At 40.8% G+C, this 144,179-nt stretch overlaps 4 protein-coding genes across 4 annotated transcripts; 3 read left to right on the top strand and 1 right to left on the bottom strand.

The window, feature by feature from the left end:
* Positions 1–17,617: 17,617 nt before the first annotated feature.
* Positions 17,618–29,025, bottom strand: LOC149277313 (protein eva-1 homolog C-like). Its single transcript, XM_089503088.1, has 7 exons — positions 28,825–29,025; positions 26,366–26,489; positions 22,311–22,463; positions 20,601–20,744; positions 19,333–19,413; positions 18,113–18,202; positions 17,618–18,000 (listed from the first exon to the last, which is right to left on the bottom strand). The coding sequence occupies exons 1-7, from the start codon at positions 28,909–28,911 to the stop codon at positions 17,618–17,620; spliced, it is 1,062 nt and encodes a 353-aa protein (XP_089359214.1). The 5' UTR covers positions 28,912–29,025.
* Positions 29,026–51,747: 22,722 nt separating this feature from the next.
* On the top strand, positions 51,748–80,195 carry LOC149277312 (nucleolar pre-ribosomal-associated protein 1-like). Its single transcript, XM_089503087.1, has 39 exons — positions 51,748–51,883; positions 53,762–53,901; positions 54,216–54,367; positions 54,985–55,117; positions 55,525–55,621; positions 55,956–56,041; positions 56,317–56,442; positions 59,127–59,257; positions 59,651–59,846; positions 60,289–60,426; positions 62,332–62,505; positions 62,739–62,901; positions 63,133–63,255; positions 63,498–63,610; positions 64,078–64,188; positions 64,352–64,468; positions 64,722–64,860; positions 64,974–65,144; positions 65,384–65,583; positions 66,143–66,355; positions 66,981–67,160; positions 67,740–68,556; positions 68,766–68,967; positions 69,598–69,787; positions 70,106–70,164; positions 70,554–70,747; positions 71,516–71,626; positions 71,979–72,042; positions 72,288–72,456; positions 72,666–72,768; positions 74,969–75,129; positions 75,708–75,819; positions 76,030–76,136; positions 76,274–76,417; positions 76,635–76,744; positions 77,520–77,696; positions 78,561–78,802; positions 79,167–79,787; positions 79,969–80,195. The coding sequence occupies exons 1-39, from the start codon at positions 51,748–51,750 to the stop codon at positions 80,193–80,195; spliced, it is 6,849 nt and encodes a 2,282-aa protein (XP_089359213.1).
* Positions 80,196–83,808: 3,613 nt separating this feature from the next.
* Positions 83,809–85,668, top strand: LOC149277311 (E3 SUMO-protein ligase KIAA1586-like). The gene has a single exon (XM_089503085.1). It carries the CDS (start codon positions 83,809–83,811, stop codon positions 85,666–85,668), a length of 1,860 nt encoding a protein of 619 aa, XP_089359211.1.
* A 20,585-nt stretch (positions 85,669–106,253) lies between these two features.
* LOC149277310 (protein Mis18-alpha-like) lies at positions 106,254–112,919 on the top strand. Its single transcript, XM_089503084.1, has 5 exons — positions 106,254–106,482; positions 107,337–107,403; positions 108,116–108,238; positions 108,518–108,614; positions 112,845–112,919. Exons 1-5 carry the CDS (start codon positions 106,254–106,256, stop codon positions 112,917–112,919), a joined length of 591 nt encoding a protein of 196 aa, XP_089359210.1.
* The last annotated feature ends 31,260 nt before the right edge of the window (positions 112,920–144,179 follow it).

Raw genomic sequence — 144,179 nt, 5'->3', positions numbered from 1 at the left:
AAAAACAATGATTTTTGTTTATTTTATGGAAATTTAAATCTCAGTAGATGCTGGGGCGCTAACTGGTTGGCATTTTCTAAGCCCAACTGCGTTAATGCAGTAGAAAGAACAGATACTGCTTGTATTCTTTATTTCCAGAAAACATAATTGCCCTCTTGATCAAGGGAATCTAATGGTGAATGTCTCAAGTTGTTTTAAATTGGTAACATAACCGGCATGCGGGAAGGTTTCAGAGTCTTCAAAATGCTTCCAGCTATTTTTTTGCAACACACTTAAGATAAGATGCAATTTGATCAGATCTTTAACCTGGCGGGAACTGAAAGGGCCTGGCTTCTGATATGTTAGGTATCATGCTTCACAGGGAACCTGGCCTTCTCGTCCAACATCAGCACCTGACCTCACAAATACTCTACTGGATGAAAAGGCAAAAATGCACAGAAACTCTCCAAAATCTCTTGGAAAGCCTTCCCAGAAGATTGGAAGCTGTTATAGCTACAAAGGAGGGACCATCTTCATATTAATGTTTTTAGAATGTTAAGTCACAAAAGTCCCTTTTGGTGTAATGGTCAGGTGTCCCAATATTTTTGGCAATGTAGTGTATCTGAGCGTCCCAAATGGTGCTTTTGAAACTGGTACATCACATTTGTATATACAATATACCATCCTTGCTTGAATATTCAGAATATCTTACGTTGACCAGTAATGGTTTCCATCAGTGCCATTATGAAAACCATTGGATTTGATTTGGCACCTTTAGCGAGTTGCTACAATAAAATCCTTGTGGCAGACTATTAAAGGGTTAAAATTTGAAATCTCACAGGCATGCAGTAGGGTCATTTTAGCTGAATATGTTACATTACCTTTAATTTTCTGGCTAAATAAAAATGCATAACTCGGTATAACGGAGGCAACTCTTATGATCTCATGCTTACCGAAGCGCAACCAATCGGTTCATATAATTAATTGTAATCATGCATAATTATTGTATCAGATTTGTATAATTATACAGCTATGTATGCTGGTGATCAGAGTAACTAAATCTTAGAGATGACAGCTTGCTTTATATGAGGGGTCCTGAATCTCTAGGGCAAAAAGAGTTTGTGAACATCTAATGTAAAATAATATTTTAAGAATGGTTATTCTAGATGATCAGAATACATACATTAAATACAAGGCCGGATTTGGGCCCTGGAGCAATTATATTGGAAGGGCCCCTTCTCTGGTTTTTTTTGCCTTTCCTCCTTTTTTCTTTGCTTTCCACCTCTGGATGTTTTTTCTCCCTCTGTTCTATTCTTTCTTCCCTCTCAATTTTATTCTGCCTCTTTATTTGCACCTCACCTGTCGACAACTTTTCTTCACTTTTTTGCTATAATCTTTTTTATTATTTATTTAAATAATCATATTTCATTTTTATCTTGTTTGGCTGCCTTTTACATTTGGCATCTTTCTAACTTATATTCTGAACCTACACACACACACACTCTGTATACACACATTTACATACACATACATATATCCACACACACACACATTTACATATACATACATATACACATAGGTATGCACACACTGTATACACACACTATATACACATATACATTTACATATACACATATATATATACATATAGGGTCCAATACATATATACACCAAGGTCCAAATACACCCTCCGCTATTATGCTTAAACAACAAAAAAACACTCTATTCCAGGCACAAAAAAGAAATGTCTTTCGGAAAGAAAAAAAATAAGATCTTTGCTTTACAGCCCTTAATTTATTTTATTACAGGAGGTCACCCCCCAAGAGCACCCTGTAAAGTAGCCATAAAGACTGAAAGCATTGTGTACATTGAATAAAAGCACAGGAGTGGATGCAGAAGAATCGGTCGTCCCCATGCACGGAAAGGCCTCTCTTTCTCAAAAAGTTGAGCTTCATTAATCATCCTCTGCAGTCACAGAACAATTGCTGTGTAATGTGATTCAGAGCTAATTAATCCTCCAGCAGTTTAGTTCGTTAACAATATACTCCACGTATTTCACTGGGCGCAACCTGCTCCGACACGCAGACGGGCTGTTCCCGCACACAGAGCCCCGCCAAGGCCATGTATCCAGACCTACATTGATCAAATTTAAGGAGAACTCAATTGAAAGTATTCCATAGTACTCGCAAGGCATGGTTCATCTAAAGAGGCTCTCTCCATGTTCAAACACTCAAGAGCTCGGCAAACTACTTACATTGCCAAAGAGATTGTGGGAAAATAATACTTTCTAATTGCCGTCTTCCCAGAATCATCTCTCCCACGTAGGGAAACTTTCAGAAGTATATAGGTTTATTTTCTCTGTCCTCTTTCCAGGGTGAGGTCATCCAGAGAGTCTCATTTATAAGATTATTAAACACATATCATTTAAAACCTATATATATATATATATATATATAAAATGCAAAATAAACAGTTGGTAGAGTAAGCTCTTCATTGTAGTGAGGCCGGTAAAACACATATATGCAGTAAAGATAATATGAGAGAGATAACAATGAGACATGCTATTTAAGAGTTTTAAGGGGATAATTAATGATAAGAGAACTGCCCCAGCCTCCTCCTTGCCCTACTTTCCCACACTGATGGAGGGGATGTAAGCTACAATTGGAGGAAAACAAGCTTGGGTTTGGGCCCCTTCCCTGCATCTCTTGGGTTTGTAATTACTAATAATGTTTCTTGACCCTCCAATAGTTCCATATGACATGTGGTGGTTGGGCCATGGAAGGAGACTTCTGCACAGCACTCATTGACTCTGCTTGTGCTCGGACACTCGGAGTTATACCGCCACTACTTGGTGGTTGAGAGCTTAGCAGTGGGTAGAGAGGAGGGAATCCCTACTACGTTCCCATGCAACACCAACTGGTGTGCATTGCAGTCCGACTCTCTGTGGCTAAGGGCTTGGTCCAATATTCTTCCAACACTAGTGGAAGGAAACAGAAATGTGGTAGGGTAATACAATGCAATGCTACGGAACCCCATAGTAAGAAAGCAGCCTAACACTGTGTGAGAACAGGGAAAAGAAAAAATGTCGGTGCGCTAAGCTAGTCACAGGCTCAAATAATACAAATGTATAATACGAGGCCTACCAAACAGGTGTAAGCATGCTGCAAAAACAGTGTGTTGGCTGTACAATGTATACAAAAAACAAAAACTGTCTGCGCTTCTCACCCTAATAAAGTTGGCAACAAATATATAAACATAATATAAATGAGAGGTTTTGGTTATATGAATTGGCCAAAGCATAATTAAGCTCACCCGCCACGTCAAGGCACACTCTCAATAGGGTGAGAACCTACGCTCACCTCCTACATAGTGGGCACACAAAGCAGTTTATACGGCTACCAAAACCTTATTAATGTGTTGGGGGAGGTGCAATTAAACCTCCTCCCTATTAACCCCTGGACAGCAAGCTGCAACCAGACTAATGAGGAGCCAACAACCTCAAAAATGTGCAAACAGGGAAAAGAAAAAATGTCAGTGCGCTAAGCTAGTCACAGGCTCAAATCTGCAGCTTGCTGTCCAGGGGTTAATAGGGAGGAGGTTTAATTGCACCTCCCCCAACACATTAATAAGGTTTTGGTAGCAGTATAAACTGCTTTGTGTGCCCACTATGTAGGAGGTGAGCGTAGGGTCTATTGAGAGTGTGCCTTGACGTGACGGGTGAGCTTAATTATGCTTTGGCCAATTCATATAACCAAAACCTCTCATTTATATTATGTTTATATATTTGTTGCCAACTTTATTAGGGTGAGAAGCGCAGACAGTTTTTGTTTTTTGATAACACCGTGTGAGAGCAGCTATGAAAAATCCTCCGGACAAGGTAAGGATGTGGCGATGTGATAGAATGATGGAGTGAAAGTGTGATGAAGAGAATGTGTGATGGAATGGGGGTGAAGGCGTGATAATGGAGTAAGAATGTTTTAGTGTGATTGTGTAAGTTTGTGTAGTAGAATGTGTTTGTGTGAGTAAGTGTAAATGTGTGCTAGTGCATTTGTTATCTACCCAAGGGGGGGACAAACAAGAGCCACTCGGCTGTACCTGGCCCCTGGGCCAAAAGGTACCATTCTTCCCCTGATGCACAGTTTGCCTTAAACTAGTTATTAATGAAACGCTTAACTTGTTCTGAAAAGAAACAAAAAATACATAGGTTTCTCTAGGTAAAGTGTAGGTTTTCTATGTCTCCCATGAGGAAAAATGTGCCTGTGGCACTCGAAGGGTTAAGTACGTATAGCGGGGGTCTCTAAGCTGATTTGCGTAGCACTGATGCTTGACAGCTGTCAGCGTTTGTATGATTGCAGAACTGACATTTTCACCCCATTTATTCAAATTCAGAGGAGAGGCTTCTAATTGAAATTATGGGGCAACAGCCTCCAGGCCTCCAAATCCTTTTCAGCTGCAATGCATCCTGGGACTATTTGACAGACAGACATAGTTGGCATTTAATGTCTATGACGGTTCCGATTAAGGTTTTATTGTCCAAACGTTCCCACCACGGAGATCGCATGCATATCATTTATCTGAAAGAGACTTAGTTATTTGAGTTACTGCGTAACAGAATCTGGTTAGAAAAGGCCATTATGTCGGGGCAATTTGTCTTTACGCTAAGTGCATCTTTAAGTGGCGGAACTGGGTTTCTGAATCATTGCCCCCCTGGGGTGAGGCAGAATAACTGCCAAGGCCGTCACTGGGAACTGCGTATTTCAATGGAAGGAATAGAGCAAAGCGTGTCTGCGACAGTGAATAAGCTACAGGTTCTGAGCGGAATGCAGATCCATTATCTGTGTTTAACCTGCGCCTACAGTGATGAACGTGGAAAGAACATTTATGGTTGGTAGGGAATAAAGAATAATCATCATTCAATGGTCTTGTCTCATTTTTATTGATTCCAGTTTAGAACCATGAATGCTCTCTAACCTAATAGTCTCATTGTGGATATCCGACTTGATTAGGCGTAACATTCAGAGCCCCTTGTAGACCATCAGTTCCCAAGAAGAAGAACTTTGGATGTGTTCTGGGGGAAAAAAGGCCAATATGGCAACCCTAAATACATTTGTTCATTTTTTATCACAGCTTCCATATATTATGTTAAGGTGAAAGGGTTTCACAGTCTGCGTGAGCGTCCAGCGCATGGGCAACGCAGACAGACACAATATACAATGTACCTGCAATCAATTATTTAAACCTGGTCTATTATATCAATCTTTCTCTGTGGCGATTCTTAGCCCAGAAAAAGGAGTATTTTGTAGTGGTCAAAGTTTTGATTTGCTTATGGGCATTTCGCAATAGTTTTTTTTTTGCAATTTTCTTACAATCTTTTTACTATTATTGAGTGAGCAAAGAGTTTTGTTTTTTCTCTTAATAATAAGGGACTAGATTATATCAAAAGATCCAGATTAAGCTCATGATCATTTATTAAATATAAACACATATTTAGAGAATATAGGTGTCTCTGTATGCTATGGGGTGGCTGGATTTAGGGACCGGGAACGACTAAATGTCCTTCGCACTTTAAGGCCAGCGACTACCAAATGACGTACGTGTGACTGCCGGCTAGATACACGCTGGTGCTTATAACATTTTTATACCCAAACAGCGTGCAGGCGCACGTATCCAGCAGGTGAGGCACACTGAAGGACCTGATCTACCTCCCCAACAGCAGTAAAGGTAAATACGCAGCCCTACTGTATCAGCCACTGGCGACCAGGTATTTGCCAGGTGTGCCAGATAGGCAGTCTGGGCCAGAATGTGCCATTTTTACATGCCTTTTCAAGACCTTCCAGAAGAGTCAGTACCGTGGTGGGCTGATGGGACCCTGATTTGGTCCAAGTTTACTAGAACCTGACATTGACTCCCAAAGCTCAAATACAATTTTTGGAGGCTATGCTAAAGTACAGGTATTTTAAAATGATCAGGGGTGTGGGCACTGCCAGGGTTCCAGAATACTTCCAAGGAAGTCCCCAGGTATAGCCAAGTTTCCATATGAGGACACCAATACCGTACTAGTTGGGACTAACTAATATAGATTTTTACTCAGTCCAACTAACCCTCAACATAGCATACTGTAACCTGTTCACCCTGCGGAGTCTTTTAAATCTGGGCTGATAAGGACCAGGATTGTGTTAATCTAAGGCTGTAGCTGCCTTGTGCCGTTTTGTCAATTACTCCATTTCAAGGTTTATTCAGCCAAGTGGGCGTTGGAAGTTTTCAACTTATTGAACTCTCTCAGTCTGTCTCAATTACCAATATAATTACTTTTAGCTTGCAAGCTCTCATGCAGGGTCCTCAACTCTTTTAATCTTTATTGTGTGTTTTATTGTTATGTACTTATGTACCTGTCAACCGCCCATAATTAAATTGTACAGCGCTGTAGAATATGCTCATAAATAAAGAATTATATTAATTATGAAAGGCAAATCACAGATGGGAAAGCGTGAACTAACAAATCAATAGAAAGAGATTGGGTAAGATGTCAGCTATATATATATATATATATATATATATACATACCAGTGGTATGTTAATCCATTGTTATTGATGAATTGGTTGGACTCTGATACCGTCTATTGGGTCAACAGATAAACTTTTGGAACTTCAGAGGTCTTCCCATCATCATCCTCTCTTTCTATTCATGTTATCGTATATAACACTAAAGGGTCCACCTTTTCTTTGGCTAACATGGTCATACCTGGGAACTTTTGGGCTCTGGTTACCCTGATATTACAAGACACATGCCATTGTTGGAGGGGCAGTGGGCAGGGAGTGGGGTGTACCGCAAACCCACTCCAGCGACCCAGAGTTTTTCATCAGGAGTCTCCCAGGTATGAATATTGCGTTAGTAGGAATCACTGCTCCTTTGTTTTTTAGCCTAGCTTTATTTCTCAATGACAAAGCATACATCACCATTTGATGAGAGGCATTAATGTGATAATAAACTCGGGCACAGTAGGTTCTTTGTGCTTATATGTACAAAAAAGTTGAAAAAAGAGAGAGAAACAGAATCCGTGTCCTACATGCCCCATTATAACTTCAGGTAGGATGAAACTGCACTTTTATTACCTTCCATCGATACATGTATAAATATATAGATAGAAGGATAGAAAGATACACATATTGACACCAGGCACCTCAGCAATGTACTTCCCATTGAGAAGCACACAGGGACATCTAGCATAATAGGGCTTACACCAAGATGTTTTGTTGCGTTGCACCACACCTTCTACTTTGTGTTCTCATTCATGTCTTTGAAACACACGACAATGTGCGGTACTTTGATGTTTAGACAAAACTATAGAGGAACAACTGGCGGCTTCTGGTTTCAGTGTCAGACGAATGTTTTACACCATACCGCTGAATGGCTTTTCACAAAAGCACTTGCCATCAAAAGGTTTTCCTGCGTCTTCTTCTCATTTTGGTCCTTGTAAGTGTGATTTTAAATGTTCATTTCTGGGTGGTCTTGTTATTTAACTGAGAATATTATATCCGCCAACACTGTGGGTTGTGTGCTTGCACACTTGAATTCTAGAACTAGATCTAGATCTGGACTCTAGTCCATGGACTCTTAGCACAGAGTCTTAAGAGTATCTAGAATAAGCCCTGTCCTATGTATGGTTAGACCCACCCCTATATGAGTTTTGTGGTCAGGGAGTTGGGACATCCAACTATGGCTACACTAGTGGGATGGAAGTCCTTGGGGGAAGGTTAAAGGTATTTTTAATCAGTTTCTATGGTTGGACCAATAGTGGGATATGCATGGCTGCAGGCTGTGTGAGCATAAAAACATAACTTGTGTCTACGCATGTCCGTCCATTTGCCACACTTATGTCATCAGGCAGCTGATAACCCCACAATCACCAGTCTAGCCCTGATTTGATTGCAACATGCACCTAAACGAGAAAAGAACAACTCGAAATCTGCATGTGAAATGTTTCTGTTTTATGATAGGAGAGCAAACCATGTTAATAATAAGGTATTGCTGAGTGAAGGGAGTTTATGAGCGGCAGGTGTGGGCAGGGGGTGTCATCACCTCTAATTGTTTGTGGCATCATGTCACATTTCGGGCCTTTGAGCCCACACAGTAAAAAAAACCTAGGAATGGATTGAAATTATAATATTCCCCAATATATATGTGTTTTTAATTTAGTGGAACAAATATGAATTATTAAAATGAATATAAAACTTTCAAAACACAGTTTGTAATGTATTTAGAATTCCATAAAAACTTCCAGGGCAGAAGTTAAACCATTGTTTTCTGACAAAAAAAAATCATAAATTTTTTTCTCTGTCAATGTGCACGTACTATGCAATTCATTTTAGACAGATGAGAAAACTTTGGCTCTGGTTATTCTGAGCTTTCATGGGTCCTGAATTTGCCATGCAAGTTCCATTGGGCTGAGGCCCTGGTTTTCGCTTGTCCTGTTTATCGCAAACAGCTAAGCTGCTACAGAACCCAAATTTGGGAAGGGAAAGCAGAAACACCATAGCGGTGCTGGTTTTACAGTAAGATCATCTTTGTCCATATGGTCTAATTTTGTTTTATTTTTTTTATTTCATTAATGCCTTCAAATATTTTTGCATCTTTCTTTCACTGTAAAGTAGTGAGTGTGCAGTTTGTATAACAATCTAAACTTACTGTCCTCTCAGTAGTGGTGTACTCACTTTTGTTGCCAAGGTTTAGACATTAATGGCTGTGTGTTGAGTTATATTTGAGGGGACAGTAAATTTACACCGTTATACAGGCTGTACACTCACTACTTTACATTGTAGCAGAGTTTCATTTCTTCAGTGTTGTCACATGAAAAGATATAATAAAATGTTTAGATAAATGTGAGGGGTGTACTCACTTTTGTGAGATACTGTGCTAAGCACCTACCAAACACAGTGCTATAACCCAAAACGTGTTATTCATTTTTGATGTGTACTTTTTATACTCATCTAATAACTTTTATTTAAAAAAAAAAATATGATTATAGAAGTGCAAATCTTAAATATGTGTTATTAAATTAAACTGTACACTGGATTTTGAATTGAAATTGTATGCATCTCTTCTGCCAACCTGTTGAGTGTCCTAGGTAAAAACGTGAGTTCGAAGGGGTATAGAACTCTTTGGGGCTCTCCCACCATTTTTTTATTATCAGGCTTGTGTTCCCAGCTAGCTCACTGATGTCACATATGGGCTATGGAGGAGTCAATGTAAATCAATAGTTGAGTGACAGGGAAAGGTAGCCATGTGCTATAGACTTTGCAAGTTAGGTTATACCTTTTATTTGGCAAATAGAAAAAGCTGTAGAATCCTGTGAGCTTTTGAGCATCCAAGGTCTCTTCTTCATTTGCATGTACCTAAACTCTTCCCGGCGTTCTGGTGGCCTCACGCTGGTGTTGAATCGGTTAACACATAACCTTTTAATTGAGTCAGCCATAGGAAGTGACATGCTTCCTTCTTTTGTTCATTTGCCTTTTCATGTCACTGAGCTGACATTGTAGTAAAGCTTTCTCTTAAAGCCAGGAAGTCTGCATGTTCACCTTAGATAAGTTTCTTGCTGGTTTAGCTCAGCGAAACAGAAAATTCCGGAGTCTCCGGAGCATGAAAATTCTTCAGTGTCCAGATTATGTAAAGCTTCTACATAGATTTGCTTAGGAATGACAGCTCACATGGATCCTTGACTCCTAATCAATGTTCAGAGGCTTCATTTTTTTAACCAGGAATGTGAAGCCTCTTGTGAATGTCACAGAAGTGAAGGCTTACTGCAGTAGGTGGTCCATACAACCACCATTAGTATTATGTGATTATGAAAGTGTGTCCAAAACATTTAGTCAGATGTTTGATAGAAGCCCAGTTAATCTCAGCAATCCATGCTCAGTACATGAGTCCACTTCTTATGCTTTAAAAAATATTATATTAACCCTGTATGCCTTTCTTAGTTGTTGGTCAATAATCAATGGTGTCTAAGTGTCCCCAATATTCCAGTATAACTAGGACATAATAAATGTCTGTGGCAGTGATTAGTTTTTTCTGTGAATCATGTGATGAGAAATCTTGGATTTGCCCTTTTTGTTGCTCTACCACGACTATTTGATACCTTTGGGCCCTCTAATAATTTCAATTTGCATTTTATAAGAGTCATTTTATTATTTGTCAAACATGTGACTTTTAACACTGCAGCCAGATTAGTATTTCTCTGTCACCATTCCTCATCAGGTGCTCCATTATGCCAATGACTCCATTGGCTCTCCATACACTTCACAATCAAACTCAAACTTCTGACCCTAACCTACAAAGCTATCTGCATCCCCTTATATCTATACCCTCCTATTTAAACACACCCCTAACCGTTATCTTTGTTCCTCTCATGACCCTACATGGGAACTTGTGTGCTCCAGGTACACTGAGCCTACCCTTGAATGAATGGGTGGTCCCTCTGATGTCAGGGCTGATGTTAATGGGCGTACCCGCCGATCCCCTCTTTAATTAATGCACGCATACAAATGAAAGTTTTTAAGGACAGAAGGGGCTTTTCTGACACCAAATTTGTCACAGGCAGTTTTCCCATCATTGCCTTAATGTGACCCCAAAATCATGACAGAGCAAATGTTAAAATTAATCAAACTGTTTATTGCATAGTCACAACCACATTTGTATAAACAGGCCTCTAAAGGCCATTATACGAAAAAAACCTCTGGACTCACACAGAGTCATCCTTCAGCACTGAGGAGAGGAAAAACCTCAGATGGAGGAAACCTCTGGGGAACCATGACATGAAGGACTGCCCTTCCTCTGGGCATTAAGAGGTTAATAATAATGTTCTGACACCTTTGCTGACACTGTTTCTGGTTGTGTCCGGTATGGGGTTGCCTTCTTTTCTATTACAGAATGCTGCTTGAATGGTCATGATAAAGACTGTGCCTACAGCCATTTTGTAGTTTTTAATCACTATACTGTCAGTATCCGGTGAGATGAGTTTCCTATTTTACATACATTTCCTAGTTGGGGAAAAACTTCCTGAACCAAGCGACGTTTTGTTATTTTTCATTGACAGGAGCAATTTAAGCATCAAAAGGGTTATTTGTAATATTTATAAAAAGAAATCTAATTTTTACGAACATTTTCATGAGCCAATATAAATGATTCAACAAAATAAGAGAGGTTAGAATTAACTTTTTATTAATACAGCTATGCCATTATAAGAATATTAGCATGAACTTTTATAAAGACCAGTAAAAGTCTTTATAAAAGTAAACATTTCTGCAGTGATTCAGTTTTATGCATCTTAGCATTTAACTGGAAGATCAGCAGCCTTATGCATGCAATTTTTTTATTTCTGCAGTTTTATGCATTTAATAGTTTGCTGCATTGATTGAATTAAACTTTTTACGATACAGGTTTGTTTTCATTATTTCTTTTTCCATAGTTATAAACAAAGCTTTGGATTAAAGGCTTATTTTTCCAACCTGTTGTCCATACTCTGCGGGGAAGAGGATGTCAGCAACTATGCCAGCTGAGGGTAATATAGCGGGTTTTGCGTAGACTTGGGCACCAGGGGGCTCTTCGTGTTCGTCTTCGTGCTCGTCTTCGGCAAAAAAAACAACTTCGTATTCCGCGAATATTCGCCTGGTCCTGTCTTCTCTTCGGGCGAATATTCGCGGACATTCTTCGTGCTCGGGTTTTCTTCGTTTTCCCCGGTTAAGGGGTTAAAACGGGGTTAAAGCCACTCTGGCGCCAGGAGTTTAAATGTCCGTATGAGCAACTCTATTGGTCGTCAGCAGGGGGAGCCCCCTGCTGGCGACCAATAGGGTCGCTCGTACAGACTGTTATACTCCTGGTGCCGTAATTGTTCGGCAGATCCCACTGGTCTCCCTGTTCTATGAGTTAAATGTCCGTACGAGCGACCAATAGAGTCGCTCGTACGGACATTTAACTGATAGAACAGGGAGACCAGTGGGATGTGCCGGGTAAGTTACAGCATTGGGGTTTTAAAAGTCTGCACGAGCAACTCTGTTGGTCGCTCGTGCAGACTTTTAAAACCCCAATGCTACAACTTACCCGGCACATCCCACTGGTCTCCCTCCCTGTTCAATTAATTAAATGTCCGTACGAGCGAACAATAAAGTCGCTCGTACGGACATTTAACTCTGTACAGGGAGGGAGACCAGTGGCATCGGCAGGGTAAGTTGCAGCATTGGGGTTTTAAAACCCCAATGCTGCAACTTGCCCTGCCGATCCCACTGGTCTTTAACTAATTGAACAGGGAGGGAGACCGATGCCACTGGTCTCCCTCCCTGTTCAATTAGTTAGTCCGTGCCGGGTTAAATGTCCGTACGAGCGACCAATAAAGTCGCTCGTACGGACATTTAACTCTGTACAGGGAGGGAGACCAGTGGCATCGGCAGGGTAAGTTGCAGCATTGGGGTTTTAAAACCCCAATGCTGCAACTTGCCCTGCCGATGCCACTGGTCTTTAACTAATTGAACAGGGAGGGAGACCGATGCCACTGGTCTCCCTCCCTGTTCAATTAGTTAGTCTGTGCCGGGTTAAATGTCCGTACGAGCGACCAATAAAGTCGCTCGTACGGACATTTAACTAATTGAACAGGGAGGGAGACCAGTGGCATCGGCACTGCCGATGCCACTGGTCTCCCTCCCTGTTCAATTAGTTAGGGGTTAACTTTTTTTTAAAGGGTTAAGGGGCCGTGCAAGTGAGCCTATTGGTCGCTTGCACGGCCCTTTAACCTATGGATTTCTGCTCCCGTTAACCCCTTCGATGCTGTGTTAACGCAGCATCGAAGGGGTTAACGGGAGCGGAAATCCATAGGTTCGCTGTCAGGGGCTACAAAGACCGTGCGAGTGAGCCTATTGGTCACCTGCAGGGTCTTTCTCTGGCATCAACCAATTGGTTGATGCCAGAGGAGGTCCCTGTAGGCGACCAATAGGCTCATTCGCACTGCCCTGTAACCCGTGACGGCGAACCTGCGGATTTCCACTTCCGGGAACTGCCGCGATGCCGCGAAGACAAGACAAGGTAAGATGAAGGGGGGGAATGGTAGACGAAGACGAAGACAATCACGAAGATCTTCGTGGTGTGTGTCTTCGTCTACGTTTTACCGCCGCCGTCTTCTCTTCGGCGTGTCTTCGGAACGAACACGAAAACGCACTCTTCGTGTTCGTTTCCATGTTCGCCCGAAGACGAATGCACAAGTCTAGTTTTGCGGTGATGTCGTCTCCTGATCCTCCAATCGAGGGACGTCAATGCATGCGCCGCCATATTGCCCTCAGTTCGCAAAAGGGCAAAATAATAGTGCTTGTGGTGATGTCCTCTGCTCCGATTGGAGGATCAGAAGAGAAGAGATAAAAGAAAGAAGAACACAGAAGATGCGGAAGAAGAAGGGCAGGAAACTTAATTTGTTGCCCGAAAACGAATGGGTCAAAAAATATTTGTCTCAATCGTTTTTGGCCATTCGCAAATATCTATTTAATAGTTTACTGCATTGATTGGATGGAGCCCTTTATGCACTTTAGGCCACATGGAGCTCACTCTTCAGCATCTTTCTTTGCACGCAAGTTTCTTCATTCTGCAGGTTTATGCATTTACTAGTTTTTCTTTTATATTTGTAGAATAAAGCTCTTTTTAATATCTTTTTCTTTTTGCATGTTTCAGGTCAAAGACTTAGATTAAAGAGCTGTCAATCTCTGGTATACAAGAGAATGTAAATTGCTCTCATATCTCAACCACTGCCGAGCAAACTTGATTACTGCAATCTACACTAAGTTTCTTAAAATGCTGACTTTTCATATGGACAATTGGCTGCATGAACTATGGCGTGAGGTCTGCATGTTTGCATAAAGCTCAATATCCTGCACTTTGTTTTTCAGGTCATTTCAAATTGTAGGTCATTAACATTAAGCTGCTAGATGGGGAGCACTATGCACTATTCACCACTGTGCCGTCATTCTTGCAGATGTTGCCGGGTTATGTGCACGGAGATGCGGACAAAGAAAGTTAACAGATTAAGGAATGAAGACTGGAGATAGACTAGAGAAGAAAAGGGAGAAAATGCGGAAGCAGAAGTTGTCGACAGAAACTGAAGGGGTCGGCAGGGAGTCATTTCGAGGTTCTGAGAGAGTAAATGAGAGTGTGAGTCAGAGTGAATGTGAGCACCAGGAAAAAAATTCCTGAATTAAAATGCCTCAAATTTTTGGCCAAACCAAATGGGCAGGAAACGTTATTTGTTGCCTGAAAACGAATGGGGAATGGGCCAAAAACAGATCGAAAACTCGTGAATCGTAGTTAGCCCATTTGCACATGTCTAGTTATTAGTTTACTGCATTGACTGTATGGAGCCCTTTAACACCTTAATGACAATTGACGGTCCGGACACATCACCCAAAAACGAAGGGTTAACGACAATTGACGTGCCAGGACCTTCATGACTTTAAACGGGTGCAGATCTACGTGTGTGTGTGTATATATATATGTGTGTATGTGTGTGTGTATATATATATATATGTGTGTGTGTATATATATAATATATATGTGTGTGTGTGTGTGTGCGTGTGTATGTATGTATATAGAATTTAAAGTTCACAGATTCTATGTGTTACTTTACATGGAGTCCAGTGCATTCTTTTATTCACTACAGAGAATTACATTACTATTCAAGAAGGCTATATATATGGATCTATAGATCTCTGTCACTCTCTGGTGATCTCCCCATTCAGGGTGTTTGTTGCGAGTGTTTAGTCTGCCAGCGCTGAATGGAGACTCGGGTTACCTCAGCACAGAGTCCCTGACAGGAAATTTCTATTTCTGTTATCCAGCATCATCGTACCTCAGGTTTCCGGCAGCTTGCAGGATGTGGTCACGTGACCTCACGCTACCGAGCCCCATAAGGTCACGTGATCTGCTGGCGGTAAAAGCCTAAAAACTGATGCAGGGGGCTTGTAGATCATTCAAAGGTAAAATAATAAGGTGCTAGACACCAATACTGTATCTATCTATCTATCTACAAATCTATATAGATATATATATAAATAACCATTCTGTGAGGTAGTGGGAGGGGTGAAGTTATGTGTAAGTCTATGTCTATTATTTTTCCTTTGACCGGGGAGGGCTGGCACTTTATGAGCCGAAGGGGCAGAATACAGCTAATTGCCCCCCCCCGGTCTCTTACCCCCTCCCAGTTACACACATTCTATCAAAAACTTATTTAAGCATTATATATGTTACTGTAATATATATTTTTATATATATATATATATATATATACACAAACATGCACTTACTGTAATGCATATACAATCACACATACACACTCACATCAACACACACACCTCGCTGTCACACCTCGTACTCCTAACTTTCCGGAGCATTAAATCTGTGCAAGCGGCTGCGGGGTTTACCGTCGTATACACCTCAATGATAAAAGTCGGAGAAATATTTATTATGATTTCAATAGTATTTTTTGTTTCAAAGTTGTATAAATTCATCAAGTCTTCCTTTTAACATGTTAAAACCATATATGCACGGAAATGGTTAATAAAACAAGTCAGTCCGCAATCTCATCGCTGAATCCTTATAACACGCCGTAAATAAATACCGCACCCCGTGCTCCAATGCAAAAGGTTGGTATCAAACGATGACGTCTAAAAATTTCTAGATGTTTTAGAACTGGCCTGAATTTTAATATATTTTCTGTAAATATTGCATTTAATATCAATCTTTCATTTCAGAAATTATTTGAAAACATGGAACGTGAAAACTTTAGTCTTATTTTCCATCCTGGGGATGGTAGAGAACGTTCTATTGCCACCGGTCTGATAAAGGTTTATAGGATAAGGTTTACATATGTTGGTCCCTCTAATCAATGGACAGGGGAATAATATCTAAACTGTGAATGGATCCTGTATTAATCGCCATTATATAACTTAGGTCTATTAGTACATGGACAGCGTGTGATGTAATAAAGCGTTGGGGCTACAGCTGGTGGGGAACAATGAAGACTAAAATGAAGCATTTCATACCGGATCTTTTAATGATGATATTATTTGTGATTGCCGAAGATGCTGCGTTCCCAGCTACCAACACTTCTAGTGAATACAGATAGAATGCTTTTCCGTTATTAAAAAGGGCGCTCCGTTCGTCATTTGTACTTTAATGCATTTGATAACTGAGTGCCATCTCTGCATTTTCCCAGATCCTCTCTTTGCCTTGTCCACTCCGTAGAGACTTTTCCCTGCTTGCCATTCTGTCAAGGACATCTCTTGTTCACCACTTCGCATGCACGGATACTGCCCTCCAGCCTGCTCCAGCACTTGCCCGTGTAGTTGATTTCAGTCGGAGAGCTTTCCTGACAGTGATTGGCTTCCGCGTGTGTGTATCTGTGTGTATATATGTATATATGTATATATATATATATACACACACCATATTACATTCCTATTGGCTAGCTTACACAGGGATTTTACATTCCACTTATAAATACATGTTATGTTGCAGACTTTGAAGACTTCTAGCAGCAATCCGTCCAAGTCTATATATTCTCTTTTTCAGAGGCAGGTATTGCCTTCAAACTTGCAGGTTCTTTGAAAATGCTTTCCTGTAACATTACAGCACCGGTGCGCCGGGTGGCACAGAACACGAGCGTTTCTGAGCAGTAGGATGTTTTGTCTCTCTCTCAAACTACCTGAGATACGATCTGGTTTTCACGTAAGTTGCTATGGGCTGCTGGGTTCAGGCAGCTTGAGAATACATAGTAACGTCCACAGCAGTATGTGTACCAATATAATATGTCCCCCTTCCCTTTTCGGCATGCATGGTGCCTAATTCAGGTATTGCTACCATCACTCCTAATAAACAGGACATTTAGTATAGTACAGTAGGTTGAAACCTTTCACACATACCTACTTCTAATGTTTGCTGTGTGGCAAGCAGCTGGGACATTGTATTTTTGGGACTGTCCTAGCAAATTCCATTACTGTTGGCAGCTATGCTTGGGCTAATGACTAAGGTTTGAGGGCCAAACGGACCTTTTCTTATCCTGTGAGATTGCATTTTTCTATTATACCAAAGGGTTGTCTTTGCAGCTTATATAATCTACATATCAAGTTATGATAGCTTATCAATGAAGGTATGGCTACCTTTTTCCATGGTACATTCCGTATTAATGTTAAATACTCTTAATAGAACAAATAATAAAACACATATAGGCTAAATCACATTAATGTGCTTCCTACTTTCTCCAGCGATGGGGTTAGTAGCCCCTGGTACTTGGCTACGTCATTCCGTAAAACTCTGAATACTTCGGCCCAATATAAATAGTCTTACTCTCATCTTTAAATGTAGATAAATATAAATCTGTATAAAAATAGAAACGCGCTCTGAAATGCCATAAACTTCATATTTAAAATATTAAAACTTCCACCTTTTTTGTCTCAATTAAAACTAAACTGTATCTTCCTTCACAGAAGGGTAAGGAGTAAGTATGAGCTCTTTAGGCATCTCTGGTTGACCTACAGGTTCCAATCATGTTCTGCCAGCTAAGGCATAGGGTAAAATAAGGCACAATAACCAGTTCCCCCCAAAAAACCCAGGTTAAAAGTAAGGGTTTGTCAGTCTGATAGGAGGTAAGTCCAAACCACTGTTCATCCAGATCTCTTGAATTATTTGTTCCCTGCGTTCAATCCGTTCCGCGAGCTCCGCCGCGTCTGTTGCATTATAAGAAGGATGCGATGCTCTGCACAGTTCTCTAAACTCCATTGAGAAATGAGACTTTGTGTCATCGTCGTCGTCTTCGTCATCGCTGGTGGAATCTGCAGGGTCTGCTCCGTCCTCGTTACATAGAACATGACCGTTCATTTTCTCAGCCTTGTGTCTTCCTGGCCTCCGTGATATCCGGATCACTAGTGCAAATAGGGTGAAGATTAACCCAATGCATACACTTGATACAAAAAACAGAGCGGCTGATTCCGGGTGATCTGAAAAATGAAATGTACACAGAGCGATATTATTCATTGGATACGCATTAAAGTGCGCGTGTCGTTAAAATGCTACGCGTGTCACGTTTTCTCTGTGTGACCCTTCTCCTACCTCTGATGTAAGAAAACGCAGCTAGAAGGTTGCTGAGAAGAATGTTTTCTCTGTTTGGAAGCCTGGATTCACGAGGATCAAGTTTGACATCTGTTAGAAAAGGCAAAGGAAAGACAAAAAAATAAGAATTATGGACAGGCGCTACGGGACAGAAGCAGCCAGGTGTGTTAGAGCCATTTAACATACAAAATAAGCCATGGAGAGGGACAGTCAAATGGCAATGCTTTAGCAGCAAGCGATATGCAGACCTATGCATTACATTGCGAATATATAACCTAGCTAATAAATAAGCATAGATCTCTATATCTGGGGTTGTCCTGAAGTCTCCGGGTGAAGCCCTGCTAATCTGGGTCTCTGGGTCAGTTTCTTCTTCCTCCAGGGTTGGGACTGGCATTTGGCCACGCCCACTCCCTGCCTGCTGACCAGTACCCTTCCACTAAAGGCTCTCTGGGAATAGCCACTCCCCCCAGAAGAGGGAGACTTCTGGGTAACCTACCCTTGGATGTTGCAAGCTATGCATATTTCCCACAGTCTCGTACAGAAGATTCCGATGGGCTACTGAAAAAACGAGTAGCCTTCCAAAGATAGAACTGGCCAGAAACAAACACTGGCTGGAGAAATCGCATACGACTACATATGTTTGGTGACCTGATGATAGCCATTTAAATAATTGCATAATTAGCAGAATTTTCATAAAAAGCTTAAAAGCAAGTTCATGGTAGTTTAAAAAAAATATTCATGAGGTGCTGTGATAGGAGGGTGCAAAAAGCCGATGGAGACATGAATCCTACCTCTTGACCACAGATTAGTTACCCTAAAATGTAGACTTAAAAAAAATGCTTCCACATCATAATATTATATTGATTTTTTTTTTTACTAACATTCTACATCTTCACCAAGAATTAACCATTGAAAAGAAATGCTTTCCAAATCCCTCTCCTCTGCATCATTTAATAAAAATTCCAAAGTCCGTTATATCCCTTCTGCACCCTACTGAAACCACTCACATCTTACAGGTCCTTCTCTATATTGTCTAAACCCCACTCTGTGTAGTATTGTTAGTAGCTTTTTTTGAGCAATACATTTTACGCTCACCAAATCCCACTCCTGTTCCCTACACATATAATTATTTGGTTGTTTTTTTAGATGCCAAGAATTTAATCCATGGTCAAGAATAGTATTCATGAAGAAAAAAAAATCATTGTACATATGGAGATTACCATATTCACCGTCATTCTGCTTCAAAGAAGGAATGAGATTAGAAATCAATGGATCGACTTCTGTCAGTATGATTTTGGGAACTATAAATAAAAAAAGAAAGGTTTTATATTTGCTTCCCTATAATTTCCCCGCTTGCATTCGCATGTGCCTTTAGTAACTCTTTGTGCATTCAGTGTTCTTTACTACTGCTACCACTAAACCCGCTTTTTTTTATTTTTTTGGGGGTTCAATTAGAAGAGTTAGAAGGTACTTCGGCATGAAGTCATCTCCAGGTGCCGTCCATTATTACTGCAGCTGGTAAGTGAGGGATTTTGTTTGCATATACACATATAGGACTGGGAAGGTATAGTAATACATGCACCTGTGACAAGAAAGAATATCCTATGCATACACTATGGTTCAAAAGTTTGGGGTCACTTTTAGCTATAACATATTTTCTAGCTTTTTAAACTTGGATTAGGGAACACAACGGGCCACTGGAACACAGGAGTGATGGGAGTGATAAAGGGCCACTGGAACACAGGAGTGATGGGAGTGATAAAGGGCCACTGGAACACATGAGTGATAAAGGGCCATTGGAACACAGGAGTGATGGGAGTGATAAAGGGCCATTGGAACACAGGAGTGATGGGAGTGATAAAGGGCCGTTGGAACACAGGAGTGATGGGAGTGATAAAGGGCCACTGGAACACAGGAGTGATGGGAGTGATAAAGGGCCACTGGAACACATGAGTGATGGGAGTGATAAAGGGCCACTGGAACACAGGAGTGATGGGAGTGATAAAGGGCCTCTGTACAGCTATAAAGATATTAAAAATAAAGCCATTTACAGCTACAATAGTCATTTACAACATTAACCCCGTCTAAGCTGTATTTCTGATCCATTTTATGGACAAAATTTGCTTTTCTTTACAAGGATATTTCTATGTGACTCAAAACCTTTGAACGGTAGTGTGTGTTAAATATATATATATCTCAAACACACACAGGGATGCGTTCACCTTTGGTGTTCCCCTAGGCCTTGCCCAGGGAAGCCCCCCGCCTGGGCCGTGCAGCGCCTTTTATTGCTTAAGCTTCACAGCCCTCCATAAAGTAAATGGGTCAGTTGGGGAGATCAGAATATTCCCTACTAACCGGCCCTTTAAATAACAACACGTTGGGGAGGCAATCTGCCCCCTGTTTTTTCCCCCGGTGGGACTGCCACTCTAGACCTAGTCAGCCCAGGTCACAATACATCAGGAAAAAAGTCATGAACCTGCGTACTCACCGCAGGAATAATTTACAGTAAGATGTTTAGTAACGCCTGGCAGACACGGGCTTCCAAACGTTTTATCGTTGACTATCATTTTGCATCTCTGTTTCCCGTAACACCTCGGTCCCAGCAGCTCCACAGCAGCATAGGATAAGCAGTCTATAACGAGAAAGAGACAGTCTGTAACGTTATATTTCACTTTATTTTAGTTATACAGCACCAGCTGGTCCCGTAGTGTCACCCAGTCATTGACCTATTCAGGCTGTTTGGGGGTCATCAGCTTTATAAACATGTAAAAAGGGATTCTTTTAACCCCCTTAAGGACCGGGCTCATTTTTCGTTTTGTACCCTGTGGGACCGAGGCTGTTTTGACACTTTTGTGGTGCTTGTGTTCAGCTGTAATTTTCTCCTCACCCATTTAGTGTACCCACACATGTTCTATATTGTTTTTTTCAGGACAAGATGGGCTTTCTTCAGAAACCATTATTATGATCGTATCATCTTATTTACTATAAAAAAATTAAAAAAACATGGTGAAAAATTGAAAAAAAACACATTTTATGACTTTTATTTGAAAAATCTTTTACTCGCCTAAAAAAGGAAGTAAAAAAACTAGCTAAATAGATTCTACTACTTGTCCTGAGTTTAGAAATACCCAATGTTTTTATGTTTTTTTGCTGTCAGTCTTTCTCCATCTCCTCTTTGGAATATCTTTGAAGCCGCTTAACTCAATTTAACCCATTCAAACCATATATTTTTGAAAACTAGACACCCCAGGGTATTCCAAATGCTGTTATTTTAACCCTTTCCATGCACTAATTATAGAACTACACTTTGTCAAACTTTGTAATAGTAATTTTTTTTATTTTTTTTTCCACACAAATTGTACTTTAGTTATAGATATACAGGTTCTGGTTTATGTCACTGTCAAACAACACCCCAATGTGTGTTCAGGAACATCTCCTGAGTGCAGTGATACCCGACATGCATGGGTTTGTCGTGTTGTTTGAGATTTAAAATGTCACATTTGGGAAGTGCGCTTTTTTTCTCCATTTTGGTCAGTCTGTACCTATGCCCTATCTTTGAGCTCTGCCACTCCAATTTACCCCATCAGCCATTTTTTTTTATATATTAGACACCCCTTGGGTATTTGAAGTGCTTTTATTTTAACTCTTTGTTGAGATTTTTGAGAAATTTTAGCACTTGCTCAAAATAATAAACTTTATTTTTTTATTCAATTTAATTTTTTTAATACTTTTTTTATATTTTTTTTACACATTTTGCGGTACTGGATGGTTCATCAAGTGACATCACTGCATAATTATTTTTAAATGTTAGCACATTTTCTTTTATTTTTCCATTTTTTTTTATTTTTTTTTTTATATTTTACTAATCACATAGTGATTAGAAAGCTGGGTTCCATTGACTTGCTTGGTTAAATGTAGTACCTGTATTCAACCTGCAAGTGGAGCCAGAGTTCTCTAGGGGGTCTGGAGACCATCTAGCGAACTCTTTCTTCTTTATTGTTTTTTTTCCCGGGCCGCGGCCATCTTGCGGTTATGGTAATAGGACCACTTTCCAAAACTTACTTTTTTTATATACATATAACCTACAGTTTCTTTCCATTTGATATTCCTGGATCAGGTGTCGCGCAGGGTGATGTAAATTGCAGCCTAATGCAAGCGGAAATTGCAGAGCGGCGCCTGTGTTGTAAGCAGTACATACCAAATGGCGTTCTCCGGTCGCTTTCCGTGGGGCAGATATTCTTCTCATGTGCAAATCTGCCGTAGACGGCCGAGTAGATATTGAGCCGTTTGGGTTCTTTGCAATGAAGCTTCAGTTCGGTATTTTCGCACGTAGTTACAGTTTTGTATTCAGCTGAAACGGGATTCCAAGCAAAATGAACAATCAGTGGAAATCTTAACATCCCGTCCGGTGATACAGTAACCTAGGCATAGACGGAAGGAAGAACATCTACTGTTCCACCACTGAAGACATTTACCAAAGTTTTCAGTGGACAGAAAGGAAAGCCTGAAAACTGTATAGTATATTAGAGGGATTTATCAGCTCGGGCCGATGTATGGAGATCATCTTCTTTCCCACTTAAGGCTCTCTGGAGCAGGTCCCATCCCTACAGAAAGCCATTCCCTTAGAAGAAGGAACACTCCAGCGATGGAACCATAGGGAGTTCCAAGGTATGGGTGCAGTGTCTATACAGGGTGACAAGAGTATATACTATTTGTGTAAGTGAAGGGTTTAACCCCTATATGTCCTGTTAAATTCTGTCCAAGGTCTTGTAGGATATCAGGACAACCATTAAGGAGGTTGAGCACTGGTACCCCCACCCCACATCCCCATCTTCAATGCTGGTGCACTAGGGTAAGAGGGAAGCTGTACTTCCCTGAGGGTCCTGGTAGTAGAGTTGCAGGTTTTTGTAAACATAAGGGACCCTAGGGAAATGTTTTTTTTGTTTTCTTTTTTATTATAAAATGTCATCCATGGATTTTTTAAAACATTCTATTTGAAAGAAAAACATGTATTAATCTTTTTCAGTAGTTTAAAAACAAAAACATGGAGGACACTTGGGGGGGGGGGGATAAGCACGATGGGCCATGGACATTTCTCATGGTAGAAATTCTGATCCACGGTCCAAAAAAGTTTCTGAATTGTACGCAGCCCTCGATAACAAAAAAAAAATGACAACCCTGAAATGTGAAAGATTTTTTTTTTTTTTGTGACGCAATAAAACAAATTATTTTAAGAATTCAGAACAGTACATTATTTATTTATTTATTTATTTATTTTATATCTGACTGGCAGAAACGGCTGCCCTAACAGGATTTGGACAATTACTGCTTACTAACAAAAGAAAAGTAATCGTTATCCGACGGAGTCAAGCGCTGGACTAATTAGCACAACAATATCACCCTTATTTTCTGAAACCGCAACAGGGCGCATTTTGTTGGTTATTTGGTTTCGGCGGTTATGAAATCTGTTTCGGGATCGGTTGCATAATGTCACATTACATAATATGTCTGACTTCTGTGGCGCTTATTTAGCATTTGGCAGACAAATGAGCCGTTACTGGGGGGTCATAATAACAGCAGCCGTTAATTTACGAGCAGAACTATAACCGGTGATGCTGATCTTTTACTTGCCTAGCGGCTGCCTGCTCATTTCTTTCGCAATATGCATTTTCTCTTTTTTTTTCCCCACTGATTTCTTGCTTTTGTCTGCCTTGTTCGTAAGTAGAGACATTTAGATCTAAAAGCAGGATTATGCCTCCCAATTTTGCCCCGATTTTGCCACTCAATCCTGCTGCCCCACCGATCTCTACCTCTGTCATGCTTTTCAGGGCAGAGGTAGAGCTTGGCGGGTCAGTGGGATTCGGGTCTGCAGTCCCACGATCTGGATTTTAGTGCTCTGTGCCTCCCTAATAAGCCACTCTGCCCCCAGACATGCCTTTTAACCCCCGCCTATTTCTACCCACAGATAAGCCTTATACACCCATATATGCCACTCTGCCTCCCTGATATGCCTTTTAACCCCTATATACCACTCTTACCCCCCCGTGACTTAACAGTGCACCCGTGCTTCAGACTTCCAGCACTTCCTCTGGGGCTTCTATGACTGAACGCCGGCATCACATGACCTTCTGGTGCTCCACCATAGAAGCTCCGGCAGCGGAGGCTGTCTGCGTGCATCGCACAGAACTCCACCGGCTGCCAGAGAGGGGGATCCGGGTCCCCTGCAGCGCTGCGGTGGGTCTGGATGTTAGTCTTGTAGTCAGACCTCTGATTAAGGTCTGATTAGAAGACAATCTCGAATATAAGACGAGGGATATTTTTCAGAGCATTTGCTCTGAAAAAAACCTTGTCTTATAATCGAGCAAATACGGTAATTTAAATCATTCATTTATTCCCATAGATAACGATCCACTGTAAGAGACCATGTTGGTACTGAATGGAAGTTACTTGCACCCTATCTCATAAAAGATACGTACATTTCATTAATCTATTAAAAGATAGAATCAGATCTATTTAAGCATGATAGCCACCACCTTCTCTTAAATGTTCACAAGCTTCCGCAGATCACAGCTGCGTTCCTTTTGAAAGTGGAGGAACTCTGCTTGTTTCGTGGCATTGTCACTTGTAAAGTGCTTTGTTGTTGTCCTAAATTTTTGGGCTGCTTGGCTGTAGTCCGAACCCAGCTTAGTCAGGAATTACTCATATTGCCAGGGTCACAGACTGACACACAGGAGCTCAATAAACTCCACCGCAAAACATGTGAGCGTTATAATGTTGGTGGACTACCGTCCCTATCAGGCTCAGACAGCTTCTTAAGGCACGACTCATTACATGAATGTGATTCTAATAATACACAGCTATAGCAAATAATCGAGGACTAAAGCACCTTGATTTCACAATGAAAATCATTTTCACCTGTGAAGTTTGAAGGAGCCCAAATAGTGTCTTCCATAATACTGTAATCCTATAGATGGGGCCAGTGTTTGTTTGTTTTTTGTCCACATTACTTTTGATCCATGAGAAATGTTTCTGCAAAGACTTTTGTGCTGCTGCTTAGCAATCGAGTGACGGCAGTAACTCAGGTTATTGAACACTTTTCAAACTGAATCCATGCATACTAACACACATACAAACGCTAACACCAAACAATGTTCTATGCCAAAACATGGCAGCCAGGTACAGACAAGCTATTGTAGACTATAACTCCTATAATGACGCCGTCTGCCATGGGGGTAATAAGCCAGAGGTTGCCAATACTTGGTTTATCTCTAGCACCGGAAATAAGTAGGGCTTGAAATGAAGCAGCTCAGGTGCCGACGGGCTTGATTTCATTCACAATAATAAACTTTTTGGACTGAAAAATGCATTACGAGACTATGGTCCCATATGGAGTACTGAAATCTGCAGGGGGGGGGGGATACTAAACCACCACATAATTTGCATGATATTAATATTTCTTCTTTGTATTTCATTGTATGTATGTAATGGCTCCATATGTCATTTAATCTAGTAAACAAGACTACCTTGCAGAGTGCATATTACAGATACATAAAGGTGAATAAAGTCTCTCCAGTGTTAAAAAAATAAAAAAAAAAACTTTGCAGATCATGTCATATACCATGATTTAACCCTTTGTGAGCGGCCAGTCTGTATACATTTTTACCCCTGAGAGATACCGCATTTGTCCGATAATCCTTAAAACAATGTATGGATTACCGATGGAAGCCTGTTCATACATCAGGCAAAACCTGCATCACAGCGCACGATATAATGGTACAAAACGCAAAAAGAAATTAACGCATAGAACCCCTGGAACGCTTACCTATAACTTGAGCTATGTTTATAAATGAATTTAATTGTTGTGAAGAGGTTTAGTTTAAAACTTTAACTTGTAAAAATAGCTTATCTGCATCTCAATGTGGCACAACTAGCCTATCTTATCATTTTTATCGCCCCGTCCTCTCAATGTACCCTTTACTAAGTCTGCCTAAATCAATCAGCAACTTAACAAGGAAGAGAACTTTATGGGAAGAAATCACCCTGCAGATCCTGACCACAGGAAGTTAGGACGGCTGCTCACACCGTATAAAATTCCCCTATAATATAAATATTTCTTATATTAATCCGCAAACACTATTACATATGCTAGTTAGTATATTGAAGTATATTGCAAGACGTGAGATATGTGACACATTATATATATATATATATATATATATATATAGCTTTATCATTTTGAGAAGCATTACTTACTAGGTTTGCACTTATATGACACCCGAAGGTACTTGGTGACACCCGGACATGGGTCAGACCCAAAAACACGGCTGTTAACAAGGAGTTGGCAGGATCTTAGGTTCTGGCATTCATCCAGTACTTTCTGAAACAATAAGAGGGACAAAACTTTGCAAACTCACTCTAATCACGCAACAATGTACACATTTAAAGGGTAGGGTCCTACACATACAGGCAAACAATAGTCTCCGTGGAACATCTAATCTTATCTGGGGCTTTCCCTTCTATATAATGTAACAGGAAGGAAAACACAAGCGCTGATACCGTATTACTCTCCTGGTATATAACTAATCTGAAAACATGGTCAAGATAATGTATATTATTACACTTAGGGGTCATTTAGAGAGCCCAGGCTGAAACATTTGTTGAATTTTATTCCTCCCCGGAGCAATTGTTTTGAATGCAATTACTGTATTCCCATGCAATAAAAGAGGGTTACGAGCGTCTGAGAACAAGAAAAAAACAACAAACCATTGAGCTAGAATGTGCTGTCGTCTCCCACGTCTTATATACACAGGACTTATAGTGATTATTCCTAAACCTTTTGCAGTAGAATACTTGCTAAACCTTAAGAAAAAATGTAATTATAAGACTATTTTTATCTTGCCTCATGTATAGCACAAATAGACATACTTATACCCTACCATTCAAAAGTTTGGGGTCACTTAGCTGTGTTCATGCAAAACAATGACACTTCTAGCTAACATAACATAATTGCAAACGGGTTTAACAATCCATTAGGGAACCCAATGTGCCATTGGAGCGCAGGAGGGATGGGAGTGATAAAGGGCCATTGGAACACAGGAGTGATCTGAGTGATAAAGGGCCATTGGGACACAGGAGTGATGGGAGTGATAAAGGGCCATTGGGACACAGGAGTGATGGGAGTGATAAAGGGCCATTGGGACACAGGAGTGATTTGAGTGATAAAGTGCCATTGGAACACAGGAGTGATGGGAGTGATAAAGGGCCATTGGGACACAGGAGTGATGGGAGTGATAAAGGGCTATTGGGACACAGGAGTGATAAAGGGCCATTGGGACATAGGAGTGATGGGAGTGATAAAGGGCCACTGGGACACAGGAGTGATGGGAGTGATAAAGGGCCATTGGAACACAGGAGTGATGGGGGTGATGGGGGTGATAAAGGGCCTCTGTATGCCTATGAAGAGATTCCATTAAAAATTAATACCGTCTGTGCTGGATTTCTGATCCATTTCATGCTATTCTAATGCAAAAACTTTGCTTTTCCTGCAAAAGCAAGGACATTTCTATGTTACCCCAAACGTTTGAATGATAGTGTGTATGTATGTATATATATGATAGGGAAGTCAAGGCACTCCTGATTGTTTTCTTGCAGTGGTGCACTGGACTGATAACATAAAAATGATACAAAGAATGGTATCTGAATTTGGACGCCTGTGTTGTGGAGGAGCAAGAGACGACGCTGGTGTTTTTTGTAATCTGACATTCTACGGTGAGGTGTTATTCTATTACAGCATGTGGAGACATGCATTACATCACACTCTGTACACCGCCTGCACCCTATATTTCCCGAGGTCGGCAGTGCCATTGATGTGGTCTTTCCCCTACAGATCAGAGGATCTCCCCAATCGGTCTATGATCCCCACTGACTGCAAACGCAGAACGGTGGGGCAGTTACACAAAAATCAGGACTGCCTTGTGAAAACTGACGATTGCCAGGTATGGTAATGATATTACAATGACGGGAAGATATAAAAGTAACAATTACACGATCAATCATAAGATATACTGATACAAAAAAAAATACTGACTGCGTATATGTAACAATAAAGGTTTGGTGGCACAAGGGCACAATGTGATAACACGAGTGCATGGCGTATTTATTAATTATTAGAATTGTATTACGTTGATTGAGCAGTGGTGTTTTGTATTCTTGGCGCAGCCCAGGAGACTACGTTATGAGTACCGCGTTATGGGTATATGATAAAGGGAAGAGGGCTCTGCTCTTGCGTTTACAATCTATTAATGTTACAGGAAGGAAAATGCTATTATTTTCTAACCTACATCCTATCTGAAAACATTGTCGAGAGAACGTATCTAAATACAATAGGGGGCCATGTACTGGGGCCAGATTGCTATATTTGTATTAGCTAGATTGGTCACTTTCCTAAATTGTAAATGTTACAGTTCCGTACGTTAAATAAACCTAAGTAATTGGTTTTCAAAATTCAAGTATAATAAGCGTTAAAAACCCTTGGTACACTATGGGAGCAGCCGTCTTAACTTACTGCTTGTGGGATCTCTGTTATTCCTCCTTTTCTAGGTGATTTTTTCCCATTTGATGAAAAGCCACAAGCTCAACCTATAGATCATTTCAATTAATTCTGTGAGTTCCCCTCTAAACAATTTGGCGGAGCAGAGAATATAGAGCATTACCTGGAAAGCTGTCAGCGCCATGCACTTCCCGTCAGAGTTGTCCATGGACTCGTGAGATGCAGAGATGCCCGCCGGGTAACCCTCCATAGGACGGCCATAAAACGCAGACTGAATGCTTATGGTGGAGTGACGCGGGCACTGAAGGACCAGGCGGTCTCCGTCACACGCGGACACTGTATGATTCTGCAAGAGTTTCGTCAGATACCCTAAACAAAGCAAACAGGGACACGATGATGTCTCTTAATGGATCAAATATTATCAAATGTATTTTATAAACAGTACATGTATTCAGTGGTAGTGCTTTATGGAAGGGCAACTGACTCCATAATGACTGAAGATGAAGAAAGGACTTTCTAACTTCTAACAATATAACTTTGTGGCCAACAGTTACCACCCAGGAGAGGATAATGTTCCGGAGACCATCATATGAAGATACATGGGTGGTGGAGAATTGTTTACAGTGATAGGAAGCAAGTTGGTCTATTTGAAAACAGTCAGGAGTATGTGCACTGAGATGAATTATTTTAACTGAGCAAACGATACAATAGACCAGGATAGACAGAACTTTCATGGTTTCACAAGAACCTGTAGAATCTGTAGTAGACAAGAAAGGAATGTGAATGAATTTGCCCCTTACAAGAATACTAAGAATGAATGACCTTGTATGAAAAATGCATCCATGTGCCTTCAACATTGTCCCTTCACGGAATTACAAGGAAAATACGTATTCTTCAGTTTTTACGCCCGTTGAATCTGAACGTTTGAACTCGGCAATCTACGTACCCATATCAAACAAGGTATGTCGTTTAAATCCCCCCCCTGGAATTCCGTGTAGTGAAATGGTCCGATAATTTTCTTCAAGGAACTAAAGGTATGATGATGCATGAACAAAATATCCAAAACAGAAATGGAAATGAATCCCATATACATCACTTACTGTAACTTAACAGCTTCACTCCTGACTGCAGCAGAGATTAATGAACGGCTGTATACAATACATAGGAGGTTAAGCGTGGGGGCGATTCCTTTTCATGCGCATGATGGTACGTAGCAATTCTAAATAATTTGTCACCAACGATGTTTTCTCTACCGGCTTCTACCCGGCCCAAGGCAAAATGCCGCCTGGGGCGAATTTTAAAATGCCGCCCCCCCCCCCTTATCTACCCTTCCTCCCCCCCCCCCCCTGTACTTACCTTTCAGCAGTCCTGCGGCGAGTCTCCCTGTTCGGTCTCGGTGCCGGCTATGAGGAAATCTTCCGGCACTCAGCATTACAAGCCGGCACCGAGACCGAACAGGGAGACTCGCCGCAGAGGAGAGAGAGAGGGGCGCCGAGCGGGTACTGACAGCTTGGTAAGCGAAAACCACTCGCCGCCCCTTTCTCTCTTTCGCTTTTTTTAAAAAAAAAAAGGGCTTGGGGCGGCAAAGTGCCGCCCGGAGCGGTTGCCCCACTTGGCTCCATTGTCGGGCCGGCCCTGCCTGGTCTTCAGGTTTCTCAGCTGCCAGATGTGTAATCCATAATTCAGTGCATAAACCACAATTCCAAATGCAAAACCATGTCAATGGCTCCTCAAAGAACGCTGGACAATAAAACCCAATGCATGTAAAGCAACTCCCAGCAGCCAGCAAAGTCATTGCAAGTCTTATACCCTGTCCATGGTACTGACAGCAGGGAGGAGATGCTTGTACCTCGCCATGCAAGCATCAACCCCTCTCCCTGAAGTGGGAAGAAAAATGCAATATGGTTACGCACGCAACTTTTGAAGACCATGTTTCTCCAACTTCTTTTGTAAGCCTACTGGGTCAACATTAAAAACATACCCCGTTGACTGTAAATGGTGTTAAGACCAAGCAGCACGAGGGTGTATAGACAAGGATTGCTAGACAAGGCAACTTTTCATGTGACGTTAGTGGGTCGTTGACCGCTTCTATCTGTCCGTCCGGGTGGGACCCAAGAATAATTGCATTCAACCTTTGTGGAAAAGATTAGAAGACCAACAGGGTTCCTGGGCTTGAAAGGTGTTTTCAACTACCTAGAAAAACGTCTGAGATCTATATACTTAATAGCTAGTGATCAGGTCATACACTTTACTTTTTTTTCATGGTTCTGCCATCTTTATCTTCCTCCATGTAACATAGGCACAACATCCATGTGTTAAACAGAAGACCTTGGCTGGCGTTAGAGATGATAATGTATACATCCCAGATTGTATATACTCCTGTGGGTAGGAGGTACCAGGACATAAATCCACTCCAGAATGTTGTTATCATTTCCAATATAGAGCTGTTCTGAAAGTTCCTTAAAGGGGCACACCAGCCAATATAGGTACATATAATAGCTTAGTGGTCCCTGTAATGTGCGCTTCTAGGAGATACGTTCAGCTGAACACTGAATGGTAGCTTCAAGTGAAATATTATTTGTTCAAGAGGCTGCCTGGGACACTGGAGAGTCCCTTGAATCCCAAACCAGCCTGGTAATGGGAATCTACCTTGAGCTCTCTTGGAAACCACCAACTTTAAAAAGGTGCTTAAGTCGCTTATCTAGAAACCTCGCCCATGTGTTTTTAACTGGCAAAAAGGTACAAAATAGTTCTCAAATTCATCCAGTGCAAATTGTAGTTATTTCCCTAAAGAAACACATTGTGTTAAATTCATACAGAATAAAATGATGTTTATTGTGGATAGAACTCTTCATCTACCAATAAAGCATTTGTATAAAGGTCCTCTTTGATCTTAAGACTTCTTCCTTGAACGTGACGGAGTGTTCTTTTCCAAAAAGCTACATTTGATATCGCTGGCTTGGCTTCTATCTAACTAAACAAACAGAGAAGTCTGGGGAAAAGCACAAGACTCTATGAGAAACATTTTCTGAACAAAGGCTAAAGAGCCTTTCAATTGGTGAAATACGACTTCAGTTGTTATTCTTTGCTTTCTGCAGGTCACAACATAATCCCCAGACACAATGTGTCTGACACATCCGGCCGGGTAATTTACCTGTGTGTGCAAACACCTGAGTACATTATAAGATCGAAGCTGACAAATAAATCCATTGTACAGCGCTGCAGAATATGATGGCGCTATATAAAACAATAAATAATATTAATAAAGCAATCACATGTTTCATGTATGCTCCTCTGCCAAGTGGCTTTCATTTGTCTCGAGCGACAGTATTAATGACAATGAAATGTGTAATTCTTGCACGCTTTAACAAAAGTGCTTTTCCAATTAGATAAAACATTAATTACAAAATTCAATATATCAAGCAGATAAACCGTATCACGCTTTATTCTCTCCTCTAAAGGTTTAATCACATAGAAAGAACATTCTGTTCTATGGCAATGATGAGTTCCCTTATTTTGCATCTCATGACAATTAAGTGTTCCCAGCTAAAATTATCAACGAAGATTTAATTTACTTGATTTGTTGGAAAAAAGTTTGTGCATTATTACTATTATTAAGCAATATATATATTTAAAGCGGCTGACAAAACTAGAAGTGACCAACTAAGACAAATCAATGCATTAGTTAAAGAGGACTCGGCTTGCAAGCTTACAATCCAAAGGGAATGTGGTCCAGAAGGACACGAGGTATTGGGAAAGAAGGAGGAATCATTACGAGGAATTACGTTTCTAAAAGCTTAATTAGGTTACAAAAGTGTGAAAAAGCTGAAGAGCATCTGTAGAGTGAATACTTCCAACAATTCCACATATTTCTATGAACGGCCACAACTTGCGCTTTATGTTGAATTTGCTGTTTTACAAGAAGCAAGAGTTCACCTGAGAACGGTGACGGAAAATATGATCTCCTTATAAACTAGACAGAGGAACTGCGCCTAATCAAGGAGCTCTGGTAGCAAAAGCTAGTGGCCCAGTAAAGCTCAATGCACACAATCTTGTCCGATATATATTTCAAAAAATGCTTAAAAGGAGCACAGAAGGGATACAGTCAGGCTGTAAATCCTGCCTAAAGCCCTTGCTATCCCTAGTGGCTATATGCGGAACTGCAAATAGAACACAAATGAAAAAGTTTCGGCCAGAGTCCCAAAATCTTAAAATCAGTGAAGCCCACTGCCAGCCCTACCCTGCACATAATGCTCTGCCAATACCCCAAAGGCATTATGGGACAAATCCAATAAACAGTATTTCAAGTACTACATCTGACGTATATTCTGTTTTCCAGGTGGGTAGTGAGATGTCCCATAACATTGCAAATGGGGCCCTTAAAAAATGTTTGCCTGGGGGGCCACAGCATTTGGTGTTATGCCACCAAGACCAAAAATTCTATAAACATACTCTTGGAACATTTTGATCATTCTGGGGTTTGATAATAAATATAGAGAACAAAGTCACATCTATCATCGCCGGCCTCCTAACTCTTTTCGTGAGGTTTTATTCTTCTTTCTAATCTTTTTGAGCAGCAAGATCGCTTTAATTAACCAATGAAAACCGTATCTTGAATCCGAGCATCTGCTCAAATAAACACGAAAAAATAAACATCTGGAAATGGACAGACGTAATTAACTTTTCTCACGATCTCGAAAACCACTTTAAATGAACAATCATGCCTCGGAAGTATAAACAAGAAAAAAGATTTCCCATGGATGTCTAAAAATATCTGTTTTAAAAAAATAAAAAATAAAGATATAAACAAAGTTGTCATCTGTAACCATCACGTGGCTCAACGATGGTTATATAAAAATATGTTCTCCGCACACCTTTACACGCCATCCATTCATACATTTTGCTTTATGTATTAGCTTTCTTTTTGGTATTCTCCTTCTACTTGTCCCATTACAGTTCACAGTTCTGCTTGCTTCACCAATTCCTGTCTTTTCACAAAACAAGCAGCGTGTTCACAGCTTCTTGGGTAGCAATCGGCGAGGTTAAAGCGGAGCCGGACCTTTTCACAACCCATTATACATTTTACGGTTCTTTACACAAAATAAACCCATGCATTTGGGTTTTCCATATTAAATGATGTAATATATACCGATTCTAATGGCATCTGTCACGTAAACCATGAGGATAGGTATTTTAACTCAGCGGCTCCGTGATTATCGCTCCCCTTTATGTTTCTCTCTTCATGTTACAATTTTGAAAGCTCAACTGCCACTCAACGTGCAATATAACCCAAACTATGATTCTTAGGTTTACAATTATAACTCATTGCAGTCGTCTCAGCATTGTCCTTATGTTGATTGAACATTTCCCTCTCGTTGAAATTTCGCCCTTCCTATCACACGATTGCTTCAGATCCCAGCTTCCCACACACACCCTCTAATTTCCAGTCCTGATTAATGTGACCCATTAAGACCACGGTTTCCTTCTTCACACCTTCTTCTCTCTTGTTCTTACCCTTGCCAAGCTACGGCGTACTAACCTCCCACTTTCTCCTCATGGCTTAAGAAGATTTTTTTTTCCCCCCCAGAGGTCATCACTTATATTTCCTAAAATTGTTTATCTCGAACAGTACGATCATGGGACATTTTTACTCATCTTTTCACCCCCGTCTGAATCTCGTCCAGGAAGAGGCTAAAAAGTTCTAAACAATGAAAGCTCAAATTGCATCAGTAGGGTATTTGAGATACTTTTTTCTTGCTCTGAGTTCTAATCTCTGTATCTCCCGATGCTGCAATACTCTCTATCAGATTCTCAGGTTAGATTCTAGCGATTAGTTCATGTACCGGTGAACCTTCTGAATTTGAGTCCACTGAAAATATTAGCTCTTCATTCAGGGGTCTGTTTAAACCCTAATGATTTCAATGAGACCACTTCCCTGCCACTGATTGGTTGCTTAAGCATCCAATCAGTGGCAAGAAATTTAATGGAAGAAGAATTAAGATTTTTCAACATGGCTGTTGGGGTTACTCAGAGTACTTTCATATGCATTCCACTGTAGTAGGGGTGTCACGGACCCTTTACGGGACAGAACTTTGTTTTTAAGGTTATCAAATAACAGGAATGGAGTAAATGTTTGAATAAGGAGTCTTGGCAACCATTGTCAGCAGTGACAAGCATTACACATTTTATATGCTTTAATTTACAGTGGGAATTTGGCAGGAGGGAGCCCATCAGGCGATCGTGGTACATAGTAACCTTTTAGTAAACGGCATAAATCTCATGGAAGACCAAAGTGAATGACAAGGCACTGCTGGAGCGGCGAAATTACACTACCTGTATGCTCTGTTATTGTGTTAAATAAACTATATAGCAGTTTGTTACGTATGTGTTTTTTAAGAATAAAAGATTTAATCCTATGCACTGTAGTCGGTTATAGGGGTTGTTAAATGAGAATGATGGCTGCATTGGGCATTATAATTAAAATGTGATGCTGTTGTTACTTTTTGGTCTTATCACTATAGCAACCTATGGATATACCTGGGAACTAGGGGAGTGGCATCACCAAAGGGCAGGGCTAGCTGCATATGTGGGCAGGGCCTTTTGTTCATAGGGGCAGGGCTTGCTGCATTTAGGGTGGGGTCAAATCCTTTAATGGATGGGAAGTGGGTGGGAGTAGTTCGGAAGGGAGCACAGAGTGGGCGTGGCCAGATGCTGTTCCTCGGCCCGGAGATAAGAGAAGCTGCCTGAGAGACCCGGGGAAGAGGGATTTTACCAGGAGACTCTGAGTCAAATCCAGAGAGTACCCAGCTATGCCTATGGGGTTCCACTCAGCAGGTATATTCCACTGGCTGCCATGGTGATAAGACCCATAATATAAATAAATATATTTATTATATAGAGAATTTTTATTTATTATACTTTTTATTTATAATTCCCATAGTCTTCACACATCATACACGTACCTCCCAACATTTCAAACAGCCAACGAGGTGCACTTGCTTTAGGAGGTGTGGTTATAGACACGGCTTGGTGTGTAGCTTAAGAGTCCTTAATTGACATTTATACCTATCGGTGGCCATTTACGTAACTGGGTAAGGCATTTCAAAGAAGAATAATTTATTTTATACAAACAATGTTTTGGTTATTTGATCAGCTAACGATCATCAGTAGTCATTGGAGCCCAGATGGTCCATCAACTAGGGCAGCCCTTGATCTGGCACATCTGAAAAATGCTTGGTGGGCTGTAGTCATTTGGTGGCTGCTGGCCTTAAAAGGCCAGGACCATTTAGCTATCCCCAGTCCAGCCCTAAACTATGGACACAATAAATGCATTATTCGGGATTGAAATGACTTTAATGCAGCCCTACAGTATACATGTATTATATGTACCCCTAGCTAAATGGAAAACCCAGTTATCCTATTATTTTTCCTTAGAAGTTGTAATCTTGAAAGCGTAATCTAACCATTAAAGTTCTAGGATTTACCAACTAAAATCTAAGCTCTCAGACACCGGTTTGTAAATCGTATCATTTTTCTTGCAGTGTTTTAAGAAGAGCCAATACTATTTTTAATATTTTCACGTAATGTGGCTATTAATAGCCCTGGAAATGAACTATCGCAGCTGGAAACAAGCGATAAAATAAGCGGTGACATCCGGGAACACGGGTCGACTCCCAGAATCCGAGGCCCAGACGTGGCTGCAGTCAAATGACTTCATTATTTTATTAATGTGTTCACAGGAAACCGTGACGTGCACTTTTCAAGCCGCTGGCCATGACTTCTCCTTTAAAAAGAACGACTCTCAATCTAATACCTATCACAAATCAGGATCGGTGTATAAAACTTAAGACACATATGGTGCTCTGTAACAACTCCATAAGCTATACGATCATATAAACGCCTAGCTGCAAATTCATTGTGAAGGCAACATTCTTTCTTATTTATAATTACGGTACGTTTAGACCCAATGATTGGAACAAATATCCCCTAAAGCTTAAACTGAACAGGAGACATGCGCTAAAATGTTTTGACTCTTAGCTGAAGCATATCCCAGGCAGCTGGGAACGATCCATTATGTTTAGTGTAAATACACCTGTGAAAACATGGTGGTATGTTTGACAGTTTGTGATCTGCTTCAACCTCAAATCCAAAACATAATATCTAAAAGACCAATTTCAGCTGCTTCTAGGTTTTTGTGTCGGTTGAGCAGCTTGACCTTCTCAGTACTCAAACACATTATTTGTTAGCGGGGATGCACAGAGAAGTACATTGGCCCTTAAATAGTCTTCTGTGGTTCATGTCGGCAGAATTCTGTTGAACTTCATTGGTGAAAAGCTCATAAAAAGAAATTGATTGCTCAACTCATTCCAATGTTGCAAAGTTAGGTAGGAGATGGTTAGATTCACTTTTTGGGCTCCATGCCAGCAAGTTTCTATCAACCTTCATTGGTAAAAACGTAACTTTGCAACATTGTAGCATGTTGAACAATAAAAATCTGCTTACTTGGTTTTCACCTATGAAGAATGCCAAGATTATGCTGGCATGGACATGAAGACCAGTAAAAACCCCTCTTACCTAACATAGTTAAAAATGGCTTTAAAAAGAACCCATTCAATGAGAATAAAAAAAATGAATAACCGTAATAAGTATTAACCCTTTGTGTATTTAGAACCCTCTGCACCGAGTGTTAGTTTTATGTTGGACTAGATTAGTTATCGCCTGTGGTTTTTGATGGTGTAGACGCTAGAACATGTAACTACAATGTATCAGTTTTACATGCGTTGCTTGTCTACGGACCCCATTCCATTGCTTACTTGCGATTCATTCCATTTTTAGCATTTTTCAGTTGTCATTATCTAGTTTCTGTGTTTAATTTTACACAGACAATTGAATCATAACCCATAGATTATTCACTTCCATTAAAACCAATTAAGGTTTAAGCAGGTCATTGAATCTGCTCAATTGCTTCCATCGCCTCTTCAATTTTTCTAGAATAACTTTTTATATAAAACACAAAAGGCGGTGAAACGGAGCCACGCTAAGAATGTTATTCTCTGGATTTGTATTCATCGCTCCGAATTAAGATCACCATTTACAGCTTACATCAGCGCAGTGTAAAATGTGCCAAGATCCCTTATCTGATACAGAAATGTCATCGGGACAATGAGAACGGTGGAGAAAGGAATTTCTCTGTTTCATTTCCAAAAGTCTCCTAATGATTACAAGCGGAATTCTGTCAGCATTCTATGCCCACTAAAATCTGCCTGTAAACTTAAACTAATGAACAAATATGCTACATCACTACAAATATAAATACAAAGTATAGTCATAATGGGCCATAAAAAGGACCAAGCCCATGATAGGGTGTAACAGAGCTCCCGTGGCAATACTTGGCCAGGCAGGACCACAGTGCCTTAACATGTTGCAGTCTTAATATTGTTGAGGAATCTAGTTATGCTTCTGCAGCTCTTAAATGTTCATCCTGGAGTCCCAAGCAGCCTCACCTATGATAAATGCATATACTTACTTGCTTTTGCATGCATTTTCCTTTAGGAGAAGCTGCAGCTTCAGTTCTGCAGAGCAAACCCCACCCCCGCACCAGCCTGTTTTCCGTGGCAGGCTAACGTTCCCATTGAAATCAATGGGAGCTCATACTGTGCATGTCTTACTAGACCCGATCTAGAACTGGCTGGTGGAAGGTATACAATGCGGGCGCAAGCAGAAGAAGATGTGCTAGGAGCTGGGGGAAGACAAACGCATATGGGGGACCCTCCATAAAAGGGGGAGGGGCACACAAAAATGTGTCCCTCTAATATGTCTGCCCTTTAATATATATCTGTTTGAAAGCTCAACAGATGGGGACAAGCGGCTCACACATTTTAACATAAGAAAAAAATGGCATCCTTGGGCTATTTGGTCTGACTGTCTGAATAAGGGGGGACAAAAGTTTCTAAGTAAATATAGAAGCAATTCACATTATTTACATTCTATTTTGCTTTAAAAAGAGTTAAACAGTGACAGTTCCACTAAATGGCTTCGCTGCAAACCTCTCTTTTATGCGGTGAAATAGTTAAAGAGAAAGAATACACATGAAACTTAAGTCTAATCCTCGCTCTTTGGATTTGGCCAAATTAGTCACAGTATCTGCACTTATAACAAAGCCCTCGCTGACTTACGCAGAAGATCTGTGTTATAGCTTTACAAAGCCACGGATAAATAAATCAGATTAAAGGGTCCTAGAAGGGTGCTGAATTGCCCCCATAAGGGCCTACACAAGCCAGATCACAGCAGTGCGGGTTTTTTTATCTTACCAAAATAATTATAAATGTTGAGGGTCCAATCCCATGGAGCTTCTGCTGCAGGAAGAGCTTGGCTGGCCATGTATGATGTATAGTTAAATCAAAGTTTCTTCAACGTCACCTTCAACCGTGTTAACTGTGCATTATGCAGGGCCAGCTCAGCATTTCTTAAGTGGAGTAACGTGCCAGGGATGGTCCTACATAATGAATACTGAATTCTATCAATAAAATCCAAAATTCTTGGTAAACTCTACTGCCAGCCCCTGCTTGGTGCCGCACCAAGGTTGTGGAAGGCCACTTTGTACAGGCTTCACAGGAGGTGAAACATGTTACAGATATACCGCCCCCCCCCCCAGTCTACCATTCTACACCCATAAATCCCACTGTTACTTCCGGTTTTCTCAAACATGGAGTCTGAGGTCGGAGACGTTCCAACCTTTCCAACTGGTTGATGGCCGGACCCACCTGGGCACATGTAAGCCTGCAAACAGAGCTTATCCGGGGCTCTAGGCAGTCACCAAGGTTAACCAACAAGTATACCCATTGTACAGCGCTGCGGAATATGAAGGCGCTACATAAAACAATAAATAATAATCCGGCCTTGTGTTCCATTTAAAAAAATCCTGCAGTGGGAGGCAAGTAATGATTCAAAAAATTACTACCTAGTATTTCAATTTACAGTATTTTACCAAAAAAGGACTAATTTATGAAAGTTTCACAGACGCCTTGTAAACATGTCCACGGGCCACAAAGGCTACAGGTTATGTTGTGTTAACCCCACTCGTTAAAGAGTCCCCAGTGCGTTAAAAGAAATGCAATCTTCAGAACCGGCTCGTAACGCTAGAGCAATTGGTCGTGGCTAATTGGATGTGGTTAACGGCTTCTGTAAGAAAACGTTAGCAGAAGAAAGATCAGCGAAAGCTAAACTGACGACATAACAAAGGGGGCTCGGGATCTTTCAGTGCCAAAAGATAAATGACTTTAGAACTCGTGCCTTACAAAAGGCTATCTGTACAAAACACAGCCCAGCAGTTACAGCTTCACTCAGCGCCATCGAGAGGGGGCGGAATAAGAATTTCACTGGAATTCAGAAAAAACAAAGACGTCTCCATATTTATAAGCTGGAATCAGAAAGAACTATTGGAGCCCTTTCTCCTTTCTCTCTCTCTCTCTCTCTCCCCCCATGTGTAACATGGTCAATAAAACATGAGATGAGAGAACTCCCCATGTATGTGTACATTATATACGGTATTTAATATATATATATATATATATATATATATATATATATATATATATATAATGAGCACAACCTTGCCAACAAAAGCAGAAATGTCAGAAATGAGAGCTTTTAGAATATCTAGACTGATTTAATAAAACTGCCTATAGTTTAACTGTTTTGCACTATATGTGCAGGATTTTCATTTATTTAGGTCATTATAGGGCAACTATTACAAGGTTGCGCATCATTTTTTTCAAACTCCATTTTTTTTTCCCCTTTTTTAAATTTGGCATGGCAGGCCTCTAACTACAATAGTGATCATCCCAGACCATTTTTTCGCAATTTCCCAGCAGCCATTTCATCACCATCCCCAAAGTTTGGGGTATTTACATTTTTTTTTATTTTAATATTGCTTTGGATTTCTTGTATAGAATATGTTTGTGGTTATTTTTTGCGCATGCGTTGCAATGTTGCTTTAGATTTCCTGAGCAGCACATGAGCAACTGCAAAAAAAAAATTAAAAAAAAAAATAAAAAAACCTAACCCTAATATTAAATCCTATAATAATGAATAATCCAAACAGTAAACTGGCGCACTTAGACGCATCCTTATAGTGCATTTCTGTTTAGATACCCTAAACCATTTTAAAGAGAGAAACCATTTAATGGCGAAAAAATGTGTTCATGGACCTATTATATATTTCATAGTAATAACTGAATTGACCCTTAATAGGAAATAAACTTAAGCTGAAATCATAAAAAAGTGTATTTTTGGGGTGTGTTTGCTTCTTTATTAATCAAAATAGCATTATAGGTTGCAATGTGCATCACGTAGATTGCAAGCTTCTTATACCAGGTTTTAGTCTTTCTCATTACGTGCACAATTCACTTTAACGGCGATCATTTATGCGGAAATGCGGGGGGGATTGGCTGTAGACCAATGGCTCGGGTCACACAGTGGCCAGACACAACCACCCCCTGCAACCCTGACCTGCAACGCGGGAGCAAGGATAAGCGATGACGTACCAGGTACGTCCGTGGTCCACCCGGGACACTTTCACGTGTCACAAAGGGGTTAACGTATTTTAGTTGGTTACTCTGTATGTTGAAATATTTTATCTTGTCAAGACAGATGAGGATTATACATTTCCGTTCCAGAGAGCGCATGTAATTGGTACTCATTGAACAGGCCTGCGCATGCTGTCCCGCAGGATGGCTTCGCTGCCGGTGAGGTGTGTGTTAGCGTATTTTGGTGAACAGTTTGCTCGCGCGAATGTTTGGGATATTTAGAATCAGTGCGACGTCTTCGTGTTCCACTGACCGATGGAGATTCGTTTTGGTAAATGGTCCACAATAAGAGGCTTAAATGTTTAAAATGAAATGGCTACAGCTAAGTTTTGGGGGATTATGGATTTAGTACGCACTTTGCGTGTTACTGACCAGGACGTGTAACGTGTTTCCCCGCAGCATGTAGGATGTAAAACTGACCTCATTAACGTTAGTTAAAGTTAATTTCCTTCTCTGAGGTTTTACATCAAACATCTTGCCGCAGGCGAGGGAGCGTTAAGTCAGGTCTGTGCCGGCGGAAATACAAATCATTGTTCTTTTCCCCTCGCCGCTGAGGGAATGAGAGAGAGACGAAATATTCTGGGCGAGTCTATCTCCCCACTATCACCATTCGCTCTCCATCGCCATACCTAGCTGGCCATGAGATTCTATTAACTCTTTAATAGAGTAGCGAGTCGCCAAACGTGTTAACCAAATGCCCCAAACCCTGGACCCCATGACTTTGACTTGTTATTATTTAAACATAGACGTAACTGAGTCACCTGCACTCAAGCAGGGATATCAACCTTAACATGTAGAATAGGAAGGTCATTTCTAGACTGTGCAGAATCTGCCCTTTCACCCTGAGACTGGGGCAAATACCCTGAGATTCAAGGTCAAGCCCTGAGAGTTCCCACGTATGCCCATGTTGCTGGTGTCAGGATTCCTTATTTGCCGACATTAACAACCTATACAAAAACATTTGTCTAATTTGGACTCGCACTTCACGTCAACACCAGGACCCCAAGTCTTATTATCGGTTAGGAACGGACGGAGAATGTGGCAGTAAAGCCAAGGCCTTGGAGGTTTCACGAAGACTCTCTCACAAAGCAGGAGGACGGCGTGTTATTCCTGCACATTGTAAAACCGGTGGAGTTGGCAGGGGAAGAAAATAGAACTTTAAATCCTTCACAATGATCCAGTAACAAGCGAATCAAAAACATAGGGGGACAGGACCTCGGAGGGTGGCTTCTTAAACCCGTTACTTTACTCTTATGTGGGAACTGTTTATAAAAATGTAAGAAAGATAAAAGGAGGAAAAAAGGTGCAAAATATTTAATATATGTAGAATTATTGTTGCAATCTTACTTGTAAGTGTGTGTTTCTTAAAGGGATATACGGATAACCTAGCTTTAGGAGAAGCTGCAGCACAACGCCTACTCTGTGGTTCAACGTTTCGAACCACTGACTGGCAGCTTGAAGTGCTTTCCGTACATGAACAAGTGGAGTCCCGATAGACTTCTCCGAACACTCGGCAAGCCACCGATGGAGCGGACTGGTGGTAAGTAAAACGTGGCAGGAGATGGGAAGCCAACAGCAGGTGGTGGGGAAAGGCGCAAATGCAAACCCCCTTTCATACATTTGCGAGGGGGACCCCACAAAACTGTAATGGGGCCACTCAGATATCATATGCATTAAGGTGAATATGGCCATAACGCCAAGTGAGTAGGAGGCAGAGCTCATTTTCAAAGTTGCCGAAGAGTCCAAAGATGGACTGATGGACACCAAAGATGGGCAGCGATGAGCGCAGTAAGCAAACGGAGTCCATATTGTGCTGTCAGAGGGGCTTCTTGGCGCTGGTGGCCTCTATGCACGCATAAAAAGCTGGGGTCTACAGCAGGAGAGCTGAGCCGGCTCTATATAATGTATGTATGTGATATATCTATAAATCTCACTGATTTAACTACAATATATATATATAAATAACTCTAACATACGGTATATATAATTATACAGGGCAAACCAAGTTCTTCTTGTGTTAAAGGTTCAGTGGATCTGGACCATCGTAATATACAGTAAACACACATAGTAAAAAAGGCAAACCTGTTGCAAACTCACCCGTCAACCCACTCTGTGTCTCTTTAAATAATCAAGTAAAAGGAATGCGGCTAATATTGGAGACAGGCGTTTAAAATGCTTTGTGCTGAGATGAGACAAAAAATGCCTTGTTTTGGTTAAAATTACACCTGGCACATAGAAAAGCTAAACGCCATTCATCTCCATCCAAACTACCAACTATAACGGTAATGGTCACTTTATTGGGATTCTTCTCTCCTGCATCTTGTTGGGGGGGGGGGAATACAAGGAAGTAGGGCGGAAAAAATACAAAAACGTCAGGGAAATCACCAAGGAAAAATCTGAGTGAGTTAAACGCACAACGACCTGAATCACAAAGGGAAAAAAATCCATACTGTTATTTAGTTTATTTATATGAAATTTCCTTAAACATGCTACAGGAGGGGCTGTGTGAAAGGGTAGATTATGCACTTGTAAACCTTCTGATAGAAATCTGATTATATTAATGGATAAGCCTGTGATCAATAATATCAATTTACTTCTCTGCCGCTGCCATAATCCCCCTAGAGAAGAGCAGAAATAAGGGTCCATGGGTCACTCTTATGATAGACTGCACCCAAAAATCAATGTGGCCTGGGGAGGGGAGTCTCGTAGAGCGTGAACCATTAGGCATGCTTAGCCATGACTTATGGTCTACTACGGTCACCTTAAAAAGTTGGCACCCAATGCTAGTGCTGGGCCCTGTGAGACACCTGAGGGCCTGAGCTTCAGGGTATCCTCAATGAATTTGGGCAACGTTTACCCAAAAAAGGTCAGATCCTTTCAATAGCTTCCAACGTTTCAGATGGCCAAAGAGGGACACCTTTGTTTTGGGGTCCATAGTGACTAGGGGGTGCTGAAACCTTTATATTTTCTGTACACAAATTATAAATACAAATGATTGTGGGTTCTTGAGCGGTAGAACACTACGATAAACTCATACCCAGCAAATGTTTTCAGATGATAGAGGAAAGGGGCACCAGGGAAGAGTAAAACTGGCATCAGAGGAGGAAAGAGGGACAGAGCGACTGTCCTTCAAGAGGACAGACGCTTGGTAGATATTCCTATCCGCGCTCTTATTATTGGGTTCCATCTCTGGATATTGCTGCTTGGGTGTATTGCATGCCAGACGTTTTTTACCCCCCACCTGGCTGAGCGTTCCTAACCCTCCTGTGCCTGGGATGACTCATTCAAAACATAAGTTTATGTGATTTATGTCGAAAAAATATTGTAATGTCAGGGAATTAAGGATCTCTTAAAAGATAGACCCTCCTATGTGTTTTTATACCCAAAGGCAGAATCTAAACATACATTGTAACACAAGCGCTATGGTAAGAATGTCTGTGTGCGCAGGAGGGTTAGGCCAGCGAGGGCAAACGTAATGTTGTTTTATGCATTTTCTCACAGCAGGCATGCAAGCGATTAGAGAAGGAGGAACGTGCATGGTGAGATCAACGCGCATGCAGAGAAACCAGGCAAAGATCTCATCATGGGGATTACAAACGAGCGGAAAAACAATCAATGACCCAAAAAAGAATTCCCCTAATCTTCCCCCCCCCAAAAAAGCTCAAGTATGTGGGGAGGGAGAGCAGCAACGGTATTTCTTAAAGAGAAAATATGCCAAAATATGGCATAACATAACATTTTTATATGTGTAACAGCTTCCATGTTTCGGAAGATGTAAACATATATCGCTTAGCTGCTTTTTAGGCTGGGAATTAGTCTTGGGTTTGTCCCTCCTGGCGAGGCTTACAGCAGCCCCCTACCCCATGAGCGTTCGGTATGTAAAAAACATGCTTTTAAAAAATATATACTAAAATTAAAAATATGAAGCGCTGCTGCAGAAAGGAAACATTAACTTTTCTAATTCTAATTTTTACTTCCTGACAAAATGTAGTCAACCAACTCTTGGTGAACTGTAATTCCCGATATCCTCAGCCAGCCAAAAAACTAATCCCAGGTTGTTAAGTCTGCTGTAAAACACCTGCTGGTTGAGGATGTAGGGGATCGCAGTACAATGGTTCTCAAAGCTTAAATGCCTGAAGACCACATTGGAAAGCAACAAGGGCAGTAGCTCCTGTGTAAGATAGATAGATAGATAGATAGATAGATAGATAGATAGATAGATAGATGATCAATTAATCAAGGGCATTTGATTAGCAGCACCTGCCTGTCAAGCAACTTAATTTCTGTGGTAGCAGTGAGGGTGTTCTTAGTTTTTCACACATGGCTTCTCCATTTTGGCTTTATTTTTGTTGATCTGTCATGTGTTGTTCTATTTACCTAATTTTTAGACCTACTAAGCAACAGATTTTAGCAAAACTATTGAAAATTGGGCTGTAAGGATTACTGTTATGTTAAGAAAAAGCCCATCAATACCCTTATCAAAACTATATTCTTATTTATCATTAGAATTCTAAACCAAAATGGTTTTATTTTTTTTATTTTTTACATGGTTATATTATTTTAGTGCTAGGGGGGCAAAAATTACAAATTATATATTGAGACTTACCATTCATAGTTCATCCTATTTTAAAAATGTGATGTCATAGAATTTGATGAGAACAGAAGTATTAAAGCCCTGGAGCTGAAAACCAGTCCTGATTATTTGACACGATTTATACCCGTCTGACAGCCCTGGCTCTGACCAAGAAACACTGGCAAGGTGTGTCCAGGTCCGCTAGCTCTCGGTACCTTACATGTTAAATTCTTGCCCTCCTTACCTAGAAAGTTATACCCTGCCTAGCAGACTCTGTTACTTGATACACCTGTTCCTGGCGTACCTGGGTAGCTGACAAAGTATTATCTCGGATACTACCCTTAGACGCCTGACAATTTAAAGCAGTGCCTGGCAGCCTGGGTTACCTGGCATTCTTTGTCCCTTCCTGGCATATCTGACTACCTGTCACCCCTGTGTACCTGGAACAGTCTGCCCCCTGCCCAATACACCCTGTGTACCTGGAAGTCTGCCCCCTGCCCAATACCACTGTGTACCTGGAACAGTCTGCCTCCTGCCCAATACCCCTGCGTACCTGGAACAGTCTGCCTCCTGCCCAATACCCCTGCGTACCTGGAACAGTTTGACTCCTGCCCAATACGCCTGTGTACCTGGAACAGTCTGCCCCCTGCCCAATACCCCTGTGTACCTGGAACAGTTTGACTCCTGCCCGATACCCCTGTGTACCTGGAACAGTCTGCCCCCTGCCCAATACCCCTGTGTACCTGGAACAGTCTGACTCCTGCCCGATACCCAGGGCCGCCGCTGCTGCCGCCACGGGGTCCTCCTCCGCCGCGGGGTCCTCCTCCGCCGCCGCGGGGTCCGCTGCCGCCCCCTCTACACCTAAATGAAAACATTGTTGGTTTTTGTTGTTGGTTTTTTTTTACTTTATTTAACATCCTCCATGTTAAATAAAGTTTTTTTTAACTTTATTTAACATGGAGGATGTTAAATAAAGTTAAAAAAAACAACAAAAAAACCCAACAATGTTTTCATTTATATCACGGGCAGGGGCACCGAGCGGTTGCTCGTATAGTTCTCAGCAACCGCTCGACGCCCCTTACTCTCCGTGACTCTGTCGCGGTGCCGGCAGGACTCCTCAAGGTAAGTTAGGATAAGGAGAAGTAGGGAGAGGGGGGGGGGGGGGGGGGGGTAGTTTGAAGGAAGGGGCAGGGGGGGGTAGTTTGAAGGAAGGGGCAGGGGGGGGTAGTTTGAAGGAAGGGGCAGGGGGGGTAGTTTGAAGGAAGGGGCAGGGGGGGGTAGTTTGAAGGAAGGGGTGGGGGGGTAGTTTGAAGGGGCAGAGGGGGGGTAGTTTGAAGGGGCAGAGGGGGGGGTAGTTTGAAGGGGCAGAGGGGGGGGTAGTTTGAAGGGGCAGAGGGGGGTAGTGAGGGGGGGCACCAGAGGAGTAGTTCGCACAGGGCGCCGGAACACCTAAGGCCAGCTCTGCCGATACCCCTGTGTAACTGAAAAATTCTGCCCCCTGTCTGGCAGTTTTAGTTAGGTGGACAGCTGTGTCCCTGCGTGGGACGGTGACCCCACACTCTGCCCCCGCGCGTGGCTTCCCTGCTCACCTGAGAAGTCGGCGAGTCCTGACACCTGCAGGGTCCACAGCAGGAGGACGCAGCACACACGGCCAGCGATGACCAAGGGCTCCAGCGGTCTCCGGTCACAGCGATCTCGCTGGACCATGATGCGGGCGTGCTGGGGACTCACATGGTCCGTCCTTTACCCAGCCAGAGGTTTAAATGCCCTGGGAAGCGAGTCATGTCCCGGCTGTACAGGAGATCCGCTCTAACAAAGCTTGGCAGCCGGTCCCATACATACAGTGTGAGTCAGGGTTCTGCTGGATCAGGTCCACATCCAACCCCTTTCCTCCTCACACCCCCTTTCCTGCTGCCTCCCTTCTTAAGTGCCCTTTCTACCTCCCTCTAACCATCCAGCAGAGGGGCCCGGAGAGAAGCTGGTGGCTGTGATTGCAGCCCCCAGTATACAGCAGCTTGTGTCACTATCACTGGGAGTAAACAGAGCTGCCCTCCCTGCCTCTGGAGCACGTGGAGGGTTCGGAGATCCAGGCATCCACTCCCCCTTTTCCAGCCTCTGGTCTCCCAATGGGGACTTTAGACAATAGCAAAGAGCGCCACCTACTGGGGACATGGTGTATTGGCGTCTGCAACTACTGAAATCATATCGCTTGGCACTGTGATTAAACGACTTCTCTATTTACTAACCAAAGAGGGCTGGCCAAATGAACACAAAAAAGTGTTGTTTTCTCACCCAGCAAAGTGCATCACACCCCACGATGGTGGCCACCAGCGATAAAGCCACCTGTAAATGTGGGTGATGGCAGGTAGCCCAGCAGTGGCAGTGCCCAGCGATGCCTGTGACACAGGAGCCACTGTTGCTTAGCCAGTCATGTGGCTTCCTTATGTTTATTTTCCATTGCATAAGACTCCTTTGTTAATATTGGTAACAATGCCATTTATAGGGCAAATACCGTATGTGGGAACTCTCCATCGCAATGACTCTATTCTGGGGATTTAATTATGTGGACAAGCAATGGTTAAAGTCTTTATAAAAAAACAATAGTCACATTATACAGGGCCAAAGTAGCTCTTTTGCAGAAGAAACTGACTAGAGTAGGTATTCTATAGATCTTCCTTAACAGCGTCAAACCCCAATAAAAGTCTTTTTCTGGACCTTTTTTGAAAGGACAGGGTGTGTAGGAGATTTATTACAACGCACCTCACTAAGTTATGTATGTATTACGCATGGCCAGCTATGCCCTGGTCACAGAAGAAGCTCACTTGCCTTTTGATAATACAAAGCGATATCATGTTTGATTCCCCTACAAACCCCCTCCTTAGTGGATAAATCCCTATACCATTTTAGGAAGAGTCCTCTCCATTTTTTAAAAATAATTTTATCTAGAAAAAAATGATGCCCCATCTGCCGCGTGTCTTGCGGGGAGCTACTGTTTTGATCTGAGTTTGACCCGGAGTCTCTGGGGGAAGCTCTGCTTCCCTGGGTCTCTGAGTCACATTCATCTTTCTCTGGTCAGTGGAACCAGTGTTTGGCTACTCTCACATCCCCTCCCTTTCCCGGCTAATTTAAGGTTAACTGCCTCTTTAGTGAATACTATAATTCATTTTATATTATTCTGCACCAAGATGGCCAAATACATACTTGCCTGATGCAAAAGGGAGCTATAAATTAGGACAGAGAAGACCGAATCTAGGGTCAGCATGCAGTAACGTGGCAGAACAACATAGATATAATTTGGGCTCAATGGATCTTTCTATGTCCCAGTTGGTTCCCAAGCCCCAAATGATACATTTAGTGAATACAAGTTGATAATTGTCTATTTTTATCCACTTATAAAACATATTACATGAAAGTACCATAAAGCACACACTACATAACCCACAATAAAACCATAGACCCAACAACCTTACCTAGAGACGTGAAAATAGACGCAAGAGGATATCCGTATAATTCTATTACAACACGGAAAAGATTTGAAAACTCTTTAATCTTCACAGTGCCAGGTGATTAATACGGTTTCTCCACGTGGGAGGACGACACCTTATCAAATTTCCTTCACATTTCCACTGAACCTGCGCCAATTATTTCACCCAGAGCGCCTATCAAGAAAATCCAAATAAAGAAAAGGCATGGAAATGCAAACATTACAAACACGCTTTATTAAAGAGCGTGATAGATTCTTTTATTTGTACAACAATTATCACAGATTTCGGTTACCGGGAAATCGCGAGCCAAAGAATTCACAGCCCGAGAACAATTCTGTTAACCCTTGCAGTGTCAAAGATACTTAGAACTCATCTTGCAGGCACCTGCAGAGCCACACGAAGAACCTCGCAGAATAAGCCAGATCCTTTGATTTCTGGATTGTGGAGACCCTCGCATGCATTTTCATGGACATGGGCTCTGTAGTCTGGAAATAGGTAGCCCTAAATCATTGGTTTTTGACAACAAGTGCAATATTTGGCACTCCAGGCAAATGCCTGGTGGGTCGCTGCCCAACATCGCTCCATACACACCCATTGTACAGCGCTACATAATTTGATGGCGCTATATAAAACAATAAATAATAATACACACTGATCTTCTGCTCGGCAAATAATGTGCGGCCACCGCTTGGATATGCCGGTCCATATGCTACGTGAACATAAAGACGTCAGTGGCACCGACAGCATCCAAAATCCAAAAACAAAATGTGTTTTTCTCTCTATTTTAGTATATGTATTTTTTTTATTAATTATAACTAATAATGATGCTTTATGTATTTCTATGATTTTAAAAGAATGTCCTATTTCTCCTGAACAAAATGATGTATCATTTGTGCGGGTTCATCAAAGATGGAAAACACAACTCATGGTTTAACAAACATACGTTAAAAAACGACCCCAAAACAAATCTGGTCATTAGGTTATGAAAGTCCCCAGGTGTGAAGGGGTTAAAAATATTTTCTATTCGTTACTCTTATTCGCGTTGGCATATACAGGAAAATAATAAGTGAGATGTTTTAAGTTTGTCACCTAAATATAATTATAAGAAAAGCACAAAAAGTGGCTTGGCCTGCCATAGGGGGAAAAGAATGAGCATCTATGCCCGGCACTCAAAGGGTCTTTTTTTAACACTTTATTTATTTATTATCGGTGGCTACTTTCCTTAAGCGGTGATACACACTGAAAACTCTGCAGCTGTGGGTTGCATAAAATATTACAGATAAAAAACTACATATTTAGATTTAAAAATAAATAAATAAATAAAAAATCTAAAGAAAATCTAATATTATGAAATGAGTGGAAAAATATTTTAAAGAAGACTTTAAAACTTAAGCTTTATTCCTTCCTATTAAAATAATAATTTAACTTAATCAATATCCAAAATCTAAGAAGTAATGGAACATTATTATAGTTACTTCTTTTTATCCAATAGGGGGTTTCGAAGTATCTTTTTGGTATAGCAATAATGTAATTTCTAATATCGGTATCGATAGTTAATTATTATTGTAATAGACAGGGATAAAAGTTAGGCTTTAACCCCTTCATTACAATATTTTTCTTCTCACTTTATCATAGATAAAATAGTTTAAACTCTTTGGGTTACTCACAAGGAATACGGTACATTGAGTGATTTGCTACACTTTCTAAAGAAAATTATGATTTCTATCCCAAAAGAAATAAGATATAATATTATAATAAAAATTAGATTCGGCATCTCAATTTTTCTATTCAGCACATGTAACAGAAACATAGAATTTGCCATCAAAACAGAAGATTGGGCCTCATCAGGTCGAATTGTTATGTTATATACTACTTGTTATGTCCTGTTTACCCATTGTACAGCGCTGTGGAATATTATAGCGCTATATAAAGCAATAATAATTGTTCTTGTCTTAGATTCAGCATCCATATGCCTATACCATACATTACTTACAATTATTTTTATAGCGCCAGCAGATTCCGTAGCGCTGTAAGCATATTTTTTTATAATTATAATTTTTTATTGCTTTATATAGCGCCATCAAATTCCATAGCGCTGTACAATGGGAATCCCCTTACTGTTATTAGCCTCAGTCACTTCTGCTAGTGCTAGGAGCTGTTCTACTTATTTACCACCCTCATGTTAAGCATAAAAGATTACAAATTCTATCACTGGGAGTAAAATAGTATTTGGAAGTTAATACAATGCTGGGGCTTACGGAGAGAACTGGGCTCGTTGCTCTCTAGCTTGTGCTAACCAGTGTGCGGAACGAATAGACTGCGCGCTTTGTTTCCGAGGGAGAGGGGAGAGCGCTGGACCGTTTCCTGAATGTTGCCACACGTGGTTAGCTGACAGTGAGGATTCCCTTATGCTGAGAGTTGTGCGCTAGCCCGCGCTCATCATGGGGAATAAGCGCCGGAGTTCGGCTCCTATGGAGCCTGCTGAGCAAGAAGCAAAGAAACCCAAACCCCTGGAAGTGGAGTTCACCGGGACTCACTTCAAATCCATGCTAAAGGATCCGCAGACTGCCCTGAAAGGTGAGGGGAGGAAGCAGGAGCAGTGATAGTAACTGGTCTATGCAGGGCAAACTTCGACTGGCTTCTCAGCTGCGACAGAACTACAACTCCCATGATCCCTAGAAAGTGTGCACCCAACCAAATTCCAGCTTACAGTCATGGGAGTTGTAGTCCTCGAAAGCTAACTGTTGGCTTAGTGATGTCAGTAAAATAATATTTAAACTCTGTATTTTCTCTTTATAATAAACTGCTTCTGGTATGAGATTCTGTACAGTATGAGTATGAGTATGATGTAGAGTACTTTAATATGTATTCTTCTTTAGTGAGGACTGTCCTCACTCACCATTTTTATTATGCACCTTGAAGAGCCAACCTAGACTTGTACTCAGGTGAACCCCAATAAGACCAGCCAAGCATAATAGTTAACGCTGTGGGATGGAAGTTTTCATTGTTGATTGTTTTTGTTTGTAATTTACCCCTGAAATGGCAGATTACATTAAATCTATTTACCGTATTTGCTCGATTATAAGACGACCCTGATTATAAGACGACCCCCCAAAATCTGAATATTAACTTAGGAAAAAAGAAAAAGCCTGAATATAAGACGACCCTAAAGGAAAAAAGTTTTACCAGTAAATGTTAATTCATGTAAACTATTTTTTTTAATAAAAGCTATGATTGAGAAAAATATTTTTTTTGTTTTTATTTCTTGTATTTTCCAGCCTGTCCCCCAGTTACGCACATCTGCCCCCAGGCTTGCCACACCAATATGGCACTGTGGCCCATGATATGCCTTTTAACCCTCTATATGCCACTGTGCCCCATGGTATGCCTTTTGACCCCCTATATGCCACTCTGCCTCCAGAAATGCCTTATACCCCTATATCCCATTCTGGCATTTAGGGGGTTAAAATGCATATTATGGGGCAGAGTGGCATATAGGGAGGTATAAGGCATTTCAGGAGGCAGAGTGGCATTAAGGGAGTTAAAAGGCATTGTATAGAGCACTCTGCCTCCAGAAATGCCTTATACCCCTATATGCCACTCTGGCATTTAGGGGGTTAAAAGGCATATTATGGGGCAGAGTGGCATATAGGGAGGTATAAGGCATTTCAGGAGGCAGAGTGCTCTATTAAATGCCCCCTTAACGCCACTCCAGAAATGCCCTATGCCCCCATTTAACTAACACACACACACACACTCTCTCTCCCCCCCCTCCCCTCCCCTCTCCTCTCTCCTCTCTCCCCTCTCAGCCCTCTCTTACCGGTGCTTCCAGCCGGGGCAGCGGGTTGACGTCGCCTTCTGCTGCAGCCGGAAGGAGGTGGAGTTGGCAGCGGGGGTTTGTATGCGTCCGTCGCGTATACTTTCCCCGGCTGTCAGAGATCAGAGATCTCTGACAGTCGGGGAAGGTCTACGCGACGGACGCAGACAACCCCCGCTGCTAGCCACACCTCCTTCCGGCTGCAGCGGACGTTGTCTACGCGGATCGCGTAGACGTCAACCCGCTGCCCCGGCAATACAGCAGGAAGCACCGGTAAGTGTGTATGATGGGGGGGGGGGAGTCGGGTGAGACAGGAGGATCCAGGTCCCCTGCAGCGGTGCGGGGGATCTGGATCTTAGTCTCCTAATCAGACTCTATTTGAGGTCTGATTAGAAGACGACCCCGATTAGAAGACGAGGGGTATTTTTCAGAGCATTTGCTCTGAAAAAAACCTCGTCTTATAATCGAGCAAATACGGTATATAGCGCCCACAGATTCTGTAGCGCTGTTACAATTGGGGGTAGTGTAAATATTTAACAGACAATTTAAAATCCACAAGCTAAGATGTATTGGTAAAAAAGGAGATGAGCTCCCTGTTTTTGTGTGCTTAAAATCTATTGGATTTTTTTTTTTGTTAGGTTTGGGACAATTTTTAAACCTATCCAGAAAACTGCCTTCCACTGATTTGTATGACGTGGTCGAGGGGTACATCAAGATCTCTGTGGAATGCATCGAGATTCTCAAATTGTTAGATGGAGAGAGACGCCCTGAAAATGAAGTAGGTGACATCTCTTTCTAGATGTGCGTGTCGGTAACCAAGGTAGTGCCAGGGGAGTCTGATCCATTTGTGAAAACTGTTTTAAATCATGCAAAAATAATTGTAGCAAACCATACAGTATGTTCCACGTGTTACCTTAAAGTGGCCACGTGAGTTTGTTACGAATTCTATAAGGCAATACTTATTGTATTATTCATTGTCCCAGTGACACAAAGAAAATACAATGTTGCTTTTACTTTCGCATCATATTTTGTGCTGCTGTCTATTAGTAGTTTCGTGAAGTTTTTGCTTATCAAATTGCTTAATGATTTCAGAATATGATAATTTTTCAAGTTCTGGAGGCTATTTTATTGAGGACCGCCAGCGACCTCTCACACTTAAACGTGGCTGGTGTCAACATAGTGAAGACGATGCTGAATTCACACATGAAGATTATATATGCGTCTGTATACTCGGTGACCCACAGGTGAGTCACGGTGAGCTAAAATGTTTCCAAAGGGAATAATAGTGGGTTATCCCCTAATCATTTAGCTGAAGCTTTAGATTATGAAGAACCCGTGATCTCTTTCATGGGCTGGGCAGGCACTGTCTAATGCATAGTTAAATTGTAGAGGTGAACAAGCTGGTCAGTGGCATGATACAAGCAGATCCAGACCAAAGGTCCAGATTTCTGATGTGTGCATGAACTGAACTGCCTTCACTCTCTCTCCTCTCTCTCAACATTACAACACTATGTACAACCCAGTACTTAAAAGGGGTACTGCAGCCATCATATACATTAAAGCACGGGGGGGGGGGATTCTGCAGAACTCCCTTCAAACAAATTTGCCCTTTCCCCTGCCCCCAGCTAATTGCCTGCAAGATATGTGTTCCCTGCACATGATGTACCCTCTTCCAGTCAACTCCAGTGCAGTCTAGTAAGACCCCTAGTACGCATGGCAGATCATTGGGGAACAATCCAGCTCTTTTATGCTTTTTATAAAGTATGTCTAAATTTAATAAAATAATAGTGACGAAGTTAGCTATTTATAGCATAATTCTACCTAAATCCACTTTTTTTTTTCTTTTTTTTTTTCTTCTCAGGATGTCTCGAATTTGCCTAAATTTGTTGTCTGCAATGGTGACTCAAGGACCAGAGTGCGCCAGGGATGTTTTTAGCCATTTTGATTTTAACAACAAGTTCCTGCCAGGGTTGTTAAAAAAGAGAGATAAACAGGTAATGGAATATTGTGAACTCATCTGTCACAAAAAGGCATTGTTGTTATCATCCTACTGAACTGAAAGACAATAGTTTGAAATGCTGAAGGGTGAATAAAGTAACAAGTGCATTCTTTTTTTTTGCTTTTACTCTTTTAGGGAAAACAAATGCTTAAAAAATATATATTGTAGGAAAGGAGCCTTTTTGCAGAATTTCTTTTGAGTGCAGTGTAATTTACAAAATATATATTGATTTTTTCAATATGTAAAATCCATTACCTCGCCCTTCAGTAGGTGGCATCGACAGCTATGTAAATGTATTTAGTTCTGGATGATTGGTCTTTAACCTCTTCCTCTGTTTTGATGGAAGTTACTTTGCTTTTGTCTCTCCCTTTAAACACACAGCTGGTTTCTTTTCTGTTACAGGGGAGGCCGGATGTCAGGATGGCGTATATTCAGTTTGCTCTGTCTTTCCTGATTTCTGGAGATAACACAACCATCGTTCAAGTCCTAGAACTAAAAGGTATTTGCTTGTTGTTACCAGCTTTTAATCACCAATGTTCTGTGAATAGGACTCTGAAAACACGAGAAATAAAAAGGACATTTAGGAGAAAAAAAATATATTGTTTTTTAAAGGGGGGGGTAAGAAAACAAAATAATGTTTCCCCATTTTTTGTTTCTGCACAAGTAATTATACATTAATTTTGGGTTATTCAATAAAGACAACTGTAAAAATAAGAAAAAATATACTGAAATGGTGTAAAGTGGTAAATATGGTTATAGCTATATGGTTAAATAACGTATTGTTCTATCTAGCCTTTCTTCTGCTGAGTACCTTTTTGTTTTCTGTATTACAGATTTCATTGGAGAGATTTTCAGCGCTGGTGTAAAGGAAGACAGAATTTCTATTGTTAATCTCCTGCTTTCACTGCTTGGAACCAAGGTACTCGCTGTATACTATTGGTAGACAAGGATGTCCCGCTTTAGGGTTATATAAACCAGAATTAGAAACTTTGCTATAGAACCATTCCTTGAATCTTAATGATAATTTTATGATTAACACAGAAAGGTCCCAGGGACAGCCAAAATCTCCAGTTTCATAAAAAAAAATAGAAATCAGTTTGGAATTCTTGGTAAATTGCAAATGTTTGGTTATTACTAGATATACAATCTGTATGACTATAAAAGAGTTTTGTGCTTTATATTTTTTTCCCCTAGGTCGTTCACAATAAAGTAATCACAAAGACGCAGAAAGTTCGCTTTTTTACATCGGTCATGTTAAATCACATTGCTTCGCTTTACCGCTGGAACGGTATCGTTGATGTGAGCACAGAGGATGTCAAGGTAGTTTATTGATTTGCAGCTGTTTTGCAGATTAATTTTCTTAATGTATTTTTTTTTACTCTCTGCCTTTTCTTTGGCTGACCCAATCTCGACATGTAACCTTCAGAGCAGGGGCGTACCTAGAGTATTTGGCACCTGGGGCGGATCCTGTATGTGGCACCCCCCCACACACACTTTAAAACTGCATAGCTTCTACCGTTATATACCGGCGCAGACACTGAAGGTGGTACAGCATAACACTTAGTGTTATCATTATATACTGAGGCAGACATTGACGGTGGTACAGCATAACACTTATCACTATATACTGAGGCAGAAATTGACGGTGGTACAGCATAACACCTATCACTATATACTGAGGCAGAAATTGACGGTGGTACAGCATAACACCTACCACTATATACTGAGGCAGACATTGACAATAGTGCAGCATAACTCCTATCACTATTTACTAAGCCAAACATTGATGTGGTGTAGGCCTACCACTTCATTAGTAGTAGGGATGCACCGAAACAAATTCTGGACTGAAACGGAAAATGCAGCATTTACCTGGCCGAAACCGAATATGACCCCCCACACACCATAAAAAAAAAATCTAACACTTTTATTTAAAGTAAGTAACACACCAAAATAGGACAAAACAATGAAATAACAATATTAATATATATATATATATATATATATATATATATATATATATATATATATAATTAACAGCAATCACATTCCTATCATGCCCAGGCATACCCAGATTCCAGGATGTACTCGCAGACTTGGCATGATAGGAGTATGATTGCCCTATCTACCCCTTCTCACTCCCTTTTGTCCTACCTACCCCTTCTCACTCCCTTCTCCCTATCTACCCCTTCTAACTATCTACCCTCTCCCCCTTTGAAGTTCACTTACCTTTCAGGAGTCCTGCGGTGGGGGTGCAAGGCTTCTGTCTCCCAGCTCTGCCACTGTATGGAACAGTATAAAGTGATGGGAGTTATGATGTACTAGAGCATAATTATATAATGAAAAATACATTGGAAATGGTACAGCATAACACCCATCACTCTCACACACTTACCAATCCGCACATATACCAATCCGCGCACATACCAATCCGCGCACATACCAATCCGCGCACATACCAATCCGCGCACATACCAATCCGCGCACATACCAATCCGCGCACATACCAATCCGCGCACATACCAATCCGCGCACACACACACCAATCCGCGCACACACACCAATCCACACACACACACACACCAATCCACACACACACACACACCAATCCACACACACACACACACCAATCCACACACACACACACACCAATCCACACACACACACACCAATCCACACACACACACCAATCCACACACACACACCAATCCACACACACACACCAATCCACACACACACACCAATCCACACACCAATCCACACACACACACCAATCCACACACACACACCAATCCACACACACACACACCAATCCACACACACACACCAATCCACACACACACACCAATCCACACACACACACCAATCCACACACACACACCAATCCACACACACACACCAATCCACACACACACACCAATCCACACATACACCAATCCCCACATACACCAATCCCCACACACACCAATCCCCACACACACCAATCCCCACACACACCAATCCCCACACACACCAATCCCCACACACACCAATCCCCACACACACCAATCCCCACACACACCAATCCCCACACACACCAATCCCCACACACACCAATCCCCACACACACCAATCCCCACACACACCAATCCCCACACTTACCAATCCACACATATACCAATCCACTCTCACTCACTGAATGCTTTTCTACCTTTCCTCTTTTCGCCTTACAGCTTCTTTTCCTCCTCTTCGCTCCTCTTCTTCAGTTCCTCTGTCTTCTTCCGGTTCAGTGGGCGCGGCTTCAGTGTTGTGCGCCGGGTTCAAGGGTTGAACCCGACTTAAAATCACTCAAGGGAGCTTGAGGTCTGTTAAAGACCTCCGATACCGCTCCCTTGCGAGCCTGCTCCTCCAGCGGCGGACATTACTGTCCGTCTCTGGAGGGGTGCCGGCAAATTGGCACCCCCCTGATGAGCAGCACCCGGTGCGGACCGCTGCCCGCTAGGTACGCTACTGCTTCAGAGTGACCAAGGTCTGAGCTTAACTCTTAATATGTAGCACAAAAAAAGTTACTGAAAATATATATTCTTGAACTGCTGTCCGGAAGTAGGTATACTTTATAAGTATTCAAAAAAAAAAAATAGGATTAATGTTGTTTTAGTTTATATGCGTGAATTTGTGGCTGTCTGACCACATGATAAATTACGCTCCAGTCCTTGATCGGTGTGACGTTCTATTGGACGCACCTGATTGCGCAATGTTGTATAATTTTCAAAAGATAAGCACTTCAAAGCCAAGTATGGTTTTAGCAGGAGTCACTTTATTTTATCTTCCTCTGTTAGTTTTAAACATTTCAGTCTTTTTGTTACCCAAAACTATCCCCCCCTTTATTCCTTTCCCTCGGACGGGAAGACGAGATTTTACCTTAGTTGTATTGTAAGTGTTTTGGATTTTATGTATTTTGGCTGTAAAGATGTGGATTCTGTTCTATCTGCCGATTTGCTGAAGTTCTCTACCTGTTTCTCTTTAAGGATGTCAAGGATACGAAGGAAGCTGGAAAAGTCATGGTGAGGGAATTGGTTCATGGTTTCCTTATGGACCTCTGCTGTTCGCTGAAGCATGGAATTAATTTCTACGATCCAAGTCTCGGCACGGCTGGAAGGTAAACACAAATTTCTGTTTGAAAGTGATACCAAAGAAGCAATGCTTTTCCATTTGCAGTGGATTTCCACTGAATTCCGCATTCCTTTCAAATATGGCGGCAACCACCTGCTGGAAAGAGCTCTGGAAACGATCAACGATTGCTTTCTTTCCTCAGCCGGTGTTGCTGAAAAAACTAATCAGGGAGCCACGTGATTGCTCTCCTGAGCAATCACAAGCACCATATTGAAAGGCAGCATTTCTAAACTCAACACACACCCCTCAAATAATTTGGGGAACTCACACACCCTTTGCCCTGTTCATGTATATCTAATTTTTTTTACGCCACGTATAAGTATGAATTTGATGTATGTTTTAGATGACAAGTTCCTTCTATTTGTATTTACATTTCCAGGGCTGGGAATTTGGTACTTTTGAGGTTTTTGGTTTCCCTTAAAAGTGCCACCGAAGATGACCTGGTAGCTGAGCTCGTGGTGAATATACTCAAGGTGTGCCCTGATTTACTGGGAAGGTACTTTAAAGAAACCCAGTATTCATTCGCTCCGCGTCTCAAGTCTGCCTGGCTGGACAATATCAAATTACTTAAAAAGGTAAGGAACCAGACAGTCATTTCTGATTGCACAACACCATAAATTTATATATTTAAAAGAAAGTCGCCATTCGTAACGCATACAGCCTTCCAAAATCCCCTTACACGCCACAGCCCCAGAGGTGCAGAGGCTAATGCATGAGCATAGCAGGGATTCTGAGTTCGTTCATTCATTTACAAGGACAAAAGTATTCATTTAAAAAAAGACACTCGGCTATAATGTGCATTAAATTGTTTATGATGGCGGCAGTGTCCGTTCAAGCAGAGAGGCATGTGATTTGATAAAATGGCTTCTTTGGTTATAGCGTATGAAATAATATTATCGTATTCCCCCATTCAGGCCTTTTTATCGTCGCTTATTTAAATGTCTCACAATCGCAATATATGGCCGGCCATGGCTGGTTCTGCGTATATTTACCGGTAATGTTTGTTTCTCCCTTCAGATTTATGAAGCCCTGCCACCGGTCTCTGCTGCTTTCAGGACGACCGAGTTTGTCCCGTTCCCGCGACTCGTATCCATGGTGATGGTAACTACAGTAGCGCCCGTCTGTAACAAGGCCTTCTTCACACAGGGACTAAATGTGAGTGTTTTATCACCAACAACATAGCAATGTAAATATAATGGTTTAAAGGCTGTGAAGCTGTTATGGTGCCATTAATATCCATGTCATTTTAGGTGTTATTAAAATATATATTTATATCTATCTATATATATACACCAGAGGCGTATCTACCGAAAACAGCGCCTATGGCAAGCACTGAAATTGCGCCCCTGTCCAAATATCTCAAACCCATTTATTAGTCCCTGCTGCCCATATATATATAAATATTAGTCCCTGCTGCCGATATATATATATATATATATATATATATATATATATATATATATATATATATATATATATATATATATATATATACCAATAGCAGGTATAGATCAACACACAAACCCAGATCAATTGAAATTCACTTGTGATCTCAGCACTGAAGGTATATATCAAATAAACTGAATCAGACATACAAATCCTGTATTTTCAGGTATACAATAATAATATATGAAACGTAGCATCGCAGGTATAGATCAAATAAATACATGGAAACAGCATTGCAGGTATTAATCAACTGAATAAGACATATTAACCCTGTGTTTGCAGGTACACATAAATAATGTATGGAAACATAGCATAGCAGATATAGATCTACAGAATAACACAAAAACAACCCAGCTTTGCAGGTGTAGATCAATTGGAATTCACATAAAAACACGGCATTAAAGGTATATTTAAAACCCCCTAAATTACAGGGGTAGATCACAGGTTGCACACCCCAAAGCAAGCCCTGGCGTCCACACTGCCCACATAGAACCTGACCAGCACCCAAATTACACACACATAAGATTTGCCATCTTTGTCCCCAAATAGTTCAGCACAAGTCAACTTTGTCCCCAAACAGTCTGGCCTGTGCCATCTTGGTCCCCAAGGCTCAAACCTCCTGCTAGTGCCATCTTTGCCCTTCCACAATTATACATCTATGATACACACAAACACTGTCACTCACTAATTCACACTTTTATTCAGACAACTCATCCACACATTAACCCATGCTCTCCCTCATTCATTCAGTGCATCCACACATTAACTCATGCTCTCCCTCATTCAGACAACTCATCCACACATTAACTCATGCTCTCCCTCATTCAGACAATTCATCCACACACTAACTCATGCTCTCCCTCATTCAGACAATACATTCACATATTAACTCATGCTCTCCCTCATTCACTCAATGCATGCACACATTAATCCACTCTTTACTTATATCACTTTCTAACCCCTCTCCCTCCCTTATCACTCCCTTACCCCTCAAAAGCGGATAAAAAAAAAAAAGACAGCGTTTAAAAGCCGCTCGCTGGTGCCGGCACCGGGACGGAGGTAGAGGCCTCGTGGAGGAGAATGAGGGCCGCTGAGCGGTTGCTAGGCGCCCCTCTCTCTCCTCCGCATCAAAAAAAAAAGACGGCGTTTGAAAGCCGCTCACTGGCGCCCCCTTCAAATGGCGCCTATGGCAGGAGCCATAGCTGCCATACCCTAGATACGCCTCTGATATACACAAACCAAAGGGAGCGGCTGCACACTCAGAAATATTGTTAATATACACAGGCTTTTATTTGCCCGGGTGCTCCAAAAATAGCCAGACACATGTAACCATGTATATGGTTATATATACACTGTTTAAATGGGCGGTTACATACATTTTTGATGTTATTTTCTTCATAAATCGCAGGGGATTATGAGATCTGAAATAAGAGCCATTGGACCAAAAACTTCCAAGGTTAAAAAACTATTGGGAAATCTGCTGATTCTGTTTGTGTTCCGTTTCAACACATAAAGCCAGGGATCACTGGGTGCAGTTTAATTCACGTCTTGTGTGATTGATTTGATGGGTGACTGGTAATAAAGTGATTTTTATTTTTGTCCTCACCGATTTAGCTGCCAAACAAAATAGTTAAGCACACGATCCTGTCCCTCGTGTCCGCCATACTGAAGCGGGCAGAGCAGAACATCCATCACTGCCTGCGAGAAGATGTCTGGCAAAAATCTGAAATATACACGCCGGCTGCAATGGCTGAATTCTCCCAGAAATACAAAGAAGCTCTCAGTAAGGTAAGGAGACTTACGCAGAGGAAGCCAGGTAGCTGTCTCGCTGTAGTGGAACTCTTGCTTTAATTATGTTTACGCTGCCGTGGGGGTAAGTAGGAGAGTAATAAGAGGTTCTAAGATCTCAGTCACACTGGGATGGTACAGAAAAATTTTCAGCCTTTAAAATAATAATAAAAAAACAAAAAAAAAAACAGCCCCTGATAATTTACGTTTTTTTTATCTTATTTTGTTTGCAGCTTTTGCCAGACGTGAACACCGTTGTAGCTGTATGGCAATCCCTTTTAAAGCGAGAAGGCGCGGAAGCTGATGGTAAAAATGGCGCTGAGGAGACCCCGGATGCAGAAACAAACCCAACGACCTCGTTCCAGGAAATTCCCGAGGTTACGGAAGAAGAACATGGTTAGAGTACATTCTTAGACACTTCTGCGGGCTTCTGGTCCGTAGCGGAGGAGCCTCCATGGGATAGAATGCAAAAGTATCTAAAAGCAAATATAAATCACTTAGAGTGATGGATACAGAGTGTAAATCTACTTCCTAACTCTGTTTTGGTTTTTTGGGGAACTATCCTTTTTTTTTCGTATACGTGTCCATGTTTTAGTGGGTAATGAAGCCGCTTGTCTTTCCATCCAGGTTCAGATGACTTCCAAAGCGTTCTCCTGAAGGCCTCCCTCTTGCAGGTCCTGTGTCTGTATCAGAGGGTCGTTCCACACCTGGTAGCTCAGTGTAACTTCGATTTCAGCAAACTCCTAAAAGGTAACCTACCTTGGCCCATTCTCATCTAGATTATAAGCTTCTGGGCAGAGCCACCACTTGTATTATAGTTCGTCCATAATAATAAAAAAAAAAAAAAACAACTTTACTTTAGCTACCATAACCAAATTCATTGGTGCTATAAGTATACCGAGAATTAAATAGCTGGTATATAAAGAGGAAGTCCCAGAAATCATACGGTTTTGTTTATTTCATGCATCTGTTTATTCTTCCCCAAAACGCAGGTATTGTGAGTGAGAGCGGCATTCGGGAAGAGGTTCCTCCTATGCTTCAGCAGCAGATCCTTCAAGTTGCTCTTGAGCTTCCAGCCAGCAAGTTTTCTTGGTTTAAGTTCCAGGTATATTCCTTTGTTCTTGTGTTCTGATTCTCTCCACTCCACACTTCTGTGATATATATAGATATAGATACACACACATGTAATACATAAAATACATTAGTTAAGACACTTAACATTTTTCTGCTAAAATATATATTTAAGGGTCAATAAAGTGGTTTCCTGACGTGTTGTCAAGTTCTCGTCGATGCAAAACAAGGTGTGGATCAATGGTGCATCGTATCCTGCATTATTCCATCTGGATCCAGCTTACACAGCCAGAAATATACAAAACAGATAAAACAATTATGTTTTTTGAACATAATTGTTTTATCAGAACGTCTTGTGGGCCATATGAGTAGATTTGCTTGTAGTAAAGTTTTATATTCAGAATTCTTAAAAATCCTTAAAGTAAAATTCAATCAGTTTTAAAGTGAAATCTCTCTTCTTTCCGTCATGTCTTTATGTTTTTCATTTTGATTCAGTTGCAGGATGTCCCGGATGTGTGTGGAGAGAAATCTGTGTTCTATCTGCTTCTGAAAATGTTTGTGTCCTGTAACAAACCACAGCTCAAAAATTCAACCAGACTATTGATTATAAAGGTACATTTTAATTTATGTTTTTAGTGTTTTTTTATGTTATTATGAAAGGTATGCTTCTTAATGACAAAAAGAGAGATTAACGTGCCTTATTTATTTACTAACCTTCAGATACCCCGTGCTACCAGATCGTCTTCATCTATCTCTTTATTTTAACTCTTTCTAGGTTCTTCGTGACAGTGGAGTGTTTGAGTATACTTGGAAAGAGTTGGACCTCTGGTTGAGACATCTCGATAAAGTAAAAGCCGACTCAAGCGAAACGGTCATCCAGTTTTTGGAACGGGTATATCATCTTCCGCACTTGTTACATTTTTCTGATTGCATGTAGACTGTCCGAATTCTCATGTCTAATGATCCCAGCTCTCAAGCCATTCAGTTATTCTGCCCGATTGCTTGTGTACCGGGTGCCCTTTTCATGATGGTAGAAAAGGGGTCACTGATGGTAGAAGTGGGTCATTGGAAATTCATTCTTTATATTGACTGTTATGCTTTTAAGCCCCCCCCCCCAAGCCTAACTCCTTATCTTTTCCCTGTAGATTTTAATTAAAGTGGTGTCTAACCCCTATCCATACTCCGACAAAGCAGCCGATTATGTCCAAGAGGCCAGCGTCCTGCAGACCAGCTCCACCAAGCAGGACTCCGATACAGTCAGCATCCCTATCTCACATATCGACGGTCAGCTCGTAGTTTACTTCACATCATAGTGAATGCACGATTTGTCGTTTTCTTGCGCTGTGTACTACCTGTATTTTGCCGTATTCCTTTATGTCTGTTCCTTCCTTGTACAGATGTTCTGGACATGGTGGATGTCATTGTTGAGGGCAGCGAAGGACTCGATGAAGAGATTGGCTTTACCCTGGGCGAGGACCTGATCGTCCAAACGTTTCCTTTTAGTGCTGTTGTACCTGTGGCTTTGGAGGCACGGAATAAGCTGCTGGCCCTGGAGGAGAATGGAAATGGTATGCATAGCAGTGGATCATAGTATCTTCCTTATCCATTCTAGTCTTTGTTCTGCTCTACTTGGAAATTAGGAATTGCGTGGAAATGTTGTAGATGGGTTCATTCACTTTGTTTTCCCCAAAAGACTTTAACCCTTTCGGTCATTGTTAGTAAGTACTGATAATCTTATTGTGAACTAAATCATGAAAACGGACCAAGAATCCTGCATCGCTTCACATTCTTGCGTTTTACTTCTTAGATTGTGTCCTGCAGTATCTTGTCTCGGTTTTGACAGATGTCCTTCACACCCAGAGGGACCCACTTGCTCTTTGTCTAATGATTCAGTCTTACGACAAAGAATTAAATGCTCTAGACGCAAACTCCTCCAAATATGCCTTGCTTGGACGGTTTTATAAGTACTACAGCCTCTGGGTACCCACTTCTAACAAAGAAACCCTGGTAAGTGAACCTGGATTATATTGGGTATTAAAATGTTCTTCATCTAGTCTGCCTGTTTTTCCTGCTGTATTGTCCTTAATTGGTTCCTTGGTCTCGTTTTAGATTCAGGATAACCATATGCCTATCCCTTGTATGTTTAAATTCATTTGCTGCATTAGACTCTACCACTTCTGCTGGGTGGCTGTTCCACTAATGGCACCTTGTCAGTAAAATAAGATGTCCTTATGTTGTATCTAAACCTCTGACCCTCTAATTTAGGATCTTGAGGTCTTGTCCTCCTTTGGTAATATGCTTTCCACCTGTGCTTTAAATCCTTTTATGTATTTAAATGCCATTCCTGATCATTTTATCCCGGAGACCATTCTCTGAACTCTTTTTAGATTGTCTGTATCCTTTTGAGATGAGTTCTGGGGATCTTAGAACATGTCGCTGATGAAGATGATATTTATATCATGAAATATTTTAAAACTAAACCTTGGATTTGTATTTAAGACTGTTTGCAAGACTTACCGTTTTATTATAAAAGGTGACACTTTGTGATCTTTGTACGTCGTTGCAGTTCAGCGGACTTGGTGACTCTGAAACTGGTCTGGCAGAGGAATCCTCGTACTCCTCGTTGCTGAAGAAGACGTTTGCGAGCAGTGGTCCTTCAGACAGTCACGAAGAAGAGACTCTGAAAGATGTAATCTCGCAGGTCGCACTAGAGGAGCTTCCAGTAGCTGTCAGACATACAGTGCTTTACCTCAAGACAACCGCGGACAACTTCAGCAAGGTCGGTATCCGTTTTAACCCAAAAACTCGGAGAAGATGAGTGAATGTTCTCCTTCCCTCAACAGAGCTGACAAAATGTAGTCCTCACAGTCTGCGTACAGTTTTCAGATTAGCGCGTAATATAAATTTGAGCGTCAAAGTCATAACAACAGGCAGGTTAGAAATGATATCAAAACAAGGGAAGAGGTATACAGATTATTTTATATGTAGGAGATATTTAAACCATTGACCGCACAAAATCCCAGGGCCCCCCATACCTGTCTCGTTTTGGATGTTAATGCTAATATTATATGTTATGCTAAATATTATTGAACAAATAAATGATAAATTATATAGTGAGATTTAGAGACGTTATACAAAAATGCATATGAAACAGAAGATTTAGTGGTGTTTTTGTCTGTTTGTTAATTTCTTCAATACATGAGTTTCAAAGTCTACAGTGAAGCAGCATTAACAGTTCCTGAAATACTTATTAATTTATCCAAACGGTGCAAAATCATTGTTTTTGTGCGAACTATTTTTTTTTTGTGTGTTTTGGTTGTTTGTTTTTTTTGAGTATCCATCCAGCATGTGGCACGCTGTCACTTTCAAAAGATATATATTTTTTTTATTATTATTATTTCCAGGTTAAAAAAGCTTCTGGAGCAAATCTAGTCCGCCTTTTCCTGGATCTTTTACAATGTCTCCTGCGCAGATACGAGGTGGCAAAAGCCAGTCGCCAACAAGCAGTAGAAGAGACCAAGACAGAGTCGGAGCTCTTTGTGGACAGCGATTCCATAAGTGTGCTGGAGTCTCAGGAGAACACGGTAACCCGACTAAACGTTTCTTATCGATACTCGGTGGAGAGAGTGAACGTCTTCTCTGGCCCCACACAACCGGTCTACTGTCACATGCTGGTAGATCCCTGCTGGTGGATATTTAAGAATGTATTGGGATTTTCCAGACACTGTTGACCTCTATGTTTTCTGTTAGCGTTCCAGGGGCTGTCGTGTCCATATATCCACTGTTTGTTTTGTTTTTTTATTGCCTCTGATCCCAAGAGGCTTTTGAGAGGCTCTTTTTTTTTCCTTTAGGGAGCTTCCATTTGCACTGCATTTGACATCATTAAATGTATTTTATTTTCTTTTGCCTTTTGAAGTTTTGAGGTTTGGTGCAAAGGAGCGCAGGGTTAATGTAACACTAATTACCTAAGGTTCCTTTTTATTACATTAAGGTTTCTCTTTGCAGAAAACGTTTTCTCTGAATACGCTGACAAACTGTTGTCTCTGTAGCTTCTTGCACATACGCCACTCATTATAACTGTAGAATTAGGATAAAGATTGATACGACACCAGCTTGTGAATTAACCCGCCGCTTCCTAAACATTTTTCCTTCCTCTGTTCTAGATTCTGGAAGATATACTCAGTGTGATCTTCAGACATCCCACTTTGGAGAACTGGTTCTTGGCTTTGGAACGCCAGTCTGTCCCACCGCATAGCTTAAGCCCTGTGAGCGTTAAATTGCTGTCCTCTAGTTTGAATCAAGGCGTCATCCAGCTGCTGACCTATAGTGCCCGTCTGCTTCAAGAAAGCAACCATTTGCAATTGGCATCAAAATATTTAGACTCCATCTCAGAAAGCGTCCTGAAGGAACTTGAGTCATTTAAGAAGAAATCCAATAAAATATCCCATCCGTTCGAAGCTTTGCAGAATTTACACCCGTACATGGACACCGCGCAACTGAATCCAATCACCCTGGCTGTTTTGAGACTCCCTAAAGAATTTCTTCTGGTGGATAAAGAATTAAGCGCTCATGGAAGAATCTTGGTCCAGCTTCTTACTGAGGGTTGTCAAAGAAAGCAACAGCTGGCAGACTTGACCTCCTCCGTGGAGCACGTGAGAGGAGTGGGTAGCCTCCTATCCACATCTTCCGCGGGAGAGATTGAAACGGTGCTGTACGAGGCTCTGCAGAGCGAACCGGCGCTCGCCCATGTTTGCGACGTGGATGTCTTGACCCACTGTCTCAACGAGATGACCGACACGTGCCTCTCCGCGGCAGCTCTGCTGATTCAGAACAGCAGGACCCACTTGCTGCGCTTTGAGTTGTGGTGTTTAAGTCCGGGAATGGAGAAACGCCTGAAAAAACACATGGACGTCTACCTGCCGCTGATCAGCAAGTACTTAGAATGCCGGGAAAACTTCACGTTTTCACGCCCTTCCGAAGGTGAGTAACAGACGGAGCGCTCCATGAATCGAGTCGCTCAGAGCTTCTGTGCTCTTGATGCAACAATGCGTACTTTAGATATGTTGCATAAACCACTTATAAAGCAAGCATTCACATTTTATTATTTTTAATTATTTATTCAGCTTTTAAGGGCTCACATTCCAGCAGTATTGCCTTTATTTTCACATCTCCTGCTCCGTCTCTCTTAGTGTCTTCTGCTGTTCTGCACGTCCTGAAAGATGCCTTCTGGAGCAAACTGGTGAAGGTGGCGCTAACCCCCGAAATCCCTGAACCTTCGCTGGATCAAGCGGCAGTGCTTTCCCGGCTCATCCTAATATCCGCTTCCAATGAGTTGGAGAACGTTCTCGACCGGCTCCCGGATATTTTGGCGCAGTCTTGGAGTCGAGAAAAGTACGTGTGTTATCTGTGTGTCTTTTATAAATATTTGAAAGAAGGCAGTAAATCAGCAGTTTCTGACATCACCGACTCTGCCTTATATGCAAATGAGTACTCTAATGGAATTTACATATCAATCTCTGTATATATCTCATGCATACAATAATTCCCATCATGTTATAATGAGAACTAGAATACATGAATAGGAATTTGCCTTTGTGTTTGCCAAGTGTTAGTCTGGCAGCTACGTATTCCATCTGTTTCCTTCTTTGTTGGAAGATTGTAATTTATTGACCGTGATTAAAAAATCTCAGAGTTTTCATAAAAATAATTGATATTTGTATAAAATAAAGAGTAAAGGGATAAGTCATAGTGTCGATCGTTCTTATGCAGTGAAAGAGTAGAACGTTAAGGGTCCCTCTCCAAAAACACGGGCAGCTATGGGGTAGCGTGACTGCCGGCGCAGGCACGGGGACAGATGTCCAATCATGGCTGCTTTCACCAACTCCAAACAGGATTTGTTACACATTGGGGTTGAGCTTCTGATGAATCCTATTCTTAATGTAAATATGGCCGCCATGTTCTTCTCATCTGCTGAGTGATTAGCCAAAATTAGCGTCTTTTCCCCGATTTCACTTCCTGCAGATGGCTTTTGGCTGAATCTGTTTCACAAGCGTCAGCCTGTGCTGGGACACGGATCTGTTCTTGGAAGCGGACGCTGTTGGCGGCGTGCATGAAGTGTCTGACTGCCGCATACAATGCCAACAAAGAGCAGGAGGAGGGTGCCGCGCCGGAAGCAGAGGCTGCCATGGCTTCCCGTCTCAAGGACCTCATGGTAGGAGAGAAGAAGGAATACTTCCCGGTTTACCGACCAACCTTTATATAGTGAGATTATGACATATGCATATCTAGATTTATAGGGCCGCGCTGTGTCCATACATTCTACACCCTTCATAATCTCCATTACAAGTTGTGGAATACATGCATAAGTTTTAACAATGGAATTTGGGAGCATTTTTTCTACTGGCCACCTTAGAGAAAAACTTAAGTCGGATCTGAAGGTTTAGTTAACATTTTTACTTGAACTTCACAACTACGTACTTTTTCTTGTGTTTGGATACTTTGAGCATCGGCTTTTTCCCTTTTTAAACAGCCTTTTGTTAAGGAAGATGTGCCGGACGAGTGGAACAAGCTGGTGAAAACCGGACTCAAGTAAATTTTTACTAACTTTTCAGTTAAAATTTTTCAAATAATGTGCCTTGAAGGGGGTTTGATATACATTGTCCTACATATATAGCCGCAAAGTTACTTAGAGGCCAGCCTTGTTATTCGTAGTATCCATTTGTAACTGATTTATTAAAAGAACATCAACCTCGTTAGAGGATATGAGTGTTCTGTCAAAATGTCGGGTCTAATTTAAAAAAAAAATCAACCAATTTATTCATTTAAACATTAAGAGTAATCATAACTGTGCTTGTTTTGCTGATTTAAAAAAAAATAAAATGTTTTCATTGTAGGACATAACCTGTAACTCCTTGTTTTAGTACTGATTTCTGTGTTTTGGCGAATCCTTTAATTTTTTTCCTGCCCGTATATTACAGATATCGTTACAAGGACTGCGCTTTCTTGGATGTTCTTAACGCCGGCATTGTCCAGTGGTACGACTCGGACGGCCCGTGCACCGCGGCTCTGGTGGAGTTACCCGTTGTTCACATGATGATAACGCAGCATTCCTTATTTTTGCCCACCCTGCTGAGGTCCCGAGAAGAAGATGATGCGCGCAGTGACGCACGAGGTGGTAGTTTGGGGGATTTTTGCGTCGTTTCCCATGCATTACCGTATTATCTTAGACATTTAAAATTGCCTTGGATAGCCTAAAGTGGGGGTTGGTAATTCTGACCGGAAGTAGCAAGCTTCTCATAGCGAGACCTGCGTGGAGAATGTGTTGTGGGTTATAAAAAGCAAATTTTCAGTGGTCCCATCTGGTCATCATCATTAAAGGGAAAGTTTTAGTTTTTATTACTAAATGTGAGGTCAGCGGAAGCCCCAAAGTTGTTGTTCCACTTAAATTCTTTATTCTAGTATGTAAAGCGGATAAGCCCTATCAGATCTGTTATTTTATTCTATGGCAACAACCGATCAGCACCTGCTTTTGTATCACATGACAATTGTGTGAGCATATAAGTATGAATGAGGAAAATGTTTTACATGGTTGAAGGGTTTTTCGTGCGGAGTGTATTGACAGCACTAGCGCATTTCTAATTCTGCGATTAGTTGCCCACCCAGCTTTTAAAATGGGGGGGGGGAATGGGCATTTATTATATGGGGTGTGGTTAGAGGCGGTGCTTTGATTGTGACCGAGGAAAACAATTTACTTAATGAATAATACATTTTTTTAATGTAGAACGCTGTGATATCATTCTGAGCTCCTAGAAAACATCGAGAGGAAAAAGTGACTGTTTTGGGGGCTCCTTCGGAACTTCTTTGCTATGTGTCGACCATTGTCTTGTAGTAATTCTTTACAGGCTTGTGATGAGATATTATTATTTATCCCACCCAAAAGAATTGTTAGTGGATTTGCTGAGGACGATTGTTAAGAAATGTCCGTCTGTCTGCGATGGCAATCACTTTGCTGTGCTACTCGGAGCCTATGGAGCCACTATGAGCAGAACAGGTAACTCCTTTAAAAAAAAAATATATATATATCTAAAGGAAAAGAAAACATTAATAACGCTGGATTATCATTAGAAATTAAGCCGCAGAATTATTTCTGAAGGTTTACCTACCTATAGTGCATATTATATATACGATATATAGCCTTATTGCCTTTATAATATAATATAGCCTTATTGCTGTCGGTTCCATGAAGACCCAATGAGAACATGTTTATCGTGTCTATAGATCAGATTATCTGCTGATTCTGAAATAATCCATAGGGTAAATGCTACAACATCTAATGCTGGACTGATTCCATTTGATTTTATTGTATTTTAATCTTTATGGCTCTTCCTTCATTTGTTCCCCAGATCAGAAAATCCTGCTCCTCCTGCAGTCGTATGAAAGGAATAACCTCAGTCTCACTGAATTCAGGTAACCACTCGGCAATATTGTGGGGTTTTAATCACAGGAATGGGATTTGCGATGAGCTGTATCATTTTATGTCGCCAATTTACCAAACCGTTATGTAGGTCCGGCTCGGAGAAAGTTGGTGGAGTCGACCATTCTTTCAAAATGCAGAGAAAAGTTGATGCTTCGGCAGCTTCGTGTTTAACCCCTTCTCTTTCACCCTCACAAAGAAAAGTATTCAATAAAGTGGTGCGCTTCCCTTTCTCCAGGCTGCTTTTATGGGGACCGGCAGCGGTCGATCATCACAAGACGCGGAAAAGCCTCGGGAAGTCCTTGTGGCAGCAGCCAAGTATGGAGGAGATCCTCTGTCTGCTGGATCGGGACAAAATGATGAACACCATCCTGAATTTCCCACTGCACCGAAAGCTCACCACAGAGGTACCTAACTGCTGATAATCGCGTCCCGATCCGCCGTCCGCGGGTAGCACGATGTCCTCCTACGAGTGCAGGAGCGTAGCTTAAAATACATTTGCCGTCGTTCAAAGCAAAAATTAGGAAAACCTGTGTGGATTCTGCCTGTGACCGTAGAATTTCATGGCCGGTCGGAGCCGAGTCCCAGCTCTCTGAACATCATTTTTCTGTTTCAGGAGGGGAAAGAAGCGCTATTTGAAGATCGGGAAATAAAAGATTTAGATCATCTTTACGATCCTTGTTTCCTTCTTCCTCTTTTCAGTGAATTAATTAGGCCGGGTGAGTAACAATACAGTTATTTAAGACTATGTCCATTTGGTCATTTAATAGAAGTTGTTGCAAAAACAAGTTATATATATATATATATATATATATATATATATATATATATATATATATATATATATATATATATATATATATATATATATATATATAATAGATGTCCATATATTGTGCTAGACCTCTGGCTTGGAATTCATGTTTTGGCCATTGGTCTGTATAGCTGGGCCCGGTCACCATTCTTGTAGAATCCCAAAGTACAATGTAATACAAACATACACCACTCTATACTAATAAATTGTAATTACCTTCCTGTTCTGGGTATCTGCATGTTTTTCCTCCCCATATCTTCTCCCCTATTAGTCTGCTGATTGCTCGGGCAGCCTTTGCATAGGCAGGAGAGAACTTTGACAGGAATCCACTACAGATATTCTAGTGCTAGTGCCATATTCCAAAATGTCCAAAATGTAATAAAAGTAAAATTAAATGCTTTTACACGTAATACATATTTCTCAATCCAGCTTTCGCCTGCCTGCGTCTCGGACTTTTCTTAGAATGCAATCAGATATGAGTTGCCATAATTTTTCCAAACTTCCTGAAATGGCCATCATATATCTTATCGCTGCGTAAAATCTGCACATAATATTTGGATAAGACGCTCACGGCCAGTGGAAATTTTTATAGGAATCTGCTGAGCGGCTTACATGCGGCTGCCCGGTCTTCCAAGGTTATTTAAACATGGGAAGGGAAAAGCGACAACGCGAATGTGTCTGGCATCACAAGGGCACTCCCTATACAAGAGGATCATGAGCGTTAACTGAAGCTTGCGTTCTGTGACCTTTTTGCTACTTTTGGTTTTCCGTGACTTTCAGAAAATGTTATGCGGTGTGGTTTGTCTGTATGCCAAAAGGTACCATGGTGCATGCATGGGTTTTCTTTTTGTGACATGGGGTGAGCATGCTTGTTCACTAAGCTCTTTGGGGAAAACTAAACGAAGCGGAAGGCATTAATGGGGAAAATGGTTAAGAAAGGATTGCAGTTACACACTGGATTGTATTTTTAACAGATTCTGGCAATTTGTTTGTTTTAAATTACAGTACTGCAGATATCCACTAGGGGGAGCAGAGCGACGTGAGGTTTATGTATCATGCACTCCATAGCTGGATCCTTTCTGTGTGCTTTATACACAACTGTCAATATGCATACAACTCTCGCAAAATCAGTGGACACGCATTCAGACACACGCACACTGGCAATAACCCAGGCACTCATCACTAACATGCACATCTCACACTAACACTCATGCACACACTCTAACACACACACACAAACATACCCAGAGATACATGTTCACACACCCAGACACACAAGCATACTCAGACACATTGTTCACACACACTCACCTATCCCCACCTATCCCCACCTACACACATGCTAACATATCCAGAAACACACTAACATACCCAAACATACGTACATTCATAGACACACACGCAACTTACCTTGCAAATCCTCAGCCTGTCTTTGATGCAGCTCACTCAAGGATTTGCTGCGCTTCTCGAAATTCGACATCGCGTCACCCTGGCCACCCTCGCCTCATCCTGAAAATTAGGGCGATAAAGAGTTAATTCCGGATGTCAGGACTTTCCCCTTTATCTCTACTCCCGCAGGATAGCTTTGTCTATTTTTTATGGGGCAATTACCCCGTTGCCTACCCTTGATCCAGCAATGGTTGGAGGTTTGCTTACGCTGCAGATATCATACGGGTCATCCCCGGATGTCCGGCGGTCCTCGTTTGACCAGCGGGCCGTATGTTGGACGCTCCTGCGTTAGGTTATTGGTTGAGCATGACGAGAGTTGCAGATCCTAGATGATGAGACTTAATGTGTCGTCATTAAGCAGTAGTCCGTTCCTCGTGAAGTCATTGATTTAGAGTGTAGGAAATTGTCAGATTGTTTAGTATAATTCTAACGCTTTTTAGAACCGACGGCACCTGTCGCATCTCTCGCTGTATTTTGAGAAAATGTGTGTGCTCCGTAATATATGTCCTGATAATTTTTAAGGTCAAATAAAACACCATAATTCCATTTCCCGACCTTTATTTCTCTATTGATCTGCGCATTTACTGTTTAATTCATGGATACAGAGAAATATAAAGCTGGGCTGCTCTGACTTTTTCCCTGCTGATCCCTCGCAGAGCTGGTGGTTGACTGTGCAAAGTTTGTGGACGTGAACGCCTTGGGGCTGACCGTGGTGGCCCTCAGCAGTTACGATTACAATATGCGGGCGGCAGCCAATTACATCCTGGGGTCTTTTGTCTCCCAAATGGAAGGAGCGCGTTTCAGAGATAAGAAGCAGGTAAGCGCTGAGAACCATGTCCGTTACGTGGCTGGATTTCACCAGGTGCATTTATAAGTCTTCACCGCGATCAAGAACACAAGTTCTTATTTATTCTACGAATCGCACAGATAAACAGTTTGAGAATAAGTCAGCTTTGGGCCCATTAACAAACTCCAATACGTGATGTTTTTGTAACAAAAAATGTGTTTAGAGTTCTTCTTGTTACTGCGCTCCAGAAAACGTATCTCAAGCACATTTTCATGGTAACAATTTACTGCCTGAAATAATCCACTCCACAAGCATCTTCTGGTCTCCTCTGTTTCTGTTGGCCATCACTTTCTTATCGCTCACTCCGCTTCTAATGCCGCTGCTTTTGTTTCATCCTCATCTCCTGAGCCCCTTTTTCAGCGGCTAATTTTACCCCTTCGTTTGCCGTCCTTCTGTGTTCATCGTGCCAATGCCCCCAGCTCTTTCTCCCGTCATACAATTGGGTTATTAGTGGCTTTTGACGAGGTCTTTAAATTCCACCCTTGACTTTTGCGATCTCTTCATTCCTTTTCATGTTGGCGGCTTTGCTCTTGTATTGTGTATTACAGCTGCAGTATCTCATGGACATTGTGAAAAATGGGGTCCGGCAGGAGAACCTGCGCCTGACGTTTCTGTTGGCTCTTTATGTCGCCAAAGCTGCCCAACAAGTTCTTAAGCCAGGTAGGGCCATGTCATTCAAATCAATGGGCATAATCAACATGGGTGTTGGATTACTAGTATATCACTCGTGAATCCAATGTGTGTGTGTGTGTGTGTGTGTAATATATACATGTATGTATAACTGGGGAGGGAAAGAACCAGTCGTAAAGGAATTAATACATATAGCAGAGAAAAAAGAAGTAAAAATACCCCTCCTTTTCTTTGAAACAGAGGACCACATGTATATCAAGATATCCAAGTTTATTTTATCACATCAATACCTGGACATGAAGAAAGTGCCTGATTTCTATAAGCTCTTTTACAGCTTTGATTTAGAGGTAAAGTACAATTTTATTTTAATTTTATTTTTCTTAATCTTTTGCTTATGTGGTAACAAAGAGCAGTCCACTTTTTTTATTAATGGAAAAATCTTTTTTTTTTTTTTTTTTTTTTTTTCTTTTTCCTCCCCTGTTAGCACAAAGCAGAGCGTGAATGGATTCTCGGGCTTCTGTGCGACGGACTTCGGGACAGGCACTGCTACGAGCTGTGTGATTATCAGAGGATTTTCCACGTCGTTCTGGCTTTCTATAACAGTCCTTTGTGCGACGAAACGTTTCAGGTAAAAGGAATATTCTTCGCACGCTTCCCTCTAACCATATAATCAATAATATTTTTTTTTAAAAGTTCCGATGTGTGTTATATCTTTGAATTAGAACATTGTTATTAAAAATAATTAAGGAGATGAGACATTTTTCTAGGTTTTATATACAGAATTCTCGACATAGTTAAGAAAAGCTTGGAAAAATTTGGCAAAAAAATGTTGGTTCTCCTTTCAGAATCAAATCATCGAAATATTACTGAAGGCTTCTCGCGTAACCAAAGCCGCTTATCAGCTCATCCGTGACCACAGCTTGTTAACCTTCATACTGAATATCCTGGAGAAACGGTATGTTTTACCCAAATGCCCCCCGAATTGATCTTCTGAAAAGCAGCGATTGTTTTCTTTAGCAATACCTTTTAGTTCCTTGAAAATAATATTGCAGGTTCTGCTCAACACCAGCTAACCCGTTCTTAGCCCTATGATGGTCTTTAATGGTATGGAGCTAACCATAGAAAGATAAAAGGGCAACGTTGGTAACCGCTAACTGAAATATATTAGATTGCAAGCTTTCAGGACTACCTAGGTCTCTTCTTCAGGCATATTATAGCAGATAGACTTAATGGAAACCGCAGGCTGACAGCTGGAGGGGCCGATAGCTGAGACTCAAGGGAGAAATGCTGTGTTATTACATATAAGGCTTGTTCGATACAGAGTAATACCGAATGGCCATAACAGACAGTATGTGCGTTTCGAATGGTTAGGTGGGGCGTTCTAAACACTTGAGAAGCAAAATCAGTAACAGATATTATATTATACCTACATGGGCAGGAGAGACCCCAAAATGTGCAATCTGCCTTATTTACTGGGAGCCTGTTACACCAAATAGCATAAAATGACTTATGTTTTTATTAATTTTTCAAACTACCCGTCTGAAGTACCCTTCTCTTCAGTGCAGTCAGGATAATGACATTATTACATAATAAGGAGACTTATGGGTTTACCGGCTGACATGGAAGCTTTGCTGGTACATATGTATTTTATTTCCCATTCCGTCAGTAGGGCGGTAAGACCATCGATTGCATTTACCAGAAATTATTTTATTTTATTTCTTGACTTTCAGGTATCTCGAAAATAAAACATTGTCCAATGTGGTAGCTTTAATCGCTAACTTGTGGTTAACGAATCTGGGAAATAAGGGCAGTCCGCCATCCAGCGAAGAACAAAAGCAAAAGTTCCTCCCTCTTCATCTGGTCAATGAATTTCTCGGCGTGTCGATGGCGTTGCTCAAACACATTCGGTGGGTCATCTTCTCTTATCTTCCTTGTTGTGGTTGGGACGGAGGGACGTCCGGGAGATGTTCTGTACGCCGTCCTTTGTCTTGTAAACATTAATGGGTTTTAAAGCTTGAATTTCCAGTGTTTCTCTAAAAGGCTCCAAAACCTTTAAAATAAAAAGGACAAGACTGAGTTTTTTTTATAAAGTTCTCAGGCATCCTTCTTATTTCCATGCCACATAAAGGTTAATCCCGTGATTACCAGCTGGCTCTGTGTAGCACCCCCCCAACCTAAAAAAATAAATAAAATTAAAAAAAAAATAAAAATAAAAATAAAATATATATATATATATATTTTAATAGGCTAATAAAATAGGATAATAAATTATCAGGAAGAGGTCCTTATCAGCATGTTCTCCATCCAGCATTAAACCAACGAACAACATGTAAGCCCAGGAAACTGGATGAGTTAAACTTTTATATTTCTTACAACAAATACTATTCCATAGGTAATACTAAAAATAATAAAGCAAACATATTTGGTCACGTTTTCATGTAAGTAAATGGGGCTGGGAGCCTCTTTTTAATCACAGCACAATTATTTCTTGCTGGTGTCAGTAAGGACACATTTTCATCATTAAAAGTTTTCAAACTAAGAAAAAAAAAATTCACTTAATGGGCCTGGATTTTGCATAACGCGTAACTTTAATTAGCGCTCATCAAAGGTACATCATGCCTAGCAACCGATTCTGGTAACCGTGTAACCGTGTAAGATATATTTACTTCTGCTTCTTTTTATAAGCCGAAATCTGATAATGTGTTGCTTTTGTTTGGTTTTTTTTCTCCTTTTCGCTTACCATCTGCTGTATTCTGTTTACCGTATAACAGGCCAAATTTAGACCCCTTCCACTTGAACCAGTTTTTCAGCACCATGAGCTCTGTGCTGCGATACCGTTCAGTGGTTCTGGGAGCCTTTAAGGAAATGGGGCGATTTGCCGTGAACGAACGGATGCTGTCGAGCAAGGACATCCTCCTCCTCCTGCATAAGTGGAGCACCGTAGAAAAGGACCTGGTCCTTCAGGAGAGGCTCGCTTCTCTGGCTCAGGAACATAAAGTCAAAGAGCTGCTAAGTATGTGGGTTCCAGAGTCTCCGGGTCTCTTTCTTCTTTCTCTGGGGTCTCTTTCTTCTTTCTCTGGGGTCTCTTTCTTCCACTCCCCACTCAATTCCCCTCCTACTCCCAAACCTCGTAACCGCTCCCTCATGCATGGCTAGCCCCCGCCCTCATGCATGGCTAGCCCCCGCCCTCATGCATGGCTAGCCCCCGCCCTCATGCATGGCTAGCCCCCGCCCTCATGCATGGCTAGCCCCCGCCCTCATGCATGGCTTGGCCCCGCCTCTTCATGAAGCTGCTCCGTGCGTAGAAGGAGAGCTCTGGGTAGCCTGAGAAGTTCGAAGGACTTAATCACAATGAATGTATGTGAATTTGTTTTCAGGCACTATTAAGGAGAAATATAAACCTCAGGGTAACCAGCAACATAAGAAGAAGAAGGACACACGTGATGAGGCTATTGTGGAAGAAAAGCTGCAGCCACCCAGCCTAGACATTTCCAGAGATCACATGAAAGCCATATTGATCCAGTGGGAGCCTGTTTTTTCCAACCCAACCATATCTGTGACCCCAGACAAGTCTGAATCAATGACCGACTCTTGCCACCCGGCCAAAGACGGTGAGACTGGGGACAGAAGCAGTGATGCAGACATCCTCGTGGGTGCCACAGCCTGCCTGGTCGCGGAGTGGATTTTAAATGCTGAAAGCGAGCATACGCCAGACGTCCAGGACATCTACAAATCTTTATCGTGGTTTCAAAGGAGTATCCTGCCACACTCCGCCGTAGTGCAGAAACTTCTGAAAAATAACACGCTGAAAAGCATCATTTTTAAGCTGTACAATAAAGTCTGCGGTCACGTGACGCTGGAGCCTAGCAGCCTTGAGCTTTTGCACGCCTTCAACACGGTTATGGTGCGGTTAATTGAGACCCTGGATTTGGGCAAAACCTCTTGCCATGGTGCTGTGAAAGAGCTCTGCTTGGTACCCGATAACATAGTGGACGACGGTAAGAGAGGTAGGTAAACCGTATACGATCTTTGATATTAAGACGTTTTACTCCATGTGCCTTTAAATGGAATTAACCATTTGTAGATCTAATGTTTTAGTATTTAGTCATATAGTTGAATTGTGTTTTTGTTTGCTGTAGGTTACGCTTTAGTGACCTTTTGTGTGTTTTTCTTTCCCAGCTGCAGGTAATTTCTTGGTGTCTCTTTATGTTGGAGATGTTTGGCTTGTAGAAAAGTCAACAAACATGTTTAGGACTCATGTTGAGGCTGTATGTTCTGCAAACGATGTAAAAATTCCAGTTTCCAAGGAAAAGACTCCTGCTCGGAAGAAAAGGAAAGCAGCCCAGGAAGCAATTGTGTCCATTTGTAAAGAATTGTTGCCTACGATGATGGCTTCTCCTCGTTGAATCCGTCGCCTCTTGAGAGCTGCTTCATTGGTCGACATGATGTTATGGAGCTGACCTGTGTTGTAAACTGGATCATCTGTTAAAACGTATCTGTACCGAACCTTTTAATTCTCAGACCGTTTTGGAGAAGCACTTTAGAGTAGCTTGTTGTGAGGGCCGAGAGTGAAATGATGAGCAAAATAGGAAGAAAGCATCTATCATCGAGGCTAGGACTCTGTTACCACCAACTAATCAGTATGAACACAAAGTGCCTCCAAAAAGACCCCCAAATAAAATCACGTTTAATTTGGGGGGGGGGGGGGTCTGTTTAAATTTAACAATATTCCCTGCATGAGATAACGTCATCATCACATCTACATAAGATACCTTAATAACCATTAGACTGGATCACTGCTCCAGCTTCTGTAGTCTTATATAGTTTATTCCCCTTTTACTTTATTCCCCAAAGGCTTTCCATGAATAGGCAAATCCTCTAAATTTCCCTGACTCTTAAAAACTGCTCATCCATACAGTGTGAGCCTTAAATAAATGAGAATAAGATGTGTTTCTGCTGAATGGCGAGGTGTAGGACTTTATAACTGAAGTACATATAATTCTCCTGAAATGTATGTCCTCTCTGGAACATAAGTAATATATACCTTTCGTATCTATAAAGGTAAAGCTGAGGGCAGAGTGAGCATGCGCGGCTTCTCCATGAAACTGGTTGATGAGAAAATTAAAAATGAAAAAAATGTACAGACACGGATTTTGTATGCATTCAATTTAATAAATCAGATATCTAGCTTTTTAATTTAGTATGGCCTTTGTTTTGGACATCTCTGTATATTTTTCAGTATTTTACTACTATATTCAAGATACTCCTGCATTATATAAATACAAACTAACCAACCCCTAGCTATGGAGAAACGTCAATTTCCATAATGGCTAGACATGTACCAAAAAATGTGTATCTATGGCTGACTCGCTATCACTTAAGATGTAGTTTGACTACCAGGGAATAGCCTTTTGGTTCTTCTCGTATGTCTCTCCAGCATAGTTCTGTAAACCGAGTAGCGGGCAGTTTGTAAAAGGCCTTCTTTACGGGTCTCAGTGTGGCGGGGGAAGAAGTTTCTTCTAAAATTATTATTGATATGAATATTCTATAGCACTACGCTCTGTGAGGTAAGGGAGACTTGAGCTTCTCCTGTATTAAGAGGCCGAGCTGGCCCTCCATAATATATATAGTCCAAACCATTTGGTGACTCATGAAATCTCACCAAGTGAACTGTACATTGTAAAGAGCCAACCAAACCCTCTTACAACAAGAAACTCGCTGGGGTCATCCGTTCATAATAGTGAAGTCAGTGAGCTTACCTCATTCTTTTAATGCAACAATGCTTAGGTAGGTGGTACGTGTCATACGCATACGCAAACTGCGATGCTCTGTGTGTTCTGGCACCTTACTATCGGAACCAGCTTTAACTTTTTCAGCAATTTGAGCTACAGAAGGGCCGGCCTCCCCCCCGCCCCCCTGCACTTCCATCAATGAGCCTTGGTCACCCATGACCCTATCGCTGGTTCACCGCTTTTCCTTCCCTGGACCCCTTTTGACAGGTACTGACCACTGTTCCCTCTAAGGTGTGCGCTTGTGCGCGCGCACATAAGTTTTGATGAGAGCGCACACGAAGAAAAATTGTGCGCACAACGGTTTTTACCATGAAAAAAAAATAAAAAAAATAAATCCTTTACCGTGATTCGGCAGGCAGTCATCCATCCATCCAACCGCAATCAGTGAGACAGACACGAGACGTCGTGACGTCACACGTCACGCGTCTGTCTTTTTAAAAGCTCGGGGGCAGTCCGTTGCAGAGGCAGAGGTGTGGAGAGAGCTGAAGGACGCCGACCGCTTTCTGCACGAGCCTGGTGAATTTCTGTTTTGCAGGTAAATTCTTGGTGAGTATTCTCTGTCTATTGTGCTCCTCTGGTCTTTTATTTATTATTCATTATATTATTTCTTGAAAAAAAAAAACCTTCCTTTACCTCCGATTTCCCGTTTTTTTTTGTTTGTTTTTTTTTTTTTACTGTTTAATTTGTGTATCACATTAGGACAATATTTCACAAAACCAAAGATTGTCTCCTGTTATTTTTGCCTGTAGAATCTATGTAAAAATCAGCAGAAATTAAGTTTTGTATTTTTTTTTTTTTACTTGCTGACTGCCCCCCCCAAGTGCGTATGCTGACTGCCCCCCCCAAGTGCGTATGCTGACTGCCCCCCCCCCCCAAGTGCGTATGCTGACCGTTTGGCGGGAATTCAGGGCGTTCTACCTCAGGCCTCATTTATTAACACTTAGCAGGTTTTGGCGTCTTAATGATTATTTTTATAGGCAAATGGACGCCTATAAAAATAATCATTAAGACGCCACAATTGTCATTACGTTTGTAGCCACTGTTCCAGACTTCCAGCCACAGAACAGAAGCCCTAGCCAGCCAGTGCCACCAGCATCTAAAGGAAATGTGTTTTCATGGGTGAGTCTAGTACTACTATTGGATAATTATATTTGTCTGCAGTGCTGAATCTTACTGTTTGTGCCTCCTGTGTAAAATAAATAAATAAAAATAAAAAATATAAATCCCATTAGTAAGCTTTATTTTTAATGTTTGGAAACACTGCTTATTTATATATCACATTATTGGGTAAATCATTTGCTTTTGCCTCCATTGGATAGTTTGCAGATTTTCCATCATAATTTTTTTAATGTTTAAGAAACATTAATATATAAAAAATACTGTCCTGCAGATTGCCGTTTGATGTTAAATGAAATAGCCCTCAATTGCCTGACCAAGAGACCAACCTGAATATTCAAGCCACACTGTCCACTACTTCATTTAGCTGGCTTCCTGATCTACTGCAACTCTGCACGGTAAGTAGTAAAGTCACCCAAGACCCTGTACACTGTTTTCCCCCTTTTTTTCTTTATTTTCCTCCTACAGAAATCATTGTTTTCTTTTTTAATATATAAAAATACTGTCCTGCAGATTCCTGCAGACTGCCGTGTGATGTTAAATGAAATAGCCCTCAATTGCCTGACCAAGAGACCAACCTGAATATTAAGCAACACTGTCCAACGCTTCATTTGGCTGTCTGCCTGATCTACTGCAACTCTGCACGGTAAGTAGTAAACTCACCCAAGACCCTGTACACTTTTTTTCCCCCTTTTTTTTCTTTATTTTCCTCCTATAGAAATCATTTTCTTTTTTTAATATATAAAAATACTGTCCTGCAGCCTGCCATGTGATGGGAAATGAAATAGCCCTCAATTGCCTGACCAAGAGACCAACCTGAACATTCAAGCCACCCTGTCTATTGCATCATTTGCCTGTCTGCCTGATCTACTGCAACTTGGACAACTACAGGTTTTTCAGTATCTCCTAAATTGTCATAGGCTGGGTTTTGATATTAGCCTTGCATTGTTCATTCACTATTTCAGTTTACTTTGTCTAGTTCAAAATCTTTTTTTTTTTCATACATTAAAGTGACTCAGTCATGGCAAAGCGCAAAAGAACAGCAAGTTCTTTTAAAGTAGAATGGATAAATTAAATTGTAGAAACAGCTACCCCAAAAGCCCATGAGGCTATGAACATACCGCTGCGTGAAGTTTTTTTGTATGATTTAGAAAATGGACTTCGATGTCTGTATTGTCATGATGCAAAAGTTTCTGGTGATTTTGCTACTGGTAAGAAATGGGATGATAGTTGGAAGCTTGACTTTTTGAAACGTCATTTAGCAAGTAAATCACATATGGAGGGTGTATTGAAGCTTAGACAACAAAACCAGTCACTACCCGCTACAGGCGTGCTACGCATGCTACGTGAAAGTGTGGAAGACAAAGAGCGAAAACGAACAAACCCAGATAAAATCAAAGTTCTTATAGACAACGTGTTGTTGGCTGTTAAAATGAATAGCTCGTTAAATTCAGTTCAACACATTAATGAACATATGGTAAAGTATGTGCAAATGACAGATAGCTGGCGAAGTAAAAACTATGCGTTTGAATTTCTTGAATCTATCAACTATGTTGTTCAGAAAGACATGTTAGAAGAAGTAGCATCAGCAGCTTTTCACACGTTAACAGTTGATGAAACCACTGACATATGTGTCACCAAATGTCTTATTCTTTATTTCAAATTCCGATCTAAACATTGTAATGTGTATAAAACTGTATTTGGTGGAATTATTCATTTGCATGCATGCGATGCTCCTTCTATTGTTTTGGCAATTAAGAAGTTTTATAAAGAAAAGAAACTTGACCTTCATAAAATGGTGATGTTTACATCCGATGGTGCCTCAGTAATGTTGGGAAAAGTTAATGGTGTAGCGGCGCGACTAAAAGAGAGCATTCCACACTTAGTTCAGCAACACTGTGTTGCTCATCGTGAAGATCTGGGCATTTGTGATGCATGGAAACAAGTACAATTAATAAGAGATGTTGATACTTTAATGAGAACGATTTATACAGTGTTTTCAAGATCATCTGTTAAAAGATGCAAATTTAAGGAAATCGCAGAGGCCACTGAAAATACTGCTGTTGCTTTCAAACCACTCAATGAAGTCAGATGGTTATCTAGACACTTTGCATTGCTGGCAATAATAAAAAATTATGATGGACTTATCAAATACTTTTTAGAAGATAAGTCAAATGACCCGGTCACAAAATACTGTTACAAGAAACTGACAAACATGACATATAAAATAGCTTTACATGTTTTAAGTGATGTCTTTGAAGAACTGTCTGCCCTGTGTAAAATTCTGCAAAAGACCAACCTGACACCAATTGATGCCCTTCATTTTGCACGCGGCAAAATAAACAAGATCAGAAAGCAGTATTTGGGAGATAATGTTTTATGGAGTGAAAAAGTTCAGTTTTTGTTAAGCCAAGTAGAAGAAAAAGTAGATACACGTCCCCTGATGAATTTTATAAATTCTCTTTGTGTTCATTTGGAAGAAAGGTTTCCTGAAGATGAGGTGCAAGAATGGTCAGTTTTTGAGACATCCTTAATTGCAAATTGTGACTTCATGTTTGGGAATGCAGAAGTTAGTGTCCTATGTAAAAAATACCATTCTTTTCTAACAGCTGATAATAAGGTAATAGTTCAACAGTTCACTGATTTTAAGTTTTCCTTGCAAGAGAAAATAAAATCCAAACAGATAACAAATTTCATTCAGATGGTGGACTTTTCACTAAATAATGACCAGTTTTGTGACCTTGCAATATTGATGGACATTGGGGGAACCTTTCTTGCATCTAGTGCAGACTGTGAGAGAGGTTTTAGTTTAATGAATCGACTTAAAAATAAGATAAGAAATCGTTTAGGTGAATACCATTTGGATATGCTAATGAGAATCAAAACCTACCAGTTGGATGGAAATTCTATCAGTCTAGATAGAGTGTACAAAGAATGGGTCAATGCCAAAGACAGGAGAGTGAAAAAATAATTCTGTGATTTATACAAGTAGCATTTTATTTTTATTTTATTTTTTACTTTTACTCATCAACATATAAGTAAAGGATTCTGTCAGACTAGCTTCCTAGTCAAAGACTGGGACTTAACTGCTTCACTTTGACTTCCTTTACTGGGACTGTGCCCTCATTGCTTCAATTTGGCTTCCTTTACAGGGATTGTGCCCTTACTGCTTCAATGTGGCTTCCTTTACAGGGACTGTGCCCTTACTGCTTCAATGTGGCTTCCTTTACAGGGACTGGGCCTTCACAGCTGCAGAGAGGCATTCGATACAGGGACTGGGCCTTCACTGGAGCAGACTGGCTTCCTTTACAAAGACTGGCACGTTACTCCTCCAGATCAGTCTTTGTAAAAGAAGCCAGTCTGCAGCAGTGAGGGTCCAGTCCCTGTAGAGGAAACCACTCTGCTGCAGTGAGGGCCCAGTCCCTGTACAGGAAACCACTCTGCAGCAGTGAGGGCCCAGTCCCTGTACAGGAAACCACTCTGCAGCAGTGAGGGCCCAGTCCCTGTAGAGGAAACCACTCTGCAGCAGTGAGGGCCCAGTCCAGTACAGGAAACCACTCTGCAGCAGTGAGGGCCCAGTCCCTGTACAGGAAACCACTCTGCTGCAGTGAGGGCCCAGTCCCTGTATAGGAAGCTAATTATATGATTCTGCTAAAATAGTGGGCATTTATTGCTGCAGACTAACATTCTATTGAGATACTGGAGATTTTGTGATGCAGTTTGACTTCCTATAGAAAGATTTTGATTTTGATTTGACTGGTGCAATCCAAGTGGCTTTCAAGTTACAATACAAAGACTGGCTTCATCTGCAAAGATTAAAATTATTAGGAATCCCAACACTGGCTGCATAAATTAAACATATGATTCACTTGCAAATGCAATTCTGCATTAACATCAACACCATCTGGCTTCATTGACTGCAACAGTTTGAAAGCAACAGCAGTAGACACCTGTGTAGACCATGGCTACATTTAAGGAAATCGCAGAGGCCACTGTAGACCATTATTCTTAAAGTGTACTATTATTATTATTTATTTTTTTTTTATGCATGGAAGATCTTATAAGAGTCCTCAGAACACCTAGTTTGAAGTTTCCTTGCTGGTTTTCTTAGGAGCTAAAATATATATATATATCAAGTCAAATGTTTTGCTACGAGATCTATGTAGTTGAATACCAAAAAATATACAATTATACACTTTAAAACATAATCAGAACAGAAATATTTGTCCAAGAAAAAAAAAATCAGTTAATTTTGTTTTGTCAAAATTCTACAAATGGGATTTTAAACATTTATTTAATTGTGAATTATATTCTATTGTATTCTATTACATTTATTTGTTTAGCGCTCACAGATTCCAGAGCACTATTACAATAGTAGACAGAGAAAAATATACTCCACACAGTATGTTTCTAAGTTCCTGACATTGTAAACCTTGTTGCAAAGAGTACTGTTATTGCAAAGTAAATGCAATTTTGAGGTTAACAGTTTGTCCTCTTTAACCTTAAGTATATCTTTTGAGAACTATGTTTAATAAAAACATATAATGTGCACTGAATGGTCTGCTTTTAGTTTATTTTCACATTGCATTACATAAAAGTAACAAATACACATTCATGTGTGACTTAATGGAACAACAGATTGAACAAAGTACATATGCATAGTTGGTGTATTTACTTATCAATGATACTTTGGCCATAATGATGGCAATTGAACAATTTGACATGACGTACAGTGAGAATTTCACCTTTAAAATAGACCATGGAAGTGGAGTCAAAAGGGGTGGAAATATATTGCTCCATCCCCTTGCAATGTGAATTTTTTCAGCTCCACCAACTTAGCTTTATATGGACTGTGACAGAGCAAAATGGACATTAGGAGAGAGGCTTGTCTGTCAGACAGGATGACATTACAGTAAGTAATACTGTTGTGTAACTTATACTATATTATCACACTATAATGTAGTGTTATTAACCATGAGCGAGCTGTACCAAAAATATAGAATAACAATTTAAATTTAACATTTGCAGAAGCATATTGTGCGCACAAAATTTTGGCTCCGGGAAAATTTTTGCACAAGAGAAATTTTGTGCGCACACCACCTAAGAAAAATTAGAGGGAACATAGGTACTGACCCCTGCAGACTGGGGACGCCCCACAAGAGCTGCAGTTTTGGAGATGCTCTGACCCAGTCGTCTATCACAATTTGGCCCTTGTCAAAGTGGCTCATATCCTTACATTTTTCCTCCTTCTAACACATCTGCTTTGAGGACGAAATGTTCACTTGCTGTCTAATATATCCCCCCCCCCAACAGGTGCCATGATAACAAGATCATCCGTGTTATTCACTTCACCTGTCAGCGGTCATAATGTTATGGCTGATCAGTGTATTTTCTGGCATGCTATTCAACAGTTAATTACCACTTATTATGTTTTATGACTCCAATAAATTGTAACAAGCCCTAGTTAACTAAAATATAACATTTTCTGGGATATCATCCACCAGTTAATTAACACTTGTTACATTTTATTAGAATCATAAAAAGTGGTAGTTAACTGTTGGATGACATCCCACAAAATATGGTCCAGGTCCCAAGGGGAGCAAGGGTGAGGAGCCAGAAGAAATGGATAACGAAATATTCAGAGGTTTCTTCATTGTCGTTTGTTAAAACTGAAGTTTGTATGAACCTGAATACACAAGTGTAGCATATGAGTATTTTAATTCAAAAAGTTCATCCAGGGATAACTTTAACCTTGGAGTTAAAGGCTGTATTTTCTTTTTCAGAAATGCATTTTTGTCTTCACCTAGAAGATCAATGCAGTTTGAAATATTTGGGGAAAAGGCTGAGATTTCCTCAATCCGTGTGTCTATTACAACTTTAGTCTGCAGCAGCCTTACCTTGAGAGCCTCTGACGGTTTCCATGATCGCTATCCTCTCAATCATCCCCGTTTTCTACTTCATGTGTCTGTCTCAAGTTAGCTCTGGCTGTGTACCTGTATTGACTGGAGAAGAGATATGTTACACGCTAACAGAAGCCAATCAGTGGTAGGAAAGGACTCTCGAAATAATTGGGAGTGCTTTCCGTGCGCGTGCTCAGAGGGTCTTATTAGACCCCCCTCCTAATGATTGAGTGGAGGCATGGCAGGTAACGTGTTCAGCCAAATACATAGTGGGGGTTGGGGAAAGGGGCAAATGCATACAGAGGACTCTGCAGAATTCCCCCATGCATTTGCAAGAGGGGCACCATGATAATTTACCTGCCTATCATGCATTTAAGTGCATAGCACACTGGAGACTGTACGTACCCAAGTGTTCTGGGTGCACAGCCCAATCTACTTTCTGGTGACAGGTGGGGGCATCTGCTGGGATTTTGTTGCTCCCCAAATCCTTATATTTTCTCCAGCTAAAAATTGGTTATTGTATTTTCCTTGTACTTTAAACAAAATTGACCTTGGATATTGGGCTACAAAGCTACAAAATTTGAAGTAGATCAGAAACAAAGTAATTTACTAGAATATTTTCTTTTATGTAGGTAAAGAAATCCATGGCCAAACAGCCTTTTTGGTCACTTGGTATGGGCACCTAATTAAAATATTACTGAATTCATTGGGACATAAAAACATTTATTGGGAAAGGGAAATAAAAAATATAATTTCCCTAAAAAAAAAATGTCATTATTATAAAAACGGTCCTAGGAAGATTTGTCTATTGACATAACATCTATGTTTAAGGTCAATGTCTAAATGAGTTATGGGCACACAGTGTAATTCATCATAACGTATTCTAAATAAAGATTCTGGGAACATTAATAGTCTGAGCAAACAAAGCTAAACACATAGTTACAGAGTAATTTCCCTTCTTTTATCGTAAACCCGATGGTTGGATTATAGGATACTGCCAGACAAAGACAAAGTCAAAATAAATGAAAATCTGTTCTCTTATCCGCTGAATTTTTGCCTCTTAAGTTCAGCATAGACATGGGGGTTTATTCACTAAATGGAGAGTGTGCTTCAGCTCCTTGACTTCACTATACATTGAGAAGCTTCAACCTCAATAAGCGTCTGCTGCAGGAAAAGCTTGGTTGGCCCTGTATGATGTATAGTTAAACCAGTGATATCCCCCCCCAGTCTCCTTATACATTTTACAGGGCCAGCATTTCTCGTTGGAGAATCCTGCCAGTGTCGGCCTTGAATAGTGGAGTGGGGGAGATGAAGCTCCAACTCACTTGTCAACTCTCCCTTTAGAGAATAAGACCCCACCGTGGAAAAGATGTGTGGATGAGTTACTTAGTAAAGGCAGGTTGCATGCTTTTTGTATACACAGGTGGAATATATATTTAGAGGGCAGCCCTAGACAAAATAATTGTTTCCACCCCGTGGTGTTATTATGCATTATGAATAGATCTGGGCAAAATTTTGAAAAAGCACTACGGTAGTTACTGATAAATAAGCTTTTTATTTTCCTTCTGCTAAATGATGATCCCACACGAGAAAAGACCTTTTTCTGGTGAGTCATCTGAATTTAGTTCACAAGAACCCAGGTGAAAAGTATTCAGTTAAAAATATATGTATATGTATATTTTTTTTTTTTACAACTGTATTTGTAATTTTTGTTTTACTTTTTATCAATGGGGGGGGTCTCTGTCAGGTGGGTGGGCACCTTGGTTGTCAGAATGGCTGATCGGTACATTTAAGCAGTGATCAGCTGCCAGCATGTTTGTTTTTTAACGATTACTATGGGGACCGGCAGCTAAAGTAAGCCGTCGGTTCCAGGCAGAAGGCAGCTGGTTTATTTTTTGGTAAGTGACCAGTTGGCAGCTTTCTTACACACAGAAAAACAGTGCGTAATGCAGTTGTGTGCAAAAGTTTGGGCAAATTACACATTTTGTTGAAAGGAGCAAAAATAGCATATGTAGTAAACAAACTCATGACATACCGGTATTTCTGCAAATTCTAAAGCACAGTTACTGTTTATTTGCTGATATTAATAAAGTACAACAGGAAACGTGACACGTGCAAAAGTCCGGGAATCCTGTCCGTCAGCACTTAGTAACATATAGAGTCATATAGGGGAGGGCAGGAAAGGGGAAAACAAATTTGTTCCTCGTTTCTATCAATAGCTAGAACTCTTTTACTAAGCAGCTTGGACACCTTTACTTTACACATCACTAAACAGCTACACCTTTACTTTACGCAGCACTAAGCAGATACAACATCCCTACTTTACACAGCACTAAGCAGGTACAACATCCCTACTTTACACAGCACTAAGCAGGTACAACATCCCTACTTTACACAGCACTAAGCAGGTACACCTTTACTTTACACAGCACTAAGCAGGTACAACATCCCTACTTTACACAGCACTAAGCAGGTACACCTTTACTTTACACAGCACTAAGCAGGTACACCTTTACTTTACACAGCACTAAGCAGGTACAACATCCCTACTTTACACAGCACTAAGCAGGTACACCTTTACTTTACACAGCACTAAGCAGGTACACCTTTACTTTACACAGCACTAAGCAGGTACAACATCCCTACTTTACACAGCACTAAGCAGGTACAACATCCCTACTTTACACAGCACTAAGCAGGTACACCTTTTCTTTACGCAGCACTAGGTGGCTACAACACTTCTACTTTATGCAGCCCTAAGCAGATACAACACGTTTTATACCAGGCAGTACTAAGCAACTTGAACACTTTTACTTTTACTCTGCTGCTAGAACATCATTTTCTTCAGGCGGTACTATGTTCTATCTTAGGTTGTATTTAGTAGTAACTCTTGTAGCCATACATTCTTTTCATAGACTGACTCTTAAAGCTGTAACAGAGGGTGATTTGTAACTGAGTTGCAAGCGTAAGTTTATGTCGAAGTTTGGTAACTTTGCAACAAATGAGTGGTTATTTTAGTGGGCAGCGTGATCCTGCCCCCTGCTGATGTCTGTTTCACTGATTTGATTGGTTTTAGGGTAAATGGCTCATCCGCACTACACCCCCATACCTTCCAACAGTCCCCTTTTTTTGTGAAAGTCCCAATATTCTGGGAATGTTCTGCTGTCCCAAGTTGCTGCCCCATGGACCTTTTTCAGGCTGTGGGGGGGTCACACGTAATTCGAGGAGATCCTCTGACCTTCTTTGACTGGCCCCCAAGAGCTGTAAAAGCAATGGAGGTCTGTGCCAGCACCTTACAAATAATTACACTAGTAAATCAACTGGAACACCCCAGAAGTTCTGTTTTACTTTTTTAAGTATTACATTTGCAAAAATATAATACATTTTAAATGTATTCACAGGTTTGGGATGCCCACATTGTGCACAGAACTGTATGATGTCATACCACAGCATCATCACTGATTGTATAAGTGTCTTTTAAAGAGGTAAGGAAGAGAAAGACACGATGTCACAAATCTTTTGCACCCCTAGTTAAACTGTGTGTGTGTGGTGGGGGTAATTGCACACTTGCGACACAATTAAAACTGGAAGATCGCTGTCACACCATCAATTAAGAGACTGTAAATAGAGCACAGAATGCAACTTTGGCCTTTAGAGTCTTGACACAGAAGATGACCTACTTACTTTGCTCGTGCTGAGAAGGTTCTGGACATGTACAGCAAAATAAGGAATAAAAACGCCACAAAAACTGCTAGACCAACCCAAAAAGCAATAACGATCGAATCTGTAAATAAAATCCAAAGAACACATGACAGCGTTAGTAACATAATGAGGTCAGTAACAGGCTTGGTATTACCGCCAATATTACAATCACAGCTGTAGTCTAAGCAGTCAGGCCAGGACAAGCCACAGACTGGGTGTTATACACCCGTTTCTAAGCCAATCATTTCTTGTTTACATTAAAGAAAAGGACCAGCGAAAATAAGGGTTTTTCAAAGTTCGACGTTCGACTTTCAAAGTAAAATCACATAAGCTTTCAAGATCTCAGTGGTCCCTTCTTAAGATTAATTTGCATACTATGGCATGCTAGACATCCTTCCATAAGGGGTGAGTTGGCAGTCTATTGGTGGGGAGATGCACATATTCATTACAGACAACTCAACTGCCATCCTAAACACATTTAAGTTAGAATGGAAATGGTAGTCATATCAACTCAATGGAAAAAATAGAAAAATATACCTAATGTACAGCACTGTGAAGTATGATGGCCATCTCAAGAAAAGACCTCTGATGTCTACAAAGCTTATGCAATGTTACATCTTTTCCTACGTATGCCTAATAGAAGACTCCAATGGAAAGCACTGCAACCCAGCTACTCACAAACAGTCAAGCTGAGTAAAGGGCTTTATAAATACCCCATGGACAGTTGATCTACATGATGGATCTTGCCCCAATGGACAACATTCAACTCGACTACTTGACTTTTAGTGAATAGACTGCATTTGGAGTGGAGTCATTACCTCTATAGCTCATCTGTCAACTGAAATGGGAACTCCCAATAAATACCTTTATTACTAGTATGAGATTACAAATATACTTTCAATTAAATCTTTAAGCATACAGTATAATGTTTTAAGCAGATGCATATTAACCATTTGTATGTGTTCTAGCTCTCGTCTTATCCCAATCTAGCCAAACAATCTGACTTCATATCATATATATGGCCTGTGATAAACAACAGAGTGACTCAGTCTTAATCACCCAGCCAGACACTGACTAATGAAATTCTGTGGAGGACCAAACCTCATTAGCATTGTCAAAAGGAATCAGCTCAGTATGGTGTTTGAGCATGAAAGTCACTGAAAATATCACATGATTGACAGATAAAAGAGGTTTATTGGGACAAAATGTAAAACCATTTTTTTTCAGAATTAACCTATGTTATGGTATACAGCGCTGTATATTATGCTCAAGGCGAAAAATATTTTCCTCTTTAAGTGAATAGACTGAGGACTAAGAAACTTCAAACTAAAGTATTCACCATGGAAAATGCACTTTTCATTCATCGGTAGAACGTACAAATATCTATATTTCTGAGAAATGTTTCTTAAAGCTGTTCAGCTCTATGCATTGGAACTTCTTGTGTTATTGGCACAGTTGGCACATGTGTTAATTAATCCTCCCCCACTCCATTCTCCGTATGCATTCCCTGGGGCTAAGGGCTCTCAGATATCAGCTGTTTGATATAACGCACTGTCTTATTATCACACAAACATTTTTGAAGTCAAAGGAACTGGAGGTATCCCTATCATGACCATACTTCCTAAATATTGAAGAAGAGACCCTATTTTAACACATTCGCCCCATTCTATATATGCCAATTAATTACAAAATAATCACCCTTCTGAGTTTTGGTATTGAAAGCTTTCTATACACAGTATCCTCAAAAACGCATAATTGTTATGCCGCTCACTAATGCTAATTGTTGTTAATTTTAATGTGCTTAAGTCCAAACATAAAACAGATAAAACCTAATAAACAGGGAATGCGGGTGGCGTTTAGTACTCACATTTATTAGCTTTCAGCTCATTTCCATCAAAGGAAACAAAATCCACATAGTCGTAGTAGTATTCATAAGACTGGATGTAATCCGAAGCGTTGTTTACTTTGGCCATCTCCTCATTGTGACCAACATCCATATAATGAATTAAATTCACAGCTTTTATCAGATTCCGTGGGAACTCGCCGTCCTCAGTACACGGACATATATTTTTCAAATGTACGTTTTCTTATAAACTTTTTACAAAACAGTCCTGTGTCGGCTTTGACCGCTTATTGGCTTCTAGCTGTAATCTACCCTCCACCCTCCCTTCTTCACCAAGGAGATAAAGATCTAGAACAAACACACGAGGAATTGGGCAACCTACTACAGGAAACCGAGCTCTGCTAAGCCACGGCGGAATCGGTCAAATATATTCAAAGGAAATATGTTCGTGTGACAGGCAAAACGGGTTTGTATTGGATTAAGGAAAGCTTAAATTTTGCTAATTTGGGAACACAATTTATTTATTATAGTAGCTGCAGAAACCCACTTGGGCTTCCTGAAATTGGCCGTGAGATTAAAGGGACACCAGCCATCATTTGGGCTTTAATGCATATGATAGCTGAGAGAACCCTTTATACTTCCACGATGTCTATTTTGTAAATGCACGGGGGGGGGCATTTCACCCCCCCCCATCTGAATGCCCTGAAGAAAATACACTTCTCTTCAGTCAACTCCAGAGCTGGATTGAAGAGTATGTGTGGAAAGTGCTGTTGTCAATTTCAAGGAAAGCAATTTCCTTGCCACTGATTGGCTGCTTCAAGCAGCCAATCAGTGGCAAGAAATGTTGGAACCTCAAGGAGAAGGGCAGCTGCTGCAGCAGCAGTGCAACTTCTAAGTTGGGAAAGTGTTTTTATTCTTGTTTTGGAAGAATGCATATTAAATTACTTACAGAGAGTTAGAGGTGTCAGGGACCTTAGACTGGATTTTCAAAAGGAGGTATTTACTAAGGATTTGAATGTCCAGCAGAGCTTTTCTTGAGAAGAAATTTGCCAAAGACATTTGGTGCTTACACTGGCTTATGTCATACCAGCTGTAATTGGTCATCACAGCAATCACGTGACTCTGCCACTCACCAGTGAGGACTGTTTTGGTAGCGAGGCAGCCATTTACACCAGGTGCGAGTATGAACGAATGAGCACAGAGCACGGAGTTTCACGTGACATTGTGTTCCGTTGCAATGGACCATACCATTGACTGGGAGAAGCACCTCTTCTCTGGTTCTGCGGGTCAACACCCGAATCCTACGGGTCGTGGGAGCGGGGTCTTCACACGCCCCCACCCCGCCCATTTCCCATTTAAATGGGGATATTTCGTGAGATGTCAGCAGGAACGCCAACTGACATCAGCGGGACCACCCACCGAGGTCAGTGGGCAGTCCTGGCCGTGTCCTGCAAGGGTAGGCTCCGAGTAGCCGAAGCTCAGAAGTTCTCAGGTTTAGTGACCTAGTAAGAAAACAGCTGATCTGGAAACTCAGCAAAGTACAAACGTTAAAGAAATCAATATTTGCAACTTAAAATAGACCGTAAAATGACAAAAAAGTAATTTGCTTTTTCTCACTTCTTAAATTATGTAATCTTTCCAGCCAGCTCTGCAGCGGGAGAAGATTGACGTGACTATGGGGACATTCTTTAAAAAGATTGTTTAAAAATAATCCTGGCAAATCATTTACACGGTCTAAAGAGAATACATTCATTTGGTTTTAATCTTTATAATTTAAAATAAAACATGGTGATTAAAAATGTCTTTTAAGAATGAAACAGTACATTCTAATTTTGAGTGTTCTGGAACAAAGTCTATTGTTGACACAGATGGCGAGTCTCGATTTGCGTGGGGTATTCTTTCATATCTCTCTGAATGATTTGACAAAAGGGAGTCAGGGGAATGGTTTGGGTAGCTTGAGGTGAATGTTTGTGAATAGGAAAGTGAGTTACGTGAAATGCTTCGTTAAAGAGATGTTGTTTTGTTTTTTTTAAATCTTTTTCCCATGAGCTTTGAAGGCAAAGTTACAAAGACAGACTGACAATGTTTAGCCAGGAGGCAATCCCAGTTTAATAACTTATATTACATTAGGGCTGCAACAACGAATCGATAAAATCGATAATAATCGATTATGAAAATCGTTGTCAACGATTTTCATAATCGATTAGTTGAATCGATTTTTATCGATTTATAAAATTATGTTTTTCAGAGCAAACGCTCTGAAAAACTCCCGTCCTTCTATAATCCGATCTCAAACAGAGATCGGATTATAACTGTAGAATCCAGACCCCCCGCAAAGCTGCAGGAGACCTGGATCCTCTCTGCCACCCGGTGAGGGTCTGTGCAAAACACACAGACATCCTCCGCTTCTCCCCTCCACTTCCGCCGGGGCTTCTATTACTGAACCCGGCGTCATGTGACCTTCCGGTGCGGCTTCCATCATGGAAGCCCCAACGGAAGCGGAGGGGAGAAGCGGCTGTCTGCGCGCATCACACAGACCCCTACCGGCTGCCGGAGAGGATCCAGGTCCCGCTGCAGCGCCTGCAGGGGATTTGGATTTAAGTGGGCGATGTGCGCAACCTCCAGTACTTCATCTCGCTGCCACTTCCACCTGCCCCACCAGGGGTTAATATATCAACAATAAAAACAGGGCAAGTAAGCAGCACTGGGTAAGTATTATCTTTATTTTTATGCTCATTTGCCCTGTGTTTCTTCTGTTGATATATTAACCCCTGGTGGGGCAGGTAGAGTTTTTGCGGGATCTATTAATTATGTGCATTTGTGTGGTTTTTTTATGTCTATAATATTTGATTTATTGTCCATATATTTATATATATTTATATTGTATTGTGTATTTTTTTTGTCTATATTTAATAAATATAAATATAAAAAACAATTTTAGTGATGTCAGTTTTTCTTATATCGGGGGGGGGCATAAGACATATCAGGGGGCACAGTGGCATAAAGGGGCTATAAGGCATATCAGGGGGGACAGTGGCATGAAGGCGCTATAAGGTGTATCAGGGGGGACAGTGGCATAAAGGGGCTATAAGGCATATCAGGGGGGACAGTGGCATAAAGGGGCTATAAGGTGTATCAGGGGGGACAGTGGCATAAAGGGGCTATAAGGCATATCAGGGGGGACAGTGGCATAAAGGGGCTATAAGGTGTATCAGGGGGGACAGTGGCATGAAGGCGCTATAAGGTGTATCAGGGGGGACAGTGGCATAAAGGGGCTATAAGGCATATCAGGGGGGACAGTGGCATAAAGGGGCTATAAGGTGTATCAGGGGGGACAGTGGCATGAAGGCGCTATAAGGTGTATCAGGGGGGACAGTGGCATAAAGGGGCTATAAGGCATATCAGGGGGGACAGTGGCATAAAGGGGCTATAAGGTGTATCAGGGGGGACAGTGGCATGAAGGCGCTATAAGGTGTATCAGGGGGGACAGTGGCATGAAGGCACTATAAGGCATATCAGGGGGCACAGTGGCATCTCAGTGGCATATAGGGGTAAAAGGCATATCGGGGCATGGTGGCATATCAAGGGTAAAGGTATATAGGGGGGCTATAAGGCATATCAGGAGGGCACAGTGGCATATCGGGGCACTGTGGCATATATGGGGCTATAAGGCATATCAGGGGGCACAGTGGCATATTAGGGGACAAAGTGGCATATCAGTGGCATATAGGGGGCTTATATGCCTTATACCCCTCCTGATATGCATTTCTGGGACAGAGAGGCAAGCTGGGGGTGAGATGTGCATAACTGGGCAAAAATAGTTTACATGAATATTTACTAGTAAAGCTTTTTTTGGTATTTTTTGAGTTCTTGTTAAAATATAGCTTTAATTATTACGTCAGTAAAATAAGAAGGCGAATCGTGAAATGCCATTGTAAATTATACGTTTTTATTTAAAATAAACGAAAAATTTGCATATTTTTTTTTTACCCGATTAATCGATTAATCGAAAAAATAATCGGCCAACTAATCGATTATGAAAATAATCGTTAGTTGCAGCCCTATATTACATTTAAAAAAAATAGTGCATGAATGATTATTAAGAATGTCTACTGGTGAGATTGCATTTTGGAGGATGATGGATGTGGTGACGTAGCACGCTGCACGTCCTACGTGCTGCGTAACACGGCGGCTGGTGCCGACCTGGACCTTGGGCGGATGATCGGAGCGGCGAGCTAGCGATTAATCGCTGCTGGCGCCGGGACCGTGGGAGCCTGGACCTGGGCGATCAGTGAAGCGGGCTGTAGGAGAGGATTGGAGGCGGTGTGGGAGAGAACGCCGCGGCAAGTGCGGTGAGAACGCCGCGGCAAGTACGGTGAGAACGCCGCGGCAAGTGAAGTAAGCACGGCATGAACGCCGTGGGAAGGCAGATTAAGCGGTGTAGAGCCGCCAGAAGAATATTTGTGGCGTCTGTCGGTAAGAGCGAGCGGCGTGGCGCCAACAGAAGATAGCCTGATCTTTAAGGCGTTTTGATTATATCTGACATCGCCACAATATCGCTACAGAAGGGTGAGCAGTGTTTTTTTTTCTCTATTCTGGTACAAGAGTTATCCAGATTTGGTTATAATAGTTATACCGGTAAACACCGGGATATGTAATACTGCATTGAACCCTGGTCTTGAGGACTTCCACACTATGCCTTTACACACCTAAGCACTAAAGAGAACTTTATTTTTCTCTCCGAAGCCGCTTTATGATATATTGAAGTACAACAAGCTATTTTATATTGATTTGATGTTCCTCAAACGATTTTTTTTTTTTTTTTCTCTAATATCTTGGTGATTATACTAAGAACCTGTACAATCCTATTGATACTGTTCTCCACTAACATTTTGGCTTGGTATATCAAGTTCTTAAGAGCCATCTGAATATATTTATGTGTCACGAAAGAAAGATCAATAGTTAATTTGGTCTCTTCTAATCCATTATTTAAATTATGGCGCCCAAGAAAGACAGAGAGAGGGAAAAGGAAAGAGACAAAGAAAAACGGTTAAGCATCGATAAATCAAAGACTCTGACAAATTACTACTCTCCAAAAGCTGGGAACAACACATCAAAACCGTCGCATGAATCTCTTCTAGATCCACAAAATAATATTTGTACGGACGCTCAATTGGAGTCCTCACAGCTTGAGCCACTACAATTTACTAGAGTTTTGAATATAAATGAGCTATACTCTAAACTAAGCGCAGAGATGAAAATTAATACAGATGCCCTGAAACTAGGGATGGAAGACATATCAAATAAGCTTACTGCTCAATCTACGATAATGCAGGGGCTACAATCTGAAATTGAGTCCCTGAAACAAGAAAATAAGGATCTTAGATCAAATATGCAAGCAATGGAAATTAAATTAATTCACTTTGAAGATCTATCTAGAAGTAAAAATTTGAGATTAAGAGGGATCCCTGAAGAAATTAAAAGCTCACTATTAATAGATTACCTAAAGGAACTTGTATTGGGTTTTGTCAATGAAGATAAAGTGGGGAATGCCCCATTTGAAAAATTCTATAGGATGAACAAACCAAAAGATCTACAGAATTCAGAAGCCCCAAGAGACGTTATAGCTCGTTTCCATAATCCTTATATAAAAAACCTATTTGTATCTGAATTTAGGAAAAATCCACGCCTAGAAAAATACAAGGATATAATTCTCCTTTCAGACATTTCCTATACATCAAGAGCCTTTAGGAGGCAATTCAAGGACTGCATTAAGATGCTTGGCGATGCTAATATAAAATATAAATGGGGCTCCCCTTTGAAGTTTCATATTCTGCATGACTCAAAGTTTTTCTCATTCTCCGATCCAGTAGAAGCAAAGCAATTTATATTATTGAATGTAAAATGAAAAGATTAGGTATATTATGGTCCCTATAGGATAGTAAAACAGTCCGCCTCCATTTTTTTTTTTTTTTTTTTTTTTTTTTTTTTTTTTTTTTCTTTCTCTCTTTACTCACACATTCTTTCACGTTAAGAATCATACACAGTCTTATATAATTTTTACCATATTTGCACGTGGGAATAACCCCCTAACGTAGAAGATTATTATATATCATATATATGACACGCTCTTACAAACTTCATTTATTTATTTATTTATTTATTTACCTATTTTTTTTTTATTTTTTTTTGTGCATACATACTTTTCACGTATGAATTATACATAGGTTTATATATTTCACATTATTTTCATGCGGGATTAACCCGCTAAAGTAGAAGACGTAGTACACGATTTAATCTATCAGTACACTCACTATAAGTAATATATACATATTTTTATGAATCTTATACACTTAAGTAGGAATAACCCAATAAGTAGAAGATGCACGCACTATACACTATATACATTTTCCTTTTTTTATTTTTGCATACATTTCTTCACTTATGAATTATACACAGGTCTATATATTTCACACTATTGTTATACGTCGAAGACGTAGTACACGACCTAATTTATGATAACACTCATTACAAGTAATACATACATATCTCTATGAATCTTACACATTTAAGTGGGAATAACCCAATAAGTAGAAGATGCACTATACACTATATACATATATACATTTTTTTTTTTTTTTTTTTTTTTTTTTTTTTCCTCCTGCCCTAAAATTTAAGATCCAGGACCATGGTCGGCACCTACGCATGGATCAGCCCTTTATAATGACGGGGCAAAAAATACATAGAAGTTGTATATGTATTAATTGTATGAATGTATATGTTTTTGAATCTACATGTAAGACGAGATGTCAGAGGCTGATAGAGAGAAAGACAAGCAATCTAAATGACACTTAGATTGATGTCTATCAATTGCCAAGGTTTAAATTCTCCGCATAAAAGAAGTTTTCTGTATGATCTGCTGATCCGAGATAATATTGACATTTGTTTTGCACAAGAAACCCATTGGATAAAAGGATCCCCCCTTCAATGGAAATATAAAAAATTTTCATCTGTATTTGTATCTAGCCTTGATCATAAGAAGAAAAGAGGAGTTGCAATTATCATAAATGACAAAATCAAATTTGATAAAATTCATTATGAGTGTGATTCAGAAGGTAGATATGGGATCCTTGTATGCAATGTGAATGATGTTACTTATACCTTTGTAAACATATATGCCCCGAATACTTCTATGGTTAAATATATTGAAAAGATAATTGATAGAACATATGCAATTGCAAAAGGATATGTGATTATAGGGGGGGATATGAATTGTATCCAAGATGTTAAGTTGGACAAAACTATGAAACACGGGAATTATCCCGATGCTAAATTGAAATCTTTGGCCAAATCATTTTCATCATGTATTGCAGGGAACAATTTATTTGATATGTGGAGGACAAACAACCCTTCGGTAAAAGATTTTACATTTTACTCTGCCGTACATCAATCTTATTCAAGAATAGACACTTTTCTGTCGGATAGCAAAACATTAGAAATCTGTAACTTTGCTACCATTGGAGTCAGGACATGGTCGGACCATGCTCCAGTAATGATTGAAATTAAAAATAAGAAAGAATTTAAATCTAGGTCAAACTGGAGACTTAATGAATCATTGCTATTATCTCCATTATTTCAAGAAAAACTTAGTATTCTGGCCAAAGATTTCATAGCAATTAACGATAATGGGGAAACTTCCGATACAACTCTGTGGTGTGCGTTTAAATGCACGATGAGAGGCTTTATAATAAAACAAGGGGCTGCTATTAAGAAAGCTAAAGGTGCGACGCTCTCAGATCTTTATATCCAATTGGCAAAACTGGAATCGATTAATAAATTAAATCCATCTATACCAACGATTAGAGAGATAAAGGTAATACAACTTGAAATAAAAAATAAGCTAATCGAATGTTCTAACAGGAATTTAGTTAGACTAAAACAAGATTGGTATTACAGCAGCAATAGAGCGAGCAAATTATTATCAAATAAGATCAAAAGCCGCACTAGTAAAAATAGGATTAATAAAATTATCCTTAATGATAAACTTTATTTATCCCCAAAACAAATAGGGGAGGCTTTTAGGCTGTATTATAAATCATTATATAATTTACCAGGTCTAACTAAAGATAAATCAGAGATTAGAACCTTTCTTAGCAGTTTGAATCTCCCTAAATTGTCCCCTATACAATCGGATATTTTAAGTGATCCAATTCAACTTATTGAAATAACTAATACTATACGAAATTTAAAAAAGGCTAAAGCTCCCGGCCCAGACGGCTTCTCCGCTCCTTTTTACCAACTATTAAATCCAATTATTGCTACATTAATGCGGAAAATGTTTAAAGAGGTTCCAGTGAATAAATGCTTTCCATTAGAAATGCTTCAGGCTTCGATAATACCCATTCTTAAATCAGGGAAAGATTCAAGCAAAGTGACAAACTATCGTCCCATATCGCTGATAAACCTAGATATCAAAATTTTCTCAAAAATTCTAGCTGAGAGATTAAAAAAGGTAATACGAGCTTTAATTCACCCAGATCAAACTGGGTTTTTAACTGAAAGGAACGGGGAAGATAATACTCGCAGAATTTTAAATCTTATATATGAATTAAACGAGTCCAGATCGTCGGCAGCCTTTATCGCCTTAGACGCCGAAAAGGCGTTTGACCGGGTTGATTGGTCATTTTTAGAAGAAACTCTTAAGATTTTTGCCATGAAAGGGGACTTTTTATATAATATTTTAGCCTTATATCAAAATCCTCAAGCTAAAATCCTAGGCATGAATCTAAGCTCCGATATTTTCAATATTAATAATGGGACTAGGCAAGGCTGCCCACTAGCTCCCCTGCTTTATATCCTTTCTATAGAACCTCTTGCGGCTATAATTCGCCAATCGGCTAAGGTTACAGGTGTATTAACTGGCCCAATCGAACATAAAATCAGTCTATATGCAGATGATATTTTGCTTACTCTAACTGAGCCATATACATCGATTCCTGAAGTTATTGATCTTATAAAAGAATATGGTTTATACTCTAACTATAAATTGAATATTGACAAAACACAAACTATTGATTTCAATATGGACCCTTCCTACTTAATGAGTTTGAAGGGAAAGTTTCCCTTTTTTGCGAGAGGGATATATATCAATTATTTAGGTATTAAAATTTATAATAACTTTAGTGATATAATAACCCATAATTATCTGACACTATTTGATAGTATGAAAATCCAACTCAATGAGTGGCAACGTTTAGAAATCTCTTGGTTGGGCAGGCTAAATACACTTAAATCTTATATGATACCTAAGTTAATTTACTTATTTAGAATTATTCCACTTGCAGTGCCCAGTAAGATCTTGAATCAATTTGATAAAATATTTTCAGCATTTGTTTGGTCAAAGAGGAAGTCTAGAGTTTCACGACTTATATTAAGTAAAAGCCAGGCTCAGGCTGGACTAAATTTTCCTAATATTTCTAATCTATATAAAATTTGTCTGTTCAGTCATTGTTTAGCCTGGGATACCAAACGGGACCAAGAATTACCTTGGCGAATCTATGAAAGATGGAAATGTAATGACCTCGATCTAGCTTATTCCTATTGGCTTGACCCTGAAGCTATAAAGAAATTAAATATCTCTAACCCATTAATATTAAATATCCTAAAAAATATGCTTAGCTTCAAAGCAAAATTTGCTTCTCTAGATCTATGGTCACTTAGCATGCCTATAGAAGTGTTACAATTATTTTTGAATGATATAGATTTTAAAATATGGCAGGTCCATGGGATAAAAAAAATAGCAGATATTTTCTCCCCAGGAGAAGTTATATCTTTTTCAGAAATCCAAGAGAAGTTCTCCCTTCCAAATAGGGTGCAGTTTTCTTTTCGAAGATTTATAAGTTTTATTAAATCTAAGACTTGGACTCCTGCAACGGATTTAGATTTATTTATTGAGGGCCACTTCAAAAAAAACATAATAGCCAAATTAGGAAAACTATTAGAAAAAAATTCAACCTCGAATAAGCCTAATACCATTGTGAAATGGGAGGCTGAATTTGATATTCTTTATCCGTCAGAAACCTGGTACTCTGCTTGGACCAAAACAAGGCAAGCCATTCACTGTATTAACCTTCAGGAACAGTATTATAAAATACTCCATAGATGGTACTATACGCCTTCAATCCTACATAAAATGCTAGGAACTACCCCCAATCTATGTTGGAGATGTAATCGGGAACTGGGTTCTATGACTCACATTTGGTGGGATTGTAGCGGATTAACCAATCTAAAATCAGAAATTATGGTCTTGTTCCAGAAGATTTTCAGGTCACAATGGGAGTTAACCCCTCAAGCGTTTTTATTTCATATAGATATTCCCCTTCAAAATAAATTTAATTTCGACCTATCCATTAATATATTAGCAGCAATAAAAATATGTTTGGCCCGTAACTGGAAATCAGAAGAAGTTCCAGCTCAGCTTCAAATTTTGAAGCAAATCGAATATCAACATCTAATGGAGAAAGGCTTCTTCAGAACTCATAATAACTTAAAAAAGTATGATAAGATCTGGTTACCTTGGCGAAATTTTTATTATGATATGGTCTGATCCTAATAGTTTAGACTCCTTGGCAATTTTCTATCTTTTATATTCTCTCTATACCTTTCGAAAGCCTCAACTGCCCTGTTTAAATCTAGGGCTGCAAGCTAGCCATCTAAGTTATGAATGTGTATAGATAAATTTCATATTTGTTTATATATATTTTAGAATTTATTCCTAAAATATTAATGAGATTATGTTACAGCTATTGGAATGATCTTGTTTTGCCTGCTCGTTTGTCTGTTTGTACTTGAAAACTAATAAATACAATAAAAAAAAAAAAAAAAAAAAAAAAAAAAAAAAAGAATGTCTACTGGTTGGTCCTGTCCAACAAACGGTGGACATTCAGTGGCTTTACACAAAAAAACATACAAAAAAAAGAAAATTGGTGTAGTCTGATTAGAAATGTATTGTATGCACCAGATAATATCTTATCTTAGACCCTGGTGGTCCAGCTTTTTTACATCCAATTTGAGCACCCTGGGGGGGAAAAAGTGTGAAACCCAATTCGACACCCTACCGTATGCACCCCTTTCTTATTGTTGCACTCTCCCTCTCACTAGGTTGGGTAACCATCGCAACTATAAATGTATACTGTTTCCATGACAACTGATAACAGAAGATAACATTATCTAATCCTTTACTGAGAAACTGATGATAATTAGTTTCTTATTGGCACTAAACATCGTGATCACTTTTACTTGGATTCCATACTATATTTTGGAATGGACAGCAAAACGCAAATACAAAAGGTCATATGAGTGCATTAATTCGCTTAAAACTGTATCATGCACTGCTTGCTATGTCACGTTTGCCCGTTGTACGGTGCTATGGAATATGATGACACGTTATAAACTAGTAAATAATAATCATACAACATGCCCATTATTTATTGAAATTCCATTAATTTCTCTGGGTTATTGTAGTTATTGTACAAATGGCAAAAAATATAGATTATGGATCCTCTAGATTGTAAGCAGGGCCCTCCTCACCTGCTCTCTCTGTAACTCAAATTGTTGTTACATACTACTTATGTCCTGTCCACCCATTGTACAGCGCTACGGAATTTGATGGCGCTATACCAAACAATAAATAATAATAATTAATCTATTCTAAGCATTTTTATGGGTTCATGATGTTTTTTTGAATTTTCTAATTATAGATTTCTGACGGTAGTTTGCATTCGGATAGATTTCTCCCAGAAAGGGGTGATTTGAATACCAAGAAGCGAAGCAGCAGCTGTGGGCTTTAATTTGGGATAGGCACAAATTGTCACATTGTTTGGGGGGCTCTCTAAGTCTAAGTCCTCCCCGGGGGTAAATTCTAGCTGGGGGGGGTGAATAGCGTTAATGCAGACACCAGCAGTAAGCACGGTTAATGGCACCTACTCGCTTTTACACGCGCTGCTGCCTGCTGCTACTAATACATATAGAAACACTATATGGCGCCATCAAGACGCGGAAGTGGGATAGAGAAGCCTGTAGATGAGGGCGCTCTGGTAGTTGTCCGTCTCGATGGTAAAGGTCGTCTCCTGTTTGGCGGCAGATTTGGAGATGGAGTCTGTTGATGATTTGACCAAAGTGATAGATTCCATTCAGGACAGCGGGCTGTCGGGAGAGTCGGTGAACGCGGAGAGAGACGATGACAATGCGGTGTTCTTATGTAGCAAGTGCAAAAGGCCGCTGGGGGATACGTGTGGGTGGAAGGGCAGTGACCCGGAGGAGCACTGTATAATGCTCAAAGGTGCACGGAATAAAACATCACGGTACAGGCGGGGGCCGGGGGAGCACAGCGTTATGGTGCAGGGGGTATACGGGGACCACAGGGTCATGATACAGGGACCGCAGCGTCAGGCTGCATTGGAGGATACGGGGGAGCGCAGGGTCGGGCTGCATGGGGGGATACGGGGGAGCGCAGCGTCGGGCTGCATGGTGGGGGATACGGGGGCCACAGAGTCATGGTACGGGGACTGCAGTGTCGGGCTGCAAGGGGGGGTACAGGGAGCGCAGGGTCGGGCTGCATGGGGGGGATACGGGGGCCACAGAGTCATGGTACGGGGACTGCAGTGTCGGGCTGCATGGGGGAGTACGGGGACTGCAGTGTCGGGCTGCATGGGGGGATACGGGGGAGCGCAGCGTCGGGCTGCATGGTGGGGGATACGGGGGCCACAGAGTCATGGTACGGGGACTGCAGTGTCGGGCTGCATGGGGGGATACGGGGAGCGCTGGATGGGGATATGGGGGAGCGCAGCGTCGGGCTGCATGGTGGGGGGATACGGGGGCCACAGAGTCATGGTACGGGGACTGCAGTGTCGGGCTGCAAGGGGGGGTACAGGGAGCGCAGGGTCGGGCTGCATGGGGGGGATACGGGGGCCACAGAGTCATGGTACGGGGACTGCAGTGTTGGGCTGCATGGGGGGGCATACGGGGGAGCGCAGCGTTTGGCTGCATGGGGGGATACAGGGAGTGCAGTGTCATGTTAAGTGGTTAAAGTTTCAGGTGAAACAGTTTAGACTATAATTCACAAATCCACTCTGGACTGTAAATGTGATCAGTGACTGTATGCGTGATTCTAAACGCGACTCCGTTTCCCTCTAGCTGTCTCCGCGTATGTGACCGTGGAAAAAGAACAGGTGCTGTCGAAACAGCCGACCGAGTATGGTTGGTAAGCAGACAAGTGTAGCTCATTATAATAGCATATTATTAATCTTATTGTCTTTTATTTATTAAGCGCCAACAAATTGTGCAGCGCTGTACAACTACACACTGCTCCCTTTTATATGTAACCCACTTATGTGACAACTAAAACATTTATAACGCAGAACAGTTAATGTTCAGATCATTAATTCTGCCTCAGTTTCTCTGGAATAGTGTATTTATACCGTGTTGCGTTCCCCTATATAGGCAGAATATTTTTGCGATTTACTAATCTAGTCCCTAAGAAAATCTGTAAGAAATAACTACATTTTTTCCAGATTAAAATGCGCAATATATTATTATAAGATGTGTTCTGTATACCCTCAAGATTGTAAGCTTGCGAGCCGGGCTCTCTCCACCTAATGTGTCGGTTTGTTTTAGTCTGTCAAGTCTCGTCTTGTCATACCCCTTGAATATACGTATTGTATTAAGCGCTGTGTAGATTGTTGGCGCTATATAAATAAAAGAATAATAATAATAGTAGCCCTCTTGGATGTGATTGATGCTATGGTGACAATACCCATTTTAAGACGGTTCCGTTCCCTTTTTGGACATGTACTGTCTGGTGTGTGAAATAATGTGGGTTCTTCATGAAAACATGATACTACTTTTGGGGTGGAAGTCCAGGATATAGCAATGTTATCTTAATCTGTGTGTTTTATATGTTTACATCCTTTTAGCATATTTGAAAACTTGTTGTGCAGCGGCTGCAACTCAATCATCGGCAAGATCTACAGGTGTACTCCGAAACAATTTGATTTCAAAAGGGATCTTTTCTGCCTTGATGTAGATGCTGTTGACAGGTGAGCGGGGGAAAGTACTTTCCAGTAAACCTCTCTCTCTCTCAGTATGCTCGCCGTGATCAGTTTAATAATAATGGTAGGCTGATTAGGGTGTTATTACCCCAAGTATACTACATTTCTTTCATTTATTAATGTGAATGTGGCTTTACACAGGTGTAGATGGGACTGCTGAATTATTGAATAAAATAAAACCAAAAAATAATTTTGGTATGTTGAATTTGTATGTGTTTTTTTTTCACAAAAAAATGTAATATTATAAAAATGATATTTGTTTTACAGTTATATCTTCGGTTCTGCGTCCCAGCAAGCTGTTCCAGAATCTGAGGAGCCTGTCCTTTTTGAAAACCGTATGGCCCTCGAGGAGGAAATAGAAAAGGTAATATAAAAATATAGGTTTCTAGCGTTAGGTAAAGTGTTAAATATACACGTCTTACAGAGTTGTGGGTAACTTGTGGTGAGATAACAACTTTAATTTTTTACCAACATAAAAAGAAACTGTGTCTCCTGCAAATCGCTTCATTTTGACCTCAAAACAGCATTAAATGGGTTTGAATCTGCTAAACGTTAATTATGTATTACATTTCTAGCTTATATGCACACCATAGGAGCAGAGATCATTTGCTGTCTAACTGAATTGTGTTAGATTGCAAGCATTCACGAGTAAGTAGGTCTCTTCTTCAGGTATATGATGATATGCTTGAAGAATCCAAAATAAAGAAGCACTCGGGCACCATCTCACAACTGAGTGTTCTATTCCAACCTTTGTTTCTGGATATGCTCGAAGAGACCATGGTAGTCTCAAGAGCTTGCGATCTAATGCAATTCAGTTAGCTAATAAAGGTATCATTAACACATATTCACAAACTCTGTGTAGAAGGCAGTTCCTCTTTGAAAGAATTGCGAAGAACTCTTATTGCATATTTTTCAAAGAGGTCTCAATGTTATCTCACTGAATTAAGTAGGCATTATGTAGGACCTCCGTGACCTTTCTTTTGGAAGAATCTCAGTAGGATTTTCCTTTAAAACATGTAGTTTTGTTACCTTTCGTTACTATCCTATAGTATTTCAACTCACTGAATTAAAATGGTAGAGGCCCCCCGTTTAACCAGGAATTTGTGCTTCTCTTTTCTTTTGAAGGCCAAAGCAGTTCTCGCTGTATTGCAGTGCAAACTGGCGTCCCTTGAAACCAGCCTTCTACACGATAAAGGCTGACATTGTATCCGTGTTTCTGACACGGGGACCTTCCCGGGTTTGGAGATCATCGTGCGTCCGCATTCTAAAGCAGCTGTTCAATAAAGGTTTTTTATTTTATTTACTTTAGATTCTCTGATCCGGGGGGGGGGGGGAATGTTAAGAACAGATGCAAAGAACATGTGAAAACGTCTTGGACCCCATCATTGACTTTTACCATGTTTTAATATTTGCATAATGAGAAATCTGTCGTGTATCAGCTGCCTTCGCTTGCTGGGAACTGTTGACTACACGAAGATAAGTCTTCCAACGTTTCGCGATCCGTGCATAGCTGGCTGCAGCGTGATCTAATATCCTGTTGGTTCCAAACCAACTTGGCTGGGAAAAGCCACAGACAGTTGCCTTCCAGTCCCTACAATCCTTCTGGTATATTTTACAGTAACAAATGAATTAATGAATAAGTGGATGTTTCCAAAATCTCAATAAAAAGCACAATACATCTGTGGTGTAGAAATATATGATTTAGTCATCGAGCTTCTGTTGCATGCCCTGCATTTAATAAAATAGAATATTATCTTTCAATAAAAATATATTCACATCATGATACCGAGTTCAGTTAGTTTCTTTATCCACTTTATGTATATTAGGATCAGGAAATGGAAGCAACCAGCCGCGAGTGGGAGAACTTTATTTTTATTAATCTTTCCGGATGCACAGCACTGTTTTAAGAGGAAAAAAAATCTAAATTAAATATATGGATTTGTTCAGGTCTGTATTTTGTGGACAATTGATTTTAATTGTAACCTCCAACTACTGGGTATTTATGGCATATAAATCTGCTACTAGGATTCCACCAAAGCTGGTAAACCACATTCCGCCAGAGCCATGGCTGCGGTCTGGGCTGAGATCACGTCGGTTACGTATAATAATAATAATAATAATAATTAATAATACCGTATTTGCTCGATTATAAGACGAGGTTTTTTTCAGAGCAAATGCTCTGAAAAATACCCCTCGTCTTCTAATCGGGGTCGTCTTCTAATCAGACCTCAAATAGAGTCTGATTAGGAGACTAAGATCCAGATCCCCCGCACCGCTGCAGGGGACCTGGATCCTCCTGTCTCACCCCCCCCCATCATACACACACTTACCGGTGCTTCCTGCTGTATTGCCGGGGCAGCGGGTTGACGTCTAGGCGATCCGCGTAGACAACGTCCGCTGCAGCCGGAAGGAGGTGTGGCTAGCAGCGGGGGTTGTCTGCGTCCGTCGCGCAGACCTTCCCCGACTGACAGCCGGGGAAAGTATACGCGACGGACGGATACAAACCCCCGCTGCCAACTCCACCTCCTTCCGGCTGCAGCAGAATGCGACGTCAACCCGCTGCCCCGGCTGGAAGCACCGGTAAGAGAGGGCTGAGAGGGGAGGGGAGGGGAGAGTGTGTGTGTGTGTGTGTGTGTTAGTTAAATCGGGGTATAGGGTGTGTGTGTGTGTGTGTGTGTGTTAAATGGGGGCATAGGGCATTTCTGGAGTGGCGTTAAGGGGGCATTTAATAGAGCACTCTGCCTCCTGAAATGCCTTATACACCTATATGCCACTCTGCCCCATAATATGCATTTTAACCCCCTAAATGCCAGAGTGGCATATAGGGGTATAAGGCATTTCTGGAGGCAGAGTGCTCTATACAATGCCTTTTAACTCCCTTAATGCCACTCTGCCTCCTGAAATGCCTTATACCTCCCTATATGCCACTCTGCCCCATAATATGCATTTTAACCCCCTAAATGCCAGAATGGGATATAGGGGTATAAGGCATTTCTGGAGGCAGAGTGGCATATAGGGGTATAAGGCATTTCTGGAGGCAGAGTGGCACATAGGGGGTCAAAAGGCATACCATGGGGCACAGTGGCATATAGAGGGTTAAAAGGCATATCATGGGCCACAGTGCCATATTGGAGTGGCAAGCCTGGGGGCAGATGTGCGTAACTGGGGGACAGGTTGGAAAATACAAGAAATAAAAACAAAAAAAATATTTTTCTCAATCATAGCTTTTATTAAAAAAAATAGTTTACATGAATTAACATTTACTGGTAAAACTTTTTTCCTTTAGGGTCGTCTTATATTCAGGCTTTTTCTTTTTTTCCTAAGTTAATATTCAGATTTTGGGGGGTCGTCTTATAATCAGGGTCGTCTTATAATCGAGCAAATACGGTACGTGCAGAACTGATCTGCAAAGCGTCCACTCCATGCAGGCTTTGGAAGGAAAAAAAGGTTGGTGAGTCAAGTTGGGCTCTCTATGTCTGCTCTCATAAAGCCTGTTTTATTAATACCGTATTTGCTCGATTATAAGACGAGGTTTTTTCCAGAAAAAAACTTCTGAAAAACCGACCTCGTCTTATAATCGAGGTCGTCTTGTAATCAGGCCTCAGATCATCCCCCACGATACCTCACAATTCCATCGGCAGCCGCCGCCGCCGTATCAGCTGCAGCCACCGCCGCCGCTTCTGTATTCGCGGCAGCTGCCGCCGCCGCCGCCGCTTCTGTATTCGCGGCAGCTGCCGCCGCCGCCGCCGCTTCTGTATTCGCGGCAGCCGTCGCCGTTTCTGTATTCGCGGGAGCCGCCGACTCCGTATCCGCGGCAGCCTCCGCCTCCGTAATCCGCGGCAGCAGCCGCCGCCTCCGTAATCCGCGGCTTCAGCATCCTCCGATGCGGCCGAATCGGAAGCTGTGACCATAACAGATGCGCGGGTCACGTGGGTCGCGCTGTTCTCACCTGACCCAGCTTCGTTTTTTACGTTTTGTGCCTATGATTCTATGCAAATCAGTCCTACCTGACAGTCTGTGCTCCTGTTCACAATTTGTGAAGAGGAGCATAGACTGTCAGGTAGGAATGATTTGCATAGCTGGTTCAATTAGGGGCACAACCTAGTGAACTACATTTCCCATGATTCCCAGACCCCTTTAAGCGTGACTGAGGAGCATGGGACATGTTGATGGGACATGTTGATGGGACAAGTTGATGGGACATGTTGATGGGACATATAGATCTGCTATTCCCACTGACAGGTGAGAAAGAAAAAAGAAAAAAACACAAAAACAGTGGTTTTGATTTTTTTCCCATTAGGGTCGTCTTATATTCAGGCCTTTTCTTTTTTTCCCCAATAAGATCCAAAATTTGAGGGGTCGTCTTATAATCGGGGTCGTCTTATAATCGAGCAAATACGGTAATAACCCTACATGGTACGTACATTTGTACGCGTTTGTCTTTCCTTTCAAGATCGGCGGCACTGAGGTACAGTTTTTGCATTGTTAGCACTTTTAAGCATTATCCGCTTAGTTGGATACATTATAAAGAATGAAACCTGATCATTACTGTTCTGATATTTCTATTACATTCTTGTTCTGAATATCCTTGCAGGGAAGGAGTGATCGGCAGACCCGTATTAGTAGTAATACACAGAAAATCTTACCGGGCTGCTTGAAAGAAATGTAGTGAATATCGAGAGTCGTGTTCTGGTGTGTATTAATAATTCATTGATAATCTATCATGTTCTTTTCTCTTTATACGTTATTTTTTTTACCTTTATGCTACCTGCTCATACCTTTTTTAAATGATTTATCACGCAGACTGATCACAGCATGGGTTATCGTCCATTCTGCTATTTCTCAACTTATTTCCTAAGAAGAAAAAATGCTGAGTCGGTCTGAAAAATGTGAAATCGGTTTTTATTACATGTACCGGTCAGATATGTGTAGTAAATTATGATGACTTCACTTTATCCAGTGCGTCTCCGCGTCTTTCCTTTGCGTGTTACATTTTTGCTGAGAGGGAACAGCGGCAACGTTTAGTCGATGGCTGCACGGAGCTGAATTGAAAATAAAGTACTGTAGAGGTTCGCCCCTGCTACTGTTTGAGACGAATTATTTGCTTACCCATTCATCAAATCACTCCAGATTGTAAATGCAAAAAAATGGTCTGTCGGGGGGGATCTAATGACTCCGCTTAAAACGTTTTACCCTTTATGTAGCATGATCATAAAACAATATGTATTCCATGTATCTTTTTTTTTTTTTCCTTTCGCTCCAATCTAAAGTTTATGTTCATAGTTTGTAATAATCGTTGTGACTTTGAACAGATTGCATAGTCTGTGACACAGGATGTCTCCATTTACAACGTGGGGCGCCCAGACAAAATAACAAACACACAATGTGCCTGACAATAAATGAGTCTACCATCACTAATGACTAATTAGTTCCCGAGAGAAGTGGATTTCAGCGCTGCCAGAAAAATTACTTACAAATAAGCAGCTTATGCCGGTCATCGTTAACCGTTTATCATAAAGAGTCCAATTGGTTTGAGGCTTGTCCCCTCTTTGTTGCCTTTCATCATATAGCCTTCACATGCGCAACCATTTATTGCTAAAAGAAAACAATCAGTGTAACTTAGCCAGGGCCGGCCCTACAATGGAGCCGACTGGGGCAATTGCGGTTTTTTTTGAAGCGGAGGAGAGAGAGAGGGGCACCGAGTGGTTTTCGCTTACCCGCTCGGCGCCCCTCTCTCTCTCCTCTGCGGCGAGTTTCCCTGTTCGGTCTCTGTGCCGGCTTGTAATGCAGAGCGCCGGAAGTGACGTGAATTTCCGGTGCTCAGCATTACAAGCCGGCACCGTGGCAGCACAGGGAGACTCGCCGCAGGACTGTTTAAGGGTAAGTACCGGTGGGGGGTAGATAATGCCCCCCCCGGCGTAGGCGGGGGGCGGCATTTTAAACTTCGCCCCAGGCGGCGTTAAGTCTTCGGCCGGCCCTGAACTTAGCATACTAAACACACATAAACGGTATATCGCATGATCATCAGAGAATATCGTTGTACTTAGAGAGTGATAATTGTAGGACCAGTTACTTTAGCTTTTGTTATGTTCATTTATAATTATTCTTTATTTATTTTGTCTTATGTAGTTATTTGAATATCTTATTTAATGTCCAAGGTATTGGAAGATATAGAATCTAGATAATAAAAAAAAAAAGCCTATTGTGCTAAAAATATAATCCATGGCCACATCAGTAAAAAAACAAAAAAACCCAGTAATATATAATTACCGTCATGCCCACTGAAAAATATAGCGCGGAACAATGAGACAAAGCATGCATTTACGCAGATGGACTTTTTTTTTTTTTTAAAGCCTCATAAATACGATTTTAGAAAGAAAAATTTCAAGATGTCTTGCAAGATGAGTTCATCTAATATTATGAATAAAGATCTCGGAGGCATTTCTCCTACACAGAGCAGTGTGAATCACGCAGTTATTCTGTTCAATGGAGGTACACAACTTCAATTAATTTTTCTTAATCAGTACAGTTCCTTCCCGCAGTCTTCAAGAGGCCTGACGTCTGCTTCAATCAAATGAAACTATGGTGAGGATTCACCGGTGAATGAGTTATGGCTGTTGTGCTAAATACTTTGCATGCACTGAGCTGGGGAGGGCTTTTTAAATTTACCTCCAGTTAAGGAGACCATGGCTTTTAAGAGTAATCATGAGTGTGTGTATATGCAGTCTGAGGATTAACCCCCCTAATGGGTTAAAAAACGAGCAACTTTGTGTCCCGTCCTCTTATCAATACAGATGCCTGTTCGATGAGCTGGCGTACCAACTTTAGCAGAAGGGGGGGCTTGGTCAACCTGCAACCTGATGTTTTTAACATCAAAATCGCTAACTATTTTTATTTTGAGTGAGTGTTGTGTTGTCTGGTCCCACCATCAACATCATTTTCAGATTTCAATACATTTATTTCAGTAATCACAGAGACCATTCCAAAGACGGAATCTTTAGATTCTTGCTCTGATTGGTCCCTGTCCAATTTCATCTTCCTTGGCCCACCATCCACACTAATTCTGACCAGTTCCAACCTTCCGATATCATTATATAAGTCGTTTGGTGCCGATTGATAATCCACAAAAACGTATTTTCACTCCATATACCTCATTAGAAAAGTAAAAGATTTAAACTAAAACTAGATATATTTGTGTTAGCCGGAGAGAACATGGAGTCTAGTTGAAGTTGATGACTTTTTCGGGCCAACATAGAAAAAGATGTAAAGTTACATAAGCCTTTGGGACCTCGGAAGTCTCTCTTTTCAGACGGAAGATTCAGATTCAATCTGAAGATGAGACCTCTGAGCTCCTGTAAGCATATGTAACTTTCCATGCCTTTTATTGGGACAACATAGAAAAATATCGACTTTAAATACTCCAACTAAAAATTGATATGAAGTCCTAGTGTTTGTGTTTATATATATATATATATATATATACACACATATGTTTATCATGCAGCCAAATGCTCTGTAAACCAATCCCTTTACAGCTCTGTACTTATTAGGCGTCAGTAAAAAATCTTGCGCAAGCCGTTGAAGGAGCTGGCTGGAGATGAGTACTTTGTGTCAGCCATCGTATTCATTAACGTGCATATGGGGGCTGCGTGTACCTTATTTAAAAGGTGGCTGTAAAAGGACTGCATAATAAAGCTGTCCAGAAACCGGTCTATTCAGTGTAATTTAGACAGAACCCAGTCTGAAACTAAGCAATTTGAATGTTTTTTATTATAAATCCATCCACTAGGGGGAGACAAAACACCTGGCAGTTACTGTAATATCTAAATCTTTCTATTTTTTGCTTTCTTAAGAGACATTAAAGCAAATGAGCCGTTTATATAGCATCTCCAGGTTGGGTCCATTCACTACGATGAAATCCAGGTACTGAACCAACGTAGACATAAAAGACAGGCCCAATATGCAATGTTATCTGACAGTTGCTTTGGACCTCTAAGCCAATCTTGGGCACAGGGCATATGCCCTTTTCCCTTGCATTAATGATGGCCCTCCCTGTTAAAGGCTAAATGTCGATGAGGTTAAAACACATTAGAGAGAGCCACTATCCTGCAAAATGATGAAACCCGCATATTATGATGGCAATTATGAGTAAAGACCAATTCTGGTGCAAAAATGGAAGGAGTTAGTAGGAAGGTTTAACCGGTCGTTACAGTGGTTATCCCGCTTTACCACCGTAACCTCATCGTAAAGACCCAAATGTAAGGTCAGACAACAGATCTGGCTCTAATATGCGGGATTGCATTTTCCTAGGCAACGTCAGACAAACATCCAATGCGCATTTTTTATGGATGCAACTGAAAGCGGTTGGGGTAACACATTAGCCCCGCAGAATTTAACCCCTTCTACTTCCTTAATGGGAGCCTTTTTATACTAGTAATATCTGTCATTGTGTCCATTTTTTTGGTACTTGTAGTGTTTGTGTATACTAAAATGAGTGTGATTAACAGTAAGCCACCGCACAATGGTACAAAGCATCCCAAAGATAGGATGGAGAGTAAAAGGGGGCATCATAGTATTTTTGTGTTAAACAGAATATAGACTTTAGGTGAATTACTAATCCAATTTATAGTCGGGTTTTTATGTTTCTTCATGGCGTTGTCAGCTTAATAAACCTGTATATATATCTGATCACGCCATTCTATTTTTGTTTTATGCATTTGATTGATGAACTCTTAACATTTAAAGTCCGTCTGTACTTTCAATTAGTTGAGTGCTTTCTTTATTTAAAGGAAAAAGTTGTAATGTTGGTAAGTGAAAAACACACGGGGAAACATTATGAATTGTTAATATGTCCATAATCATCTTGGCTGTCAGAGACCAATGACCCAGTTTGCATCACTTGGCTGTGTCTAGACTTTAGCATTAAATTATAATATGTCAGGAAATCCATTGGCTTTTGGGTAATGATCGGCTGCCATCTGGGATGCAGATCCATGGCGCAGAAAGAAAACTTTGCAGTGTTTTTCAGTGTGTAACATCTAACGAAAATAAATTAAAGGGACGGTCAGTCTCAGCACTATATTGGCATGGCCAACCGTCTTCACAACACGCTTCTGGTTCATTGAGTTCCTAATGCTCTCAAACTCAATAAGGTATCTTAAATTACTGAGCGTGCACCGACTGAGGTGTACATTTAGAGCCAAGTAGCATCAGGGGCAACAGTCCCCCCACAGCAAAACCAAGGGGCAGGTCACCCTCTTAGGCAATCAGCCCCCTGGTGTCCTACTGAGTAATGGAGCGTTACAAGGGATATCTCCCCACCCAGCCCATTTACACTATGGAGGCTAGTGCTCCTTTAAGTCATGGAGTGCTAGGATATGATGTCATATTCCGTCGCTCCACAGTGAGGACAGCAGCTATGGAGGGGCACCTTTGGGTGTTGCCCTGGGTCAGGCCTAGAGCATTGACCATGGTAAATACACCTCTGCACACAGATATATTCATGCATCGTATGCCGGTGTTCTCTCTGTGCTTAAAATACTACAGAACATAAAAATTAACATAATTTCATGCAAGGAGACTAAGATAAATGGAGACGTTACTGTTTAATGCAAATATTAATACACATAATTAAAAATGAATAATCTCTAATCTTCTAGGAACTAGAAATATGCGCAAGGGTGCAAAAGCCCTTTGAAAATGACAAATTGGTAACATTATATCCAGACTGAAAGAAGGCGAGAATAGAAACGCTGAAACATGAAAGGAATTACAATGAGCGCGATAATAAATTCCCCAGAGAGGAAAGAGGAAAGAAGCGGTGGGAATGGCGTGACGTCAAGCACCAACGCGGTTTGGGCCAGTTACATAGAAACATAGAATTTGATGGCAGATAACACCCATTCTGCCCGTCTAGTCTGCCCGTTTTTCCTGATGTAAGACTCAGGTCTCGATCAGTCCTTGATCTTTCCTTATATTTAGAATAGCTTCATGCCTATCCCATGCTTGTTTAAAGTTCCCCACTGTATTGGCCTCTACCACATCTGATGGAAGGCTGTTCCATTTGTCTAACACCCTTTCAGTAAAGTAAAATGTCCTTACATCCATGCAGTTGTGTTATTTAAGGGAACCTGACGGGTAGAATAAACACCCCGATAAAACAAACTGCTCTTCCTGCTGCAAAACAAGAAGGCGTGCTAATGTTTTTCTCACCCTCTATCATTTATCTGCTTTGCAGTCTGGGTCATAGGCACTGACTGGTCATCTGGCACACTGGCAAATGCCCGTTGGGCAAGTGGCCAATAGGGCTGCACACTTACCCCTACTGCTGCTCCAGCGGCAGATCAGGTCCTGCAGTATGTGTCTGCCAGCAGGATATAGGCGATCGCACGCTGCACGACCATAAAGACTTATATCCAGCCCGAGGCCACGTGTATCTCATTTTAGCGTCCATTAGCCCTAAAGTGCCATGCCAACTTAGTCAACCCTAGCCTGGCTATGCTGGGTCATGTATAAGAAATGCAGCGTGCGGCAGCGATTATAATTCAGCTCTGCTGTATACATTATACTAAGGAGGAAATCTGTCCACCGGAGCCGTCGGGGTTAATATTACTGTGCATGAGCCACACTCTGCTTTTATTTTGGGTAAACTGTTCTTACGCTGGTAATAATTAAACATATGACACTAATCCGTGCTATGCCAAAGCTCATTAAATCTTCACAGAGCTCATGCTTTAAGTGAGTTTCGCAGCTATTTTGTTACCTTTTAAATCATTAAGAACAAGTGTCATACAGAAACCTTAAAGAGTCCCGAAATGAGCCTAAAAATCTATTTGCTTTCAACTCTTTGTTTTACTTGATTCTACCAGCATGTGTTTTAAAGAAGCATACTCACGCTACAAGTGTGTTAAATTGTGCTTAATACTGGTGAACTATGATGTAATAAAACATGTGACTACTGGGGGACCAGGGCCAGGGACCATCTCGTTTTCTTATCTCTGAGTGAGGGAATATAAAGTGCTTCCTAAAGATTTAAAGCCCTAAACACCTGTATGGAGTTGGCAACTTAAATAGTTTTAATTGGTATCTCTGGTGACAAGTTGACTCACGACCAACCCGTTTTGGTTGTGATTTTTTTTTTTTGTCTTGAGGTTGGAACCCAATGGCAACCCTCTTTCTCAGGAAGATTGAAGGTTCCAGTTGCTCCTGGTCTTAACTGGTAGACCGGCGAGGGGGAGAAAGGGCTATTGCCCCCCTGGGCCGCTGTAAAGATTTGGGGACACTGCCCAAGCTTGTTTTCCTTAATGGGCAAACAAGATTTTGTGTTTACCATGTGGCAAAAAGGGCAGCTTTCCAGGGCCCAGGAATGCTTAGGCAAGTAGCTGCCAATTTCCTCGTTGACTGGCTTTCAGAGAAACTGCAGGGACAGTTATGTGAAACTGAGAAGAGTTCTCCCACCCCCCCTCCAGCTCAAGTGGTTTGGTCCATAGGCACATCCTGTTTGGAGTGTAAGCAGGAAGTGCTTCCTGTGACAAGGTGTCCGTCCCATAGATACTAACTTTAAAGGCTGTAATATATTTTGGAGTAATATTCGCAAGTAGTAATGCATATTTCAGTATTTATATTGTCCGTGTTGCTACCCTTTGAGAGGATGAAGAAGTTTGTTGTGTACCAATCATATCTCTGAATGTTATCACCATAATTATACTTAATCTTCATCGAGACATTGTTTTGACTTCTGGATTGAATTTTTCGTTGGAGATTACATTTTTTTTACAATGTTATTTTAAAAAGTGTAGGTCTTTTCTCCACATCTGCTACTCATGAGATGGGAACAGGAACATGCACGCCGAGGTTTTGGTGGCATCTATTCAGTGTGGAATGCGGATACGCATAAAACATTTTTTGCATTGATGTCAGCATACCTCATATTGTTAATAGAATCCTTAAGATGTTTCCATGGATGGGTGTCTTTAATCCCTGCGTTAAATGATGTGTCAAAACACAAAAACATGTTTACGAAATCGGGATTAGTTTTTTTCCCGTAAAGAGTACAGGAATTGGCCAATCCCCCATCAAAGGGGGTCATTGGGGGTCTATTCACTAGTGTGAAGGAGAATCGGTAGGAGAGTCTCAACTACTTCACTATACATTAAGAAGGGCCAACACTGGCAAGTTTCTCCAACAAGGAGTACTGAGCTAGCCCTGTATAATGTATACTTCAATGAGTGAGGAGACTTTAAGGAATCTCGCTATACATTATACAGGGCCATCCAAGCTCTTCCATGATCAGAAGCTTATTAGAGATGGACCTTTATAATGTGTTATAGAGTCAAGGAGTTGAAACCACAACCCCTACCGCAAACTACAATAAGCACGGAATATGTATTAGAAAATAACTTTATCACGGAATCCCCCAACTTTCTGAATGATTATTCCTTCACATAATGTTATCTTTGCCCTGTTATTAAGTTTTTGATTACTGTCCATTGGTTAAGGCAGCCTTGTTTGGGTGGGGGGTGAGCATGAGTTATAGGTAGCTGTCATAAATTAGTTATGCTGAAAAAACTGTACTGGAGGAAGTTCTCATGTAACATCAAGTGCCTGCCAAAGGGAATTTCCATGTCATATTGCATGAGTTTACTTGAAGTTTATAGTATATAAATTATATAATATCCAAAACATATACTACATAAAATAATATAATAAGTAAGTATTAACTTTATGATGGGAAGCTTGTATTGTAACATAGCTGATAAAATTGATCACTCAGTTTAAAAAAACTGGCAAAAATCCTATATAAGAAGGAAATAGAGATGGGGTGTGGGAAACAGGAATAATTCATAAAAAGACAGACAATTGGCAGGTATCTAGAAGGAGGAGCAAATATTGTCACAAAGTTTTTATTTTTCAGATGAAAGACTGGCAGTAGATTACCACCCAACAAGTACATCTAAGAAAAGTAGTGTCTATTAGACGATTAGAAACCAAAATACCTTATTTAAGGAATTTGCCTTTTAAAGGGGGATTCCTGCCATACTTTTATATTCTGTAGGGTACAGGGCTCAGCCATTCTCCAGGGCACATGCACAGGTCTGTCATTTGCGATACGATATAAACTAAGCCTAAGTTATTGGAGTCTGTAGTGGAGATAGCCAACAACTAGCAATCCAACTGTCAATGAACTACAAATCCCATGATACATAGCAAATCAAAAGTAGGCATGTAGCAGTGGTTGTGTTCATTTGAACCAGTAGGGGGCAGTCTAAGCTCTTTTTGAAAATGGGACGTCCAACAGAGCAGATGTTTTGAAGTCTTTGAACTCAATATGTTTTTTTTGTTGCATTGGCATTGGACCATTCAAGCACAGACGTTCTTTAGCCTAGGGAAAAAGCATCAGCTGTCCCTTGGCCCGCCAACAGCCACAGCGTTGTCCTTTCCTCTGGTGCATCAAGAAACATTAATGCATTGCATGAAGGAAGGAGGAACCACTTTGAGTTGTGGGCAGCCAGAGGCAGGTATGGCCAGTTGGTTGCCCACTGAAGGCTTGCCCTATTATAACGAAGGCTAGCCCTAGCTGTGCTTTACAAAAGGGGAAGTCTCATTTCATGAGTAACATAGTTAGTTTGTAACTAGAGTACCTATTAATGAGTGCTTAGAAGTTAGACATTAATTCAAGCAGAAGAGCATAAAAATTTACCTAAGTTTTGTTTATTTCCATGGATTCTTTCCGTGTATGCAGCCTGCAGTAAATGCCATCTTCACTGCCGGACTTGAGACTTCACCAGGACTGACGCCAGGCGCCCCATACGTGAAGCCACATAATGCCATCAATAAACCCACATTTCTTTTTTTTTTAAATGCTATTTTTTGAGTATGGTGCGACAGATTGATTTGCTGAAACCTAAAATTTCATCTCAAATAACCAAATTTTGTGAATGTATTTATTTCCAATATGAAATGAATACAGTCAGTTTTACAGTTATAGTCTAGAGTCCAAGCACCATATTTGCCAAACGCGTTATATTATGTTCTATACAGGAGACATATAAATCCATTACCCAAAAATAATTGTTGCGGATCTTGATTTAATCTTCTTGCACACAGACGGTATTCCCGGCTGCAATCTCTAATTACCAATCGCAAACCCGCTTAAATCCGTCTACGGCTACAACATTCTAATGCATCTGTTTTATGTTACGGTATTTTCTAAGTAGAAATTACTTAAGAAAACCATATAAGAAATCAGATATTTTGTTATAAAAGAATAACCAGCAGTCTCGAAACAAAAAAAAAGTAACTTATTTTATTTCCTATATCGACTATAAGTTAACGTAATGTACAGTGATATATTACAAAGGACTATTTTGTGTCTTCTCTCTGGGGACTCATGTGGAGCGGGGCTGGTAACCATGAATGGCTTATAACGGTATTTGTGGGAAAATCTGAAGTTCCTGTTGAATGGAAGAGCTCGGTCAGTCTATAAGCTAAATAAATGGAGCTCATATGGAAGGAGTTAAGGAATTCTTGGTGTGGATGGGGTTCAATAGCCGGTGATTGCATTCAAGCGAGAACCAAAGTAGGCCGAGCTTGGTGACCTCATACACTCATATGGAAGGGTTTCCTTGTGTTTGTCTGTCTTACTATCGTCCCCAGCTGCTTCCAATAAGCTCCTAGCCCGTCTCTCACATGCACATGTTTAAAGTAATTCACTCAAAGTTGACTTTCTTCCATAAAACTTGTTTAGACTGCAGAGATAAATCACACACAGAGCCTTCTCCTCTAAGTCAACTGCAGTTTATTTGTCTTGGTGTCTTCCCCTAAAACCTGTTACATGACATTTTTTGGACAAGTTTAAAATGATTTTGATTTTTTTTTGGTATAAGATTAATTATATTTCGAGGTTTTTTAAAGTTTAAAGTTAATCTAATGTATGTATTTATCACAAGTAAAGATCCCAACTCAGATCGGATACCAGACATCCACAATATTATTGTTGGCCAGCATTGCCATTCTATGAAAACATTTTAATTACAATATGTAAAAAAAATCAAGGTGTCTGTAGTCGATGTTATCGGGCCAACATACAAAAAGATATAGAAGAAGAGACCTCTGAGGGCCTGAAAGCTTATGTGGTATAACTTTTAAAGGATAACTTTAATAATAATCAGTAAAATTTACTTTCCTTTCACATGCTGCTTTAGTCCATATTAATTAAACTTTATTAGGGGTCTTGGTATTCACGTAAGAGAGGGTATGTTAGGATGGGAGTAAGAGATTACGAGGGTAAGGAAATTAGGGAAGAAGAGAGTAACTATGTATGTATGTTAGAGTGAGAGTATATGTGTAAGTGTGTGAGTCTATATATATATGTCAGACAGGGACTGGTCATCTGGCACACTTGGCAAATGCCTGGCGGGCTCCTGGCCACAATGCCGCACACTCACCTGATCGGGGGCTGCAGGTGTGGGTGCACACACTACGTGAGCCTAAAAACTGCGCTTATATCATCAGGCGGTCACTGGCCTTAGAGTGCCAGCGTCATTACCAGTCTGGCCCTGGTCTGTGGAAGTGTGTGTGTCAGAGGGAGTGTGCGTTAGCATGACTGTGTAAGCTAAAGTATGAGAGTGTGTGTGTGAATATGTGTACCAGTGCTTATGAGGGTGGGGAGGCGAGGAGCCGGTGAGACCACTTGGCTTTACCGGCTCCCCACTCCAGAAGGTGTCAGCCCTCCCCTGTATAAGACATATAAGAGATAAGTAAAAGTAGAATTGCAGTATTTCATAACATGACAATAATTCATTGGATAAACTGTGAGCCGGATATCTTTCTGACCTAAGTTTTCGATTTGTCTGATACATTAGTTTTCTTTGATTGTGTGACTCACCACTCTCATCTTCAAAACTTAATGGGCATGGAGTGTTACCGCTTGACTATTATTCTATTTTAGAAGTGAAATTTTTTTCCTTTTCTTTCCTTTTCTTTACTTTTTTAACCAGACAGATGATAATGGATACTCATCATTAAATACTTCTTTGGATGAATTGTTAGTGAGATCACTTTCACTTACCACATCATTTATCTTTAACATGTACATCTTTATCATTTAGCCTATTATTATCTTTGTTTGGGTAATAAGTTGACCGTTAGCCGCATACACTAAGTAGGTGGCACACTTTTATTGCTGAGGCCTGTGATTGTGGATTTATTTTTTTGGGGTTTATCATTATTTCATTTTAGTGGTTTTATCTATTCAGTAATAGGCACTATAGCTATATTGTAACTCTGTAGACGCTTTAACACTCATTTACTTATATTTTTCTGTCTTTTCCCGTTCTTGGATTTACACATTACGGACTGGGTATTTTATATTAATACGCTTATCTTCAACGTGTTGCCACTTGCAGTGTTTTAAGCACATTACAACATACAACACACAACACAGATCCTGCACGCTAACACACAAAACAAGGTATTTAATGCCTCTTTTTAATATTTACTGCATGTTTTCTGTAAAGGGAAATTAAAGACCATGGACTCTCTCTCTCTCTATCCCCCTCTCTCTCGCTCCTTCTCTCTCTGTCTTTCTCTCTCCCCCTCTGTCTATCTCTCTCTCCAACTCCCTCCTCTCCCTCCACCCCCTCTCCCTCCACCCCCCCTCTCTCCCTCCTTCTCTCTCCCTCTCTCTCTCCGTCTCACCCCCTCTCCCCCTCTCTCTCACCCCCTCTCTCATGCTTCAGAAACCTGAATAAGATGCCATGTTCTTCTGTCACCCTTCCTACGCTAATAAGACCCACTGTCTTCTCCATTTGCCCCGTAGGCGCAAGTCCTGGCTTTGTCCTATTTAAGTTTGCACGTTTTATGATCTAGATCAGGGTGATTTCTCTTTAAGCAGCCTTCATGTGCATACCCGATACAGATTAGTATCAACTTATCATATTACAGTAAAAGCAGAATTTCTGACCCCACCAAGGCCTCAGTTCTCCATGTGGAAGCAGCAGATCCTGGCTTTTACGATGTACACAAAGCAGACTCTAATCAGTGATGTGGTTGTACACATGGCTCCCCTGTGTTTATTTAAGTTTGCAGTTCAATGACACTCGTAAAACGAATCACATAACTTTGTCCAATTAAGTGTAATGTTTGTGGAATGACCTCGCTCAGAACGGCCCTTACAGGATACTCCCTCTCACTGAAGACAAGAGCGTCTGTAAATGTAGCAAAAAAATAAATAAATCAGGATACATCATGGCAACTTTTTAAAACATACAAAAAATGTGAAGAAACATTGGCGAAGCAAATTACAGAGATGGGATAGCATGCAGAAAACTTAAGAGGAACAGTTGCAGTCACAGATTTTAGCAACTAAACTAATTTATTAAAATGAAAACTGAATTTTGTTTGTCAATCGGTGTAATTGTTTTGGATATATTTGGTTTAAAAGTTCATGTTATAGAAGCTGAAATTGACAGCGGCCCTATCTCCTTCCCATCCCTTACAAAGGCTGAACCAATAAGTAATGACAGTGTAACAGAATTATTTATTATTATTAATTATTTTTTACACATATATGGCCATCAAACGCAGTGGCGCTGTACAATGGGTAGACAGGACATAACAAGTAGTATATAACATAACAAATTGACTTACAGAGAAACAGGTCAGGAGGGTGCTGCTAAAACAAGCTTACAACAGTAGGGAAGAGGTAACGTTACTTGCACACCTGGGAACCTGCTGGGTTTGATCTGGAGTCTCGGGGGGCCATGCTGCGTCCCTGGGTCTCCAGGTCACTTCTTCCTTCTCTTAATGTTGTTGGATATCCCCACAAGGCTACCCCCCCAACAAGAGGGAGAGCCCTGAGTATCTTGCCCTGGGAAGTTATATATAGCAGTAGCCACAACGTCATTCATTTACTGATTAATAGCACCATCATCTTCAGCAGTGCTGTACAATGGGAAAACAGGACATAGCAAGTTATGCTTAACAATAAACAAAAAGTCCTACTCAAACAAGCTAGAAGGTGAAAGTGCAAAGGTTTGAGGTGGAAGGGCCACATGACTGTAAGCTCACCTGAGCAGGGCCCTCCTAACCTGTTGTCTCTGTAAGTCAATTTGTTATGTTACATACTACTGGTTATGTCCTGTCCACCCATTGTACAGCGCTACGGAATTTCATGGCGCTATATAAAACAATAAATAATAATAATGACTGTATCCGAGTGTGAGGTTGCACTACGGTTGTGGCTGCTCTCTTTTGTGTTTGTGGCCAAAAATTCATGAGCATAGGGGTGCCCGATACATGCTTGGGGCCTTCACTGCTTCGGTCTGCAACAAGTTTTGAATCAAATAACAAGTGTGAGCGTGGCACTATAGGAAATATTTTAGCACAATGTGAACTTTTTGCCTGTGTTTTTCAATCAAGTAAAGACAGGAATTGTTTGTATAGGCCATAGGCGGATATATGCAACGTCTCGCCTATGGAATAAACACACCTCTAGTGTAGCAGAGAAATCGAGAGTTCACTAAAAGGTAAGACTGGAAAACACCTCCTGCTGCTTTAATTAAAGGTAAATGAGAACTCTCCAATGAACAGAGAACACATTGAGTGCATGTTTAGCGGTTGTGTTGTTTGAAGGAGGGAAAGGGCATCGCATGTGGTGGGGGATAAAAAAAGGTTATTTTTTGTTCCATGCGTTAAAGGAAAAGTCAAAACCATAAGACCACTAAGTGAGTGCAAACATAACACTTTGGCCATTCAAAGCCTGGTAAATGGCCTTTATGTTGTTTTATGTGGAGAATGTCATACTAAACACTACTTTGCATTCTTATTAATGGTTAGTCGAGGTGGAGTACATATATCAGGAGGGGATTAGTACTCTTAATGAAATCTTTAACCATATCTTGGAACGAGTTTGTTCCGGGTCTCCGGGTGAAGCACTGCTTCCCAGGGTCTCCAAGCTAGATTCTTCTTTCTTCACGCAGAGGTGGGGTATTGGCCGCACACGATGCCCTTCCTATGTGCTGCCCACTTGACTGTCTGAGGCTTCCTATGTGCGGCTAGTCACACCCCATGCGCCTCACAGTTGCAACCCACCAGCATTGCCCCTACGTGAAGATGCCCCCCAGAAGAGGGAGCGCTCGGGTAGCCTACCCTGGGAATTTCCCATGTGTGTTTCACACATTTTACAAGACCATCCTCACACAGCCACCAACACATTCATTTAGTCCGACAAAATAAAGGATCAGATTGAGTAAAACTTCCATAGGGTTACTTCTGTTGAGACGTGATAGAACCGAGACTTCTTGGATCAGAAAGATTTACGGACTCACATTCACCAAAGGATATCCAGGACTTTTTATACACATTGCCTGTATGCATAACGTTCTATAGTTATGCCATCTCTTTTTTAAGTTTTTTACCTTTGTTTATTAAAAGTGATTCTTAGATACTGCACCATTTGGGTATGTCTATATATATTCCAGACTTTAAGAAGATTTCAAGCCACAGTGATTCTTGATGAGCCTTCTCCAATGCTCTTTTTGTGAGTGCATTCAACACTAATATTTATTACAGTGTACTTACTTATTACACTATTAGTTTTTTATTTTTTTTCCACATGTTTCTTGCGCCTCATTTTTGACATATCTACTATATCAGCACATTCTGGCATAGGCTGAGTAGGCCTAGGGTGGCAGGTCCAGGGGTATGGCAGCCCCTGAGACTCCCTGCAACGCCACCACTCCAGTCCTCCATACTTCAGCACCACACTACCTGTACAAGTGGGGCACATGAAAAGTGAATACATAACTGCCTTTGGTTACATTTTTACTAGTCTGCCAACTAAATACAAGCTCAGTGATGAACTTAGTAGCCTATAAACGGGACCACATTTTCTTACTCAAGGGATCTGATGACATTGACATGTAATTGTAATTAAAATAAATATGGTTTGGGACAAATATATTCCAAACTGACTGAAAGTCTGATCCTAAATTATATTCCACAGTGTATTTTACTTTAAAGGTAATGAAGGCCATTTTGCCATTAATTTACATTTAAAAATCTGTTAAAGCCGTTACTGAACTCTTCTATTTGAAAACAATGCGAAGACATACTGCGTTACCCAAGTCTGTCTTATTATAGAGATATTTCTGATTATAATGAGTTGAGCAAAATACTGATAAAAGGTGATGATAAAATATGAGGCAAGTGAGAGTTTATGATAATAATTGTACCAGTAACGATAACAGCGTAAATATCTACCTAGAGTCCATTTAAACCTAAAGCCACCCCTATGTACCTCGGATCAGTTCATTATATCAGTGTCTACATTGTCCATATGATATAATGCTCTATTACTCTTATCTAAACTCTGTTCAGGAAATAAAGAAGATTTGTTTACGGATATATCCGATTTTTCTTTTTCCTATTGGCATGGAATGTGTGTATTAAAATGCTTGCGTGGTTAACAGTGCCTCAAATGTTCCAAATTTCTCAGAAAACTTTACAAAAAGTCCAGGGTGTCGGTAATCTTTTCTGCATGGGGAAAATCTCCAAGCGAGCCTTCCATAAAGAGATCCTTAATTCAGTACGAGTCTGTCACACATGACAACTTTTTTCCATCTATTGCAATGGGAACATGTTTACAATCTTTGATTTGGAAAAGCTTACAATCCTCCATTTAAACTGGGATTGCTTGCAAATAATAATCTGTTTAAAGCAGTATAGGGAACCTTAACCATTTAGTGTCAAGATTCCGGGGGTGTTTTTTCCCCTTGGGAGGTCAGAACAAGTACTTTAGAATTTTACTTTAGTTAGATGTAGATATCAACCTTATAAACAGTTTACACTTTACCTATGGAACCCTAAAAAATCTTGGTAGAAATGGAAAATGAAAGAATATATAGTTATAGTTGTACATATATGGACACACAAAGCCAAAGTGTGTGACATTATGACGTTATATTTGATTTATAGAAGATTCTGTAGCACTCGGACAACCTTACGGACTAGTTGTGACAATGTTGGTTGAGCAACAGGATAGGAACCCTCAGGACAAGGAAAAAAGCAATAGTCCATTCATGAACTGCAATGCAAATGTGGTAGACAGAAGGATGGTCAAGATAAATCCAAAATCTGGAGGCTGAAGGCAAAATAACACAAACCAGGTCACAAGCAATAAGTCAGGGCAGGGGGCAATTAGGAAATGTCAAATAAACAAAGTTGAATCAAACACAGCAGATGCAAGGTGAGAGAAGTCAATACAAACAACCAGGACTCTAGATGCATGGACAAGCAACTTGCTAGGGCCTTTAAATAGACGAGGGGAATCCAGACACATGTACTTTTTATATCTTGTGGGAATTAATTTTGGGTCAAAAGCAACTGCTATAAAGTATTCTTGAACGGATACAAATATAAGACAAAATAATCCAAAAGCTCCACTATTAAAGACCTGCACATAGCTCTGGCAAGGAAGATCTAATAACTTGTCAAAAATATTTGTGCCGTAGACTGCAATCTGTCACAAATCTCTCACAATTACATCTATTACAATCCCTCTACTGTTTATCTGAATAGATCAAAGAATTACTATACAAACTCAAAAGCACATAAAAATGTCTCTTTCACTTGTAGGGTAGAATAACCACCGTTGTTCAATCTCATTTTCCATTCATGTATTATTAATGTCCACTGGATCATTTCCTTTGTGCCACATGAATTTCCCTAGAGGCATGTTATATGCATTACATGCCTCTAGTAACTGGAGAATGCATATTACAGATATAAACCATTTATTAGGTGTTCAATACAATTTCTTCTCCTGAAATCCCACCAGAACGGATATAACCCACCTTGTCGCTTAGTCTCAATAGATTTGGTAAAGTCCTTATCTGTAAGTATGTAACATTATTGATGGAAACAATCAACAACGAGGATATTTTTAAAGAATACAATAGTGACTGTCATCTTATTTAAGGAACAATGAATAATGAACAGAGGTAGAAATAATAATAATAAGTTAGTGGACTAGAGCCTTCATTCACCACAGAGTTGTAGAAATGTTCTCCAAGTCAAGGAAGCAGGCATCATTTGAGTATCTCATTTATTTCCGCAAATCTAGAGACAATCGGTGAGACTGGATGAAGATCCGGGAGGCAAATCATCAAATACAAATAAAGCAAACTATGAAACTGGAGAACTACAAAGGTAATTATCATTGTGTGCAGTTTAAGAATGTTCCAGACTGGAGCTGGGGCTCTGCCAGCAGACTTTGGGTCTGTTGGGGACACTTCTTCTAAAGCCATTAAGTTAGTTAATTTTAGGTTGGTCTAGAATTTCAGTGTACCATGCGAGGAATGGGCAGGACCAGGAATTGCCAAACGCAAGACCCAGAAATCAAATGCTGCAGGAGAGGCTTGGTAATAAGCTGTGATTCCAGCATCCTTTAGCTCCTTTAAAGATGCTGAAACACAAAAAGGTAGCTGATCTGAAAACTCATGTTTTGTTGCTGCTTCGGTGACTTGGCAGTGATACTGAGCATGCACGAAAAGTTTACACACTAATGTTTCCTGGTAGTAGAGTGAAGGAAGAAAATGAGATGGAAGTTTAACAATGCATCCTCCGACACGCAATTAAATCCAATGAAGTCCATACAAATGGATTACAATATGCATCAAAAAACAATTGTGGTCCCAAGACAGTCCTCTTAGAAACATAGAAACATAGAAAGTGACGGCAGATAAGAACCAGTAGGCCCATCCAGTCTGCCCAAACTCTGAGTACTTTCCTTTAGTACCTGCCCTTATCCTATATCTAGCTTGGCCTTATGCCTATCCCATGCTTGCTTAAATGACTTTACTGTATTAACATCTACCACTTCTGCTGGAAGGCTATTCCATGTGTCCACTACCCTTTCCGTAAAGTAATATTTTCTGACGTTACCATTACATCTTTGCCCCTCTAGCTTATGACTATGTCCTCTTGTTGTGGTGGTATCTCCAACATTTCTATATCCTTCTGGAGATCCGGTCTCCAGTACTGTACACAATACTCCAAGTGAGGTCTCAGCGGTGCTCTGTACAACGGCATGAGCTCTTCCCTCTTTCTACTGCTAATACCTCTCGCTATACAACCAAGCATTCTGCTCGCATTACCTGCTGCTCTACTGCATTGTCTGCCTACCTTTAAGGCCTCAGAAATAGTTACCCCTGAATCCCTTTCCTCGCTCGTTGAGGTTAGGACCGTACCAAATATTCTATACTCTGCCCTTGGGTTTTTATGCCCCAGGTGCATTACTTTGCATTTATTTACATTAAATACCACTGGATCCTCATTAACATTTTGGAACATTTCCAAACAGTTTAGTAACCCTTAGATAAATATATATTTTTTAATGGGCACCTGTCAGCCGCAGCATGGTGAGTGGGTTGACCTTGTTTGCACCCACAACAGCCAAGTATGGACTGCCAAGCTGACAGATGCACGTGGCACCTCAGCTCATCCACTACAATCAGAGGTGAATGCATCTCTTCTGGGCCTTTTGACTGAGACCAAGGGAGTACCAGTGAGAGAGGGAAATCTTGGTCAAAGTAGGTCCAGGAGCCCGAGGTAGTCTTAGAGCCCCCTGTTTTGGTTTACACTCAGCACTATGATGGTGTATTAAGCAGGGGCACTTTTCACTTCCCTGCTGGGTTGGTAAATGCACTATGAAGCACGTTGGGCCCTTTCATGCATCTAACTTATATTTAAATCCCTCACGTAAATATGCCCTGGCCCATGGCTGGTGGGTGGGGGGGAGACATCAGATCACACATTCACTTGCACACTTTTTGTATGTTTTGTGCACGTGTGTTTGTTTTCTGATATAGTCACTGTATTTGTTTTTCCAGTAAAAATGCCACAATGGAGCCAGGTTCCTGAAGACTCAGTTTTTGATGGACTGTGCCTTGAAGACTTCATTGGGTCAGGGAGGAAAGAAACAGGTTCCATATCTTCATGTGGGAAGTATGGCCCCTGACGAAGGAGATTGAGGATCTTCACTTAGCACTTCTTCAGCCAACTCGGGGAAGTATGAAGTACCTCTAACTTCTACTCCAGATAAAGAGGAAAAACAATAAATAACAGAGGGTATGCCAATGGTAAGCAGATCTAAACTAATTTAATAACATAATAAAACTATTTCATGTATCAATTATCTGTAAAAACATAGAATCTGATAGAAGATAAGAACCATTCAGCTGATCTGGTCTCTCTGTTTTTCCCACTAAAGACTCTAACCTTAATCGGTCTTTGATCTCATCTTATCTCATCTTAGATTAAACATAGCCATATGCCCATGCCATTAAAGTTTAAGTTCCATCACTGTAATAGCCCCCATTAGTAGGAGGCTGTTTCACTTATCTACCACCCTCTCAGTACATCAAGAATACAAAATAAACCAGGACTACATTACCTAATCCCATTGTTTACATGTCACCTACAGAAAACTCCGTCGTAAACCACAGCGTATAGTCATACATACAAACATAAGTGGCCACTTCTTGGGTTCCAGTCTTAGGTTTATTGAAACAAAGAAACATTGAAAGCACGTTCCAGGCCCAGCACATACGCCACATTCCCATAAGAGTGGATAACGGCTTGGGGTCAGAAGTTGAAGATATTTCCTAATCATCTAATAGATTGTAAGGTCGCAAGAGCCAGGGCTTCTTCTCCTCTACTGTATTAAAGTCAATGTCAGTTTTGTGTATTGTGTATTTTATACCTGCTTTGTTTACCTTTATCTTTAAATAATATCGTGACTGAATCTGCTGGCACTATGTAAATAAAATGTAATGTACTGATGCCTCTCCCAGCTATAACAGAATAGATATTGTGTTACCGATGAAGTCCACGGCTGTAGTAGTTGATATGTGTGTAACAGCCACCAGCAAAACCCAGCCACATTTCTGCTCTGATCATAAGTTCTTTCTAAAACAGCTGAATTATTACTGTGGAAACTGGTGGTTTTCTTTCTTTTTAGCTACCTGACCCTCTATTTCCAGCAATGGGATATGGTCACAGAAGTATCAATATCATGTAGTTAATAAATTCAGAATGTTCACCAGATCAAGGTCTCTATTTCCATAATACACATTAATGCGGAGCAGAGACGCTGGGCGCGATTCAATGACCTGCCTAAACCTTCACTGCTTTTAACAGAGGTAAAAAATGCTCGGTTTGCAATTCAACAACCCGTCTAAAAATCTAATTCTCAGGAGTCGAATCTGGACTATGACCCCAGAAAAAGTTAGAATGAAAACCAGACCATAGAAAATGAGTGCATGTTACAAATGATACATTTTTGTTATTAATTAGTTGTTAATATATTAATAATGAATTATTATTTTTACTAAAGATTATTAAACACTAGATAATAAAGCCTGCGTTGGCCTGATATTTGCAATAATGCAATGTATGCACTCACAACCAAAAGGTTTCTTTCGGATTATAATGGCTCAAGTACTTAAGGACAAAATACCAGGAAAATAGCCTCTAGAGCATGAAACCGGTCATCAATCAATTATATTCCACAGTGTATTTTATATCTGTAAAAATATCACATGTATAGTATATATGATTTATCTTTGTCTTATACGGAATCGATTTCATATCAAGGGAATCTGAGGTTTGTCGTAATGTATTTAGAAAATTGTTGATTTTAAATTGAAGATCGCATTTAGTATGATGAAATTCTGAATCACATTCACTAAAAAAATGGAAATTTTAAGGCAGCTTTTGCAGGGGTGCGGTGGAGAAAGGAGAGAACATTTAGAGATCCTGTGTTGATCGTGCCTTTGAATACTAGTAGCGGAATACAAATTTGACTTCTGTCTAGGGGCGCTTAAAAACCCGCGATCACGAATAGTTCATATGAAAATAAAAAAGAAAAAAGGAAAAAGAAAAAATATAGTGTGATACAGTAAAAACAATGTAACTCCGGCACAAAGCTTCAATTGATGCACTTACAGTGTGGATAAGCTTTTAGTGCGTATATCAAAACCACTTCTCGGTATATGTGTTGATTCCTAGGCTCCACGTGTATGCAAGACAAGAAATATCCAATAGGGTGATACCTTTGCAATCATTTTGGACTTCAATTCGTCTTTCTATTCATCTTAGCTATTTTATATATTTGTTTTTAATACAGCTCAAGTATTACCTTTTTTATCACGTCCGGACAACTTTGTAAACACCTATATGGTGTCGTTGCCGACGGGTATTTGGTAAGGGCTTAGTCCCAGATTAAATAATTTATTTATTTTATCCGGTATTTTTTTAATCTATTTATGGCACATATTATCAGTTCATGAATTAATAAACACACACTATTTATTATACACATAAGCACTTGCACTTTATTCACATTGGAACATTGAAGAAATATTCGTGTGGAATCCAGCAAAGCCACCTCAGGAACTCCATCAAAGGATTGGCTCCACTTCAGGACAACAAACCAGATGAGCTTGATATCTCTCTACTAAATGTGAGTGCATTACTACACAGCACATATATTGATTGCAAAGGTATCACCCTATTGGATATTTCTTGTCTTGCATACACGTGGAGCCTAGGAATCAACACATATACCGAGGAGTGGTTTTGATATACGCACTAAAAGCTTATCCACACTGTAAGTGCATCAATTGAAGCTTTGTGCCGGAGTTACATTGTTTTTACTGTATCACACTATATTTTTTCTTTTTCCTTTTTTCTTTTTTCTTTTCATATGAACTATTCGTGATCGCGGGTTTTTAAGCGCCCCTAGACAGAAGTCAAATTTGTATTCCCTTTTTCAACATTCCGTGGAGAGTGTTCGTAGGGTTGCAGCTATAGACCCGATCTCAAGAAAGGAAAGTATTTCTTTTTCTTTCTCTTTCTTTATTCTCACTTTTTTTGACACTTGGTTTCATTTCTTCACGTCCAATACTAGTAGCGGAGCAGCTTTTTCTTCCCTTTTAGGTTAGATCTCCCATTCCGGCACATTAAACGTTAAAGCGAATCCCTCCCTCCATAAACAGATTAAAAGAATACTTGAATGCATCCACAGGCAGCTGTGTAACGTGAAATGTATTCATAGTGAGAATGAGGGGACAGACAGTACCGAGGTATAAATAATTACAGCTCTTTATTCTAGAACGCAGAAACTAAATTCAATCACTGGCCAAACAGAACATTGGCAGACTCCTGGGAGAAGAGCGGCGCAAACCACAGAACGGCAGAGGATTTACATCTGTTCTTAGGGAGATGTATTTCAGCCCCTCGGCTTATAACTGGATGGTGTCCAGCATTATAGGATGGGGCGTTAAATCTAAATACTGTCATGTAAGAACATTCTACGGATTCACTCAGCTACATAATGTATTGTGTAACGTTCACACAATAGGGATAATGATTATATAAATATTACGTAAGAAATGGTACAATTACAAGGCTTTATTAAAAATGTGTTCTTTTATTCTTTTTTAGGGAGAGCCCACACTGGGGGTACAGCCGGTTTTACGTTGCAAGTTAAAATTCATAATAGGAGTGCTATACGTATCAAATGCATGCGGAGAGAAGGAATGAGTGCGATGTAGGCTGTGTTTGATTCGGTAAAAAAGGGCAGACAAGTGCCCCCAACTCTCCTGTGGCATCCCAAACACATGGCACTTTAAGCATCTGTCTAGTGAAAAACGTGGCCCTAGCTCTATAATTTAAGCTGTATGGGATGTGCGCCATGCTCCAGTATAGTGCGTCATGCCCCAGTATAGTGCGCCATGCTCCAGTATAGTGCGTCATGCCCCAGTATAGTGCGCCATGCTCCAGTATAGTGCGTCATGCCCCAGTATAGTGCGCCATGCTCCAGCATAGTGCGTCATGCCCTAGTATAGTGCGTCATGCCCTAGTATAGTGCGCCATGCTCCAGTATAGTGCGTCATGCCCTAGTATAGTGTGTCATGCCCTAGTATAGTGCGCCATGCTCCAGTATAGTGCATCATGCTCCAGTATAGTGCGTCATGCTCCAGTATTGTGCGTCATGCCCCAGTATAGTGCGACATGCTCCAGTATAGTGCACCATGCTCCAGTATAGTGTGCCATGCTCCATTATAGTGCGTCATGCTCCAGTATAGTGCGTCATGCTCCAGTATAGTGCACCATGCGCCAGTATAGTACACATGCTCTAATATAGTGCGTCATGTTCCAGTATAGTGCGCCATGCTCCAGTATAGTACACATGCTCCAGTATAGTACACATGCTCCAGTATAGTGCACCATGCTCTAGTATAGTGCGCCATGCTCCAGTATGGTGCGCATGCTCTAATACAGTGGACAGTTTGTGCCAGGTAACCGCACCATATCTCAACCCATACAACAGGTCCATGGCCATAATACAATGGTGGGCAAACTTTTCCTGAGCAGTACCCCCAATGAAATCAGTGCAAATTCAGAATGGCTCAGCAGTTGTGAGTTCACCAAGCTTTCCATTTAATGGGATAGGCGAAGGTACAGCAGAAAATTAAATTGCCAGTTAAGGGTGAAAAGTAGGTAAGGGGTAAGAATGGAGGGGGGCAAGTAGTAAAGTAATATTCATTTTCTAGCCAGTGTGGTTGGAAAAGTCACTTTAAGAGCAGCAGCTTTCTGCTCATGCGCACTGGTCTCCTCAGAGCTCCTGGAACTCTTCCACGAGCCAATGCTGACCGGCAGTGAGTATACCGTCCGTGCGCTTTGACAAACAGGAGATGTGTTCAGCTAAACGGATCTCCGGGAGGCCTACAAACCAGACGAGGGAGAGGCTTCTGCGGAGGATTCCATACCTTAATGGCGACACAGCTATCATGTGTATTAAAGGGCATATGATCACAGGAGTGTCCCTTTAAATCTAGGAAAAAAGACACAATTTCTATAATGAGCTGAAAGTCCTAAAATTGCAAGAAGCAAAAACCCATCCTAACCCTTACAAAAAAATTACTGCAGTTTTTCTGAAGTAATACTGCAGTTTTTTGGACATGAAAAAACTGCAATACTGCACTTTTACTGCAGTATTACTGCACATTTACTGCACTTTTTTTTTTATACTGCAAACCTACAGTTGTGCTTCAATGTACTGCAGCTTTATTGCATTTGTACTTCCTTACAAAAATAACTGCAGTAAAACTGCAGTACAGTGAAGTACAAATGCAGTAAATGTGCAGTAATACTGCAGTAAAAGTGCAGTATTACAGTTTTTTCATGTCCAAAAAACTGCAGTATTACTTCAGAAAAACTGCAGTAATTTTTTCGTAAGCGAAACCTTAAGTGCTCCGCTGCTGCCAAGTTACACCGAACTTTTTAAAAAAATAAATAAAATGTTGTGGGCTTTTATCGCAAAAATGTAAAATTTACCCACAATAATATGCAAACCATCCAGAAAATAGAGCTGAAAGCAGAATAAACAGGCACATACATTGCGGGAGAATGCGTAAAACTCCCAAATAAATACTGACTGCTAAAAATCAGACTTCATTTGTTTCATTTTAGAGAATATTCATAAAATTAAATTGAGCGCTTTAACTGAAGGGTTAACTTATTAAATCAAATTTAAAAAGCAAATTTCTGTAAAGGATTAGAATAAAAAAAACAAACAAAACAAGATATACAAATGTGTTCTTTATCAAATCTTCAAGTTATAAAATCCAATAAAATGTTAGTGAAATCTTGTCTCGAAGCCCCCACCTGGCGCAGGGACATTTTGTTTAGCGTCCCATTAAACCTAAAGCCGCCACTTGAGTAATTGCTGCCTTTTCTTTTTTTTTTTTTCTTTTTTTTTTTTATTGCTGCCTTTTCATGTTTGTTGAAATATGTATTTGCCAAAGAAATAAAACTCTTGTGTTTGTCCTTTGAAGGCAGAAACAGAGAAAACAGGGACAGCAGATGGTCAAAAAGAACAAACCGAAACCAAGGATTAAGCAAGCGATCAGACAAGCTGTCATTACAAGTTGTCATCATCGGCGACTTTTTTTTCTATAATCTCTCAGCAGTCGTTAGTAAGATAGAATAGGAAATGTCAGAGACTTTTATCAGGCTGCGCTGTGCTCCTCTTCCCAGCTGCGGCCAACGCTGGCTGCCAGCTGCGTCGTCTCTTGTTTTAAAGGCTGCCAGAGACCTGGTGGTAACACGGTTTATTATACATTCCATCTCCCCGGAAAGGGTAAATGAGGCCAGGCATCTCTATAAAGAAAGGAGAGCCATAGGTGGGTTACTATTGCTTCCACGAGATGAGACAAGCCCTGGATAATAAGAGTAAGGGCTGCATGACTGGGCCTATATTAACAGTAAGCTGCTGTCAGGATGTAGAAAGGGGTCATCCGTAGGACATCCTATAGGGTTCCTTGTCCTGCTTGGGTGGGGTTTCTGGCTGTCTATTTATGGGACCCCCCTTTCCCGCCTTTGGTCAGACAATATTTCCAGCTTATTAAGCAGAGAATCTGTTAAAGCAGTGAATCCCCGCCCTCCCTCCCCAAATTTTCACTTTTATTTATCTGAACGGAGTCTATGGCTGAATTCTGAGCGTTAGGTGATATGTTTACAGTTGGCTGTTATGCCGACGTTATGTTTCTTGTTAATTTCTCCACGGGTTCAGTCCCTGGGGGAATTTTGGAAGGGTAGGGTGTTCCGACCCAACGGTTCCCGTATGGTATTTGGCGGGACATCCCTACAAATGTTATTTAACAATGTTTATGTTTTACTAATTTTCTACATTTTTTGTCACAGTAATAAAGCGCTGTGGCCTTACATTTTCCAACGACCTCCTGGCTTTTGTGTTTTTATTTATGTGTTTCAACTGTATGTTAATATATAGTGCCCGAGTCAAGTTGTATGATTTGTTTGAAGGCCAGTTTGCATAATGATCAAATTTATATTGGGGTTGGGCTATGATGAATAGCGAAGGAACATATCTTACAATTTAATTTCTTTAGAAAGGTCCAATGGCTACTAGGTAGATTCACAAACGAGGCTCCCGTATGCCCTCCATTATTGCCAGGGACTTTTCACGGAGGTTGGATGGGAAGCTCAGACGCAGGTTCTTCAACTCCAGTTGTATCTGTACACGCGTATCTTTGTAATGTAAATGCATAACCATGTGTTACGATGGTACACACCACAGAATATGTTATGGATGTTATGTTATGTTAATAATCCTGGCTATGTGCCCTTATAAATAGGGGGAATCTTGGTGGACCATTAGCAGGGCATGGGTGGTCAGAGCTGGGAATTGGCTAGTTTTTCTCTGCTGCTCTGGGGTCGGTGTCTCCAGTCTCTGGTGCAGGGGTGGTATTTGGTCATGCCAATTCCTGACCAGGTTGCACCCAATCTGCAACCCTTCAAATAGGTCTACTCATACCACCACATCACAGCCTTCCTCCCTCCTATAATGAGGAGAACGAGAGCTCTGGGGTAGCAGCCCTACAAAATTCCCTGGCGTGTGAGTGGTGACCAGAGGCATTCTTTATATGAAAAACAGGGCAGTTGCCCCAGACGTCACACTCGGGGGGACGCTGCTTCTCCTCCTCTGTCCATCTGGACTATTTGTGGAAAAAAGTGCAGAAGATGCAGGAATATCCCGGCAAACCATACAACGGGTGCTCAGTTCCTACGAACATGACCAAAACTATGGCGTTTACAGTACTTTATTCATGGCCAGTGTCTTTAATCTCCCACCCCCACAGCCTTTCTACGATTATCCTTGGGCTTCTTGTTGCCTTTTGTACGGGGTCAGATGATATCATATTGCCCCACACAATGAGCGCATATTACTGTACATTAGTTGAGACCTTTTCAGTCTCCAGATAGCTGTCTTTAAGCCACTGTCACCCTGAGCAGATGAGCTAATTTGTTTACAAGCACTTTATTACTGGCCCTTTTAAGACTGCAATTCAGAAACGAAATTAATAGGATAAATTGCACGCCTTCATTTGTTACAATGATACCCAATTCCCCGTCTGCATAGAAAAACATGCTGGAGGCAGCAGAATCCGGTCTCTGTTCTCTGTTTCTCATAGATCGTGATTTGCTCTTCGGCTGGCAGGACGCTTGGAGAAACTGACAATGGGACAGCTGTAATCAGTACAGAGACAGGCGAGAGGAGAGCTGGCAAGTGACAAGTTGTCAATGAAACCACTTATCATCTGTATGAATCGTTCCAGACCTCTGTGTCTTGCACCGTGGAGGAGACTTGCATTGTCAGCAGAAGCAGCGGCTAACCTGCCTTTGAATAAATCAGATTTAATATGTTGTAACTATCACTCTGCCTGTCATTTCAAGTAAAGGATGGCATTTACAGTTTTCGTGAAGCTCCAGGGTCCACTCCAAGAATTATTTACAAAGGCATAACAGCAAAAACTGGCCTGAGTATTTAAAGCATACATAAGAGGGGCAGGTGAATACTATTTTGTTTGTTGTTGTTTAGAAAAACACATTCTGATGATCAGTATTATTGTATAAGATAAAGAATCATGGGCATCCTCCAGTTACTGCCAAGCTGGGACCCAAGTCAACAAATATGGCGGTCCCTATATTTCCTCCCCTCTTATCTACCACTTCTGTATCTAATTGCTGCTCTGATGAGCTGGTAAGAAGGTAACAAAAACAGGGCAGGCGGTCCCAAAATTATTTCCCAAATACCTCTCATTTTTACAGTTTCTTTTATTCTGTTGATATGTGCTGGGGCCCAAGTCAAAAGATCTGCCTCATTTATTTTGGTTTCCTCGAGTGAAAGTCTCATGTGTTGGGCCCCAAGTCAACAGATGCGGCCTGGGCAGTTGCCATATTCTTTCTAAAAGCCTCTATTCACCGTTTGTTGCTGGACACCAAGCCGTATGAAGAATGGAAACATAGTCCCCTTTTTCCAAAAGCTCTTTGCGTTTTTTGCTGTTGGTTACACCTGCTAAGTGTCAACAAATGGCCTATTTTTTTATATATTTTTAAAACTTGTACCCCAATTCGCTCTTCTTATTCAGCTCCTAGGTTTTGTTTCTATGACATTGGGGGCTAAAGTAAAGAGAAACAGGTTTGATGTTCCCCAGCTTCCTTCTTCATTTTCTCATTTTTCTTTTGCTTCCCGGGGCATGAGTCAAAAAGTTGGTCACTGGTTCTTTTGCTGTTTGCCTGTGCTCAGCTGTAAGTCAACACAAGAAGAATGGCTCGTTCTTCTGGTTTCATACAAAGGGCCCATTTATTCCATTGCTCCTTGTCTTTATGTTTGTAGGTACTGGGCTCCAAGTCAATGGAAGCATGTAGGGGAGGTCTTTGGCTACTTAGCTCATAATATATAGATTTATTTTTTAATTATATATGCTGGAATCCTTTCCATGATGTTCTTTCTTTGTTTTAGTTATTTGCTGTATAGACAAGTCCTTGCATTCTTCTTAAATGCACCTTTCATTCGCTTCAAGAAGCAGAAATTGGACAGCATTCTTCCAAAGATCTTCCCTTTTTCTTTAAGGACTTATTTTTTAACTAACACGTACTGGGATCAAAGTAAAAAAGTCACTCACATTCACTGAGTGACCTTTATCTCTTTTGAGTTTTTTCTTCTTAATTGTATGTGATATGTGTTCCAACTCGATAAATGCTGGAAGATACAGCCCCTTGGTAAATCCCGAAGAGCCAATTTTGTTTCACTTTTTTGTTTTCTTTTTTCTTGTTGCTTCCAAATTCTGGGGAAGCAAGGTGGTCCCCTAGTTATATGAAATAGGGTGCTATGAATCACCCCCTCATTTAAAATACTAGTTCACTGCTTGCATGTGCTGGGCCTCCGAGTCAACAAAAGCAGGGCATAGTTGGGTGGTTTATCAGGTTCCTTCTAAAAAAAAGCCCCCTTTCATTTGAAGCTTAATTTTATTTATTTATTTATTTTGATGGCTTGCGCATACTGGGTCTCCTTACCTGGACCAGACAAATCAAAAAGCCCCTGCGTCGTGCGGCAGTCCGGCCCAATGGCCATGCCTCAGCTCTTCGTCCCACGTCTTAAAAGTGGTGGGATAAAGAGCTGAGGCACGGCTATTGGGCAGAGCGGTGCGTGCTCGCCGGCTGCTTTAATTTCATTAGGCGCCGGTGGAGTGACTGCCGCACGACGGCCGCTTTCAATGTCGCTCGCAGCCACTTTGGTGGTGCAATGGGCCACTTGACTAGACTTGCCCCCCAGGCCTTAGGCTGCCAGCCCTCCCCTGCATGCCCCCTACATCATGCTGTGCCCCACAGTGTGCCCCCCCCAATTGAAACTGTAATTATTTTTTTTTGCAGCTGCGGCGTAGGAGAGAGAGGGGACGCCAAGCGGTCGCTCGGGAATACGTTTTCAGCAACAGCCAGTTTCAAAGAGATAAGCCCCCATGTGCCCCCCCAAATATGAAAGCTGGAGACGCCACTGGTTGTGTTGGTGTGTCTGTGTGTGTGAGTTAGTGTAAGTGACAGGGTAAGTGTTAGTGTGAGAACCCCCCTTGAGGTCAGGCTTTGGATTCGTCCAGACATGATGTCTATTACCCAATAGTTGTGCAAATTTGAACCCTTAACTCATCACCCCATCTACCGATGCAACGGTCCAGTCAGCAGGAACAACTTATTGGTTGTCATAGTGATAGAACTACGTTTCACGTCAACAGGAGCCTTCACTACGTTTCTATCATGCTGCAGTTGCAGTTTATGTGACTTTTTTCATATCACAGTTAATTACCGACTATCTTTTTTATTTGCAGTAACAGTATACTGATGAGTACATTAAAAATCCTATAATCAGTTACAAAGCAAACACTGTTTTTTTTTAAATAACACAAGGTTTTGGTGCGCTTCAGTCCAGGTGCAAATATTGCAGCTGTAAGAGTAGTTATTGTGACATCATAGCTCTGTGATGCAGTAAAGGCAGAGCGGAATGTTTGTGTGCGGGACACAGGCTCAGGCCACCACTTTGCTGGACTGACTGAACAAGGAAGATGAAGCTGGTAGTTATCTTGTTATTTCTACTGGTGATAGAAGTCTGCCCGGCTCCACTGCCTGCAAATTGGCACGATGATGATGATGACAAGTTAATGAAGATGAAGACAGCACCAAGCAAGCCTCAGAACAATTATCAGAACAACATGGATACAAAATCTATTGCTTTTATTGCAACATTGGCGATTGTGTCCATTTTCCTGAGCTGCTGCCTGGTTGGATTCATCATCTACAAATATGTAGCTTTTAATGGCGATAATAATGCCAGCCGTCATCAAACCCTTGCAATAATACGTCCGAATGTCTTCGCATTCATACGGTCTGTATTCTTTGCATAAAAAAACACCTTTATCATTTGTGATTGGAGTCTACCCGGCTCCCCTGCCCATAAATTGGCACAATGAAGACGACAACAAGTTAATCAAGATTTAGAAAGTACCAAGCAAGCCTTCAAACAACTATCAGAACAACATGGATACAACATGGATACAACATGGCTTGCTGTTATTCCATCAGTGACGATTGTGACATTTTGCCAGAGCTGCTGCCTGGATTCATCATCTACAAATATGTAACTTTTAATTGTGATAATAATAGCAGCCTTCATCAAACCCGTGGAAGAACCCGTTCCAATTATATTCACATTCATACGGTCTGCATTCTTTACATAATAAATAGCTTTATAGTTTGTGATGGAAGTCTTCCCTGCTCCCTTGCCTGTACGTTGGCATGATGAGGACGACGACAAGTTAATCAAGATGAAGATGATACCAAGCAAGCCTCCGAACAATTATCAGAACAACTTGGATATAACATGGATTCCTGTTATCACATCAGTGATGATTGTGAGATTTTGCCAGAGCGGCTGCTTTGTTGGATTCATCATCTACAAATATGTAACCTGTAATCTCTATAACGATGGCTGCCTTCATCAAACCCATGG

This window comes from Sceloporus occidentalis, unplaced genomic scaffold (assembly GCF_023333645.1).
Source record: "Sceloporus occidentalis isolate IW3139 unplaced genomic scaffold, rSceOcc1.0.p SCAF_219, whole genome shotgun sequence".
NCBI classification, from domain to species: Eukaryota; Metazoa; Chordata; class Lepidosauria; order Squamata; family Phrynosomatidae; genus Sceloporus; species Sceloporus occidentalis.
Note: the sequence above shows the minus strand (reverse complement) of the source record. Positions and strands in the feature narration are given on the sequence as shown.

Coding starts and splice junctions, on each gene's coding strand:
- LOC149277313 (XM_089503088.1), bottom strand. CDS start 28,911: ATGGAGGGTTACCCGGCGGGCATCTCTGCATCTCACGAGTCCATGGAC. Junction 19,414..20,600: donor TACTGTAAATTATTCCTGCG/GTGAGTACGCAG, acceptor TTTTATTTATAG/TTCCCAAAATCATACTGACA. Junction 18,001..18,112: donor TGCGTTTTCTTACATCAGAG/GTAGGAGAAGGG, acceptor TTCATTTTTCAG/ATCACCCGGAATCAGCCGCT.
- LOC149277312 (XM_089503087.1), top strand. CDS start 51,748: ATGGGGAATAAGCGCCGGAGTTCGGCTCCTATGGAGCCTGCTGAGCAA. Junction 51,884..53,761: donor TCCGCAGACTGCCCTGAAAG/GTGAGGGGAGGA, acceptor TTTTTTTGTTAG/GTTTGGGACAATTTTTAAAC. Junction 60,427..62,331: donor TCTTCACACAGGGACTAAAT/GTGAGTGTTTTA, acceptor TCACCGATTTAG/CTGCCAAACAAAATAGTTAA.
- LOC149277311 (XM_089503085.1), top strand. CDS start 83,809: ATGAACATACCGCTGCGTGAAGTTTTTTTGTATGATTTAGAAAATGGA.
- LOC149277310 (XM_089503084.1), top strand. CDS start 106,254: ATGGTAAAGGTCGTCTCCTGTTTGGCGGCAGATTTGGAGATGGAGTCT. Junction 106,483..107,336: donor GCACTGTATAATGCTCAAAG/GTGCACGGAATA, acceptor GTTTCCCTCTAG/CTGTCTCCGCGTATGTGACC. Junction 108,615..112,844: donor TCGAGGAGGAAATAGAAAAG/GTAATATAAAAA, acceptor ATATCCTTGCAG/GGAAGGAGTGATCGGCAGAC.